Source organism: Sipha flava, unplaced genomic scaffold (genome assembly GCF_003268045.1).
Source record: "Sipha flava isolate LNK unplaced genomic scaffold, YSA_version1 66_pilon_pilon, whole genome shotgun sequence".
NCBI lineage: Eukaryota > Metazoa > Arthropoda > Insecta > Hemiptera > Aphididae > Sipha > Sipha flava.
The window spans coordinates 1531672-1675850 of record NW_020273606.1 but is presented as its reverse complement, the minus strand read 5'-3'; the positions used below and the strand labels follow the sequence as shown (position 1 = coordinate 1675850).

Sequence of the window (144179 nt, the reverse complement as noted above, 5' to 3'; positions counted from 1 at the left end):
CATAAATTATGTGAAAAAATTATTAAAATTTTTATTTTAATTATATATTTATAATCACAGTCTTGATAAATAATCCATGAATCAGGTTTCGACGTGTCATGGTTATCCATAGTATTTTCATTATTCGTCTTTTCATATCGCATACACGCCTGTGTAAGCCCACCTCGGATACCTATTCAAATAGCATTAATTAATTATTAATTTTTAATGGATCATTTAAGGATTTAAAAAAATGTAGTTGTACCTTTTTCAATCAATAAAATCATATTGTAGTCGAAAAGTAATTTTAGTTGTACTTGTTTTTCAGTATACTTCAACATATAAACGAAACTAAATCCAGGCACCGTATAATAAAATGCTGAATCTAGATTGTATATTTTTTTGACATATAACTCTAAAGTTTTCAAAAATATCGACTAGAAGTAGTATATCAATAATAAAGATTAGATAATAGAGGTCACTATACTGACACAATGTCTCCATAAATTTTTTTGCGTGTTCATAGTTATCGTAGGGCGTATTTAGACTTACTCCCTGGGGGAGGGGCGACTCAAAGTTTTTCTTCAATTTAGGCTCAAAATTTACAAGTCAAATTTTTGGTAGTTTTTAAATCAGGTGAATCCTTGATATTTTTGTTTTTTTTTCTAATCTAATGCCGGATTCACTAAAAATTGACTTTTGTATAGTTATTTTTAACACTTGTTTGTGTTTTGAAAATTACGCTAGTGTTTTATTTGATTTTTCACTAAGTATATATCCAACAAAAATCCCAATTCACTATTCACAGACCCGCGTAATTTTATTTCGTTATAAAATGATCCACATTAAAAAAATTTGCAATGTGTATATCACAATCTCATATAATCGATTCCTTAAATACGCATTCAGGGGGGGTCGATCACTCCCTTCGCCTCCTTAAAATACGCCCTAGTCACCACTCACATGGTTTTCAGTTAATTAACTATAAAATAACTCTTTCCGCGGTAGACTTGTTTCATTTAATTTGGCCCATGTATCAGTGTACTTTTAAGGGTAAACCTCCTTACGTATTACGAGATGTAGATTTGATGTTTTAAATATTTTTCTTGTTTCATTGAAATTTGAGAAGTCGGATGTAATTATATTTGAACTAAGGGTAGCCAAACTCGAGGCCATAAATCTGTACGTGTCAATAAATCGTATTGAAAATGTGTTGGATATATACTTGGAAAAAAATATAAATTTTTCCGCACTATTTGGAATAACTGTAATTGTATTTATATCATAACCTAACTTTGCAACTATGAAATGCGCATCATAATTGCTTAAATTATGAAATAAATATGGTACGAATTTGGGGACTTGTAATTTAATATTATAATATCAAAGATGTATAGAACTCGATTTTCTAAAAATTAAAAACAAAAAATTGGTAAATATTTTGCTGTTTAAAAAAAATGTAGTATTTTATTTTTTTAAATAAACTTTGTTCAATTCAATAATATCACCTGAGTAACAACACATAGCAATTTTAAAAATAAATACATTTAAGAATAATTAAAATGAACAATGCAGTATTATTCGTACCTAAATAATATTTAAAACAACATGGACGTAAAATATTTGTACAATCTATTTGATGTACTGAAAGTGGCTGGATGTTCAATAAATGAGGATTTTGTACCAATTTTGTATAATTCATTAATTCAATTACAAAGTGAAAATCATTTTGATTCTGTGTATTTGTGGGGCCGCATTGTAACGTTGTCTAATGATTACTATGTTGCTTATGGCTATCATAAGGATCCAATTAAAAACAGGATGTTTTTTTACACGTAAGTTTAAGATACGCTATTTTTAAAATTTATGTAAACTATTAAAACTGTAGTAAGCCCGTCGAATAGCCTAACTAGATTAATTAAATAAAATAAAACAACGATGATTTTAATTACTATATAATACTTGAATAGTTTATACACGAGAAAAGTTTAGACTGCAGTTCTCCACATACGAATTACTTAAGTCTTTACAAGATGCAAGTCAGAAATGAGGCCCCGAATAACATATAGATTCCCTTTATATACTAAGGTTAATTAACAATATCAATACAACTCATATTCTTAGATTAATTACGTAGTGATTAATCTATAACAAAGTTATTATAAGTATTATACAATCTACACATAATATTTCAAATAAATACAATTTATTACGTTACATATATCACGTGATGATCACATGAAATAAATTAACGGATCGATAATTCAATGTTTTGTTTTAAAAATAAAACAGACAAAACATTTTAGAATGGGATGTAATGCCTACTGATTGGTCAACATTTAAATCAAATGTAGCATGCCAAGTAAAAACTAAATTTAATGGTAATCCAAGATTTATAGCCGAGAAATATAATTTAAAAAAAAAAGTCTTTGGTGCAATCTGCCAATTCAAGTATTATAATAAACAATGAATACGTAGAAGACGAAGAAACAAAACCATTAGAAAGTATAGTTTTCGATGATTTACTATCAATTTCTGAACCAGAAGAAATAGTAGAACAGGTTTGGTTAAATTAAAATATATCAAATTTTTTTCAGTAAATTTATTACGTAATAATATCGATTTATTTTTAATGTTTTTAAGGAGTCTGTTGCGAATACTTTTGAAGCCGAAAATACGATCAAAGAAGAAGATCGACTAGCCATAACTATAAAAATGATTGATAACGAAAGTCATATAGTTCCACGAGGATTTTATTACAAGTTACCAAATGAAAATATAGTTAAAGCACCTTACTTTAAGGGTATAAATTGTATTAAATTGAAATGTATTTTCATGAAATCATGCGCTTCTTAATTTTTATAGGTTTAGACTTCTCCGAAATTGGAAATGAACAGAATTTTTTTTCATATAAATCCAAAATATTGTACACATAACAGCGTAAAAAATAAAGTACGATCTGATTACAATGGTTCAATTGATTTTTTAGAATCGATTGTTAATGATATCCCAAAAGGTATATTATTTTAATTATTTAATTATTTTTTTTAAAAATTATTTTCATCTTTTTACAGGATGTTGGACTTCTCAAACTGTTTATAATCGATATTTAATTATGAACCATTTATTATGGCCAGGTGCTGTTTTCGTCCAAGATATGAGTACAGGAGTAAATGGGTTTTTTTACAATGGAGATGGTATAAAAAACCTAGACTTGCCATTTATGATTTAAATTTTACTATCGACATACTTATAAATAAAAAATATTAGGTACTAACATTTTAAATTTAATATAATTATGTTGTATTACTCAAATGCTCATAGTTAGAGATTTATTAAATTTTGATTTGTTATAAATTAAGTATATTTGTAAATCGATTGATTTTTACTTTGATGTTATTTTTCTCATCTAATTTTAAAAACTATTTAACTATTTATCTATGAATTTTTTTTTTTTAATGTACTGGTGAGATTATGATACCAATTATTTAAAACTGTGTACATATTTATACAAACAATGTAATTATAATGTAATACTACACAGATGTCAGAAGATGCAATTGATATACTTAAAGTAGATAATGGATGTTGTTCATATAATAACGTATACGCAGTATCTATTTATAATAAATTAGTTAATATTCTGACGAAATAATTAGCTGAAATCAATATATTACATGAGGTATTTGAAAGTAGTAATAATGTTATTTGATCAGATTAAAATAAAAGTTCTTGAGAAAAAAAAAACCATGGCAATTAGTTAAATGAAAGATTTCAGATGAAAATTTAAATTTTAAAATCTTCACAACTAATAGTTTATTACTATTTATCTAATTTAATTGTTTAATGAAACTAATAATTAATTACAAAAATATATATAGAAATATATTGAAATTAACTGTAATTATAACTCTAATTGTAATATAATTATATTATTTTAATTTTAGGTTATATTATAGTTGGTAGTTATTCGCTATCCTAATTAAAGTACAAAGTAGAAAATTAAGTTATAATAAAATTTCGTTTTATAATTAATTTTTTATAAAAAATTATAAAAATTTTAGTACATTCTAAAAGAATAAAAAAATGGATGGAAATTTTAATCAAATTTATTTATTACATTTGGTTTAAGTTAATAATGAAATAATAATTAAATAAACACTAAATAATCGTAATTTATAAAAAGGCTTTGAAAGTTGACCACGATGTAATTATGGTAATAATAATATATAAATAAATAATTTAGGTTTAATTAAGTGTTAATATATTCCCAATATGACAATATTATATATATATAATAATAAATTCAGGAGTTAATATTCCTATTATTACAGTAATTTTTAAAATTATCAACATTCACATCGCTCTGCGAATTTTTGTTTCACGTATTCAAATTAAATTTTACAGATAAATATAATACTATAAACAATAATGCAATCAATTGATTGATTTTATATAATTTTATTTTAGAAACATAATCATATTTAATTTAATCAAATATTTTATTTTTTACTCGGTATATTTAGTACAAAATGTTATTAACAATCTTTATATAAGGTCATGTACTCTTATTTTATATCTTAGTAAATAATATTCTTACTAAAAATATTTTTAAAATTTTTTAGTAATAGATCATAATATATGATTATATTCTTAATAATTTGTTTATTTTAAATAGGTGACCAGTGTTCTTGTTACATTTTGTTTAAGAAAATCAATTGTAATTAATAAACAAACTACATAAAATACGATAAATTATAAAATATATATGTAAATATACTACACTCAATTTGAGGGCGGGCCACGACTGCACACCAGAATAATTATAAAGGGGAATCACCCTATCAGCGAATCAATGTATAACGAACTATTAACTTCAAAATAATTCAAGTGAACAAAATATTATCATGTAATCAAAACAAAAAATCTTTATACTGTTACTAAATATCTTTAATAGGTACCTACTTTTTACTATCTTCATTTCTCTCATTTTACGTTCTTCTTCTTTTTAAATCAATAATAAGCATTAGAAATTTAATAAAATCGATAATTAAGTACATAATTTATAATTCATACCTCTTTCGGCATTTTTTCGTAATGAGAAAATGTTTCTTTCATTTCTTGTTCAAAAACCATCCATTCTTGAGCACGCCTTTCAGTGTTAAAATATTTATTTTTTTGACTCACTTTTTTTTTAAGTTTAGGTACAAATGGTTTACTTTTTAGTACAGTTGCTGGACGAGCTTTAAATATCTACTGAGGCTCTATACTTTTCATATTCTTAATAAAAGATAAATATTTGAAATTATAATTTAATAAAAAAAAAAAATTATAACACTATAATGTGTATTATAATATTGTAATATGCTTAAAGAACTGAGGGGAATTTCATACGAATATTTAACTGTAGTTAACAGCGTTCCCATAACTTCAGTCATATGGAAAGATAATAAATTGGTGAAACTTTTTTCATTTTATTATGGCATATTACCTGAAACGTCAATCAATCGATTTGATAAAAAATCCAAAAGAAATATGGAAGTAAAGTGCCCTTCTATAATTAATGAATACAACTATTATATGAGAGGTGTTGATCTTTTTAATTCTTTGATTGGATGTTATAAAATTAAAATACGAACAAAAAAAGTGGTGCATGAGAGTTTGTTACCACTTCATTGATATATTAATCTTTAATGCATGGTTAACTCTATAGACGAGTGGAAAATGAAAATGGTATAGTAGTACCAAAATTAAGTTAATTTGATTTTCGGACAAAAGTTGCATTTTCATTGACAATGGCTGTATCTACTCCAAAAAGAGGCAGACCATCTAATGAAGAAGAAAAACAGATAAAAAGGCCTAAACAGCATACTCATTTAATAACGCCTGAAGAAATCAGTAGGGATGGTTTATCATTGGCCAGAATATAAAAAAAACAAGGCAACGGTGAATATCAAAAATGTGGAAAACTGATGCAAGCACTTGTACTAAATGTGATATTTTTGTTGCGGTGTCAACAGAAATTGTTTTAAAGATTTTCAAACAAAATAACGAATAATTTTTTTGCTCCTAATTAGGTAAAACAAATAGTTCCTAATTATGTTTTATAACTCGAAAAGTACAATTTATTTTTAAATTGTATTAAATAATTTTTTAGTGTTTCAAAAGTAATGTTATTTTTGATTATTTGTTGTATCTTAAAAAACTTGTAATTTTTATTTATGTATAAATTTGTTTTTTAGTATAGTTTTAAATATATTCAGTTTAACATTCCTATTGTAACATAATATTTTTGAGACTTAAGAATAAATAAAGGCTCATGATTCGAACAGAAAATGTTTTATGTTTTAAGCGTGGGATGTACCATAGGTAATACATTTTTAAAAAAATCTATAAGAGTTAAAAAATATTTTTCCAATGTTCTGTAACCATAATTACAGGTGCACAAATTTTTTCGCTAAAAAAATCAGACCTTGAATTTAATTCGTACAGTGTAGAGTTAAAAATATTGATCGTTTAGATAATATAATAAATGTGAATTCAATAATGGGTTTACTTTTTACTTATTCATAATCTGTAATTGTTAATGATTATATTTAATGTGTGTAAATCTTGCCGTATACAACCAATACTTTTATCCTTCAAATCTTCCAATGAAAAACTAATTAATAGTGTAAAAATACTGAACATTTTACTCTATACATGCCTGTAGAATTGTTATTAATAAGATAAATAATTTAATTAAATCTATATCATAATCGTATACCTAATTGATAATGATACATGTTTTAATTATATTTTATTATATATGTTTGGTTTATTAAGTGATATAAGGGTGATATAATAATTAGTTATACCGGTTTTACCTAGAAAATGAAATGTGCTATTTTTCAATGTGAAATAATCAATTAAAAAATAAATATTATGAATAAATTTTAACTTTCATTTTATTTGTAAATTCAAAAGTTTTTGAATTAAAATAAAATTATTTATTATTATAAATTTTTATTATTTATTATTATTACAATTATTTTTTTTTTTTTTAATGTTAAACATTTAAGTTTTCGATCAATCTATCTGTATACATTAATACCATCATGAATTGATTTGAAATTATAAATACACATTATTGAAGACATTTTAATTTTCACTTATTTTAAGTATTATCATTTGTTGACTTTTAAATCCTCTGGGGAAAATAATATGTTTAAATGATTTTCTGATGAAAATAAAAATTGCATTAAATGCTAATTATTCATAAGTATTTACACGAATGGAATGAAGTGGCAGTAGGGATAAGTATATTAACTTGGTATAAATCAAAAATTTTTAATAAACTAATTCGATTTTTAAAATCGAACCAGAGTATCAATTGTTTTGAGAAAAAACTATAGAAAAAAATTTGTAGACAAAAATGATGAAAAGCTATACTTTCTGCAAAATATTCGTGAGCACAACATGCGATCACGAATGAAAAAAGAACTAGTTTTTTTTTCGAAAAAAAATGAATCGACCGAGAAAACGAACGAAGTAAATACTTCGGAAAAAATCACCCCACACGGCATTATGTTTCGGATGAATTTCTAAAACGCGACGTTCGCGAATCGTCCCCCTAGACCGAGGAGGACGTTAAAGTGTTTGACAACTCTCTTCCGCCGCGGAAAGCCGCGCGCCAAGACTCACCGCGACGATAATACATATAATATTTCGCTCACTCACCCGTCGCGACGTACCCTGTACCTCCCTAGGCCCACCCATGCCTCTCCGGCATCATATAACGTGTGCACGAGTCACCGCTGCCGCCACTCCGGGGTGGTTTTCGCTCGGTTGCGCGCGTTACATTCCGGGGTGGTTGTCAATGCGTCAAACTATTACGCGTTTGACTCCATTAACTCGGCATTTGCATAATAAACTCGCCGTCACCGCACCCGACACATTTACATAAACGTTTATACATATATAATAATAATGTTATTATTGTTATTATTATTATTATTATTATTATTATTATATTAGCCAAACACGTGAAATGTATAAACGCATAATAATAATTTATACGATTTTCCACATCCAAAGCGTGTACAAGTGTACGTGTGCGTGCGTATTGTTATGAATATATTATACAATATTATATCGCGTATAATAAATTGATACAGTAACGACTTTAATTGAAACTGAGTGCTCGCGAATTATGTTCGAAGACGAAGAGGAAGAATAGTTTAGAGGAACAGCGAAGGAGAATGGGGAGGAGGTGGAAGACGAAGAACTGGAAGAGTGGTAGCGGACACGACAGCCCCACCGGAGTATAATATAAAATACTTTCGACTGTTCGCCGCTTATTGTTGTCGTTATGGATATTATTATTACAATTGTGTGTGTGTGTATCGTATATACATATATATATTTAAATATATAGTGGTGTGGTGACGTGGCGCGTGGCGACGACGACGGCGGAAGACATTGAAGCGGCGTCGGAAACCGCGATCGCAGCCACCCCCTGCACCGGCACGTGAGGAGTAGACCTTTCGCGGCGGGTGGACATCGGAAACGGTTGGAAAGCGAATCACTGTCACGATCGAAATACGTTTACTAAAAACAGGGACAAAGACGTTTTATTAAATCATCGTGCAGAACAAATAATGCGCGAATTACATTCTATTAGTAATTATTACAGAGGACGAAACTCAATTTTTTAGTATTTATTCAATATTTTTAAATTGACTACATCGCGTTGGTTCTTTAAAAAGGAACGCATTGATACCAAAGTAACATATAAGCTTAATAGTCACTTAATAGGACTGGGATTTCGAAGAACAAAAGAAAAAAATATGTTTATAAAAAATTTAGGTATCTGTGAAAAGCACAATTTATGTCAGTCGAGAAAAGTATTTATGAAAAACAATTATAATTTTGAATTAGTAACTCACAATTCCTATTTAAAGCTATCTTCTTGCATATACCTTTAGATGGTCGCTCTATGATAAATTATTCACAATTTTCTTTCTAATGAATTTGTTAACTGTTGTTGCACAAGGATACTATCGCCTTCCCTTTCGTGGTTATGTGTTAAAACTTCTTCACATAAACAATCTCCATTCAATCCCACGTGAAATTTACATTTTCGTTTTGTACATAACCATCTCTATATGTAATCCTCTGCAAGGTTCTTTATGAAGTTCTCAAGAACTTAATGTACTGAAATATGCATTTATGTCCTTAAAATCCCAAAAGTATGCATTTAAAATATAAAACTATAAAACAAGCATAAATAGCAAAATAAAAATAATAATATTTGATTCAGTAAAATATAAATCCAATTTGTATCCAGGTCCGCATTAAATTAGATCAATAGGAAAAAATATGCAATTTCATACAAATCTGAGCCCTAATAATGAATGTATGATGCAGTTAGTTGGAAGTTAGAAATGTGGACGATTTGTGTAATAGAGAATGCATGGAAAAAGTTCATTTTGCTAATAAATAGGTATACTTGGTGCGATATGTTTGAAGAATTTTGCATAATTTGTATAAAAGTTTATTAAACTAATTATTTTATACTTCCACTTCATAGTAGAAACTAGATTATGATTTATCAAATATACAATATGACATTAGTTCTACTATAAAAACTAAAATATTTCAACTGTATTATAAAAATAAAGGAATTAAAGTATTAAAACAAATTGAAACAATGATAAATAAAATTACAATTATAATAATTTTATTTCTTTCAGAAAACTTTACTATTTGCTTTGTGACCAATATGAAGTAAGTATGCATCACTGACATCAGTTCATTGTTTAGTCTTTATAAATATACTTGCATATTAAGTGATAAAAATGACAACTGAACACAGGAAAAATATACTCTTGTGGTTTTTTTTTAAAAAGTGAATTTCATAAATCATATTTATTAATCAAAACGTTTTTATTAATAACTAAATTGTGTTTTTATTTTTTGAATTGTTTTATAAAATTTTAATATTTTTTATGTTTCATAAATATTTACCACAGAAATAGACAAGAATATAATACTTAATTGTATGTATTTTATTAATATTTATTAATAAATAAATGATTCTAATAATTTTTATAGTATTAAAATATGCCTAACGACTAATAACTCTAACTAATATTAATAAGTAATAGTCAAGATCAAGTCTACAGTAGGTAGTCATTAATATAAAAAAAAAAAAAAACTCAACGTACACCTGCATTAGTTGTTAATACTTATTTTTAATTTTAATTTACAACATACTTATTTTTATTTTTATAATTTATTTGCATTCCAAACATAGTACATACTTCTATTGTAAAATATTTTTACTATTTAGTATTTGTATGTTATTATTTTTTAATTATTAGTGTTATTACTTATTAATTATCCGCCGTAGGCACGTAGCTAATTACTACAATATTTTATATTATATTTAATTATTTAATTATACTTCTTTAAGTTCATATATTATATCAGCGGTGCCTTTTATCAGTGGACCCAATTTACTCACGGTGCTCTGTTGTGAACTACATTACAGGACAAAAAAAAAACTATTGATAACCAATTTTATTAATTTTATTAAAATTTAACTTAATTATAAATTAATAAATTTTTAAACTTAAAAAATAAATACATAAAAATGGTTGTTATTATGATTATAATATAAAATATTATATAAAATTAGTATAAGGTTAAAATGAGAATATCCAAATATACAATAGAAAATATTACATTATTTGTTATAAAGTTTTTACGAAAACCATAAGGAAAAACAATTTTAGACATTTTAAACTATTTGTTATGATCCGTACGTAGATCGCGGTGCTCTTAGAAAATGGTCGTGGTGCCCCTAGACGATTAAAAAAACATTTTAATATTTTAAGATTTTAAATAGCTACTAAACTGCAATTTTTATTCTCATGATAATATCAAAAGTTGACTGCATAAAATCCATAGATAATAAATCGTAAAAACGTGTGTAGTTAATTCTTAAAGGATAACAACTAAATTTCTAATTAAATTTAATGGACATTTATTGAAAATTCTGATTTCACCAAAATAAAATTTTGTAACACTTATAAAACTTTTAGCGACTTTTCAATGAAATATTTTTATTTCTAATATGAACATTTTTTGTTAAATTTTGTATTACATTTTCAAGCATTAAGTATAAAAATTAAAAGTTTTATAAATTTCAAACTACAAAAGTATAGCTAATTTTCTTGATCCTTTTATCAAAATTATAAATTAAAATGCTCATATTTTTATTTTTTTTAATGAAATTAAATTTCTATTCATGAATCAGGAGTAAATAAGCAAAAGAGATTTAGTATTACAATTCAAGACTTTTTGTCAAACCAAAATTATTTCATCGATATTTTCGAAAAAAAAAAGCTGAAAACATGACATTTTCAATTATCTATTTTTGAATAGCTTAAAATAATCTATTGAAAATTAAACCATCTTAAACAAACAGTAATATATACATTTAGTCAACAATTCTTACGATCATTTTTTGTTGAGTTACAATGATTTTTATTTGCTGTAAATGTTGCCACTCTTTATCATTTTACTTCAGTTTTTCAAGACCATTTAGAAAATTATTTGAAAATTCATAAATTGACCTGCTCAGACTACAAAATAGACAACGTCTTTTATCAAAAAGCAATCGTGATCGTAATCAATGGATCAATTTTTCTGGTCCAAATCATGTACACCAACACAAAAAAATAAAATGGTTTGTGTCAAAATAATAATCGATATGTATTTTAATCTCAATCGCGATTAAAGTTTTTTACAAATTTTTCAATATTATTCGGTGATATATTGAAAAATTGACTTCTTTTAAATACCAATTAAATTTCATTCCCTATCTTTTCATTTTTATTTGGTAATGATCATTTGTTAATTTAGTATGTTTGTATGTATGTTAAAATGTATCTCAATAATGTTTTTTTAAATGTATATCTCATTGAGGTCAAAAGTTACCTTAATTAAATAATCAAATTAAATATAAAATGCATGTAGATAAAAATATAAGACGTATTCATCTTATTTTTTTCTTTTCAACTTTGAGACCTTGAATTTTGATGACATTTTTTTACTAATTTCAGTAATAATTTTTAAATATAAGGTACAATAATTTACAATTTAAATTTTTTAAATTAGATATACACCATATGTGATAGATGTTTAGTCTAAGGATAAAAAAAAAAAAAAAATGATCTTTTACTTGATTATTTTTATTAATTTATTTATATTAATCTAAGTATGTAAGATATAATTTTTCTGGATATTTAAGTATATTGTGTGTTCTAGTATATTTATAACTAGGCATTTATAATCTAAATAAAATATACTTTATAATTGGATAAAATTGTTTAACATGTTACACACCACTAAAATGTATTTTTTTTTTTTTTTATGAAGCTTTTACAAGGCTCATTGCTATTAAAACCAATTAATTCCATACTTCTTATGTGTATGTTAGATCTAAGTTTCTGTTCAAATCAGGTTTTAACTTTTCCAGATCTTTTTTCACAACATTAAGCCTTTGTCTTGGTCGTCCCTTTGGTCTTTTCTGATCTATTTGGTATACCAAAACCATTTTTTTAAGGGAACCATCAGCTCTCCATTAATGACCAGCCCACGGAGATTTTGAACTCCTCATAAACTGCACTATTTCCTTTTTTATATACAGCTTTTTCAGTTCTTTATTTGATCTCTTTAATCATCTTTGTTCATTTTCGTTGAAAACAGGACCATATACTACTAAAATATAAAACTAAAATAAATCGTATTCATTTAACAGTTTAACACTATTAGAAAGTAAACTGTTTTTTAAACATAACATGTTAAAATTAAAAATGGATAATACAAATGTATTACTTAAATATAAAATCCATTGCCACTTATATACATTTACACCAATAATCATAAATTCATAATTTTGATGAAATACTATTATGTTAGTTACTATTAAACAAATAAAACAACTTTATTTTCATAAATTTCATAATAAATAATAATACTTGTAACATATGAATAAACAACATTAAAATACATTTCTGGTAACAGATTTCAAATCGCACATGGCTATTAATCACAAAATAATTTCAACCTAGAAATATAATATACATATTATATATATTCATATATTATCGTAAATAAATCTAGACAACACAAAACAAACAATATACATACCACACAGTACTATAAATATTGCAAATAAAGCATTTAATTAAACACAATTAATTTTATCTCTTCTAAAACGCTCAACTATTTCTCTCAAGTCTAAAGCTGCTAGAGGCAAATATTTGTGTCATGACTCAGATAACAGTCGCTGATAATGAGGCATTATTTCATGAATAGGAATATGAAGACCGAACTCTAAAGCGACTAATACTCCAAACTCAGATACCATTAAATCTTTTCTGTTCAATCTGAATACTATTTCTGTTCTCTAAAAAAAAAATGCATGATAATTTTAATACATTTTTTTATAATGATCAATTATAACAAACATAATAGCAATAATTAATAACTAATGAATACTATATACATAAACAATTTTTAAAAGTAAAAAAAAAAATACTGATTATTGTGAAATAAAAACTTTTTCTTGTAATAATAATAAATTTATATATATATTATATATATTTGAAATAAATTTTTATTTAATATTTATAAAATAAATTTACCTCGATAAGATTAGTTAAAGATTCACCCTTCATGTCATTTAATTTTGCAGACAAAATAATACATGCTCCAGCACATAATTTACGATTTTCTTTATTAATCAAACTTTTAACTAATAATCGTTCAAAAAATACATAAGCTTGAGCAATAGTTAGTATGTCTGATGGATCAGGTTTAGTAATTTTACGCATTTCTCGTTTTATACTAAAATAAAATTATAAATTATTAAAAATAATATTTACAAATTTATCATATAATGATTTTTTTCTTTTGTTGATAAAATAATATATACCTTCTTAGCTTACTTAACGTAAGATCAATATGTGGAAATTTATCATGAAATTTATCATTTAATTCTTTTTTAAGATCGTCTGGACGCACATAATCAATAATTGATGTCTGAAACAAAAAATCAATTAATTAGGTACATAAAAATTTTGTTTAATTCTATATGTTAAAATTATGAATTGTGCCATTACAAATAATTTAAATATGAAAATAAAATTATATAAAGTACCTATAGACAATCAACAATATAAAAATTCTAAAATTGTATATTTTACTTGAATCTCATTTAGAGCATTATTAGGTTTTTTTACTGTACTTTTTTTTCTTTTTTTTTTTAATTATTACCTATTACAGTCGATTTTGCTTAGTAGAGAAATCGGTTAATAAGGACAACCACTTAAAAGGGACAATCCTTCAATTATGAAAACAAATGTTTACTTGTAAGATAAACATTCAACGTTTATCTGGGCCACGAATTCGGATAATTGGGACATTTATATCGAGTATATTAATAGATCAATATTTCGATAACTGCGACCGACTTGTACTATCGAAAACGTTAAATATTACATATTTGAAACTTCAGTTGTTTTGATAGCGCGTAGTAACAATGTCTTGTGTACGTAAAAATTTATAACTAGCGCAAAAATTAGAAATTCTCGACAAGATTAAATCTCAATAGATATCAGTAAAAAATGAAACCTAGTAAACAATTCAATTTAATTAAGACATCTGGCGTGATGTATGCAGTCAGACGATAACAAATTGTTTACTCAAGTACGGTTTTTTGGAAGAAAGTCATATCATCAATCAATAATTAGAACCGAATTCCGAATAATATAATATCATAAGAGTACTGAACAATATAGAATTTTAACATCTGGATTCAAATGTGCAATGCTATGACCAAACTAAAAACGTTGGTGATGCATGCATTCAATCCATACTAGATAAACATAATCGAGGACGAAGGACCAGATCCATCAATTCGACTATGGGAAGCAAAAAAAATGTTTGGAAACATTGAGATTATTTTTCTTCAATAAGAAAATGAGGGAAGAGTAATAGTTTTATTAATATAGAGTAATTGTAATAGAAGACCCATAAGTGCTTTGGATATTTGTTCGGACTACATTCGTCAGCAATAAATAATACACGAGAAACAAAATGATATTCATAGTTTATATATATATAGATGAAATACATAATATTTACTTTATATGTATGTAATTTGTAATAGTATAAAAAAGATCAGTTTCGAGTTATTGGGATAACCGCTTTATTGAGATAAAATAACATGCAACCGATGTATCCCAATAAATCGGAATCGACTGTATTAAGAAAATTAACTATATATGCTACATACACAATAAAATAATGAGATAAAATAATTTACAAACACGTGAGTAACAGAGAAAGGAGACCATCAATGATAGAACCCTTTATGACAAAGATTATATGTTTATATACGTACACTTAGCATTTTTATTTTTTTAGAGATTTCGACACCATTTATAGTTTAGTCGACGGATAGGGTTGCTAGGAAGGTAGAATGACGGGAGATTAGAGAGTTTGAGTGGAAATGGAATTTTCTGTGAATGTTTGAATAATGTTTTTTTGCTAATTGATTTATTGTTTCTATATTGAGATCGTTATGTAGGGAATTGTTTGATACATACCATGGATCTGAGGTAATGACACTGAGTAAGATAGGTTGATATGATTGAAAAGTGCGAGTTTGAGAAGGCTTAGTACCTCCCCAAATTTGAAATCTGTAGGCCAAAATAAGTCTCAGAAGGGGTTTTTATATAATTATTTTTGTTTTAATAAACATTTTTGATTTTAAAATGGGGCGGAGCAGATGAAGACGACTATTAAGTGTTTTACACTTTGCTTTGAAGTATGGGCCCCAAGTCAGCCTTTTGTCAGGCACTATACCTAGATATTTTACTTGGTTTAACATTAAGATAGGAGAGCCTTGAAAATAAAGTGAAGGAATATATTTTTTTTGCGTAATGTAAATGGTACAGAGACCGATTTTTTTGTGTACTTTAAAAATATATTAAAAATATTGAAAATATTTAAATTTTAGATAAATAGAACCAAAAATAATATTATTATATTTTAATGAGTTTTAGTAAGTTCATTACTAAAAATACTTAACTATTAAATATAGTATATTTTTAAAATTTATTTTTAGACAATATAAAATAATATATTTCAATTTAAAAATCATTAAAAAATAATAATTAATACTATTAAAAAATATACCTTACTTCTAATTATTATTACTCATTACTTTTTTTTTTTTTAATATACTTTAATATCTACTTTAAAAATAATGTTTAAAGGTTTGTAGATAAAATGGCTTGATTACAAATGTAAATAAATATTATTAATTTATATTCATTGCTTATAAAATATACCATACCATATATGACATAAATGTAAGAAGTGTTCTGTGTTTACCAGCAAAAAATTCTGGGTCATCAAGCATGTTAGGAGAAAATAATGTGGTTCCATTTTCATCTTCATCACTCACAATGACTAAAAAAAAAAATATAGATAAAGAAAATGTAATTTATTAAAATACTTGAATATAGGTATACAATAGAAACTCGATGAACCATCCATCACTGTTGTCCGTTACCACATGAGCAATGTGACAAATAAGTATAATACGTTATTTCTTAATAAGTATCTAATATTTATTGTATTATACTTACGTTGTAAAATATATTTGTATGTATTCACAATTTTTGTTGACCATCTATTAATCTAATCATTGTAGCTCAAATTCCGATGGTAACGGTTAATCGAGTTTCTAATATACTTGGATAAATTACTGAACAACTACTGAAGGATGTGAACCATAAACTTTCTCTCTGACTATGGTCTTCATTTTAAATTATAATATTAAAGCCATGATATAATTATACATTTATTACATTATAGTAAATAATAGTTAAATTTATTATAAAACCTAAAATATAATAAAATATAATAATTTACGTACGACATTATATTTATAATTGTTAAGAACTAAAAGTATAATATATCTTCCATAGTTTCTAGTTAAATATTAGATCTAGTTATTTTATAAATGAAAATACCTTTGGTTAAATCAGTTTTTGGAGGTGATGATGCTGGCTGAACAGTGCACATCTTGTATGTACCAGAACCAATAACTAAACTATCAGGAACATCAGCTGAAATACATCTGTAACATATATACTGTAATTGGTGAGTCATATATTACATTCTGAACTAATCATTACTGGAAATGCATTTAATATTAATTAAAATGTACTTTCAAACATCATAAAATAAATTTGTAATAATTATTTAGTTAAGAATAAAAGGCTCAAATTATAATATCTATATCAATGGCTATTTAATAAATGCCATTTATTTAATGCTCTATTAGTAATTTAAGATGTTAATATAATCGCCCTATAGAATTATGTGCCATATCACTCTACATATATATACATATAATAATACAATTATTTTATTTTTAGATTAAATATACAATTCTTTGATACTTAACAAATTATTTACCGGCTCAAAGTATGTGGTTTTGGTTGCGCTGTATCTAACATCATATCTTCAATTGGCCCCTTAGGTTCAGCGATTCTCGAAGGAACCAATAAATGATTATAAGATATTTCCTGAAAATTATTAATAAAATCATAATAATTTAAAGAGATACTAATAAAATAAAAATACAAATAATACAATACAATAAAGATTGAATATAATTTCATCATCAAAATTAATATAAGGATATAATATTGAATGTATAAAAAAAATAACAATAAATTCAGCTATAATGGAAAATGGAATTGCTAGTATAATATTATGGTATATATATGATTGGTATAATATATAAATAAGTGCTTTATTATAACTAATATAAACTACATTACAGATAACAGAGTAAATAAATAATAATTATGAATGATTAGTAAATTAATTTAATTAAATAAAACTGTACCAAACAAGAAAGAATAATCATAAACATAATAATAATAATAATAATAATAAAATAATAATAATAATAACAAAAACTATAATAGTATTATACAATACTATTAATATCTTAGACAAATAGTATTTGTACTTTACCTGCCCATCTTTGCCTTTTTCTAATCCAAATAGATCAAATGCATCAATTATATCATTAACAGCAGATAAAGGTCGAGTTCCAGAAGTTTGTCTTCTACGATTTGGTTCTTTCTTTTGTTCACATTTTACTCTATAATAATATCAATTAACAAGAATATTCAATAATTTTAAATTATCAATTTAAAATATGGTACAAACATTATTGATCTGTTAGATCTTTTGAATGGTATTAATGAATAAACAAGAAATGGAGTTTTCTGAGGAGTCACTAATACTAAACGTTCATTTTTGAATCGATGCTGTATCGTTGGACGTACAACTCTAATATCCATAGACTGATTTGATGAGCTATTTTCTTGAAGCAGTGAGCTATTTTTATACAGAGCTGCAACTTTTCATACATACTAATTACTTATTAGTGAAATTTATATTAAATTAATATAAATTTATCTGATTCCTAACATTTTTAGTTGAGATTTACACACATATTATCATATTATTAATCAAATGTTGATTATATTTAAGAATTATGTCAACTGCTCATTTAATGCAGAATAATATTTTATGAAATAACACTTTTATAAAAATCAAAAACATAATTGTTAAATTCAAAATACTGCAGATATTAAAACACAACTATACACAGCTTATATATTTTATGTATTAATTATGATTTATAGTACACGAAAATGAATAAATAATAAATTAGATATTAAATTTTAATTTTAGATATTTCAATCTTAAAATATACATATTTATATTAACACTTAATAAGCAATAATATTATCTAGTAAATTGATTCTAGTTGTTAAATTTAATTTATGGGTTGATAATTATTTTAAACAACACACAACATATAATAATTTATTGCTTTTACTGCTAAAGCTGTATTCATGAAAATGAAAAATAAATAAACATAAAAGTTATATTAAAATAATTAACATTTAATTTCAAAAATAGTTTTTATTTTTTACAATTATTATGTATCAACATTTTAATTTTATTGGGTATAAAATAGTTAAGCTCTTTAATGTACAAAGTAATAATATTATTATTTTAAATAATAAATCTCTATTGAGTATTTGCTTTGAGTGTTAAATAGTAAGAAAATTTCACATTAAAATTATTTATACATATAAAATATTAATAGTAAAAAAATAAATAAAAACAGGAGTATTTAAAGATAGGTAAAATAATTTGTTTAAAATCAATATAAAACGCTCAAACCAATCGTAATTATAATTTTCTTAATCATCTTAGAATTAAAATATGTTTAGCATAGGTATATATTTGTACTGTTATTATAAATTAATAATCCAAGAAGTTAGTTACCACTAGGGCCCTGATTCCAATACAAAATGCATCTTTTTTGGATGACCTTAGACAATGTTTTTTATGTATAAAATTTGTTATATGTAATAGACACTTAAAAATTGAAACTTTTACTTTACATGTTTTTAGGTTTTATTTGCATCTTTCAATGTTTTCTCATTTTAAACATTATTTTAGTATTTTTTTGGTAATTTTATGTGTTTAAATGTATATTTGTACAGTATACATATTACAAATTTCATTCAAGAATATTTTTTTAAAAGCACCTTCTAAAATTTTGAAGTTTAAATTTATGGGCCCAACTACTTCTTAACCAACTCAACCAGTACTGACACGCTGAAAACTTGGATAGAAGCTGCAGTATACTGCTGTGAATATTTTCAATTTATTAAAATATTAATCAATGTTTTTGAAGAAAAAAATGCCATAGCTATCAAAAAGCAAAACATTTAATGACAGCCAAAAAAATGTAATCAAATTTAATATTTATAAAAACCAACCATGAAAATATACCAAGCTGTATAACTTCTAAAGTTATTTCTTTAACTAAGATAATTGGTGTCATAAATTAAGTCAAAACTTGTATTTCAAATAATACAAATAATTATAAAAAAAACAATAAAGAAAAAATTGGAAAATATCTTAGAAAACAATTGTGGTTATACAAAAATGGAAACATTTTAGAAAGCAAATAAACCTCTCCAACAAACATATCAGGGGAATGAACACCAGATCATATTTACTACTTCAAATATGCTCCTCAGTCTTTACCAGTCACAAGTCAATATTTTCAATTTTTTTTTAATAAAATTATAAATTATCTAATAATTTATTAGTATTTATTAGTTTAATATAAAAATGAATTTTAAAAAAATTGTATATGCCATTTTTTTAAGGACATTTTCATAATAAAATTTAGTACTATTTTTTTGTATGATTTTTAATGCATTTAAATCGTAACCCTAGTTATCACTAATCAGTAAAATACTTTTTTAAGGAATACATTTAATTAGTCTTGGAATTTATAAAACAAAAAGTAATTAATAAATAATAATTAATACACAACAGCATATAATAAAATTAATAAATAATTTTTATTAATATATTAGGTTTGTATTTTTATTATCTTAAGTACATTATCATTATTACCTAAACCAAGACTTTCAGAGCTGCTGAGATTCGTGTTACTTTCAGATAATAATGGAGGAATCATCCGTTTACGATAGTAGGCTGCTAATTTTTTTGTTTCCATTGTCACATCACTGCCAGTTGTATTAAGTCTAGAAAAAAATAATTTATATTTATAAAATAAAACCTATTTTGTTTCATAATAATTATTCATAAGAAATAATTAAAACACCTTTCACGAAATGGTATGCCTTCAGAATTCTTATCAGAATCCAAATCAAAAAATTTATCAACACAATGTTTATCACTCATATTTGCTTTAATTGGTGTGGATGTTAAAGACTGTGTTTTTATCAACCTGACAGTACCATGAAATTCAGTATTCATATGGTCTAGGATAATATCACTTTCACTGAATGTATTTTCATCATTTGTTGTACCTATGTCAGGCAGTGATGGAAACTCAACTTGAGATTTTTGATGTTGATACATATTATTGATGAAAAGTAATTTGTTAGTGTCTTTGTGAGTACCATCCAATGATATATTAGTTAAAAATGACAATGCTGCAATTCGTCGACGTGAATTATCTCCAGTTAACGTATTCATTATGATTGAAGAAATTCAAAAATTCCTGTTAACATGGAAATAAATAATAATATATTAATAAATAATAATAAATAAATCATAATTTATAAAATTATTTTTTGTAAATAGATGAATTAGTTTGGCATTTCATATAATTTTTTTTTTATTCATTAGAAATTAAAACAAATAAGTATTAATACATAAATAAACAGACTATTCCCAGTTACCCTTAGATATTAAGAAAATATAAATTTAATTTGGTTTCATTGTGTCTTTAAAAACCTGTCACTTATAATTTGGTTCAAACTGTAAACTTTTTTAAATTATAAACAAATCAACAAAGATTGAATTATCAATATAACTTTTAACTAACTTCAACCGATTATTAATATTTTTAATTGTTTTTATAAAAATTTTAATGGTAAAACTATTCAGTAGATTAAAGTATTAGATCATGTAAAAATGTAATAAAGGTGATTAATTAAATTTTTAAATTACATATATTATGTAACTATAAAAATAAAATGACCAATAATACAACTCATATAGATAATCTTTATTATACAATAATTAAAATGTTGTGAAGCAGTTAATCAAAAGGGGGAGTACTCATAAATAATATAAATTAATACCATGATGTACATTGGTGTTTTAAAAATATTCTAAATATTTATTTATTATTTTATTTAAACTTATATATCTATACAATAATTAATAAATGAGATATTTAAGTAATTTTCATATATATATATTTATAATAATGGTATCTATATTAGTATATACATTAAATAGGTGATTTCATAGTATACTTAATAGAAAAGAAACTATAATTTAAAATATTTTTTCTTTTATCTTAAATAGGATTATATACAAATATAAAGTATTAGGTATAAGAAAATTGTGTATGAATATATTCTAAAAAACATAAATTGTTATAGCTTTTTATCTATTTCAAACAGCTTCATTTTATCAATTAAGAAGAAAATGTGTAGTTAAAAATAAAATCCTTAAACACAATCAATTAAAATTCTCTAATATAATTAGTATTATCTAATTAAATATTGAATGCTACACAAAATATATAGTGTGTTTATATAATAATAAAATGAAAAAAAAGAACTTAGTGTACATTGTACTGACAAAAGAAGCTTTCAAAACATACAACCCTATAAAATCATAATTCCAGCACTTAATTAAATTTCTCCATAGATCTCTTATTTTATAAATATTCAAATTAAGTAGTTAAAAGATAACAATATCAATAAATGTAATTTAAATAGTCTAGTTTAAAGCAAATTCCTGTTATTTTTTACAGTATAAACAAATTTAATGATGACAGTACAGTATTTAATTGTTATTAGGCAGTAAAACACAACTGATAGGCTTAGATAAATTGCTGTTTTGTAAAAAATTATTTTAAATGCAAAATCGGAAACATTCGAGCGGGTTTGTCGGAGTGATAATAACTAATGAGTGTAACAATGTGAATAAACAAACACGGGAATACTCACTGATGGCCGTGAAAAGTGTTAGGTCTTAACTGAAATTCGGAATGTTCGGCGACACATTCTGTTGTAGAACCACAAATGTAATTAGACGGTGGATTAAATTCATGATGAATATTCAACGGCTGCGAAGCAAACAGAAAACAGTTACTAAAGTATTTGACGATCGATTATACCTAGGGAAACGCAATCAAATCGTAATGTTTTCGCCCCATTGTAATCAAACGTTCGCTATCTCATCTAATCATAACAATGATAACAGTAAATCGGATGACAACAATGAGGACATTTTGACATTCACATGATATATCACGAATATTTCAATACATTCCGTGGGCATAGAACAGTATCCGTTCAATACCTATCGGACCATTAATTCACATAATATCGCTTCGGACAACTTGCGAAAGCAACGCGAACACATTTTGTTTCTCCGAACATAAAACGGTAACGGGTTAATGATTATTTTATTTTGATTGCTTTCGATGCGATTGGTCCCACAACAATGCTAACCGTCGATTCGTCTTATGGACACCCTGACATTTTCCCGCGTAATTGCTATGACCATTTACCTCCAAAAATGAAATACTGTTTTCTTCCACTGTTCATTTTCTTAGGTACAACAAAGTAATAATAATAATAATTCTAGGAATGTTCCACCATTCAGTGGCGCACAGAAGATTTTTGACAAGGGTGTCGAAAATATATATTTCGAGGTACCCACCCATCCCCACCAGTAAGATCTGAGTTTAGGCATAGTAGAACTCTTATTTTTAAGTGTTTTTGGTTTTTTTTTTTTACTAACACAGATCCTAAAAAAAAAAATTTTTTTTAAATAAACCTAATATTAATTATTTTTCAATTTTCTGGGTATTAATTTATAAGTTTGTATAGCCTAATTTTTGGGATTGAGCCCTACTACTTATTCTCATGTGACGCTTTAGTTCTAGGGTAAACATAATTAGTATGTTGATTTGTATATGTAAAAATTGGTTAGTATTAGATTAAACAAATATTCATACAAGTCCATACAGAGCTAGCCATTCACCAATTCTCTGAGGGATGTCAGTCGACTGTGTGCGCCACTGTCACCATTGTAAGCAATCATTTAGCTCTTTAAAAAAATAAATAAATAAATTGACACAATTCAATACTATGAATACCTATATATGTATGAGACATTAGTGAACATTTTAAATTAAATTTTGTCGGTGCCGGTGATTAAGTTATGAACACGTTTATGTTCAAATTGTATGAAAAAATTAACGCATTTATTTGGCTGTTACTTTAAATTTTTTTATTTTATATTTATGAATTAACGACCTTTATTCTGTGTATATAGGACTTTTACAAAATGTAAGGTATATTTTACTTCATGTTTAAAACATATACTTAAACATGTTATAATAAATATTTATTATTTATATACCTAGGTATATATATTAGAGTTCGCAAAAGATAGAGATTGACGACAGCATGTTTACTTAGAGGTAGGTGTGGTCTTGAATGGCAGGAACCAAGGAAGAAGAAGGTATGTATATTTTTAAAATTATAAATAAATATGAACGTTCCAAAAATCGTTAAAATTCATTAATAATAAAAATGTCGTTCATTGTCTATTTGAAATAGTGATGTTCGTAAGTCGATCACAAAATATGAAAATGAACACTGGGGATTTCTATACAAGCAGTGCTGAAACTACAAAATAGGAGGCCCGTGTGTGGTAATTATATTAGACCCCTTCCTAGGATTTATTTTTGTTGTACATCTTATTTATAAGTATCAATTTTTTTAGGTTTTAAAACACGTTTAACATCAGTTAGTGTAATGATTTATGTTATATATCAAATTAAATACCTACAACTGTTTTAGGTATATTATACTTCACTATATATTTATGTAGTAAATTTATTTAAGTAGTTTAGGTATGTTCTATGCTAAGGGCGTATTTGAGTTGAGGCCATAGGGGGAGGGGGGAAACTAATTTTTCTTCATTAAAAATTTAAAAATAATTTATAGTTCATTACAGGGGCGTACCCAAAGAAGGGTTTTCGTGTCCGGATCTCCCATTGAAATTTCTACATACTCGATAGTTTAATAGTGTATTTTAATTTCCCATTATCTTCAATATACAAAGTTTATAGATTATATAATATAGTTACCTATAAAGTATAAACCATGTTTAATTTATACTGTTTTTTTTTTTAATATTATTTATTATTGTTAATTAAATAATGTATTTTTTTTATAACATTTTACTACCAAATAAAAATTTATTTAAAATTATAGAACCTACCAACCTATTATAGTAAACCTTTGTGTAGAATATATGTGATGTTATTAATATAGTTATTAACAGTAATTTATTGATATTGAATTAAAATATAATTATAATTAGAGAACAGATAAAATAAAAATGTTGGATCCCCCCCCTCTAAAAAAAATTCTCTTATACACCCCTGGTTTATTACCTATAACTCATGTTCCTGTTGATAAATTCGAATGAATAAATAAAAATACAAGTACCAAATGAAAATAAATGTTTATTTAATAAACATATTAAAAACATACTGCATATAAAATAAGTGTTAATAATATTAACACAAATAATTATATTAAAATTGTATCTTCAGTTTGAATCCTGTATAAAAAGAAACAATAAATAATCATAGTAGTAATAGTACCTATTAATTATTTTTCAAAAACTTTAAAAAACAATTAAGATAGGTAACTTAATTTAACAAATATCTGAGTAGAAAACATAAGGTTGGTAAGTAGTCAAATAACAAATTCCAAATTTCCATTTTTTCATTTTGGCAAATTTGTTGATTGTTTCATCGATGGATACAATAATATTTGTGTGCACATGCAGCAAAGCCAAACCTGTTAGTCTATGCTAGCCCATTCTTGATCTTAACCATGTTTTCAATTTACAAAAATATATTTTTGGCCAATATTTGCAAGTTGAAGAACATGCATAGGCGTGTCTGAAAATTTCGTGCAGGTATTGTCAATAACATTTTTCATTAGGAAAATTGAAATTTTCATTCAGGACACAAAGACAAAGAGTGACTTATACACAATACACTACCTTGAGAACGTACGTAGTAATTGTAGCTACTACAGTAACCATAGCTAGTAAATAATATATTCACTCTCTTCAAAAATAAAAGGTATATAACATAAAATATAACTAGAACTACACGCATACTTACAGTTATGGATATTAGATAATAAATATTATTGGTTAGTTTTTGTCACAAACATATTATACATAAATTATATTTTATGTGAAAATATTTATTATTTAGTTCAGTTTTATTTAATCATTCTTATTACTTTTTAGTAATTATTTTTAATGATTTAAGCATAAATTTAAAACGGAACTGGATTTTGCAGGTCTGGCCATAGCCGTAAACATGTCTATGAGAATATGGAAACAAATTTTGTCAGTTGTTATGATTATTATTTGGGTTAGGGGCTTCTAGCTTTATAAAATACACAATTATGCATGCATTTGTGTACAAAAAAAATCACTAAATACCATCTATGCACAACAAAAAGTACCAGATATTATGTTATAAAAAAAAAAAAAATAGGCGAATAAAATTATTGAGGACTTATACAGCTCTAAAATACAAAAATATACAATATGTATAAATGAACCAAAAAATGACTAAATAGTAAATATGTGGTAAAAAAGTGTTACTTTAAATTACTTTATATTATCTGATAAATACCTCAGTTATGGTTGTAAAAATGTCTATAACTGTAGCAATATCTGTGGAAGATAATACCACTATTCGTTCTACAACCAAAAATGTTATGATATATAAAGATAAACAAAAATTGATACCCCTGATCAAATTCATATATTATTGAATTTATTATCATATTATAATGATAGACTAATAATTTAGGTTAGGACTCGTTTGCGTACTTATTAATATATTTATTAAATTTATGACAACTCGTTTGCGCACAAAATTGTGAACAATGGAAACCTGCTTATAGGTACTGTTTTGGTTGTACAGGTGTCTTAAAGTATAACGATTATTTTCAATCATAGTTTCCCATCAGTTGTCATCTATCTGTAATAGGGATCTTATAATCGCGACTTCTATGCTCACCAATTAAATAAGTCGTGTGGGATAAGCTTTAATCTTTATTGCTTTATTTCTAATCTAACACTATTTTTGTTAAATGTTTCTGATAAGTTTTATAAGTTATAACGAATCTGTTGTAAATTTTTGTTTAGTCTCGGATTTCGGCGAAATAACGATGGACGCTATTTGTTTAACACGGAGAGTAAAACGTTGTATAGTGTTGAATAATTTTAAATTTCGAGAATATAGGAAATTAAAAAATGGAAATTTCAATTTTCGGTGTACTAATAAACTTTGTAATGCTAGTGTAATTGTAAGCAATAACAGTGGCCAAATTGTTGACTAATCTAAAAATTCAGAGCATAACCATGAGATATATTCAGATCAAATTATATCTAGAGAAATTGTAAGGAGCTCATTGAAAAAAAAGGCAGAAAATGATCTACATTCATCCAATCAAATTAATACGCCAAGAGTTAAAAAATAGTAACGTTGCTGAGAAAATGGAATATGGTGATTTGAAGCTGATAGTCTTTCAATATACGATGTACGAAAAAAACATTTTCCCACACTACTATCAAACTGACGATGACGAGTCTTTAAAGCAACTTTTAGAAATGAAACAGACGTTGTTGTATAAAGGTAATCAATTTTGTTTTTCGAGCGATGATAATTCTGTTATTTTATTTACTTGTAAAAATAACTTGGAAGTGCTTTCTAATAATGAACACGTGTTTAGTTGATGGAACTTTTACGTATGCGCCAAAACATTTTATGCAATTGTATACAATTCATGCTTATACAAGTTATTATTATTTATCAGTAGTATACTGTTTTTAAAAAATAAACATTAGGAAAAAACTTAAGTGTAAAAATATTTCAAGCAGATTTTTAAAAAGCTGCACACAATGCTGTTCTTCGGAGTTTTCCGCAGTGTAAAATAGTTTGCTGTAAATTCCATTAAGGACAAAGTTGGTTCAGGCGTTTGCAGAAAAATAAAAGTTTATTTAAAGAATACTCAAATGATTCTGAAGTAGGAAGGTGGCTTAAATATTTTTTCGTTTTACCATATTTAGACCCCAATGACATTTCGGACGCATTTACTGAAATAATTTCAATAGCTCCATATAACATAAGTATGGATTTTCCAGACTATATATTAAAAAATTATATTGGTATTGATTTTGATTTTGAGCCAGAATTAGTGAACCTAATGAACCAGACAATAGCCCAAGAACAACGAATGGAGCTGAAAACTTTCATATGCACTTCAATAGTCAATTTTATACCCCCCATCCTCATATTCACAAAATCATTCAAATACTTATAGAAATTCAAGTCGATACTAATTTAAAAATTAATTCACTAAAAAAAATTAAAGAAAATACCCGTAGAAAAGAAATATTAAAAAAAAAAAAATTATATGAAAAAATATACTCTGATTAAAAATCTAAAAAAGTTGACATTTTAACATATTTAATGCAAACGCGTACCGATATATAATCAGTATGTACTCAAAATTATTTTAAGGACTTAATTGTAAACAAATTATTGTAATTGTAAATAAAATTATTTTTAATTGTACAAATTATAAATAACGGTGGTTTGCTAAAGAATGCTAAATTTAATAACTCGAACAACATTTTTAAACCCGCAAGTATATAAAAACCACAATATGATTATAGACAGAAAGTCCTAAGCCTTATAAAGGGTGAAGGAAAATGTTGTAGAGTATAATAATGAAAAAAATTGTTAGTCCACAGCCCGGCTTATAACCAATTCGAAAATTTGGAGGTAGGTACACAGGTTTTATACACCCTATACGTGGATAAATTTCTTTGAAAAAAGGTTTCTATTGTTCACAAATTGTGCGGAAAGGAGTTGTTAGAAAGGTAAATTTGCGCAAACGAGTTGTAGCCAGTGATTTATATTCATAATTATTAATACATTACATTTTTTAAATAAATCAATGTATTATATTAAAAAAAATACGAGCCATGGGAGGTATGCCCCCTTCACCCCTCCCCACCCATTAAATACGCCCTTGTTGTATGCCTACTCAAATACTCGATGGACTCATTGTTAAATAAATATTATATTACTCTAAAATATTGTAACATCCTTATCTGAATTTTAAAAAAAGTTTCTTTTTGTTATAAAATTATAATATAACATTATTAAATAATTGTGTGTTTGGTAAAATTTAGATTATTTTAGGCTGGGACTAGAGGGTTCCTAATGTATGTAAGACTTGGGGCCCATGTGCGTGGCACACTCGGCACACCCGGTTTTTGTGGCACTGCATACAGCCAATTATCAGTTAATATTTTTAGTATAGTGAATCACAGATAAATTTAATGTATTTGCTAGATTAATATGAAGTCCATTAGTATGTTCAAAACTCGTTGATTAAATTATTATTTGTAGGAAAATAGTCACATGATTTTAGCGTGTAAATGAAAATGTAGAGTACCTAATTGTTTTTTTTTTCTTTTAAATTATAAATAATAACATAAAACTTGAAAATAAAGCAATCCTATCGCACTCTAAATAGGAATCTAAACATTTTATGTATGTATATTTATATGAAATGCTAATAAAAAAATATTGGTCAAAATACTTAGAATTGTCTCAATGTAGTTTGAAAATTATAGAAATATAATTTTGTATTGAAATGTATTCTTTCAATCACATAATTATGTATCTTTTTTTATTAATATGAAAAAGTAATAAGTACAAACTAAAAGTGATATTTTTACTTTATAGTCTTATGTATAAAATATTTTTGTCTACATTTTAACTACCAAGATGAATAAGATCAAATAAAATTCCGTTTTGTATAAGTTTCTAACTTATCCAATATATTCTTAAAAATATAATATTAAAACGTGAAAAAATAAAATTTCCATCCATGACAAGTTCTCTACCATCTTGAACTGATGTTATTGATTATATTATTTTAAAATAATAATAAAATATAATAATACAAGAATTCAAATTCCATTATTGCCAAGACTGAAACACTTCGGTTACAATGATGTAACGATAAAATACTCATAGGTATATATGCTTAGCACTCCGACTTTCTCTCAATATTTTTTATCGTACATTCAATGACTAATCACTAATTTAAATAAATACAAATATTATAATGTATAATGTTTATTTTCTATGTGCCTAATGTCTATATATATATAGTCTATGTTTCACGCTACTATATTATTCAGATAAACGATAATATTATTTTTATTTAGTGATGTGATATTACATTTAAAAAAAATAAGATCTTAAACTTCTGAGTAATGCGCGGACTATTTTGAAATGATAACATGTGTTTTTTATCACATATCACTGTAGTATATTTTTTTAAAATACTTGTGTTTCACAGAAAAGAAACAAATTATTACTGTGCTTATATTTACTACAAAAAATTATCTGATAACCATATTAGTTGCTGTACCAACAGTCACCATGACGCACCGGTCCCCGACGAAGACAACACCAAATTTTTTTTATTGTTTATGAATATATTAAATTGTACACTTTAGTTTAAATTATTTTAATTATATAATACAAATTATAGGTCCTGTTATTGAGGCTTTAACTTTAATGGAAAAATATTAATAATAATAATAATTATTTCATATTATAATTGTGGTTAGAACTTGGTAACCCTAAAATTATGGGTGTATTCGAAAATGTTTTAAAAAAACCAGTGTAAAATACCAGATTATAAAAATAAAATTAGTTTCATGAAGTAGATGATATCCATCATACTGAAAAGAGCGAATTGACTATGTGAATGCGACATAGTACAACTACAAATATACACTCTTAACAAAATTGAAACAACTGTCGTGATTTAAATTTTAAACTTGTGTAAAACACTTTTCAAAGAATTTTGCAACACATTTCTTATTTAGTAAATATTACAATCACATTTTATGTTTGAAATAAAACTACAAAATCTGTCACTTAATAAGTTTAAGTCATTTTTCAAAATAGCTTTTAATGATAATGTTCTTGGGTATCTAATTGTAAAAATAAACATTATAAATCGAATACTTTATGTTTAACAATGAACATATTAAATGAAACAACTGTCTGATAATTTTATTTTAGCTGAAAGATAATTTATGTTATTATATATGGCATATACAATGATTTCTATATAGCTTGGAAAAAAAAAGCAAATAAACTAAATCAAAACTATAAATCATAACGTACGTTATTAATATTTTTATTTAAAATATTTAAAATACATTCAATATGAATATATATATATATATATGAGTTCATATTTCCACCGACCTTGGCTAAGAAGAAGCAAACAATATCTGTGTGATACTAATATGATGAAGGACAAATACTACGTAAGTATTTTTTTGGCTTTTTGTTCTTTAAATCCTTAGATAAATTTTTCTGTTTTTTTAATTATTTTTACCTCGTGCATGTTCTTGTCAGATCACATCACACCCGTATGCCCAATAAAAAATACTATTAAATATGAACAACCGTTAAAGTTAACAATTCCATCCTTGACTTGCATTTAACACGATAAACATCTTCACTTCACAATTTTGGATTGATTCGTGAATTATGTGTAACCATAATATAATATTATATTAACAATTAACAGAAATAATTGAACCGGTGCATAAAACGAGACACAAATGATTTGTTCAATTGAGCTTATTGTTCTTTTCTGTACACAATAAAATTTATGCATTACTCCTCCATTTATTGATAATACTCGTCTACATTTCTCTCGTATGTTGCAGGTTTTTATGTATCTATATATTATATATACTCGAATTTATGTGTATAGTGTACATACAGTTTGAAAGAAAATAAAACTAAAATAAAATAATAGTAAAAATAAATAATCAATATGATTACAGCCCCGACAGGATTAGAGAATTATATATAGGTACTAGAAGACTGGGAATAAATCTCCGTTCCCCTATTGTTGACACTACAACTTAAGTCTACGCTCTCGATATTTTTCTCGATGTTTATTATGATTTCGCCCACTTTACAATGGTTTCAGATATTCTGTAGGACCTTGTGGGTATTTTAATGTATCTTATTTTTTTTCTTCACGTTTTAACTTTTGTTGTTACCAGTATATGTTTTGATATTTTACCGATGTTTAAATTTAGTCGCAATTATTTGTTACTATATACAGGGGCGGATTGGCCTAGCGGGACACCGGGACAAATCTCGGTAGCCCGTTACAATAATAGATTAAATGGCCTGATAATATTTTATAAATTAAAAATATAGTATTACGATATTTTAATCGACAGAATTGGGGAACATAGTGAAGTTACGAAAAAAACCTAATTATCTAAAAAAGGAATTAGGTACTTTTAGAGTTAATTTTAATATATAGGTATTATATTAAAATGTGTACACTGTATCTACAAAAAAAAAAACTTCCTATATATTATGTGTAATTTTATATATCTACATTAAATGTTGAAAATATTTTTTAAATAATAAAGGTTTTTATCATTATTATTATTTTTGCATACTTATGAATAGGGCTCGAAATTTGTTGCATTTGCATGTTTTTTTGCACTATTGGATTTAATAAGTGAGTTAAAAATTCATTCCAAGACACTACGAAAAACATATCAAAAGTTTTTAGTGCATATTTTTGCATACTTAGTGATTTTTAGATTTTAGAGTATGTTACTTGATTTTACATTTTTTAGAGCATATTTTAAAATTTTTGAAGATTTAGTATGAAAATTCGAAAAATAAAAAAATAAATACATTCATATTGAGTAAATTTTCTTGATATTCTCGTATCTTATTTTTCAAATTTCCTTTTGACATTAAAAACAATGTTTTTCCCCTATTGATTAATATAATATATATTCATATATATATTTATAAATTATAACTACAGCTAGCTTTATCTAAAATAAAGTATTATACAAATATTAAATAGGAACAGCTGCTATCGAAATACGACGATTCTCTATAAATATTTTTCAAGGAAAATAACTTAATGATTATTGAACATTCTACAAGTGCATTTTTTTTATTCAAGAAACATTTTTAATGCTATTTTATTATTATTATTATTTTAAATTATGATTAAAAATTAAAAATCAGAATTATTTTTATTACTTTGCTTTTTTTATATTTATAATTTTATAAAATATTTTGCAAATGAAAATTTTGCGTACAAAAGTAAAATATAAGTGCATATTTTTAGAGCATATTTGTACTTTTTTAAGCACATAAGCGCATGCATATTTTGTACTTTTTAAGTGCATTAAGTTCCGAGACCTACTTATGACCAAAATGTTGGTTCTCTGATAATTTTTGGCCTGGCAAAAAAAATTCCCGGCCTGAAATATTAACCCAGTTTGTCCCTGACTATATATATATTTAGATTACGTACAGGTAAATATAATAGTAAACTAATGATTAGAAACAATTTTTTAAAATCATACTGTTGCAATAGATGAAACTTAAAAGGTTTTTTATTTTTGAAAATCTCTATAATTAGCTTGGAATCGTTTTCAATACAACCTAAGACTACCGCGATGACCAGCAGTTTCCGATTTGAAGGGGTATATTTAATTTCTATTAGAATTATAACACGCTAAGGATTTGAACTAAATCTGTTCAAATCTGAATTTTTGTAATATAAAAAATACCATCAAGTTACTACTCAAATTGTTAAATGTAAATAATGAAAAAATTTAGTTATATTAATGAGAAGCCATGAAATATTTGTTTTATTTTAACTATTTTCTTTACGTCTTAAGGGAATTACAAGCCATGATTTTCTTTCTCTTTCTTTCACACGCGCAATATTAGGATTTAGTCGTTTTCTATTTCCAACGTACTGATTAATCTATTGATGCGATAAGGATTTTGAGAATTGATTTAAATTTGTCATAAAGTCTTCATTAGATCGAATTTCCTATTTTTTTGATTTTGCCTTCCAACATTTCACACAATAAGATTAAACAAATTAAATAATAATTAATAAAAATTATAATTAAAAATAATACATAAAAATTAATTTGTTTGGTAAGTTAAGTACAAAGTTTAAAAAATGTGATAAAGTCGATTTAAAGAAGATTTTACAACGAATTCAAATCATTTTTCAAAATCCTTATCGCCTTAATTGATCGATCGGTAGGTTGGAAATATAAAACGTCTAAATTCCTATATTTCGCGTGTGATAGAAAGAGAAAAAAAATGTGGCTTGCAATCCCCTTAATTTGTTTACATTTATCAATGTTTAAAATTTAATACTTCATATTATAAAGTTTTTCTAAATTATATAAAAAACATTATATTACATGTAATTATAATATGTATATTAACACATTAATAATTAATCTATGTGAAATAATACATGTAATTTTAGTATATAATTAAAAAAATAAAATATATGATTTTTATTAAAGGAGTCTTGATAGTATTACATTAAATTTAAGGGACCCTATGACAAAAAAGGTCAGGAAGCATTTATCCAGACTAAATAAATTAAGGTATAATATATATATAGGTGTAATGAACACAAATTGTGTGTAATACACATTACGCAGTAGACAATAAAAGCGTGCAGTACGAAATTGAAAAATGTTCTTAAACTGCACAAATTGTTTCGTATAATGTCAGCATTTATGACTTGGTATGTCGTTAAATTTGAATTGTTTTTATTGTCTTATATAGTTTTTAGACTGTGTAAATTAAATATAAATTAAATAGTAAAATTTAAATTCATTAAGATATTTAAATAAAGTAAAAATGTTAAGAACCGTCTAAATATTGTATGTATTTTTTTAAATTTTGAATTAGTAAGTATTTACTAAATAATAAATTTAATTATTTAAAGAAAATATTCTTATGAAGTTTATACTAATTAGTAAGTAATACTAATTAGTACTAATATTATACAATTATGTAGCCATTAGTCGAACATTTTTTTTATTAAATTAAATTATTATGGGAAAATATTCGTCAACTATCCAAACTAATTTAGGTACCTACTGAGGTATTAGTCTTAGATCTATAATAATTAAAACAAAAAATGTTAAATATTAAAAATGTAATACTATTACATATTTAATTTGCTTAATTATTTGTAATTAAATATTATACTCGTATTAATAACAAAGACAGTCACAACCTATATCAGCAACTTACCTATATTCAGCATCTTGATACGTTTTTTTTTTTTAATTTATATTTTACATACAAATAAATAAAAAAAATAGTTTATACATAGAAATAAATAAATTAATAAATAAATGTTAAACCTGGATTATTATTGTATTTGTAAGGTACGACTGGTTTTGAATTCAAAATTCATCATCATGTACAAAGTTATATAAGTTATTTATTTATTTACTTATTATTTTAGGAATACTAACCATTTATTAATTTTTATTTTATATTTTATTATTTATATTTTACATTCAAACAACAGACACAGCTTGAATCTACATTCTGGAGATTAACCTATACTTCCTTAATTAATACTAAAAAAAAAAAAAAACAATAATAAAATTACATTGAAAAAACTATTTATACTTTTAATATTGAAAAACTAAGATAATAATTGATATAAGATAATAATCAATAATTGATCGTTAATTTAATCTATGAACGATTGTTATTATCTATTGCAGGGATGGTAAACCTTTTGAATACTGCTTGCCCAAAATTACCTTTTTTTTTTTATATAGAGCGTGCCATGAAAAAAATATTAAAAATATTATATTTTGTTATATAATAATTTGATGTATAATTAATGTATTATTAAAAGGTTAATTTAGGTACATAATAATAATAATAATAATAATTATAATAATATTGCTTTGTTAATTATTTATATTATATTGTATTATAGGTCCTATAATATTATATATTATATAATATATAACAGTAAATCTTTTCGCGTGCCATGGATTTGCCATCCCTGATCTAATCTATGTAATTGGGCCTGGGATGTTTAAAATTTAAATAAATAAATAATAAATACATTTTTACCCATTATGATTTATATAATATCTGTTTTCAAAAAGAAGCTAATATTTATTAAAATCAATATATTTACTTCAGTATATGTTTTAGGTCCAACATTTTTACAACAATTGTTGGTATGTTAATTTTAACCACAAAGTTGTTAAGTTTTTATTTACGACTTATTTGTTAATGTGTTTTTATGATGACATAGACAATACTTAATAGAAAATATGATTGATTTTATTATACGATTATTGATAAAACTATGAAAAGGTGAAGGAGTGTGGATGGCCTACATGTTTGCATTCAACTTTTTTCACCGTTGATTTTTAAATGGAGGAGGGCGCGGGCACACACACACACACATACATACCAGTATGGAACATAACATTTCTTTCTTTTTATTTTATATGGACAAAAACAATGGAGGTCATGGTTACTTACTTTCTATTACAGAAAGAAAGCGACCTTGGGAAATGCTTAAATTTAAAAAAATACTATTTATTATTTTTATTAATACAGATACCGCAACTATACTGTAACCGACTAACGGTATATTTTGATAATACGAGTATAGTATGTATATACAAACACAAAAATTAACCTTACATATTTTACTATCAATATCTTATATGAACGGCATCATCTGTATCACACAGGCTGTATGTTGTTCTATATTAATCACAGGGTATTATCTTATGTAGTAATTTTCCTTAATAAGCAAATTTTAAAATAATACACATGCTACTTACGCGACTCACCGTTAGGTACGTGAACCGTAATCTCGTTTTATTACCAACTCCGTTCTGTTCTAGTAGTGCTATAATTCGAATTCTATGTATTACAAACAGGTCATCGGTAAAGTAAATACAGGTATACATTTAATACATGTTCTCGAAGTCTTATTGGATTGTGTATGTATTGGTTGAAATTATTCGGTAAATTAAATGACTTGTCGTTATGCATTCAAACATTATCTTGTGTACTTTTTGCGTTTAAGTAATGATAGTTTTCCATCTTTGCTGAAAACCTGTGACTGATTCATATGGACTACATTTGTATCTTATTCACAGTATAAAGAGTATATCGCAACGATTTTTATTTCGATACCTCCAGTGATTAAAGTTATTCATATTTTAAAATAATAATGAATGTTTCAGTAAAAAATAAAAAATAAAATAATAATAAGCTTCATCGCTTAAAACAATATTTTAACAATACAAAATTAAAAATATATATATTAAATCTTATGAAACTTACAAAACTAAGTAGTTGGGTAGTTAACGTTGTATTTTAATTTTTATTGAATCATTAACTGCATTTATTTTTAAAAATTAAGAAATGAGCTACAAAAGTTTTTTTTTAAAAAAATAAAAAGAATTATACTATCTTTATTAACAATGGGGATTGAACAATTTATATATCCTTGTAGAGCAGGGTGTTTAAGTTTTATTTGACAACAATAATATTTTAATTGATTGTGATTGCGATTTTTGATGGAATCAATTGTTATTTGTTGAATAATTTTTTATTACTGAAAGACAAATTCTATATAATGTCTTAACGAAAACAAGTTGTTACACGTCATATTGTATAATATTTGGTGGAATGTAAATATTCACATTCATATAGTGAATATGCACGGTAACTTATTTCAACAGAAAATAAAACATTTTTTTTAAATTGTTTGCCACTAATATCAAAAATAACTTTCAATATAAATACATTACATTAATGTCCATTGACCACAATATTGATTGCAATTCCAAATAGTCGAAGTACCACTGTAATCATCATACCTGCGGGGATAGGCGGATTCTTACCGTTATAACTACGTCATAAGACTACCTACTATTATTACCTAAGAATGCACCATAATAAGGTAACCAAGTAATATTTACTTAAATTGGGTCTCTGGTGCTTACAAATAGTTATTTTAATTTTTTTAAAATCTTGAATACAAATATTTATTATGAAATTCGTATAATTAAGCAGAAACAATAACGAAATTGTTTACATTAAATAGTATTATATGTTAAATTGATAAGTTCGATGGATAATGTTTATGTTTTAGAAAAGGTAATTATTAATCTAATATCCTTTGAATAACAAATAAAACTTATTCATAAACTATACTGAACTTTTAGTTTTATATAACTGTCATTAGAATGTTTTTTAAATATCAATCCAAATTGTTCATAATTTTTGTAAAGTTAAAACTAACATCAAATAACTTAGTGATTAACCATGTAGACTAATAGTGGACACAGATTCAGAGTATTGAACCAAGGGTTTTCTACTTTTTACTCATCGAACATAAATTCATAAATTTATGTGTAAGCTACTTTATTTATTATTTATATATGTTTCGATCATTTTGTTGGACATAACATAAAGGTAGGCAAGCATAATACATTATATAATTTTACACTCAATCTAAATTAGATCCTAAATATGTCACCGTTGTATGACAGTTGGGGTTGTATGACCCTAGTAAAATCATGAATATTTTAATACATTTATATTTTTCATTTGTAATGTAAGTTTTAATTTTTTTAAAATTGCAGTATAATGTGAAAATAGCGAATAAAATAAGAATAGAATAAAACGATTAATAAAATATAATCATCCAAAAAATTGTTTTATATTCGGTTAATATTCTTCCCTTGAAGTTTGATTATAGGTCAGTTTGCTCTAATATTAAAGCCAACATCACTACATTTGAATCTCTGAATGCAAATTTGCTATGTTGTACGTACTCGTATGTTAGACCGAGACAACACATGCGAGTGTGACGTCCTCTTAAGAAATGTTTTTAAATCGTAGAACTATATTTGGTCTGGTTTTAAATGACCAATTATTAGATTAAAATTACAGTATACCACGATGTACCATTTTAATATTATGCATGCCATAATACACATTGATGCGCACACTTTTTGCATGTCTGCCTCTAATGTTAGAATAATTTATACGAAAAATAAAAATACCAATAGTGTTCATCTACTTATTTTATTGAACAATTTGCGTCTCATTTTATTCGCAAGAATTGGCCGGACAAACGCGTATTTCGTCTCTCATACCCAGTGTTACATAGTTAAAACTAATGTATACGAGTATACTCGTCTTCAATTATATTAAATAATGTTTTTGGTATCCAGCTAGATAGTGATATTAACCGGAGCCAGAACTTATTAGGTTTTATAATATATGCAACTTATAATTATTATCTATACTGATTAAAATAAAATTATATGCTTAACAAGTGAACACTAGATTTTTAAAATTAATGTGTATTTTATGTAATTTTGTCCAGAGTAAGGGGTATTACCAGTGACTAAGTATTATGTATGTACATAGCTTTTTAATATATACTTCTTATACGTATACTAAATTATTTATAATCATGCCATAAGTTCATAAAAATTGTTTTTGAAAATGGCGTTTTTTCTTTCTAAACTAGGTTTTTATTATTTATTTTTGTTAGTTAAAAATTCGATTTCGAGTTTCAAAAAATCATGTTTATTAAAATGGGTGAGACTTGATATTAGATATTACTCCCAAAATGTAATTTTGCTGGTTACTACTTTGTTAGCTTCAGATATTATAATAAAATTATAAAATAATAATAAATAATAAGAAAATACTATGTAAATTGAATATTCCCCGTTCGGAACGATGAAAATAGATAGCGATACTATTATATTATATTATAATTATAGATATTACATTATAGTAGAGCCTAAATTAACGTATCCTATTATATTCTATTATCCGAATGTCTAGATCGAGAAAAATAAAATAAACAAAGAATGTGAGTTTGAACGTTATAGTACAAGTTCATAATGTTTTTTGTAACATTGTCGACAATTTGTAATATAAATGCTACAGTAGCTCAATCTGTTTAACATGAGGCATAAGTGCTCTAGAGCAACTGTGTGCAGATAATAATATCTAATGGAACTAAGATTCGTTTATAGTAATAAATAAATATGCATTTATTCCTGATAAAAAATTCCAGTTAGATATTTGAACTTCTATTTATCCAAACTATGGGTGCGGTCACAATCGATTCAGATAATCGAGGTTTCACTGTACCTGTATATATAATAGGTTTATGGTACACCACGATAATGTTTACTAAATACCGCGTGGACGTGTCGCACACTGGTATGAACTCCTTTCCCGTGACGAACACCAATATATTAACAAACTTATTATGCACGATATAAGCATAAAACAAATGCCTATGGGTCATCCATAGCTCTATACATACACGCACATACAAGCAACCGTAAATATAACGCACACACGTAGTATGAGAGTACTGCAATTCGTGATTAATCCCGAAATCGTTAAACCGTCGAGTGATGTGTAAGCAATAAATCTGTGAACACTGACATCGTGGGCAGGATTTATAGAAAACAATATTAAATAGAGCTCGTTAATACAGTTTGGAAATACCAAGTGAATTGGAAGGTACATTGACGTCAGCAGATTTAAAGCCAAAAATATAATAGCTCTGTAAATTTTTGATTGAAAAACAAAAACCTATTATAACTCTGTTTTGCAATCAATAAGGTTGTTTTTAGAAACTGGTCACAATTATTAGATTTATTATATCAGTGGTCCTCAAATTGTAATCCCCGAAGCCCTAGGATTCTGCGAAAAAAGTCTAGGGGATCCGTAGCCCGTCTGAACTAATCAAATTCAAATACTATTATATTTCTTAGTTATCGAAGAAAAACCTTGGTACGATTACTCGAATTTCGCAATGAATTGTACGTTTTTTCACCTAACGCCCATTTAATTTACAACCCACTGATAAAATTTAGTTATTTCGACTTCATTGCTTGGCTGATATTTTCACAAAATTAAATGAAATAAATGTATGAATACAAGGAAAAATGACCACGGTTCAAAAATATCAAATGACTTAATCTGAGCTTCTAAAAAAAAGATAATTTGCAATTAATTTAACTTAGACATTAATTGAAGTTAAGTTAAGTTAACGATATTTTTTAATTAAATATTTAACTTAATTGAACATGAACTCAATTAAATTAACTTAACTGAGTTAAAAAATAACATTAACTTGCCCAGCCTTGCAAATAATTAGCAATTTCAAGAAAATTAAAGACGTTTTTATTTAAAGAATATACTGACCAAAAAGTATAGAAAACATACTAGAAGATATTTATTTTATTTTCTATTTATTGTCTAATAATTACTCTAATATGTACATACAATTAGTTTAATATCTATTATTATATTAATAATTGATATTAAAATTTCTACAAAGCTTCATTCACTCATTTGATTATTCATGGAATTTTAAATACAATTATTTACCATTGTTTTTAAACTCAAAGAAACCTATCCTAGTGACCCACATAACTTCTGCATCAGCACTTTGCTTTTTTTTTTTTAATTGAAACAAAGGGTTGTAGAGAATACTATAAATATAGAGTGTTTATGAGTCACTTTTCATGTAATGTTATATGTCGAAAGTGGGACTAAAAGCTCTTTTAGATATTCTAGGGAAAGTTAACGAGTACCTATTATGTCACGACCCATCAGTGTTATGAGATTTGCCAGTCAACACTCTTCACTAAATTCGTTGAAATATATTTCTATATTAAGTGTGACACTCTGACACACAGTGACGTACATTCAATGTTCTTATGAAGGAGAAAATTGAATCGTAAACATATTTCTTATACTAATAGCAAACGTCTATTTTTATACCTCTTCGGACGAAAAATTATTGTTTTAGTTATTTCATCATACATGTCAAATACTAAAATTTTACACACGTTAAAATATTCATATTTTCCATATTTTTTATTCTAATCATTTTAAAACGGGATATTTTTTAGTCCTTTTTAATCCCGAACTTTTCTACTGTGCGATAGTACTCAACAGTATTCGGTAACCGAATAATAGAGGCAAATTTTATTTTGATAGTATCTTATTACATTGCGATAATAATAATAATAAATAACAGAAGGTTTAAAAATGGCATTGGTAAATATTCAATAGTAAAAATGATTTCTAGTTACGCTCGAGATAAAATTAGGATTTCTAAGTGGTTTTAGTTTTTCGGAAAAACAAAAGGGTAATTTTCAGCATTTCAAAAATTTCCTTAGTTCATCTCCATAGGTAAATGTATAATAGTATATTTTAATGCTTCTTAAGACTTTTGGTGCACTCTCATTAGCGTTCATAAATAGAAATGAAAAACAAAAATGTACCATCGCGTAGAGATAGTAATTTTTATATTTATATGCTATTTGAAAAAAAAAAAATTATGCTATCTACTGTGGTACACCCGCGTGTTAAATTGTATGAAAAATATGCCATTACCAGTTATTATTTTAATATTGTATAACGTCAAAATGTGTTTTGCTTTAATATATATGTATAGTGAATTTGTGATATTTTTCGTTCTAACAGTTCGTGCCAAATTATTGATGATATCAATTTAATGTGAATTTTAACATACTTTATGCATTGTATCCGTAACGTAAAAACTAATAATACACTTGGCAAAGTGTGTAAGTGTGTTTTACAACGCTCATATATTATAGACGCAAATTCTAGAGTTGCTCCAAGTGCTTAAAACGTTTAATAAATTTTTTATGTTATGGATATTATGTATTTTTATAGTTATTATACTCCTTATAGTTTTTACCTTACTGTTATAATTTTATTTCTATAACTAAAATCAGAGGGTGAAAATATTTTTATTAAAACTATAATAGTTGTATTAGCACAAATTTTCACAATTTTTTTTTGTATGTTCGCAGAATTAAAGGAAGTTGGATGATCCTTAATTGAATTGGTCTGAAGATTGATTCACTAAAAAAAACTATTTACGCAACAACAACTACAAATAAATTATACTTCCAACTTTTCAAGTTGATCAAAATTAACTATCTATTTTTATAATTAACTTTTCAAAATTACAGTAGCTACCTATTTATATAATTCAAAAAACATAAATTATAATTTTTAAGCCATTATTTAAAAAAAATGTTTAGTGTTATTTAACCAATATAAGCGTTAAAAAATAAGATACAATCATTTTCTACTCATGTGTCAACAATTTGTATTCTATTGACTCATGTTAGTGAATGTGTGATCGACCAAATGTTGGTAATCTACACTCATTCGTATTAAAATGAGTTACTTATAATTGTAATTAAAATATGAAATAAAACATAAAACCGGTGTATTATAAATATTTTATTTCTAATACGAAATCGAGTTAAGCCATTGAAATTGGTATACACATACGAATATGTCTAATAATAACACAATTTGAAATTATAGGTAGGTAATAAGTATAGTAAAGTGGTTTATGCGTGGTGCATAAAGTTGAATACATTATGCATATCTTAAAAAAATTAAATGATATTCAATGATGATAATGATTTTTTTTCATTTCAAAAATTGGATAAATTTGTTGAATAATATTTTATAATATTATAATATGGAAACTAAAATATATACACAACTATACTTCATACGTCATTCGTATATTTCATTTTGAAGATAAAATAAGCAGGTTCTCACTATAGTAACCAAATTATTATAATTAAAATTATTTTGATTCTCAATAGTGCTATTAATTATAGCTAAGTAAACATTTTTATTCATCTATTTGGTTGATTTATATATGTAAGTAGATCATGTTCATTATACGTTTGAGAATCGTAAAAAGTTAAACGAGAAACGGTAAATCATATTACGTTATAGCTTCTTTAGTGTAGACGACTATTAGGCATATATTATTCGTGTGTGTTTTGAATGTTACTATATACTATATTTTAATTAGTAATATTAGTAAGCACATCGAAAATTAATCAAAGATTCGTGTCAGTGATAAGTAGGTAATACATTGCAGAATCCGTGCAAGATGTTATAAAAGGAACGTACACCAAGAATTGTTATACTGTCAAGAGAACAGCATTTTTGACACCCATATAAACCCATAGCTTAATACAGTTGTACAAGTATTCGTCGAAGTAACCGAAGTGCTTCATATCGTTCTGACTTCGAAAAACCTTATGGTGAACACCAATGTCCGGAACGTTCATTTCAAAATGGAACTCGTTCATGTTCATTTTTTTCAAATATAAACATGTCCACGTTTAAGTTTTATGAAAGAATCAATGCGTTCATTTGAGATCTCATTTAAATTTTTTATTTTATATTAATGAATCATCTACCTGCATTCTGTATAAATAGGACTTTTGCAAAATGTATTACGTATATTTTATTTTTATTGAAAACCTATATCTGAACATATTATAATCAATATTTATTATTTATGCATATATTTTTAAAATGGTAAAAAAATTGAAACGTACCAGAAATCGTTCAAATTCATTAAAAATAGAAATGTCGTTCATGTTCACGTTCTATTTGAAAAAAGTGTGTGACGTTCACGTACCGTTGCCCAAATATGAACGTGCGTTCGCGAACGACGTTCTTTCCAAACACTGTTGAACACTAGGTGTGATCCTCCATCCGCATTCGATAAGAATGTATCTAGACCAAAGTCATTGATATAAATCACGTTTTGAACTTTCGTGTCTCGTTTGTACACCGGAACGCATTGTACTGCGGGTATATTCGTGAGAGTGTTTACGGACGATACATATGATGTACGCATTTATGTTGTAGACGATGACCATCCGCGATCTAGAACAGAATGTGTGTGATGCAGTCGCTTCGGTCTTTTAATATTTTGTAAGGTATATTTTTTTTATATATGTATATATTTTTTTTGTTACGTTCTCTCTATACTTTTTTTTTTCTTTTTCGCGAGATGTTCCCAAGCAGAACGTACGATTGTTAAAGTATGTGTGTGTGTGTGTGTGTGTGTCGTCTTCGATAGTGCGTATAACGTCTGTGGCGATGTACAGTGTGTGTGTGTGTGTATGTGTGTGTGTGTATGCACCGGTGGTCGGTGTATATTGTCTGAAAAGTTCATTCCCCCTACTAAGCGTAAACACCAATGGAGGAGAATGGCGCGCACGCGCGCACTCGCCCAACAAGTGTGTGTTGCGATTATTTACACACACACGCACTCGAATACGTATACACAAATATATATATATAAACGGTATTCCTCCAAGTACACGTATAAGATAAATATATATATATGTATTATATAGATATAAATATATGAACGTTACTTCTTTATACACGTAAATTTGTGCTGTACGTAGCTGTACAGCAAAAACAAAAAACACCTCCAAGTGCGTACAGTAAGTATGAATATTTAGTGTTTATATTAGACGCTATACACTCGTACACTCCGTGCGCCTACGTCCAAAAGTATAAACGACCAATTTTTATTCGCAAACTCGTGTTCAACAGATATTCGGTAGTTTTGCAAACGATTAACTTAACTCGCGGTTGCATGTACTTCTTCTAAGTGCGCGAATAAACACACGCACCGAGCGCGGTGGTGGCGTTGGCCGATTCCACCGGTGTGTGCGGTGTGTATGTGTACGGCTTACAGGTACGTGCAACAGCAACCTTCGGGAGGAGTGGTGGGCAAAGACCGGTGCCCCGCAACAACACGACGTGATCAGCTGATGCCGCCGCCGCCGCCGCCGCCGCGAGAGACCAACCGTCAGCCGTCGAGGAGGGCTAATGCCATCTTCCGGAGACGACGACTCCGCCGTCGGTCATCAAACACGAGCAGAAAAGCAACGCGCCGCTTCCTGTCAATGCTCCTGTGCGCGACGACGACGACCAGAGAGCATAGTAGTACCGTCTCTATTGCCACCGGTCCGTCCGGAACAACGGGTCATTGATTCGGTCCTCCTCGCAACCGTTGCCGTCACCGCCGCCGTCCAGAAATCGTATCGAAATTCGCAAACACAATTATTATTATTTTCGCGTTGTACCGATCGTCTACGAGATTTAAATAGTAAAAATATATACGCACAACTTAAAGTTTGCATTAAATATATTTATAATTTTTTCTCTCTCTCTCTCTCTCTCTCTCTCTACACCCAAAACCCGCGCATTACAATTATTTTACACCCAACCGACGAACAAGAAACAAATCAATTTCCATTTGTATTATACGTCTGTATACGTCTCGACGTGTGAAATCCTTTTTCCATCCGGCCGGCACCGACGTACGGTTCGCGAGTGTCCACTAACCGTTGACGAAAGTCCAAAGTAAGTTAAAACCATATTATTATTAGTTCTTGGTGGTGGTGGTGGTGTATGTCTTATACTAATTATAGTATGTTGTCTTATAATATTTTAACATCGTACACGTAAAATCGTTGAATAATTTTTTTGTATCGAATCCGAAACGCTCGTCGAATACGCGGCATTTATTCAAATTTATCTTATTATTACTAGTGAATCGTTTCTCATTCGCATAGATCAGTTTATTGTTAAACTTTACGGTTTTAAATTCGCGTCATTTATTCGTACGCATTCACATTATGTTTGAAGGGTTAACGAGGGGTTTTAATTTTACGCGAAAAGAAAAATGTATCTTAACTGTTCTTAATCCGCAATGACCAGGCACAAAATACTCATGGACGCATTTAGTATTTACGTTGCACTTATATATTTATTTATAATGATAATTTCAGTCCGTTAGAAGCAAAAACGGATTAACTGTCTATTCCCATGCATCAATGACTACCATTTCGAGACGGACCGCGCCATGCGGTTGAGGAGACATCAACGACAGTTACACAAGAACAAATACTTGGCAATTTACGCATTTGGTTCCGTTGTTGAACAATATTCGAATTCTCGCTGACACTATAAAAAAATCAGACTTCGAATCCGAGATCGTCAACTATATATCATTATTCGTCGAGAGATTAGGAGGCACATCGATTTCTACAGGTAAATATACAATTTTACCTGCAGTATAATATATTTATAATTATTAATTTTTTTTTTTCAAATTAAACAATTGAATAGTATTTTAATATATATATTTATTAGTTTATTTTATACTATTCGGCATTTACAAGATAACGGTTTAAAGTAACGACAAAACGTATTAATAAAATCGTAAAAATTCATAGTTGAAATTTGATATCGTTACTTTATTAATTATTATTTTTTTTTTTTTTTCTCTTTTTGTAATTCAATACAATATATTATAAAAAATCCTCAGTTATTTTATTTGATATTGCACCAATAGTTAAATTAATTGTCTTTTTTTATTTTTGTAGATATTCGATTGTTACATAAATAATTAATTTCTACTTAACGACGTTTAACGGATAATTTAAATAAGTTTATTTAAAAATTTGCTAAAAATACATAATAAGAAACACGTAAATTATTTTTTTGATAAGCATCACACCATGGAAATTTATTTTAGATGGTCACTTTTAATGACCTTAGTTGCCATAATTGTAGACAGGAGAATGACCTATGGTTGTTTTTTTTACATAATTTGAATTCTTTGCACAAAAAAAAAATATAATTTTTACTATAAAACCTTTACTGTTGTTTACTTCTTAATTATATTTGTCAGTTCTTCAAATTTGCAATGATAATAGATTCCATATTATTTTTAAAAACATAAGAACAGTACAACAATATTATAAATATGACTAAAATTATTAATACTTAATAAGACATAAAGAAAATAATAATATAAAATATAAAATATATTCACGTATTTTTAAAATAATTTTAGATGAATAACACAAGACGTATATAGTATATAAAATAAATAAATAAATAAACATTATAAATGTACGTATTGGTATTATATAAATAAATTTAATAACATCCATCAACATCATCCAAATATCCATATCAAACGAATTATCTACGGTTGATTTTTTTTTATTTTCAATACTTGGTTGACGAGAAAATACAGATATTAATAATGTAAACCAAAATGTCTGTATACAATATGAATAAAATACCATCTTTATTTTATTAAAAAAATTTTCTAGTAACTAAAAAATAATCAATTTCGTTATATTTAATAATTCTTTGCGGCCCGGGTTCATACACCTCGTCAGTCATTGGTTACAAAAATAATAGCTCCCCCGCATGTATACTTTTTAAGATAAGATATAATCTAATAATTATGTAAAACAATAGAGGTACCTACCTGAAATATAGTTGACCGATTAGGTAATACACTATTTATTATTTAATGGAAACATAAGTGTTATTTAATAGTAATTTATTACTCTGGTATCGGTATGTTCTAATTATAAATTAACTTAGTAAAGCAGAAATAAAGTGATGTATTTCATTAGTGTCAACCAATTCACTATTTATATTTACGACACTTATCTTATTTGTTTTTCGTTATCATTCATTAACTTACTTAATGTTTCTTTTATTTTACCAACAAGATATTTATATTATACATTTTGTTAAAGTATAGGTATAACAAATAAAAATGCATTAAAATTATATTTTCTTTAAATATTCAGAATAAACGATTTTAAATTATAAAAATTAAATAATACATTTGTAAATATTTTTTTTTATAATCCTACTATAAATTAATCCTTTTCTGTACATTTTAATTGTTTGTGGTTAAATCTTTTTTACTATTTCATATTTTATTTTTCTATTATATTTTCTAAATTATGTTCGCATTCAATACGAGTACATGAGAAAACAATAAATATGTTTAGTGCAAATTGTACGTATTAATTTTCCAGTAAAAAAAAAAAAGAATTAAGAAAATCTTATAATGATTGTCAACTAAAATAATTTACGTATAATTTAAAAAACGAAAAGTTACATTAAAAAGATATATTTTTTTTTATACTACAAATATAATCAAATAGAAATAAATAATGGATAGTTACAAAATCAAAATGTTTAAAATTTCAAGTAGATTTAAAAATTGAATGAGTACAATTTCGGACCATTCAAATATTGGAGATATGACTCAATATTTCTTATAAAATTATCAAAAAGTTGTTCAATTCGATTAAAAAAAAATAAGGCAAATATATGTTGGAAATTTACTTACTAGAACAATTGTTTTAAAAATGTATTCCATCGTTGTTTTAAATAATAATAAAAGATTTAAATAACAAAAAATAGATACCCCCTGGATAATTTTTATTCGCCTTTACAATTAAAACAATATGAACTGCCATCAAAATAGTATTTACTTTCTAATTACAATTTGAATAATCAAGAACAATATAATAATATACACTTTAATGTGATCTATAATTTAGATTGCACTAGTTTGCACATTTTGAATACGGTTTCGGTGAGCGACAAAATTAATTTAAACTCGTAGATAAAATACATTCGATCACACTGTTTCAATATTTAATTAATTAATTTATCGGTCACCCAATTAACACAATTCGTGTGCACTGGTTAATAATGCATATCTGTATTATTTTTTAATTATAATACTCAATCGAGTACAGGTATTGAATAAGATTTCTCTCGTACTGCGGAGGAAAGTCATGTACTTTATTTAATGACTATATATTATTATGTACCCGTGTGACATCCGCGTTCAGTTATGAATCAATAAACAGTCACCGAGTACAAGATAGATTACGATTTATTTCATAGTGAAGACAAAAACATACAGTGAATGCATTTTACACCGTGTATCAAAAAGGTCTATAATAACAGTCATCGTCTCAATATTATTATATTAAAACTAGTTGAGAGGTTGTAAACGTTATTGTTTAAATAATATAATACCTGCGTTAAGACAATCATCTTTAAAGCATTAAGTGTTTTTTGATCACCTATAAAAAACTATCGTTTTAAATGTTATAAAACTTAAACTTGTATACATTTGTATCGCAATCGTTTGCTATCGAACAGTTATCTTCGAATTTATGGTTGACAATCCAATTCTTGACATCATATTATACTGCAGTTTATTATATATATATAACTTATTACGTTTAAGTCAAAGTATACCTAAGAACTATAGGTTCCGCGGTGTCCCACGAATTAATAGGTTGGCAAATTTTCGAGTTACATTTACGGATTATTTTTTTATACAACATGAATTTGTCTTCGTCATCGGCATCTAGTGATTTAACGACCGGTCACTGAACTATGGTTCAGATATTTTTTTATTTTATTTTTTGTTATATCTACCGGAAAAAACAACTAAAAGCCGTTCCAAATCTAAAATCACGAAAGCCCTAAACGCGCGATCGAAGTGAATTCGTCTCGTTAAATCTTCCAGACCGATATAGTATTTCACGATATAAATCGGTATTCTATCCGAAGCGTACAAAACCGTTGATTAAGCCCCATTCCGTTTAAAGCGTGTTTAATCGCGTTTGTAAAATTCGCAATTGGCATACACGGGCTAAACACGAATTAATTTGTTCAACGAAAAAAATTTCACTAAAAGGGGGTCTTCCGTTGTACCGCCATAGCGGTAGAGTCTATATGCATGCACGCATATTGAAAAACTCGCGGGAGTGTATGTGTGTGTGTGTGTGTGTGTGTGTGTGTGTGTGTGTGTGCGTGGGCGCACTCGTGAATGGTTAATAACAGTTCATTGTCGGTAAAATTAAAAATGCTCGACAAATAAAACGTTAAAAAACACCGAAAAAATACAATGGGAATCGAAAACAGTTGTAAAATGTACATCTGCCATAAGTGTTTCTGTAAAAATAAAAACATCATCCGTCAATAAATTAGCCAGTCAAACATAGTATATATATATGTCCTACGGTGAATAAAAAAAAAAAAAAATCGCGGATTGTATAACGAAAATAAAATGATACAGTAGTGTAATGATGATAGTAATAATAAAATGTTGGGTGTTCGAGAATCTAGTCAAACAGGATTACACGCTGACCGTTATTCACCAACTCATGTCCGTTATTACACACGTAATATCTTACACCGGACGAGAAACAACTATACTCGTTACTTACATATTGGAAATCCTATACGTATATACTGCACGTACGATAATTACAAGACTATATAATAACGTTTAATTATACTCTGCCAGCGACCACGGTCGACGCTGGTCGTGAAATTCAGCGCTGAGATGGAGCCAATGAGAATTTCTTACCATTTTTTTCCGATGCCACTTTTCATCTCCGCACCGCGGAAGTATCCCACTATCATGTGGGCTGCGGAAGACACACGTGCCCCGGGGCGATTGTAAACTCCGCCAGAATATCGGTTAAGATAAAAAGGTAATAAAAGGTCTAATGTAAACTTCGTCAGTTTTTTTTGTGTTTTGTCTGTGAATCCTTTCATAGTCATCTAAGAAATGAATTTTATATAAGTCAACCGAATGTTTATATTTTTAATAAAGTTCTTACCGAAATTCAAACTCATACTTATGTAAAATTAAATGACATATCTCAAGTAAATAAGCTAAAAAATTGGAAATAAAAAAAAATGACAGTGTTACAGGATGCTATAAATAGATACACTAATGGAGTAATACAGACTTAGAATATTTACAAATTGTATCTCATCGTTTTAGTTTATATACACGACATAACTATATATTTTTGAATTCTTAGTTATAACGATTATTTATTATGATTTTTTTACTACGATTTAAATATTTAATGTGAACGATATGATATTATATTATTTTATAATTTATTTTTAATAATATATCATATAAATTTTACACTACTACTTGATTTTCTTCACCGGCGGAGGTTACATGAACCAAATTTCACCTGTTTTTTTTTTTTTTTTTTATTTTTCTGACGGAGTTTACATGTGCCCGTGCCCCGTGCCACCCCGACCGGGTCAAAACTACGGAAACAATAACCATTTCGTAAGGGTACGCGCGACGCGTAAAACCAATGAAAACCGTTGAAATCGAACAATCGAATCCCGACGAATCTCGCGGTGGAAAACGCGCAGCGAAATTCGATGTACGCGCACGTATATCACAGCGGAGAATCATCGGCTCCCCGCCTTTCCTCCGCACCCGCTCGCCGTCGGCTCGGAACTCTGCGGACGACAAACGGTATTGGCGTTTTCGTGTCTATTGTACACAGTACCGTGTACGTATATAGTATTTCGTATACATACGATTTCAGTGCGACCGCGACTTGCTTCGTAACGTTATACATGACTGCGCCAAGAGGACCGGACACGACCCAACGGCACAAGGTCATTGAGATTTCTTTTCGACGTGTACCGTTATGATTTACACTGCGGTTGCGCTGCGACGACGGTGTCCATACGGCAACAACAATATTATCTCCCTAGTAATAAGATTTACTTTACGCTATCGTGGACCGCGGTGGTCGCGACACGCACACGCGTGCCTACACATACGTGCGCAGCTACACGTATATATTATGTTTTTGCGAAAACGGACAACACGCGCCCAAAACCTATCACGACCTGGTCATGACGATAATATTGCATATAATAAAAACACGTGCATGATGCTTTAAAAACGCGAATGGTTGAAACGGCGGACTTTTGGCTCGGCTATTTCGTTGGTTTCGAACAAAATTACGTATAAATATTGTATATACTGCACGTGCATACGTACGGAACCGCGTGTCCTAATATTATATTGTTATATACACTCTCCAAGTCAGTGTAAATATACGAACATGGTACACTGACGACGACGAATATAACATTATCACGTCGTACGAGTTTGTAATTTTATGAAAATAATAGTATAGTTATTAAAAAAAAATAAAAAATGTACGACGATGTAAAAAAAATTTGAAACTTTTTGACTATCGGGTCTTAGTCGTGCAGATAAAATTGTTCACCTTCGATGCTACGCTGTATATCTGCAAGAATGCCTATTTTAATGTCGAATTACGTTTGTACGTAGCAATACATTTCAAACCGTTTACGTGAACTGAATACTTTATTTAAGTATGTCAAAAAACAAATATTTAACAGCATTCTGTGTCCCAGAAATACCAGTATGGAATAAGGGAAATACTAGTTACCTACCGCAATAGGATATATGATAATATGTACGAAAATCCAAAACACTGTATGAGTCAGTAATTCTAGTGAACGTTATGCAGTCATTTGCATGCATGTATTATTATTTATTAGATATTAAGCCTTACGCCCATACACAACTGATATAATAAAAATGATTAAACTGTTCGTCGAATTATCGATTTCTAAATTCAAGCTGAACTTACGAAACATTTTCAATACGAACCTACACATGTTGCGAACCCGGATTTAGCACAAGTTCTGCTATATATATATAGAACGTTATTAATACTTCACCTAAACGCCGACCTCTATCCACCGAAAAAAAAAAAAAAACATTTTATTTTTTTCGTTTCAGTGGAAATTGTTACTTTATATAAACGGTCCTATCCCAAAACCCGTCTCTGTACACATGCTTTTTACTAAAAATCTTAAACTCTAAGATAATACGGAGACGTGTTTGTGTGCATGTGTATATGGAAAAAACAACATTAAAAACGGCTCGACTGGGAGACTTGAACGACCATGCATTTTCAACTACTCAAATTCATAGCGTTTTTACCTTGTCATAATTCGATGACATGTAGTGTTTCGTTTGATTTTCGGTTCATCTTATTGTGTTGATAAAAAAAAAATAGATATTAAAAAAAACCTCCAACGCTCTATTATAATTTGTCACACACATATGACACAGCATTGATAATAGATAGTATTATAAACAATCATCATTTGTATAGTGTATCATGCTCATAGTCAATGGTTTAAATCTGATGATGATTTTCGAACATGACTGTACCAATAGAGAACCATAGATTCTCGGGAAGACTAGCTGTTCATCGTCGAGTGTTAAAAAGATCTGGGTGATGGGTTCAATGTAATAATTCGCTTTTATGGCGGGTATAACATGTAAACTATAGTGTAGTATACATTCACTTGGTAGATACTTACTATAAATCGTATTTTTTACTCTCCCGTTGCACGTCGAAAACAGACAACTGTGTGTTTATAAATTAACATTTTTAACGGTCACGAGATCGAATTTTATATATAATATGGTGCGTATAAAATATTATATCTATATTATAACTATATAATCACTAGCTGCTTCGATACGTATTCATTACTGTTCTGCGAGTACAAGCATACATCAGGCATTGTGGTATTTTTAACATAATGACGTTTCAAACGGTATATTTACAAATCAGTTATAATTATTACACGAGCGCTTCGATTATTGTTGTTTCAACATTATTCGAAAACTAGGAAAGGACTTTTGGTCTGGATGTACGTCGCTGTTGTACTATCCGAACGGGTACACGTAATTATTCTACTTTTTCGCTGGCAAACGGCTCGCCTTCTTAATTATTAGTCTCTCCTCACGGATCTCGTGCAGCAAACGTAGGTATATCCATTAACATTCCAAACGATCACATATATTTGTCCCACAACACCAGTTCGCTAGTATCTTGTTGATTTATTTACAGAGAATATTCTGCTTACTGGCGGAGAATGATAAAGAAAAGAAAATTAAATTACGAATAAAATTAATGTTAAAACAATATTAAGAACACAGGATATATTTTTAATTTTGTTTGTAATATCTCAGTTCACAGGCAATCGATAATATTTTTGGTTTTTTCCTTAACGTTCCTGCAGGTACTGTTAACTTAATCGCAAATTCTAGAGTTTTGATTTAATTCAATAATTCGATTTAAAACTTTAATTTCAACAACTCAAACAGATCGTTATCGACGAATAAAATTTCTTTTTGACTTCATTAATTATAAAATTAATATAAAATAATACAATTAATTAATATAAAATGAATTGTATTATCACGATTTTTTTTTTTTAGAATAGTGTCTATATATACCCATATATAATCTACCTGCCAATGGATAACAATTTTTTCAGAATCGCATTCGTATTATACGTAATTTATCCCACAAAAAGTTATTTATTTAACGTTTTCAAGAAAATTAATAATACCTACATTTTTTCTACACGTGCATAATATGCGATTCAATCATAATACCATTTCTTAGCGGATAACTAATTTTTCTGTGCTATAACTTGACCGCAAAAACAAATTAGTATTCATGGGGTCATTCCTGCTAGTTGTTAAACGTTTACAGTTATGTCGTCTCTCATGAAACACAGACGACAGAAATTGCTAAATAATGCTAATTCGTGACTCAATATCCAAAAATATTACTGGCGTGGTTGCTTGCATTTTTCTCGCGTTAATTCCGAGTAGGAAAAAATTTTAAACACGTATGTGACGGAAGAAACTTTCACCGTTCTTAACTGTTGACCTAGAAACCTAATGGACATAATATTCGACCTATGCGTCGTAATACTCATAACATGTACCAGCGTTACGTCTAGTTTCTGTGTTTCCGGTGTATGCGGTTGTATCCGCAAAACGTTTAACGAAAAAGTGACATAAAACGCATACACCCGTGTGGGTTATGTTTTATGCGTCATGTTTAACGTAAACTATAAAGTTTTCTAAAAAATTTCCACGATCACGAACTCGCTATTATTCATCAGAGAGGAATCCAAAGCTCGCGTAGAAAGCATAATATGGAAAGTATAATAGCGTCGATCGTGGATGAATTGGTAAACAATGACTACGTGCATTACACTCTAGAGTCAAGATAGTATAACATATTATGTCTTTTTCTCACACCATCTGACCTGTGCGTGTACCATAATGCTCAAGGCACAATACACTCCTATAATTCATACTAACGGGGTACAATTGTCCGTAGATAATCCAATTTATTTAATTCGACTATTGTTATCCAAACGACAATAATGACCACGTAGAACATGTACCGCCTTCGACAACTATTACCCGTATTAAAACGTTTTATTCCTATTCTATATGCGTACATAAAGCCGAATAAAATCGTATACGCACAAGTACATTTCGCAAATTCATACTACAACGAACGTCTGATTCGAATGGATAGTTATTTATTTTTCAAGTTTTTTTATACTATAAGTGTACAAAGCCACATTTTCAACTTTCGGTGTTCTTTATGATTTTCTGCCATAGTTTTGGTGGTCTAGAAATGATAGCATGCGCACACAATTTTTCAAACTACCAGTCGGGAACCAATATATCATTTTTGAAATACGTGATGCACATATATTGTCAATTAAAACTTATGGCTTACGTTAATTCTATCAATATCTATATAGTCGATGCGTTATTTATGAATAGTTGGTTGGATACAGGTTTTATAAATCGTGTACCTGTTGTTGTACGGTAGATTTTTTTCCCGCAATTTGAATTGCTAAAGTTATTCATTATACATAGATAAATGTTTTCGTAATTCAATTTTGCTCATAAAAAGTATTGCTGTAAATAATAATAAACTATTCATATACGTTTTTTAATAATTTCTTTATAAATCAAATCTAAAATTATACCGTGCTGAACTGAGAAAAAAATTACGCTATTTAAAATGATTAAATTGGACACATCTTCCTCGTAAATGTATAAAGCACTTCTTTATAATTATACATAAACCTTATGTTTCGGATTCAGACGATACTGTACACATTTTTATTATCTACTATCTAGTATCAGCTATTCTAAAAGTAATTAAAATTGTTAATAAGTAGCGCATAAAATCATTTTTCGTAGGTAGTTTACGTTTGAAATGAGCGGTGACGAAATACAGTTTTTATTCATTGACCGCTGCGATAAGGGTGTCCATCAGGGGTTGCTAGTAGATAGCACATACTAAATATTTTAAAGTGCATTACAACAACGTGAATGTTTTACCTTTTTTCGATTTCACAGTGCACATCTAAGATCTAAACATAATTTAATAATTAACGTACCTCTCAGTACAGTACACCGTATACAATATTATTAAAAATACATTTATAAAGCACTTAAAATAAATCAAATGAAATACAATGTTTTCCGTACGTCTTATTTTCGACATTCTTCTTTACGTCATCCTTTAGATTGTATCGGACGGACGGACATCCCTCTGAGAATCAAAGTGCGTTTTTAAAATGAAAATGACAAGAAATTCACAAATACCTATACAGTGTCCTACATAATTAATCCATTGTTGTGCGCACACGCTCTGGTCCTAGAATATTATAAAACCATCCAAACACAATTAGTACGACATACGGGTGCATACGTAGATACAGAAACACCGTACACGGTTTTACCATAGCGATAAGTTTCGAATATGCACAGTGACATAATAATATGGGCCATGTGCCACGGTGAAACACATATATTAATAATTACAGTAATATCCCATCTGCGGTTTCGCCTTTGTTGCTATTTTACGCGATTGACATTATAATAGTATGCGTACCACCTATCTAATACCTGTCCGTATACATATTTATTTTTTGCGTTTTTTTAGTTTTTAAGTGTTCGAAATAATGAAATATTATGAGTGTACAATGTACAATAATAGTACATACTTTTCTTTGCCTTCGTGGCGATAGTTTTGTACTTTTAAAGTTATCGATATTAGTTGCAACACTTTTCTTGTCGATTTTTAACACTCGTCTGTGCAATATCTGAGTATGTGCAGAGGTTACTTAGTTGTTGTATAAATATATTTGTGCTGTGTTCGAACTATTCCGTAAAATGTAAAATATATCGAGTTGTAGTAGTTATAACTTCGATTCGATTGAGTCGAATGAAAAAAAAAAAGATTGTCCTATTTTCAAATTCTTCGTCGCAGTAGAACGATGTATATATAGACTTACATTTTACGCATGGTTTAATTCCTAATGTAAAAAGATTAAGGATGCAATTGATTTTCCGCTAGATATTTTTTATACATCTATGACGCATTATTTCTCAGAAATAGTCCACCAAGTTAGTTTAAAAAAATTATTCACATGTTTTAAACAAAGTGAATTTGTATGGTGTGAACAGAATGATACTTCATCCTCGTTGGGTATTTTTCAAGATTGAAAAACATTCGAACACGATTTTGATAATTGTTATGGTTTTAAGACACAACTTACCTGTCGCAGTATTATTATAGGTACAAATGTGAAGTAAGCTGTTACAGTGTGTTATAGTACGATGAAACTTTGGTGCCATGAGACTTAAATACACGATTATATATATTTTTTCTTCCGCCATCACAAATTGCGCGAATTGTATATGAACAATAGTTATTATAATTAAGCGTATTAACCATTAGACAAAATGTAACTTTGATAGTGTATAGTGTACGAAAAAATTATTTTATTTTTACGGCCTTTTATACATACTACAATGGAAAAATACTTGACAGTTGTGTTGGCTATGAACAATGTAGATTGTAAACAATGTAACTCGGCGGAGGCTTTATGTTCTCCAATTTAGTTAAAGTTAATATGATTTATTAAAACTATGTATGAAAACTACATGTCTTAATGTATATTTTGTGTGTTGTACATTACAAAAATTTCGTTTATGCGTCAAAAGTAAAAACGTTAATTCAATAAGATTCAAAAGTACTACAACTATAGGAAGATATCGGGTCAATCAGTTTATTACGAATATGTAAACATTATATTGCACTGTCTTAAGACAAAACGATAGGACCTCCGGTATCCAATATTATTATTTATTTTCTTTAACTTGACACATATAATTATTTATTTACAATCTATAAAATACGCCTACGTTAATATCCTAAAAAATAATTAGTACTAAAATATTTTATTACACCGTAGTACTTAAGTTATTTTACTTGGGCACTTCACTATTCTAAATATTAAGTAATGGTATATTATTATTACCTATTATCTTAGTTGTTTTGAAAAACCTTACAAGTATAAATAAAATTTAATCAATAAATATTGTATTTATAAATATGTACGAGTCTATACCCAATTAAAAAACAGATTGATGTCGAAAATAGGTACTAGACGTAATCACCCACTAAATTAAATCATGGGCAATTGTATGATATAACCTAAAACTATATAATAGTATGTTGTAGAATGTTTGATTGAAATGTTTAATTGTATACTTAGAATGAAGAGTCATGGCAATTGTTCACCAATGAAGTCCTCATCCGATAAAACACTATTATTTATGATCTACATGGTTGGAGTGATCATCAGCAATAGTTTGGTGAAATCCTATCCCTCATGGGACACACAAAGCACAATAACAGGTAAGCGACTATGCAGAAATAACTTTATTATTAGAAATTTAAAATGTTGCCAATGTTACAGTTAGCATATTATATACGGGTAATTAAGTATGCCTACATTTACTTTTAACAATTCAAATTACATATCAAATAGTTATCACAACTATTTTACAATTAAAATATTGTAAATTCGACTTATAATTTTTTTTAACTTTAATGATTAGATTAATTACATCATAATAGTTTTGGAAAAATTATACATCAAAATTCAAGCAAATATAAATAATAAGTATTTTGGCACTGATAAAAATTAAAGAAAAAAATATATTACGATATAATTATACGGACGTTATTTTTTTTTTCTTCTTAACGCATTTGATCATCTAACACTAGGTCGTTCACCTTGGTCAAAATATACTATGAATAATGTTATAATTACATTTCTTATTCTTATACCTCATACTATTTTAAACCGTTAATAAGGTATAACACATAGCTAGTATCTGTAAAAACAATATGCGTGTGCATAATTTTAGTCTATGGAAATTTGAAATAAATTTGTATTCTTTTAAATGTATTTTTACAAACTACTTTTTTGTTAAACGTTAACCATTATTAAAAGGAATTTACTATGTTAAAACTGTATTAAAACTTTACGTACGAGTATATTATATAACCAATTATGATTACATTAAAAATTTGAGATTTTAAGAAGGTATTAATACAATTTATGAATTAATTCTCAAAGATTATAATTTGATCTCTAATCATGTTTAACATTTTTGTTGAGGGTCTTTTATAAATAAATATTTTAAATAATAATATATTGTTAATACATTTAACTTTTAAGTTGAGTTAAAAACAACAGTTTCAAAAATGACTAAGTATAAAACTTTGCTATAAAAAAATTTATATTTTTTTAAATAAAATCCATACTTATTCAATCTGAAACTATCTCTTTTAGTTCATAGTTAATTCATAATAACTATAGTAGTATAAAAATTTTGTTAATAAACTATGTTGTTAGTATATTATGGAAATATTTTTATCATAGTTAACTGTACATCATTTTTACTTCGTCGTTTAATTCAAAGTAAAACGTGTTCATTTAAAAATTATAATTAATAGCATCTACTATATGAAAGTTTAATAAATTAGTAACATTTAATTTACTCTTAGGCTTAACAAATTTATTAACTAATATCAGTACAATGGTCACTTGTCTGTCAATTTTTAATGAATATATTACAACATGGTTTTAAAAGTCGTGTATTCACCGTTTTATCCTCTTGTACACTGTCTATTTTATCATCCCGTTTACAATGATATAAAGATTAGAATAATAGTAATAAGAATAATATCATAACTTCATATTCAATTCTAATTTCTAAATAAAAATTATTTTAGACACAATTTTGAATTTATATTTAAATCACGCATGTAAATTACACTTCTACCATGCCTATGCAAGGTGTCTGACACAATTATGTTGTAGATGATTGGATTATTTTTAAATCATAAAAATTATAAAATAATTTATTTTAAAAATAGGTTAGTTTATACTTTGATGAAAAGTTTTATAATCTATTATTTTAACAGTTAGTAAATTGTGATAAAATAAATTGTATACAATTTCTAAATATATAAATAGGAAAATATTAAATTATGATATAAATTGTATGGGATCCATATGACTATGTGTAATATAAATTGAATTATACTAAAAAAGAGTAAGAATTGTTTTTTTTTAGTTACTTTTAGTTTTGTCGAAAAAAATTACGAAAACAGAGGTACAATTCTCCAAGGCTAGGCAATTCAACAATTTTTTTTAACTCGTTAAGTTATTTTAAAATAATAAAGTTAAGTTGAATTAAAAGTTACTTATACTTTTTTTCATTAGCTCGTTAAGTTAAAAGTTAATTTTGAAAAAAGTAACTTAACTTAGTTTAAAGTTAAAATTTTCTAATTTGTAAAAATAAAAAATTGCACATATAATATTAGTATTTTTATGCTCAAGAAAATTACTGGGGAAATTTAAAATGCTACATAAAAGTATTAACTAGCTAATTAATAACTATTAATAACTAATTAATTAATAAAGAAATAGTTAACTTTCACAGAAATATAATAAGCTAATAAAGTAATAAACTAATAACAATATATATTATAAATTTTAACGAGATGTGAACAGACCACATGCTAGTTGAATAATGAAATTAAATTGGAAATTATAACACAGTTGTTTTGTGATTAATGCCCCATTGACACTCGCTCTCATGGTATTTACTATTTTCACAGAATATCTTAGGATTTTCATGGGTTTATAGTGTTTATACAATAACAATGTTATAAAAATATAATATTAAAATATATCCCATATAATGACTATTAAAGTTATTTTTCATATTATTTTCGTTTACAGGAAATTCATATCAAAATAGTAAATTTTAAATTTACTAAAAACCTCATTTAATAATTTGCATTATTCTTTGTACTAAAATTAATTTAATTTAGATACTTTTAAATAAAATTAACTTAAAGTTAACACGTTAATCTTAAAAAAAAAAGTAACTTAACAAGTTAAAAGTTAATTTGTAAAAAAAGTAACGAGTTAATTAACTTAATTAAAATTAACTCACGTTTTAACTTAATTTTAACTTTTAACTCGTTAATGCCCAGCCTTGCAATTCTTAAAAACAAACACTCGGCGTTTTAATAATGTTGACCGAGCAACCTTAGTCGAATCAAAATAATGTATTATTATCATTTGTAACTTGACTTTTTGTTGAACGCTATTTAACAATTATCATTTTTGATTGGAACACCTTACCTAGGCAGAATCATTTAGATTTCATTTAACATATGAAGGATAAAAATGTTTTAAAGGTACTTAAATACAATATGTATACAACATGTAATGTAACGAGTTTTTAAGAAAGTGTCATCATCATGGCTGATGACACTTTCTTTAGTAACAACTCATACCCATCGTAGGTATACATCGTATGTAATAATAGAGTGAATAATAGTCCTAGGAAGGAATGAATAAACGGTGTTAACAGTTAGGAATGAGTCATTAGGTCGGTACTACCATATGTGCACTCGCGCGTCTATGATAAATTCTTCGTAATTTTCGTCGACGAAATCGTATACGCCTGGTTTATCTATCAAAATCTCGGCGGACGTTTCGATTGTTAATTTTAGCAAATCATAGTTGTTTAATTTATACATCAATACATCGTTTGATCATGTCTGAAGAGTGCGTTATCTGTGTGACCTGATCGACATTATGCGCGAACAGTTCATTAAAACTCGTGTTCAGATGGCGTGCCTACGGAAGTAACAACCACCGAGTGCCGGTAATACCGCGTGCTCTGCGGTGACGCGCGTTCGACGTCGACGGTCCCGCGCTAGAAAAATCGGATTGTAGGAGAACAATATTAAAGAACGATTTTCGGAATTTTCGAAAACCGAAAACCCAATAGCGACCGGCGAGGCCAATCCAATACAGTGTCGACACGCAGTTCGTTTAAACATTGTGACACGCGCCGCGTCTATAATGCGCAACGATAATACGTGTATCCGCGGACCTAATATTATAATTTACAGCGATCGAACTCTTAAGTAGAACGTCAATCGTCTTGCATTTTTATTTCTCTCGGAAGCAAAGTAAAATCACGTTTGATACACAACTATGCGGACAATGCAAGCTGAACATTGGCGCATACATTAAAAAACTTGTTTTTCCACTACCTTTATAGGTACGGGTTTGTTTTTTTTTTTTTTTTTGTGGGCACAATACAAGACAAGATAACTGTTAATCAAAACATACACACAGACGTACAGACACGCACACACACACGCACGCACGCGCGCGAGCGCACACACACACATACACGTACGTACACATAAACACACACGCGTGCGCCAACGCTTGAGCTGCGCGCACATTATGTATATATTACACTCTCAATCTACTGACCTACAAACTAGCCAGACACAACTGTAGCCCATTGTCTACTCCAACACGTTGTGCAGTAGTCAGGATGCCTATGCGCATCGCCCATATTACTACACTATTATGTGTGTTTTTCGGATATTTATCATAAAACACTAAAACACAATGTTGTAATAACGCGCGCGCATCCAACACTGGCCTAATTTAAGGCACGGGAACCGCATTCTTCCCGCGGTCGGAAACCCGAAAATTCGTTATTGCTTTTATTTTTCCTTCCCGTTTTATGCCTCGCGAACCGAAAATTGTCTACTTCCTTACGTACCATCAACAATGTTTGTATATTATAGTACGTTACTGTGTCTGAATATGCCATACGATAAATAAATAGCAAAACGTTCCGTCTATTACATTCAGTGACCGATATAACGTGATTAAATATTAATCGGCGTAGTTTTAATTTCATCTCGGTTAAATCACACATTGATCGAACCCGACGAATTATTTTTTCCTATATCGTACGTTCGTTTTTAAAAGCTTAATTTTACCATACGCCATTGCAATCGAAATTGGTATTTAATAACATTATTGCACACTCGATATTTATAACTATATACACTGTCTGTTTTTTTTCGCTTACTTTTATTTGGTACGTTGACGACGTTTATATTTCTATACAATCAAAAAAATATATATAAATAAAAAAAATATATCACAATGGAGTAATATGATACATTATACAACCATTGAGATACATATAAAAAAAACTAATTCAAGAAAAAAAAATTAAACTTGTTTTGATCCTATATAAATCGAGCATGTGTATTATATAGGTTCGTTACAAACAAGTAAAATAAATTTATAAAGAATAATATAATTGTTTTAAACGTTAGGATCAAAACAAAGTTGACTATAATCCATAATCTCGTATTAAGCGGTACCGCACGGACGAGATTAAATATAAATGTGTGTTTTTATCGAAACAGTTAAAACGATTCGTATAACTTACAGATTTTTTAATAATTTAATTAAAAAGTATATGCATTTAATTTGACACCCAATTATTCTCTGGAAAAATGTAATGGTGATTATTTTCCTTAAAAGACGCCAGGGGCGTCATTTGAAGGGGGGCAGACTATGGCAAATACCCCATTCTAAGAAAATTTAAAAAAGTGGGAAATTCTTTGTCTAATGATCAAATGCTAAAATCGGTAAATAGTAAAATTTAATTTACTATTTTGTACTCAGAAATCAGATAATATTCTCTTTTAAATACACGTTCACGGTTTATTAAAAGTTTGGAAACACTGGCTCCTTCCCAGTTTATGACAATCGTTATTACGCGAACCTTATTAACTTAATTTTCGGTATATATTTCTAAATATGTGATATTTATAAAACCGTTTTCGTGATATCGATACCATAAAAATTTAGCTCATAATCTATAAAAAACCGTGAAAATCATTCCTATTCACCCCAAACTACGGTAGATTATATTTGAAACACGATTTTGTGTTTTTATAAATAAGTTCTGCGAAGTATTAAATATACAAATATAAAATTGTAAGTATTTATTTGATTAGATTTATATTATTATTCAATTAAACCTATTGATAGGTAACTTATAACCTATAGGACAAGTAAATTAATTAATGTTTTACTACCTATCTTTAATGTTATTATTTAATTGGGTAAATTGAAACATTTCATGTTCTTTGTTTTTCATTATGACATCATTATTCATTAGTAATCCTTATATGTTTTGTTTCGAAAAAATATTTTATTGATAATATATCGCATGGGCGTATTTTAGGGGGGGGGTGAAGGGGCAATCCCCCTCAATCCATATTTAAAGAATTTATTATATGTGAGATACACAATTCAAATTTTTTTAATGTGGATCATTTTATAACGAAATCAAATTACGCGTGGCTGTGAATACTGAATTGGGCTTTTTGTCGGGTCCATATTTAGTGAAAAATCAATTAAAATACAAGCGTAACTTTCAAAAAACAGACAGGTGTTAAAAATAATTACACAACATTCGATTCTAAAAGGATCCGACATTAGATTAAAAAAAAAAATAAAAACCATAAATATTAAGGACTCACTTGATTTAAATATTACCAAAAATTATATTTGTAAATTTCGAGCCTAAATTAAAGAAAAAATTTGAGTTGCTCCTCCAAGAAGTAAATCTAAATACGCCCCTGTTGTATCGTCCATAAATATTAAATATTTAAATATATAGGTAACCATAATTTTTTAAATATTATGAAGTCGGCAAATTTAATCAGTTGCCTTCCCCTTTCAAAAGTTGAAATGACGCCCCTGGACGATGCGTTCTATTCACACAATCAACAGATTTCTATTAATAATTTAACATTGATAATTTATTACAAACTTCGCCGTTTCTCGTACCTCATATTTAGTATTTTTATCAGAACAATTTATTATAGTTTCATAATTTTTAATGGTTGTAAAAATGTTTTCGAGGGCTAATGCAGAACGCATTCGCACGCGAATCACACACATTCCTCAGACCTTATAATTTATAATTCAGTAATCCTATGTAATATAGAATTCCAGCAGCGTACTGGAGGCCGATACTGAAGATTGGCCTCCAGATTCGTACATATTTAAACAGTGTAACCAGCGTTAATTCTCTAGGACACCGCGTCCGTTATCTGGAGCTTATTCACATGTTTACCGCGCGTAACCCTGTGGAAAATCGCCGCTCTAAATAATTAAAACAGAGTATACCGGAATCGTCGTTTAATTGCTTACGATCAAATATATATGTATGAATTGGGTAAATATGCAAAACAAATTTCGTTTAAACGCTAAAACATGATTTCCTAAGATCCGAACCATTTTTATACGTATGATCAATAACAAAATGCATTCTTGAAGTTTGCCTGCACGTGCTTACGGTGCCTGCACATAGATACGCCACTGTCATTGTAAAGCGCGTAAATATCGTAATGATATGACGGATCCGGTTGACATGAACGACAATCAGGAACATCCGTAGACAAACCGCTCTCGTTCGCCGCTTGCCCGTTAGACAAACAACAGGTGTTGTGCGTCGGACGCGCCAATAATGTTCTTCTCACGATTAACGGTGTTGCTCCGCAGATTTCGGACGGAACATCAGGCAGCTGCCGTGCGTGAGCCGGAGGACCGGCGAGACGGGCGTTTGCATGTTCGCGTACTCGTGCGCCAAAGTGAACGGCACGCACCTGGGCACTTGCATCGATCGGTTCTACTTCGGGAGCTGCTGCAAGACCCAATCGAACGCCGACGTCGAGGTCAACGAACCGGACAATTACCTGAACAACATGGACAACGACGTGGTCGGTCCGCCGGCGACGGCGTCGTCCAACATCAAAATCGGCGCGCAGCACTCGACCACCACCGACAGATACGGCGCTCATAGCTCGCCGACCACCACGTTTATGTCTTCTTACAAGCCCACCGCCCAATTCGCCGTTTCGTCGTCGTCCACGTCGTCTACCACGTCCACGTCCACGTCCAGAAACCAGTACACCGAGCACGCGCCGTCGACGGTTACCACGGGCACGGCCAGGCCCACGGTCACGTTCGCGAGCAGCAGCACACCGGGTTCGGTGTCGTCGTCGTACACGACCACGATATCACATTCGACCAAGCCCATACCCTCGACCACGTTTTCCACGGCCAAGCCCGCGGTGAAGCCCAGCTCGTACAAGCCGCCGGTCAAGGACCCGGTGTTGTCCACCGTCCAGAAGCCCAAGCCTCAGACCGCGAGGCCGACCGTCCAGTTCAGCGTGCCCAGCTCGACCGCGTCCAACACCGTCGTGTACTCGCCCGGCCACGAGACCACCAGACCCGCCGCATCCACGAGCTCTTACACCACGCCGCGTCCATCCAACTCCACGACCAACGCCGCGCTGTCCACGTCTAGGCCTGCGATCAAGCCGTCGAGCACTACGTACAAATCGACTACACCGGTGTCGTCGTCCCCGTCGCCGTCGCAGACGTCCGCGTCGTCTCCGCAGAAAGTCAAACCGCACACCACAGCTAAGCCAACGGTAAAACCGAAACCGTCTTCCTCCGCCAAGCCCGCGGAACATTCGTCCACCGCCGCTACCGAGTTCGTTACGGGCTCTTCCTACGCGACCCGTTCGACCGTGGAGAACGTCACCCAAATAATTGCCAACTTTTCCGCGACAACCGCCGCGATGAACAGCCCAACGATCAGCGGTTACACGTCACCGCATTACGGCAGTACCACCGCCGTGACGTCTACCTCGCCCACGTTGGTCACTTGGACAACTCTCGACAAAGTTCCCGTGGTACCGTCCGAGAGCACGAAACCACCGAACCGTGAGTTATCAAATTTTATGTAATTTGTTAGAAGATTAAAAAATAAATGTAAAAAAAAATAAAACGTTTCCATAAATGTAATCGCTCTTTCAGTGACGTACAAGCCATCGTCAGGCGTCGACGGTTCAACGCTTCCTTCCTGGGTCAAACTTCCTGCGGTTGAAACGCATGAGCCGAACGCTTCAGGAACACCGTACAAAGAAAGTACCACTTATCCGTACTCCTCAACATTGATATCAAAGCCGAGCACTGTCCAGAGCATATCCGACAACGACATCGCTATGGCCACAAATAACGTTGATACAAGCACCAATAGCGTACACTATTCTTCGAGTACACTATCTATGCTAATGCCAACTTCAACATCAACAACACCAACAACAACAACAACGACCACTACTACTACAACTCCTCCGCCGACAACAGTAACAGATTCTGTTGAAGCCGCAAACGCTCCACTGAACATGTCCAACTATAAAGACGGTAATTAATTTCGATGCGTATTAATATGAAATGTACTAACTAATCTCATGTTTTCGTTAAAATCAAGTTTGCGGTAGACGACTGTTCCCTACAGCTAGAATTGTGGGAGGTGAAAAAGTTTCATTCGGCAAGTGGCCGTGGCAGGTAAATTGATTCGCACGTGAGAAATAAAAATAATTACTTTTTAATTAATAATAATTTTTTTTTAAAAAAATAAAAGATTTCGTTAAGACAATGGAGAACGTCTACATACTTACACAAATGTGGAGCAGCGTTATTCAATGAAAATTGGGCGGTAACTGCTGCACATTGTGTTGAAAAGTAAATACATATTGCCATATAAAATACATAATAACATGTTTCCACAATAAAATGTGTACTTACCAAATTGTCTTTATGATTGCTTAGCGTCCCTCCGAGTGACTTACTACTTAGGCTTGGTGAACACGACTTGTCTGTAGAAGAAGAACCTTACGGCTATGAAGAACGGAGAATACAAATCGTCGCCTCGCATCCGCAGTTCGATCCGAGAACTTTTGAATATGACTTAGCACTTTTGCGATTTTACGAACCAGTCAAGTTCCAGCCCAATATCATACCTGTTTGCGTCCCAGACGATGATTCAAACCATGTAGGGTCTTCTGCTTATGTCACAGGATGGGGAAGATTATACGAAGGTAATATTTTCAAAAAACCGCTAGAAAATCAATAAATTATAAATTTATAACAGCATAAAATATTTTGTTACTTCCACTACACAAAAATTATAATTTTTCCGCAAATTTTAAATCCAAATAGTAAAACGTATTCCAGTGTTAAAAGAAAAAAAATATTTAAACGATAATTAATACGATTAATTTATTATGGATGTTTATTAAATCGAACAATTTGTGATTTATAATGCAGTTAAGAAATAATTTTGACTATCACCGAGAAAACGTATATAATTGATTTTAATTATTAGTATTAGATTTCTTGGCCTGAATTAACCCGACAAGGCAAAAAATGATTGTTAATCAAATATTGATCAATGATGTAGAGTAAATATTTATCATTGATCGGGTTTTATTTAAATTAATTTAAACAATCAACGTACTTAGACGTATTTCATAAAAACGTTTTTAAAACTATTTGAACCAAAGAATTAATCTTATAACGTATCATACGTATCATTGTGATATTATATACCTAATTAAAAAAAAAAAAAAATTATCATTGTTCTCTATATAGACGGACCTTTACCCAGTGTTCTACAAGAAGTGACAGTTCCTGTGATTAACAACTCGGTTTGCGAAACCATGTACCGCGCAGCAGGATACATCGAACACATACCAGACATATTTATTTGCGCGGGTTGGAAAAAAGGAGGTTTCGATTCGTGTGAAGTGAGTACAGCGATCGATTATTATTGTTTTTGTGTTATTATTTTATTGCGAGCAGTTGGATGGTAAATTGAAAAATGCTATGCACTTAGGGTGATTCCGGTGGCCCGATGGTAATTCAAAGACCCGATAAGAGATGGATACTGGCCGGTATCATATCGTGGGGAATCGGTTGCGCCGAACCAAACCAACCCGGCGTGTACACGAGAATTTCAAAGTTCAAAGACTGGATCAATCAAATATTGCAATTTTAACGGACAGAAAAAACAACAATCAACATTTCCCATCTAAAACTATCGAGTCGACCGGGTACGCGGCCTCAAATTTTAGACAATTTCGTTTGTTCCTAATGCTTATATACAGTACTCATATGATTTTTTTTTCGCACGACTTGCAACAAAAGGACGTCGTGCGAGTTGGTCGGTCCAAGTGTTATCGATACAGTTTGAATAATAGTCTCTCACTTGTTCGTACGCTTATTGCTATTAAGAGATGTTTTATTTACGGTGAATACTGCAGTCTCCATGTAATATATAACATATACGTATCACTGCAGACTATTACGTTAACGGACGCAATTTAATAGAAGTTCTTTTTAGATATATTATTATATTGATTGACATACGCCGCATATTGTGTGCCCGGTCTTGACTCGATATGTATGTACGTATTACACATTATTAAACACGTAGAAGTACGTTCGTCTTTAATCTATTGAATTGTCCATCAGCGTAATACTTTGCAGAGACCTTCACGAATTGATTATGTTACGAAGGACACAATATTGTTACGACATATACAACGTTCTTTTTATTTCAAACACATAAAAATATTTCAAATTTCATATAATTTTTTTCGTTTCTAGTGTTAAAAAAATATCATTAGTGTTAGTTTTGAATCTACTTCGAACAAAATAAACTCCGATTCAAAATAGCGTATAATTAGCAAAAATTTTGTTTAATAGTAATCCTACACGTATTAGGCATAGCTTAAGTTGAACATAATATCATTTTATTTTAATCGTAAACATTACGAGATCTTAAATTATTATTGCAGTCCTCTAACAAGTTTTTGCGCTTTTACAATGACAAAATAATGATTCTGTTATCATTTGACCAATGGTCAAATACCAAATGGTATGTTAAATTTATAATTATCTACTTAAATCATGTATAACAGTCAGTTTTCAATTTTAAGCAAACGAGGTATACATGTTTTTTGGACACATTTTTAGTTGATTACATTTTTTTTTTTTTTTTAATAAAATCACATTTATGCATAATATATTTGCTTAGTGGCGTGACGAGCTCCAAAATATCTTCTCGCTACGGAGCAATCATTGTTCAAGATTTATCTTATGATATGATTATCCTGTGATATAGCACTGCTCTATTTCCATTATGTTCTATTCGCAAATATTTAACAGTTATACATTTTATGCCTAATTGATTAATTGTGTATACATATATTTATTGTTGAATGCTACCGCAAGTACAATTTACCATTAACACTTAACTGATATATCATTTTGAAAACCGAAACGTAATAGTTTTTAATTTTCTTTTAAAAGTATATATACGAATATGAGTATATATACATACAAAATATGTCTCTTATTATGGAGTCTTAGCTCAAATATTTGAAGGTGTTATTTTTTAATTATTTATACTAAATAAACAGGAATAATTTTTTTAAATTATTTAATATATTAGTCTTGTTGTAATTAATTGTTAATACTTCGGTTAAGTTAATTTATGTATTGTGATATAACTTAATTTTAAAAGAAAATATATTGTATTCGTTTATAATTATTAACTAAGTATTAAAAATAGATGTAATAATTTCTTAATAAATTATAATACGTCGCACATTTTAGCCAGTGCTCATTGTAATATTAATATTGATAATAATAAGTACATGCGTAAATACGGTGGCATGTTTCAGAGAAACCCAATTATTTCTAACTTATTTTTACAATTATCATATCATTTTTTTATTATTATTATTTATTTATACATTAAATTTATTATAATATTATTATTTTTTTAATCGGTAGACAGTAATGCAATTTTTGTTTATGTTCCTGAAATAAAGCATTATTTGTTAAGATAGGTACTATTAAAATAGGATGCAATATTTTACACGTTTCACATCAAATATTCTCAATTATTATTTTAAGACATATTTCCAAATAATAATTAAATAGTATTGAATCTATAACTGGTTGTGGTATGAACGCATTCGATTTATAAGGCTGGGTATTTGTTTCAAAGCAATTATTATTGTAATAATAGTATGAGGTTTCTCTGGAACACTGTAAATACAGTAATTATATATTTATTTATGAATAAAGTTATTGTGAACAATTATATTGATGTGCATTGTGTAATTTAATGTGTATAGGTATAGGATAAACATCGTTAATGATCAATTATTTAGAAAAAAACATACTTATAACAATAAAGTGACTATAAACTCAAATGTAAAAAAGTGGTTTTATTTTTAAAATAAATTTTTTTACTATAATTTGATATTTTGTTTTTAACTATTCTAATTCATATAATATGTAAAGTTATTAGTGCTTATACTGATTACATGTGGGTTTGGTTGTTTTTATACTTATTTGAATTTATTGAAAACGTTGGATTGTATAATTTATAAGCAAAATTATGAATTTGGAAAAAATGAGCATTTTCTGCAGGTATTTGGTAGGGATAAGGAAGTAAGATTAAGTTGGGTTTATGAGTAAAATATTTAAATTACAAATTAAATTATTTAACTACTATTTCATATTGTGATACCACAAAAAAAAAGTATTATACAATCGACTATCGAAAAATCGTAGTAGCTAGATTACTGATGTTTTAAAATTGATCGGAACGTTACAAAACGTTCCATATTGTCATTTTATTATTGTTATCAATTATAATACGAATAATATTCATATTTCATATCAATCAGCAAAATCAATCTTCAAGATACACCATTTTTTTTCCTACGTAAAAACCTCAGAAAAATTTCCGGGGGAGGGGGTCACAACCCTAGTTACGCCACTGATTACAGTAACAACATGCTATAATAAGAACAAGGTATTAAGAAGAAGAAAACTTAAGTACTTATGTCTACAGTCAGTGGGCGATATCGATTTCTTAACAAGAAAGAAATGCTAAAGAAAACTGTTTGGAATTCAGCTTAATGCTACACTGCACACGAAATTAATTAAATTTATGAAACAAGAAATATGTATTAATCTTCAATAAATATTATTTATACAATATATACATTTATATATAATATACATTTTATATATAAAAAAATGTATATATATATAGATGGAAAATTATTAAAAATATCCTACACACATTTTTGATAATATTTATTTGCCTTGTTTTAGCGATTTATTTAAAATCTAATCAAGATTATATTTTAATAATAGTTTTATAAATTGACTTGTTAATATTTTAGCTTTGAAATTTAATATCATTCATACAAATAACTGATCTAATTACGAGTATATACTTCGTTTGATAGCTTTTAGTTTTGTAACTCACTGTCTAAGCTTAAAAAATAACTGTAAATCCAAATCAAATGAAAAAAATTAATTCGAGTAAGTTTTATAATAATTTATTAACTTGAATGTAATTTCGGGATTATTATTAGACTCAAGTAAAGATGAGAAAACATTATATTCATTTTAGTTATTTTAAACAAAATTGTTAATAGAAAGCCATTTGTAAATACCGATCGTCTACAAACTTTAAAAACACCTAAAATATAGGCAATTATATGAACATAAGTGAAATTCAAGAAGATCGGAAACAGTCGTTTAATAAGGGATAATATGTACCTCCGTATTGTATTGTTTTGTACTTATTCATGGCATACGCAGCGTGCTTGTGTGAGAAATATAACAATTATTACGATTATTATTAGTAATGAGAGTAGAAATATCTTAGAAAAGTTATACATACAAGTTTACTATAACTGCTTGTAATAGTGTTCAAGTAATGTATAAAAATATTATAATTATTAAATGAAAAATATCGATTTGAACTACAACTCAACAATTAATCATATAAGAGCAGATCATACAAGAGGCATGTCACAAGTATTTTCTGCCTGCGAGTACCATAAAGAGAAAGTTAATTTATTGAAGTATTAAGCTCAACAATTATACTTTTGTCAATAAAAAAAAAAATATATGATTATGTATTGATGAATACTGTTAATACTGTAAAAGTAAATTTCCTCGTACATTTAAAAGAAAATTTTAATAGCAATATTTAAAAATAAAAAATACAATTCAAAGTAAGTTTTAAATATAAAAATATTTTTGGGTAAAAATTATTTTTCTATTGTGATGAGCAGCAAAAAACTTGTCAACAATATTTATAAAAATAATCTAAGTTTTTAGAAATGTGAAATTGATAATTTTTCAGTTATACTGTTTTCTTTGGTTTCATCAATTAAAACTGAAAAGTATTTATATTTATGTTCCTATTTAAAATTGATTCGATAACCATTCAATTTGTAATACTAAATATTTCATTTTGTATACTATGATGTGTATTATTTTGCATATTTTGACTACTTACCAATTTTTTTTTTTTTTTGTAAAATGCTGTTGTACCCCTTACTTTTAAAATAGTTCCAATCGGTCTCTGCCTTGCTGAAATAATGTACAGTTATTGAAATAAATTACATTTGTATAAATTTTAAATATTTTTTAACATTTATATGATATATATTATGTTGATTTGGACACCATAGCACTATGCCTGAAAGATTTTCCTATCGCTTTTATTGAAACTTTAAAAATTATTTTATTGATAAGAACTTTACCAATTACAACGCTATCAAATGAAAAGTGTTTTTTGAAGCTCAAAAGAGTTATGTTATATACGATTTACCATGATTGATGAAAAGCTAAATAGTACTTAATGTTGAAAAATTAGAAGTTAATAATATCAATCTAGAAAAAGCTGTAAATGTATATGCTAAATTTAAAAATCTATTAATCCGGTATCTATTAAATTAATTTAAATTAATTTTTTTTTTTTTTAAACTCTTCACTTTTACAAAATTTCGAAGTATAAAAAATAAACGACGATTTATAAATGTTGATATTGAGTATTTTTTTTTATTTGCCGCTGCATTTCTTCTTCTAGATTTTTATGAATCAATTATTGATTTTTACTGTTAAAGTAATTATTTGTTATATTTGTTATATTAACCCATTTTGTAAATCGCCATAAGACATTCGACATTTGCACTTTTTTATTTTTTATTTTTTGTACTTGTTAATACTAAATATATTATATCACAAAATATTTATATTTCATGGTTGGGTGACGTTCAGAAAGTAAGGGATTATTGAAGCATTTTAACATTGAATTATATATCCTGTTAAACATTTATTTATGTACCGACATAAGAAACGAGATTTATTTTTCAACACAAAGGATATACATTTAAAAAAATTTATATTATCAAACACTGACAAATAAAAATGTATAACCGTTCATTTATTTATTCATTTTTGTTAGTTCATTACGAATTTTATAACAAGAAATTTAGTTAACATTTAATTATTGTTTATTGCAGGTTCATTATACTACAATAATTTACATTTATGAGAAAAGAAAATTCCAAAATAATATCGTATATTTACTTATTTGAAAATCAACAAGTGAACAATTTTAATTAACCTAATTTCTATTTACAAGCAAAAACAAATACTAAAATGATCCACTTCATTTTAATTATTTCAAATACCCAAGTAGAAAATGTTTCTAAGCATTTGGTCAATTTAAATATAATACAGCAAAAAATAAAAATAAACGATTTTGCATCTCACAGGTTTCTGTAATGCTCATTGTGACTTGTTTACGAATACAAGCAAGAGCATTTTCATTCCACACATTTTTCTATGTTAACAATTTTTTATTTTATCATAATGGCGTATTTTTTATTTTTAATTACCAGCATTTATTACTAACAATCAATCTGCCCGAATGCTTTTTAATTATAAATAAACGAGTACGAATTTTAATCATTAATTGTGATTTAATAATTTAATATTTATACCTAGAGTTTACACGGTTAATTCTTGATAATTATTTATATATTGTACACATTTTTAATTATATTAAATCCACATTTTTATGGCAAAGGTTAAAAATTTGATTGAGATAATCCAGTATTGATCAAAATTCAAAGTGCAGCCTTAGTGTTAATAAACATTTACAGACATAATATACTGAACAGTTCTTACACTTTCGCAAGATCAAATCTAGAAACTTTTGTTTTAAAATGTATAAATAGTGTGGAATTTTTTTTGGAATATATTATATTTACAAACGATTGGTAATAATTGTAGCAATTCATTTAAGTTAAATTCGTCTTTATATGTCTCATCAATACACAAAAAATGTCTATTAAGGTAAGTAATTAAATTTAAATTATAATTTTTTAATTTTGGAATTCAATAATTTGCCCTTTTTTTCAAATAAATTATTTACAAAGTCGTAAATAATGATGGTATTAATTTTAAATTTTATAAATAATTAAATTTAACTTGAACTACACATTGAGATAATTGCTAAATTCCCAAATATGAAACTGAATAAATAATCAATTGATACAATGATACAAAACAGGACATAGTATTGTTTTTTAATCAAATTCTAATGAATTTTTTTTTCGCATTATTTTTGACATTTAGTAATAATATATATTATGATAAGTTTTTCACTCTTGTTTTTGTGCAAAAATGTTTAAGTATCCGTAATAAAATAAATTATGATACAGTCTGTTTTGAAAATTTACTTACCTACTAATGCGCTATAGCCAAAACAGTTTAGTTTTATAGCGTTTCTTTTTTTTTCACTGTTTGCCAATTCGCATTTTAACACAGTTTGCGAATTATTAAATCAGTTTATCAAAAAAATTTTGCACATAATACTAAATAATATTCCAATTGTAGTTACGTTTACGCCAAACATGGTACATACATGTTAATTAACTTTTTAAATGTAATTAAAAATAATATATTAAATTAAATCGACCGTATAAATTTAACATAGACTTACATAGTTTAAAAGATATAAAAATTTAAGTGTTTTTATAAATTATAGTTGTTCATTAACTATACAAACAATAAGCTTGATAAATTTTATATACCGTCCAAATTTAACATTTACTCGTCACTGATCGCTGTATAATATTAAATATATATATTATATATAATATAATGTATATTCCAAGCGATGTTATTAGCACCGATTAAATGAAACATTACAGTCAATTTCACTTAATCTCAAATCTGTGTTATTACGAGATACGGTGAAACGATAACCATGATGCATATACATGATAATATACGTCATTGATTATTAAGTACAACGATTAAACTTTTTGATGCATGATTATAAAGTAATTTATGAAATTATTTTAGTAAAAGTATTCAAATACTTTTTAAAATATTCATTACGTATTTAATACTACCAGCACGAACTATTTTTTATGGTATTATAAATAATTATTTTTGTGTTGAATACTTTTCATAATTTTTCGAAGATTGTATTTGTATTTAAAATTTGGCTGAAATAATATTATTGTAGCCTCCTCCATACTCCGACGATCGATAGAATACTTATAGACGGCGACCTAAAATTGTTTGTTCTTGTGCATTTCCACCACAAATATAATTATATAATAATTTAGTGTTTAACGAGACTCAATCTTGTGAAAACATGGTTTTTTCTTTTATCTTAAAATATATATTCAATAACTATTAATTATTTTTGTAACATAAGTTCTACATATTCGTTGATAATATAAGTTACAAATTACGCTAAAACAGTTGGCTACTTTAATCCGACATGTCTCGATATGGTTAAGGAGAAGTTTTGCAAAAAAAAAATTTATTTTAATTTAATTTATTTTATTTAAATTTACCTTAAATAAACCATTTAAGGTATAAACTGTTGAAAATAAAGTAGAAGATCCTTTTAAATTTTTGCACTTCGTAAGTTATTTTTTTTTTTTATATAAAATTTCTTCTAAAAAACAGTCATAAATACAATTTTTTTTTTCAATTCCTACTGTAACAGCTGATTTACCTAATATTATTCAAAATAATATGTTAGAAGAATGTATATCAACTAAGAGACCAGTTTTTTACAATAATAACTCCTCGCACAGTGATATTAGTAGTCCAAAAAAAAGTTTAACTAGATTTTACAAAACCGTATTCGTCTTTAACTCATAGCAAATATGATATTAGTTTATTTTGTAACAAAATTCTTTCACAAAATCAAATTAATAACGTATTAAATAAAATTTGGGCTCCGGAAATAAATTATAAATTTCCAATAAAATCTATTTCTTATGGAAAAGATAAAAAAGTGAAAAATCTTAAATTTCAGTATGCATGATTAATGTGATTTTCGTGGTTGTCATATTCAGCAATACAAGATGATTCATTTTGCAAATTTTGTATAGCGTTTTCGAAATCTCAAGGTGGAGTCAACTCTTAAGTATTAGGTAGTCTCGTGTTAAAAAAATTTGATAACTGAAGACATGCGTTTGAAACATTTAATAAACACTCGTCATTAGAATATCATAAATAAAATTTAATTTATATTAATTACCAGGGCTTGGAAGTTCTAACAAATGCATATTTTTCTTGATTAACCCTAGAATATCCAAAGTAAGATGCAAATATGTTTCAAACTACTTGGATATCATACACAAAATTTAATTTTTTTTATTTTTTTATTTTACTGGTTTTATTGTTACTTTGCTAATTTAGGGTTTATAGTGCTATTTTTAGGAATATTTTCAGATAATACAGGAAAAAATCACATTTTGCTGATAATAATGATTTAATTAGTTATAGTTTTAAAAATATTTGAATTTTTGGAAATAAATAGACCTCATCAATTATTATTTTATTTTTTCATCGACAATTTGATGTACTAATAGTTAGTGACTAAATAAAATCGTTTAATTATAAGTACACTTTTACACTTTTACAAATATATTTAATTAATTTAACATTTTTATTAAGTTTATAATTCAACCAGTCCACACGTCTTTAAGCCAAAATATTTGTGAAATGACATTTCATATTTTTTCTAATAAATTTATAATTTTTTAACATAAATGCATATTTTTTAATTTTTCGTGCTATTTATAACACATATTTTTGAGTTTTTAAGTGCATATTTAAGAGCTAAAAAATAACATTTTTAGTGCTACAACTTCCGAGCCCTGTTAATTACTTATTTACATCAATATAATACATTAATATAATTACTGTCAACAGTTTTTTTTTTAATATAAATAATGCCTATTGAAAAAAATGTTATTTTTCAGAACCCCCCCCCCACCAAAAAAAAATGTTGAAAATCCGCCACTGAATATGACCGACGAAAACTGAAAATATAATGTTTTTTAAGTTTGAGAAGTAATTGTATAAAAAATATATTATACTTATAAACATAATTATTTAATAAACAATATAAATAAATATACATTTTTTATGTATTTAAAATATACTCTTTAGTAAAAATATTATAATATACTATGTGTCTATGTTCCGTTAATTTCAAACATACAAAATAAAACCAAAAGTATTTAAATATTATTTGAAATACTTAAAAAAAAATGTATTTGAATACTTTTCTCAAATACTTTTTAAAAGTATTCTATACAATCGGAACTCGTCAGAACTCGTCATTAGCGACTAGGCTACTTAGGCAAATGCCTAAGGCCTCGGATTTAAAAAAAATTCAGGGATCCACAATTTTTCAAGTTAAATATATTTAAATGTATGGAAATGGTACTGGTTTTGCCTAAGGCCTCGCAAAAGCTTGCAGCGGCACTGTCTACAACACTGTTGTAATGTAAGAAATATTATATTTTATGTAAATCATTATTTCGCTTTGCGTCCGTATTTTCCATCGAACTACAGCAAAATCCTAGATTATCATAAATACTAATATTATACCGGAGACGTCACACAATATGAGTATATACCAACGGATTGGTGTAAATTACAATATATACCAATGGAAACTCATCGGAGGTGTTCGTCCGTCACATATCGTATTTTATCGCGATATGATGTAACGTCGACAGACGTATATATATACGAGCCACCCCTCCTCATCGTTATAAAGAGTGTCGCGTACGAATAAATAGCACGTCTGCCCAGCGAACAAACTGTTATCGATCGATCGACGTGTCAAATAAAAATATGTTATAACACAATATTCGTATTTTTATACGGATCTATTACGATGTTTTATTATGCCGGTTCGTCATCAAACGATCAACAGATTTTTTTTTTGTATAGAACCACCTTAATGTACTAGCTTTATACGAATACGCAGTGGTGGTCAAATAATTTTGTTACAGAAGGAGAGGGGAGGAATCAAGCTGATTTTTCAACATGAAGTTAGATCGTTGAATTAATAAGTCATAATTTAAGAACGTATGATCACTTACCTAATTAAATAATTTTAATAGTAAAAACTGTAAAAATATATTTATAAATAAAATATAATTACAGCTGTTGCTGTTTGCAACAGCAAAGTAGTTTTCGTTATTTTAGATTTAGACATAACACACGCTTAATGTTTATTTAGCGCGAATAACGAAAACAAAAACAGAAACCAAATTTTTTAAAATGTCAACCGATGAAATAAAAATAAAAATTATAAGAATAGCCCAGAATATTTTGTGAATATGCAAGTAGTATGTACCTACTCTGTACACCCTTCGCATTAAAAATGAAAATAATTTTAGAATGTAATTAGAATTAAAAATTCTAGACATTATTACTATAACCGTATCAATAAAAGCTTTTGGTTGCTAGCAACTTCGATAGTATAAGGTATTATAATAGAAATAGAAATATATGTTTTCCAAGAGAAACCACGATTGTGAAACAGCTGCAAGTTAAAAGCATAGAGTAGTTACTCTACGGTTGACAGTTAATTGTTTTAATTTACGCGTGACTCATTGTGTAGGGCAATGGTATTTCGGAAGACGGCACAGCAAAAATATTATAATATTCATGCACGACGAGACGGATGGCGAAGAATCGAGGGAAACGGACGATATCGCGTCGTTTTAAATATCAATAATTCTCGTCGTGTTTGCATGGACGATTATAATAATGGTATCGAATATTCGCTCCGTTTGATTGAAATAATTTTTTTTTTTTTTTTTTTCATTATTCTTTTCCATTCCGTTCACCCGTCCTTCGGAATATCGTAAAACCTCCCGGGCCGAGACGTTTGATAATGATATCGTCGTAATAATCCCTTGCGACCCCGTGGCGGTCGAGGAGTCGGCGGCGGCGGTGAAAGGTTTTTGCCGCGGGGCGTCGGTAGCGAGTAGGTGTGAAGGGGTGGGTACGGGATAAAACGGAGCAATAAAAACGGACAAAAGCCCGAGCCGAAGGATTCCGCATATCATACGAGTGCGACAACAGTAGTCGCCGCGGTGGCGGTCGGAATGGAGAGGAGAGAAAAATCGCACTCCGGTCGCCGCGCCGATCGTTCAAGTCGTGGCGCGCAACACTGCAACTGCCTCGCGACCGTAGACGGGGGGAGGGGATCGGCCGTCGGTGTAAAATAATATTACTCCGCCGCCGCCGCCGCATACGAGAAAAGGCGAAACGCTGCGACGGAACGTAACGCGGTCGTTACGCGTAGCGCTACCGAGCGGCAGACTTTCGCAACGCGCGTACCGACGGCAGATTACGTCCCCTCCGCCGTCGGTGTCGCGCTCCGAGTCACCCGTCCGTCGACGCCGTAACTCCCACCGCCGCCGCCTCCGCCGTCGTGCAGTAACCACTACTACTGGTTCGCGTCGCTGTTCGCTGATAACCGGCCGTAGATATAAATATTGGAGTACCAAAAAAAAAAAAAAAAAATTAAAAAAAAAAAAACTAAAAACCAACCAACACAACACGGGCGCGCGCACGCACGCACAAGAAAACACGCACGCACCGTGCGCTCGTACACCACTACTGCTATTATTATTATTATTATTATTATTATTATTATCATTATTGTTGTTTTCGTTCGCTCGTTTTGATCGTGGACGTTCGTCGTCGTCGAACATGTAAAACAACGTTTACGCGGAACGGAACACGACGCGCGACACGCGTACCCCGTGATACGAGACCGCGCAGCTCGAACACCGTCCGTGCACCCGTTGTCGCCGAAAACCGACGGTTCCATCGGCCGACGCGTAACTGACCACAGTCTAGCAGGGATCGCGTGCAGCCATCACAGGTGTACAACGGTCGGCCGAACGCGTTAACAGTCCCCGGGTCTCCATTGTCGTTGCGCTCGCGGACGGCGCGCGCGATAACGAAGCGACCGCGGTGTCGTTGTTATGCGCGTCTCGCGTCCCGTTATCGGCGGCCAACTGTTAGCGACGACGGAATGCGCGAACGCGCCCGCGACGACGACGCGTGTTGTTGCTGTCCGCTTGCTGTCCGGCCAGACGTGCCGCCGCCACTTCCACTGCTTGCCGTCCGCTAGCCGCTCTGCCCGTCCGCCGCCAGACGCTGTCCGTCGCCCGTGGCCATCGGTGTCCACGACGTGCCGCGCGGCGTAAAGAGCCGCAGAACACACACGGACGCATTCCGCATACCTTCGCCCACGGTTAGTCAGCATATAATCTGTACATATGTATGATTCGTCTCTGTTCGCCGTTCGGTTCGGGTGCCATCACCGTTGCGTGACGGTGGTCATTCTCTGCTCTGTCGTGGCCGGTTTTCGCAATCGCATCTCGTCGGCTGTGTTTTTCAACGTTTCTAGACACGTGTGAGGATTAGTGTCTACCCGACCGTCGGTGTCCGGACAATCCCAACTGCTTGTGCACTGTTCCAAATTTATTCGATATCTGTAACTCAATAATATTCATCTCACCTTTGTTGATCATCACTTTACTTTGGTTATCTCATGGACTATTTATTAATATTTTAATCTTTGGACTGATCCGATCGAGTTGCTTTTTAAAAGTGTCTTCAAAAACAATAATTTTTGCTTATATTACATTTTATGTAAAGAGTATTTTGGCACTTAATTTGTATTATAAGCATTGTATTATATACATTTGTTTCTTACTAGATATTAACATTTCAACTGTTGATTAATGTTAAAAGTAAACATTGACATATTTATCTGTTTGAACATTGATTCAGTATATTAAATTCAGACTTTGTATATTATAAAAAAAAAAAATTTAAAAAACAGTTGTTTCTTAATAAAATACTATTACTAAAACCTAAAATACTAATTTTAAGGCTAGGTAAACTTCAAATTTATTTAATTTTAGTGAATTTTATAAAATCATAATATAATACTAAACGTAAGTCAAGAAATACATTAACAAATGTTTTCAATCAACTTAAAGTACTTCCAATTAGTTTACTGTATTCAGTTTATTGTCAATTACTTTTTTAATTTCTTCTAATTTTTTTTATTTCGTACTAGGCAATTTGATTGATCTATTGCATTTTATAAAAATTAATCAAATTAACAACATTGTTATTTGTAGTTAAAATCTAAAATATCTATTATTTTTTACTTGTAGTATCAGTTTGGTTTATTGTAAAAAAGTAACGAAATAGTCAGTACCTAGGTTTTTGAATTTTTATATCTAATTATGTAGATATGACATTTAATTATTGTAAGCCACGCTATAAAACCTTTCATTTATTGTTTTATATTAAATTATGGTGACCACTTATGCCGGCTCCACACAGAGACGACACAAAAACAGCAAAAACCAAACATGTGTTCATATTGAGTTCAGTAAATATTAAACAAAAAATGAACAAAATTCAAACATTTTGTTTGTGTTTTGTTTTTGTTTTCTCTTGTCCATATCAAGTTTGTTTCGAAATTACATAACTTATTTTCAATGATTAGATATTCATTCAGTCAGTCATTGAAATTCAAGCAATTCAGCCATTCAGTATTCGGTATTTCAGTTGTTTATTTCTAAATAAAAATATTTAGTGAAAAATTATCTTAAGTAAATCGACATAAATTAAAATATGGAAAATGAGAAAAAAATATTTAAGATGAAGAATTCATACTAATTCTATTCATAAGTTATATAAAATTTAGCAACAAAATAAATGTGATCAATAAGCAAGTTATTGATGTAGTTAATTTTATCATACCTACTTATAAAGTGTACATTATTTAAAGAAGTTTAAACATATAATAATATTTAATTTTAAAATAATAATACATAATATAAGCATAAAAAATATGTTTTCTTATTTTACTTTGTTATTTAAAAATATTTATAAATTATTTTTACGCTGTATAAAATTTATTCTCAGCCTCAATTATGAAAAATTTAATTTCAAAATTTTAATTTTGAAAATTTCAAAAATTTCAAAATTTAACTTCAAAACATAGGTATTTTTTTAATATCTGATTTTATCACTATGGTTTTTTTTATCTTGAACCTATTATAAATATTTTCAAGGATAGCAATTTATGAAATTCAGTGCAATAAAATCTTAAATAAGTTATAATTTATTTTTTTTATTGGTCTATTATTAATGAATTATCTATTTACAATTGTACATTTTTCGCTGCATTTTATGTTTTTTACTTATTACTTATTATTTACATGACATTATACATTTTATTTGAGTTGATATAATAAGTATTATTTTTCTTCTGTTACATAATTTCATATGTAGTAAGTATGAAAGTATCTGTTTTATGTTTTTATAAATATTTTTGTGATAGCTATCTTCATTCGGTTGATTTTAAAAGTAATATAAGTATTTAACAATTTTTGTTAATTTTTCCAAAAAAAGAAAAGAAAAAAAAATTAATTTGACTACCAATATTTATGCACCTATTTTTATTTTTGTTATTTATTTATTTATTTAGTTTATTATAATTAAATGGTGTTTATTTATTTCAGGTTTATGATAGAATATGAAATAAATAAAATGGAAGACAGAAAAAGGACATTGGTTTCTTCTGGTAATTCCAATACATCATTAACTCCTGTTAAACTTCAAAAACTGAAAGGTATGAAACAAAAAATATTTATAATAATATCATAAATATATGATTGTGTTTTAATAGCATACAAAAATAAAATCAAAAAAAATTTATTTCAGCTAATGACAAAATAACCAATGAAAATGATAGTGTTTGGAGTATTTCAAAAATAACTAGGGGTGCTAGTGTAAAAAGTTCAAGTTCCAAAACAGTTATGAAACATGCTTTACGTCAACAGGCTAAGCGAAGACGAAAAAATACAACAATCGCTGCTGGAAATGTAGCGCCTCTTCCTAGAATTATACACCCCTCAAATAAAATAAACAGTAATTATAAATCATTGTATCTATTAAATATTATATAAATATAAATACCAATTTATAACATAATATTATAAAATTTTTATCATTAAATAATATTATTTATACATTTTTTAATCTTAATATTTAATATTAAAATTGTTATATTATAATGACTTTAAGTAAAGTTATTTACATTTTTTTTTTTTTTTTAATTTAATGAGATTAATCTAAATGTAACTTAGAAATTCAGGGGTTTATTTAATTTAAAAAATATACTAAACAAACTTTTCCTATATTTTTTTAATCTATACTGTTTTAAAATCTTAATAATCTAAAACTATATCATTTTTATTATATTATTTAATAACATTTTCAGCTGATGAAGGAGAATCTAGAGTACCTACCATGTTAGAAGTATTATCTTCAATTCCTGGATTCAGTTTAGTAAAACCACGTAAACGCCCAGGTTCTAAACGATTATCGGCTGCTGCTCAATTACAACAAGCAAAGGCTGAAGGCTGTGTTGATTTAGAAACACCAGATTCTGTTCTTGCACAAATAAATTTAAGGTCCCTTTTAAATAAACAAACTTTTTCCATGCTTCCTCGGCTGTATCAACTTAAACTTATTCAACTGTTACCACAAGTTGATCGAGAAAGTTTAAGTGAGACACACTCTGATTTTAGGTGTGTATAACAAATATTTTATTTTATATTTTATACTACGAATACTATTTTATTTTATTTTTATTTTTTAGGCCATTACTTAACACATCTGTTTTAAACAATGAGTTTTTTGCTCAAGCTTGCCTTGAGTGGACTCATAGACTATCTGAAGGCGAATTTACTCCTGAAAACCAACAAAAAATGAAAATGGACAATGATCGTGAAAAAAGCAAATTAGATCCATTTAAAGTAAGTGATTATTTTTTTATGTAATTCTTTATATCACTTATTTATATAACCAATATTTTAATATCTAAACTATATAAATTTAAATTAAGTAAAAAAGTGTATAAAAATCATTTTTGTTTTAGTAATGAACTATTTAATTATTATTTTATAAAAATTAAAATATAATTTAATCACAGTGAACTTCTGAACTATTACTAAACTTATCTAAAAGATTAAAATAATTTAAAAAATTTAATTTTATAACTCAAAATACTGAATGCTTGTTAATTTAAAAATTTGGTGCAATATTGCTTAAAGAATACATAATTATTTTTGTGAAATTACTATTGTCTACAATTTATTAACAAAATTAATACTGAAATACAAATTATTCAATCTATCACATTTTAAAGTGTCATTTTTAATATAAATATTATTTAGTCTTAAAAATTAAAATTGAAACTATAACTATAATAATTAATAAATCTTAATAAAAATAAAAATAAATCATTTCATACTTAAGATAATCTTTATAGCTAAGAATCTCAATTCATATTTTAAAATCAAATATTTACTAGATTAATATTGAATATTTGATTGATCATTATATTGTAAAAACTGAAGTTTTTATAATGAGGAATTATTTTTACTTTATGATTGTACAGAATACATTTTTTTTCAATTCATTTTTTAAATATCTATTTGGCTTTCAGAATTTATTTTTGAGACGAATAATTAAATATAGAATTTATTTAATTCTTTTAGACCCAAGTTTTTTTTTACTGAAATATTTTTTTTCCATATTAGTTTAACTATGGGCTATAAGAAAAAACAAATGTTTTATTAGATTCTTGATCATGTCCACTATAAGTAACATTAGGTGATAATAATTCCATTAAAGAAAAAATTGAATTGTCATAAAACTCTAAAATTTTAATAAGTATTATACTCAAAGTAATTTAATAAAATACATATTTATATTAATACAGTAAAGTCTCAATAGTCCGAACACAGGATAGTCTAAAAGATGCGGTAACCTGAACAATATGGTATAATATGGTATCATCATGGAGATCTTAGACATATGTTTTAGCAGCTTTTATAATATTTTTATCGTCATACATATTTAAATTGGCCGGAATAAGTCCTTCAAGTGGCATAACATCAATATGCCTTTGATTAAAACGAGCATTGATTCTATTAAATATTCAAGATACATTATACATATAAGCACAGCTCATGGGGGAGGCTATAGCCCCCTTAGCTTCCCCCTTGGCTACGCCACTATGTACTGTCACCCTATAAACAAAAATGTCATATTCAAGGAACCCTCTAGCCATATAGTAAAAAAAATATTTTAAATTAACGCAATATGAAATTATTATTATCAATGTCGTTATATGGAACTTAGTGGCCCTAACCTTCTTTAATATTTAAAATTAAATATTATCTTAAATATGAATTATATGATTATAAAAATATTATACAATGTATATTTTACTTTAATACTTATACATTTATAAAACAGCAAATTGTAATATGTATTATATACTTAAAAATTTTAAGTCTTTATTTGAACAATCTAGTTGATGACTTCTTCCAAATAAAACTTCCATTTATTTTTTATGGAAATAAAATGTCAGTTATGATTTTTCAGTATTTTCCACTTATCATTAAATAAACATATATATTTTTTGGATAATGGCAAATTAACTTTTGAATTTCAATCAAGGCAGTCATAGTTTTATTGAAAAATAAATAGTACATCATCACAACGATTCTAATAAATAAAATAATATTGTGTCTTGTATAGAGGATACTGGGTCTGGAAGGGCTAATGATCAATATATACTAAAAAATTTTAATTTCATTGTATTTCTTTTAGTACTTAAATTTTGATTTTAATATCAAAATTGCTTGTGTATTATCATATAATCTGTTTTTTAAATTCTTTATTAATAAAAATTTTAATTAATATTAAAAACAAATTTTTGTTTCAGCTGAAGTATTTTGAACCGGTTTGGGGTGAAAGTAGATTATCCAACTCTGCAAATTCACATATTTCGGACTGTAGTACTCCTAAATATAAAAAAACTGAAACAATTACTGCTCCAGTGCATACCTTACCTATTACAAGAAATGTGACATCAAATTCTGCAAAGACAAATGCAACAAAATCAATAAATACTAAGACAATAAATACTACAAAAACAATTAATTCATCCAAAAAAGCAGTAAATGCAACAGCAACCATAACAAGTGCATCTAAATCAGTAAATACAACCAAAAAAATTAATTCATCAACAATAACAGTTGCAGCAACAACAAATGCAGTTACAAATATAAATGCAATTACAACAAAAAATACAGCTTCAACAAAAACTACTACCACCACAAAAAATATAGCTACAACAAAAAGTACTACTACCACAAAAAATACAGCTACAACAAAAAGTACTACTATTACAAAAAATACAGCTACAACTAAAAGTACTTCTACCACAAAAAATACAGCTACAACTAAAAGTATAATGTCAACAATAAATACAATTACAACAAAAAATACTAAATTAAATGCAGCAACAAATGCAATATTAACGTGTTCTTCATCAGATGAAGTTAAATCTGAGGATATAAAATTAGAACTACCATGGGATTCTGTTGATTCTACAACAAATTATACAGTGACACCATTAATAGAAGATGTAATTTTACCAATTGTGAGTATCTCAATATTTCTTATTTATTTCTTTATATTATGGTTTAATTATTAGTAACTAAATAAAATTCATACATTTTTGGATATAATACCTTTTTATTGCTTAATTTAAAAATATTGAAAAATTATTTTCATAGATATAACAATTAATTATTTTAATAAAAATATTTTCACACATATATGTACAATTCTCGCTAATAAAATATTAAATAACAGAATATAGCTGAAAAAAAAATTTTATCCCAAAATATATTTTTTAATTTTCTTATTTAATTTTCATAATATAATAACATTAAAAGTTACTTTGTATTATTATTTTGCTAAGTTAATTTTATTCAGATTTAACTCATTAGGAAAACTTACTTTAATAATAATGTTTTTATATTACATTGGTGTTGTAACTATTTCATCATTTTTATACTAAATTCCTTTGTAGCAAATAATAAGTTATATAATTTTAATGTTCCATACATTTATTTTTTTACAGAGTGAAGAAATTCAAATTGAAAATCTGCCTTGTAGTGAAATATTAAACGAAACCGATAAAATTATCCGTGATGTTAATTTGGATGATACATCTTCAGTAATTAGAAATTGGTCGTCATTAATGAATGATGATTTGGACACATTAATACCAGAATATGATTGTATTTCTACTTCAAAAGCAAAAGAACCAACTGAAAGTGAAGTGCAATTAGAATTAGAAGGTATTTCATTTGATTATATATTTGAGTTATATATTTCATATTTTATATATTATTTGTATTTATTGAATCATTACTTATTCAAATATAATACGAGTACATCAATACCTATAGTCATAGGCATGTCTACGACTCGTGCCTGTTTATTAATGAAAATATTTAACATGTTATATTCTGGTGCAAATAGCCGAAATTGTTTGGCAAAACTGAAGTTTACATACTTACCTTCATATCTGTAATTAGTTAGATATTCATAGACCATTAATTTTTATAAAAATTAAAATTATGACAATGTAATACTTACGACTTACGGTACGACCCAGTAGATTTTTTTTTCAGTTTTTAACGATATTATAACAATTCGCTATTTAATTATAAGTTAAAATGACGTCTAAAATCAAATAGTCTAGTTGATGAATACAGAATAATATAGTAAATACTTCCTAATTTATAACAATGTTAACAAATGTTGAGTTATAATGATAAATTTAAACTAATAAAAAAAAAATTAACATATTTTGTTTACATATAGTAGGTATATACCTTTAATATATATTATAATATAATTATTATTTATACTCGGTACTCAGTGTATTCCAGGCATGTAGTCAGAAAATATTCACTAGGTGGGCTCCCTTCTTCCGACTTATATATTATAAAAAGGTAGTTATCATTACTAGCGTGTCATTACTACAAATATATAAGTATACAACCTAATAATACCATATTTTATCATTTTGCTCTTCTCTTTGTAATTTTAGTTTTCTTTTAGCACGTTCACTGAGAGGTGTCATTTTAAAATAAATTTAAATATTAAATATATAAAATAAAATATATAAATACTATAAATTGTACAAATATTAACGCAAATGACGTTAACCGGCGACCATAATATGATTATATAATATATATTCATATATTATGTGAATCAATATAATGACAATACCTTCGCTCAAAGCATTTTAAAAATAGACATACAAGTATACAGTAGTCACTGCCTAGATAAGATAAGAATAATGTGACATTGTAATATGGTACCGGTATTTAGCTATAAATAGTAATTATTTCCTGATCGATCGTTTAAATTTAGTTACAATTTACATTACTTATATTAGATTATAATTAAAACCCAATTATATTTGGTTGTATTTGCGTTATATTTAGGCAATATTAAAAATTTGGTAAAAATTAAAAGTCATCATATAATAATGAACACCTATGAATACTTTGAGTGGGTGGGCTGGCCTAAGGCCTGACACATATTAGGGTGGGCCAGATACACCTTGGCGCTCCCTTAGCTACATGTCTGGTGTATTCTGGTTTTAACTTTTGGTTTATATTGATTCTTTGTAATCAAAATAATATGAATACTAAATAATAGAGTTCTTCGACGATATTTTTTTGAATTTCGATATTTGGTTTTTGGTTTGGTTTTTTACGATATTGAATCGTGATATCGAATAAAAAAATTTACTATCGATATATCGATATTCCGACTGTTCTATAGTGAAATTATTGTTGTCTAAAATATAGTGTCTTTGACATAATTCTATATCCGCTTCACCACTGAATACTGCACCAGAACCACAAACTACTTTGTGATTTGTGTCACTTGTAAATTCATTGATTTTCCGTTATCATTTGCTATTTTTAATCCCAAAATAAATATAAACCCATAGTTTGACAATGCGATTTTATAAATTATTACATCAGTTATATATTACATAATACATATACATGAAATTGAAATAAAAAATATTCAAAAGGGAAAATTGATAATCAATAATCGATATATAGTACGATATATTTAGATTATCGATATCGAAATTTCCATGAAAAAGTTCGCGATATCGATATCGGATCAAAATATCAATGAAGAACTCTATTAAATAATATAATATTTATATTATTATAATCGTAAAAGCACGAAGTGCGTTTTCCAGCGTGGCAGGCAGCATCTTCATATCTTTATCTTTATTTTAGCCAAACGCGCCGCAGCTATCTCGTTACTATTAAATAATAAATAATAATGATAATATAACTAATAATCTAATAATAACTTGGAAAACCATGACCACCGGCTCTAATACTCGTGATTCGTAACACAACGTGTGTATAAATCGGTCAATAGTATCGTGACGATTGTTGGGATACTTGCCGTTGACCACAGCACATAAATAAAGCTCATACAAAAATATTATATAAAAGTAAAATATTTATGCAAGAATGGTTTTTCGAAGGTAAGAACCACTCAGGCTGTAAATAAATTTAAGCTGCTAAATTGTTTACATCATAAAGAAGAGAACATTTACTGTGTAACGTTGTTTTTATTTTTTCTATTTCAGAACTAAAAAAAAAGTTATTCAAGTTTGAAAAACTCAAAAATAAAGAATTTTTAAACAATAAGAACTTTTTTTGTATTTTTAATATCGAAAAATTAAAAACAACGTTGCATAGTCAATATTTTCCTCTATCTAGTGTGAACATTTGGTTGAAACTTCGACTACAACTTGAGTGATTCTTGCCTGCGTGAAACGGGTTTTACAAACAAATTATGGACAATGTAAATAATAAATAAAATATATATATTTATGTGAAAATTATATTTTCAGTTACTCTTACTCCAAAAATGGATGATGTAAACCCAGAAATTGATCAACTGTCTTCAAATGATCCAGATAATAACAACATGGATATGAACATTGTACAGGAACTTCCAAAAATTGATTCTCCGCCGCCTGTGGTTGTTCAAATACCTAAAGTGCCTAGTATTATTCAACCTCTTGTTATAACTTCTTCTAATAGTTCACCGTTGCCTAGTACACCACCTTTATCTATGTCTCCATTACTTCAGTCACCTTTAGAAACAAATATTCCAAATGATTTTTCATTCATAAACACATTATCTAATATTTCTTCAATCCCTTCTGATCGTCCAGTTCACCATACTTATGTGTCATCAATTAAATCACAAGTAAGAATAGACTATTTTTCATCATTATTTTAGTTAAACTATAACAAATATAATGATCTTACAAATAATTTGGTTTTGTTTTATTTTTAAGGTAAGCTCAAGTAGTAGTGGAACAAGTAGAACTAGTAGTAGAACAACTTCAAAGCAACCACCAGGTGCTATTAATTTAGAAAGAAGTTACCAAATATGCCAAGCTGTAATTCAAAATAGTCCTAATCGTAATCAACTCAGGTGTCAACTAAAGCCACCTCCATCAGTGTTCATGGGCAAAAATCCTAAGTAAATGAAAAAAAAATTATTTAATTCTTACGTATTAATTGTTAATTTAATAATTCAATTTTAGTATACGAAGTGGACCTGTAACGAAACAGCCTGGACGAAACATCAATATCACCAATAATTCACAATCTATGGTTGTTAGACATGTAATTACATCTTCTCGTGGCATTTCAGTTCCCGTGTCAGTTGCATCTCCATATTCGCCTGATGTAAGATAATTTTTTACTAAAAGCTATTAATATGTGCAAATAATAGTATTTCAATCATAATATGAAAAATTTATAATGTTTTAGAATTCTAAATTAATATTGGCTTACAAAAATCTTTTTAGCAATTCTCCGATAAAAGCAAATTAATTATACTGAATTGTACTGTATAAATTCTACATTGTTTTTTTAAATTTTTTTATAGCAACAACCACTCACTGAAAAACAAATGGGGCAATATTTGTTGGTCCAAAGGTCAGGCGGAATAACAGGTATACGTCGATCGTCCAGTGCTCCTCCTACAAATAATAAAATACCATCAATCATAAATGGTGGACGACCAGCAAGTGTAGGTATACAAGTATCTACATTTGCACAGTCGCAGCCAACAAATGATTGTTCTTGTAGTCTGAATGCTATGGTAATATGCAAGAAGTGTGGAGCATTTTGCCATGATGACTGTATTGGTCCTTCCAAACTTTGTGTAACGTGTCTTATTCGATAATATTTTAAGTTTAAAGGTATATAATTATTTTATTTTTATTATAGCAGTTAGATTATTCTTACCAATCTTTAATAATTATTCATTATAATTTGAAAAAAAAGTCCAAACATAAAAATGAGTACCTACTCAATTTTTAATTGAGTATTATAATCAATTATTTGATTTTAAAATCATGTGATTATACAAAAGTAAATTATATTTGAGTAATGTAATTTTCATACCTACCTAGTAATATAAAAATAATAAATTAAAACAAAATGTACATAAATATAAAAAAAAAAGATATATACTTATAAGGTAATTTTTAAACGTTGTTATTTATTTTTTACGTTTAATATTAAAAAATTAAATTCATAATAATCATCATAATAAAATACAAATCAAATAATATCTCTTTAGTAATGTAATATTACAACACATTATTTTATTTTTAGTTTACAAATTAGATTATCTTGTGAAAATTTACAAAATTATAATAATTTAGAAAGAAAACTGTTAATGTTCAACGACTTATTTTTTTTTAAAAAAGTTTATTTCTTATTAAATTATTTCAATTTGATTTTAAGTTTGTAAATACAAATATATTCTGATTAAAATTACCTTGTATAAGTATAACACTGAAATATTTGATTATGATTCAGGATATTATGTTATATACTGAATAATGAAGACTTCAAAGTAATTTAAACTAAATATCATGGTCACATCACTACTATATTATTTATATTTAGTACTGTGGTTCATCTAAATATAAATACAATTAATATCATATTATATTTTATAAAGTATATGTAATTTTTAAGTTATCAATCTCATATTTTGATGTTTTTTTTTTTTTATTTATTCTAATTGTATTTATATATATTTCATTTAAGTTGCAGTTGAAAACATAATTAAGAGCATTGCAAATATCTTATGGTGTTTAAAAGACTAAGTTTCTAGGTTTATGTATTGTGTGTTTATGCAGAGTATAAAGTTATGTTTTTGTCTCTAAAGCTCAAAAATTATTTCATTAGAATAATTTTACTACTATAATTAATTATGTTTAAAGTAGCCTAACTATAATTTAATAACTATTTTTACCTTTCCTCATCACACAAAGTAAAATGAAATTATATATATACTTAAAATCTTTTTCCAATTATTATGTTAATATTAATATTATAAATATATTATCTGTATTTACACACAAGAGGTCACTTCATTAAATTATAAGGTCTGTTGATCTTAGAAAATGAGTCTATAGAAAAAACTGTTGAAATGTTGTGCCCTGTAAATATTATTTAAATGAGCCCCCCTAGAACCAGAATTGTATTTAATTTTAACCGTTAATTGATTATAAACAATAATAAGTGAAAAACCATTAATAACTCAAAAAATATTTGCAAGTGTTAAAACAATTAATTTGTTGTAATCTGTTCACAATTTGTAGTTTTTTATAAACCAAAATTTGGTGATGGTATTTTATTGTCTTATAATAATCTGTTATGTGTTTTTTTTTTTTTCATTATATCTCTGCAATAATCTTGTATTCTTAATATGTTAAATTATCTTACAATTGTTATTTGGTTACAAAGTATTTTTTTTAATATTTTTAAAAAACTATTTCACCAATTACATCATATTTTTGATAGCAGACTTTAAGTAAAGGTTATTTATGGGAGGGTTAGCCCCAACCCTTCACTACTATATTTTTATCTACGCCATTAGTCATTTGACAGAATCAATAACAAAGCAAATCAATTTTTCAACATCCCCTTTTTAGTTTTATTTTTATTTTCCAATAATAAGTGTTTAAGTGAAAAAAATTACTTATATACAATATGAACTAATTCAAGATGCCTAAATTTTTGTTAAGTTTTTGTTTTTATTTTAAACATTATTTTTTTATAAGTGAATATTTTTTTATTATTATTATTATTAAATGTATCCTATATTTAAAAAGTCTAATAAACAACTATTTACTTAAACAAATAGGATATAGTCATTTTTATTTTTAATATCTATAAAACCAATTTACTTCCTCTGTCTGTGTCTTATTTGATTATATATATATATCTCCAAACCATTTTTTTCTTTTTTTTATGAAGTTCAATAAAAATTGTATCTTGTTTTTTTGTATGAAAAATTCCACCCTGTATAAATAAAGTACTTATTTGATGTTATGTAATGAAATATATATGTTTTTTTTTTTTTTATTTAGTTTTATAACCATACCTATTAGACACTAAAAATGTAAGCATTTATATAGGTTAAACTAAACTCTGTACATAAATACATTGATTCTCATTTTATTTATGCTACTGTAACATTATTGTTAATTTACTTGATTATAAATAAGCATAATATACGATTATGAAGTGTATTGAATTATTGTTAAATTATTTGTCCTCATTATGTTGTATTTATTTTTTTAACCACTAAATTTAGTTAGTTCTCGGCATGTCGTGCCATCAAACTACTTCTTACAAGTTAAAACTATTTCTCATTACTGTACCTACTAGAACAGTGGTGGCCAAACTTTTTTTTCCTCGGGCCATAAAAAACAACTTTTTTTTAATCGCGAGCCATAAAACAATTGAATTCTAAATTTTTTTTTACGTAAATGCAAAATATTACAGTTATACTAATAAGTGCTGTAATATAGAAGACTTTCGCGGGCCAGATATTAAATGATGGCGGGCCGCAGTTGGCCCGCGGGCCGTAGTTTGGCCACCACTGTACTAGAAAGTAAGATCTTTTCATATCATTCAATTATCATTAAGTACAAAAAAACTTAATCGGCACAAACGTTTTTCAACCATGCTTCATGTATTTTGTAACATTTTAAATAAGTATTAGGCAATGCTTTACACAGTTCTTAATTTTAGGGACCGGACCAGACTGAAAATTTTAACAAAGGACTGAATCGATTGCTAAACTTTTTTTTTCAGACCGGACCTAGCTGAAAATTTAAAATAGTTTGTTAGAGTTGACCGCCGGTCCTAACAAACAAATTTTGGTCTATAATAGTTTATTGACCAGACCTACTCCAATTTTTTTTTTCTACCAGACCGGATCGAAAATATAATTTGATAGAGCGGATAAAGGATTCGAACTAAAAAAAATGTTGAATTATACCACATAATTGATAATTGGTAAATATTTAAACTGCTCGTAGATAAATACAAAACTGATAATTTGTAGTACATTGAAAAGTAAATACTGCAGGGCCGGTGAGAAGATGAAAGAGCTAAAGCCCCGGGGCCCGTACCTCCGCAAATGCCCGTTAAAATTATTTTTAATCTCATTCGCCATAGCATAACATGTACATTTGAATATTTTTATCATACTAAACTATGTTCAAAAAGTATGTCTATCTTGGCCAAACAAGTGTAAGTAAATGTAGTCTGGAACTTAGGCCCGAGGCCTTCAAAAGTTCTCACCGGCCCTGACTACATTGTATATAAATATAAATTCTATCGGATGGCGAAGCCAGCCTTTCCATGTCGCCCGCATCTTAACGGGAATGATTGCAATCGTGGTTTTTGAAAATATATTCCGATTGCAATTATTAATAGGTAGGTACCACGAACAGCTCTGATATATAAATCTACAAAGTACATGAAACACCGATGCAGATGTAAAACATAGATTGCCGTGATAATAAACGTTTTATTAATTTTATAGTGTTATGGACATGTGGGTCCTTACGACTCTTACAACATGGGCGGGACCATATAAATCGTAATTAGTAAGATCGGGAAATGATTATGAATAATAAAGTATTCGCAATAATAGTAAGGAATTATTAATCTAATTAGAGGGTAATACGATGTTTCGGACATACATAAAAGTAGGTCCTTAAAATTACCAATAAACAATTGAAATCGGTGAACAATGTAGAAAAGAATAATCAAGACCCGAAGGTATCACGAACATGGCTACATTTTTAATAAAAACGCATATGAGAGATGTGCGAATAGTAATATTAACAAGGTCATTAAAGTGATAAATCTTATATTTATAATAATCGAAAACAACTTTCGCACAGCGCGGCACGATTGATTCCCAGACCTAAGTATATAAGGGGGTTGGGAATAGACCAATATTTAGATGTAATTTATACGAGTAGTCGCAAGCACCTCCACGCCAGATCATCTTTTAAATTAATTATTTGTACTTAGAAAAATTTTAAATAAGCAGTTTAACTATATTGACTATTTTTATTTGAAATATTTTCCTAAATCTTCAACATCTTTACGATTGGACGATAGCACGCAACAATAGTATTTATATATATATATTATGTATTTAATATTTAAAACTATTGTTTAATAGATTTTAAATCGGCCGTAACCACCGAACCGATCTGATAATATTTTAGAAATCGGACCGAACTGAAATGATTCTAATCGATCGAACCGAAATCTTTCATGAAAATATGGAGTCCGAACTAATCCTTTACTATTTTTATTCGATAACTCCGAACTTCCCAGAGCACTAGTAACAGGTAGATATTTTTACTATTAAATGTATGTAAATTTAACTGTATGTACGCGGAACATTTTTAATGATAATTTTGAATGAATCATCTAAAGTGAATTTAAAATGATCGGTGAAATCATTAAAAGTGATCGTCCACATCAATGGAATAATGAACGAAATTCAACCAAGTTCACATTAAGCGAGTAATTGTAATAATAAGAAATGATTACCTATGTACTTTAATTGGTTCTAATTTAAATTCTTGTGCAAAATAATAAAAATGTTAATCTACGATGAACCATGTTGCTTTTCAATTTGGATGATTCATCAATAATCATTATTGTCGTTGAGAGTGATTCGTGCAAACGCGCCTTAAGGTGGGTCATAGCCGATCGAATTTCAAAAGCGTTCGTAATCCAATGGATACTTCCTCTTCCATGCGAGCTACGTGGCCAACGGCCATTCATCAGCTCATCACAATAGACGGCATTGTAACGATAGTAAACCAGTTTCCTGACGGGTATGCTCCGCACAGTAGATCGCGTGTATGTGTTTGCACGATTTTCAACATTTCCGTTCGACCCATTGCTGGCATAGGTACGCGACTGCAAACGTTCGCCAGGTGAGTTGTTTTCGAGCGACGGGACGAACGCAGATTTCTCTATTCCAACAACGACCCGTCGGTGTTTCAGCTGATGTGAAATACGGTGTACGGGCAGTACGCAATCTACGGAGGCAACGACGAGTAAGACGACTTCGCGCGACGGCTACACCGAGTGAGTTGAGTTACGAATGATTCGTTTGCACACCCATAGTTGCGTAAAAATAAAATGAATGTATCATAACGCTTTCGGGTACTTACTTGCCGTTTTATCGTCACTCATCAGTTTGCACTGCATCTGTTCATTTAAGCTTTCGATCCATTTACACGCTAAGCACGTTAGACATATCTGCATGCACCTGGATCATTCGGATCACTGGAATCGTCTGGAAGGAGTGTAACAAAGTAGGTACACGATACTACTCGATAATAATATTGGTCGAAATAAACCTTTTTGAACTAATTCAATGACCGAATGGTGTTTTTGGTACATAATACAGGCATTAAAACCGTGGAATAGCTGTACATATAGAGAATCTTCCTTTATATAACCTATATATACATTGTGTATCGTCTTTTGTTACCTTTCATGTGATTTTTAAGATAGATTTTATCATGATCATAGGATCAATTGTTCTGTTACCTAACTGTTAATATTTATAGGTAGGGCAGAAGATTTATCCGACTCGGTAGCGTACTAACAACATTTTTGGAAAGAATTAATTTCTTATGAGAGGTATATATTTGATCAATACAGCTGTACATTATCTTATGGAGGTATTATTTTTTTTTTTATGTTTTGAGTACCTATTTTCAAGAAAGTATTGTAGATAGGGACAGTGTGATTATTACGACTGTCTACTAATTATTATTTTAATCTGTAATCGTTATCGTATTACCACTGCTTGTGTTAGTAAGTATTTCTAATACTGAATGTTTACACTCGTGCGCTTTTTCGTTCGTTTAATGCATAATAGCGCACCACGAGCTGAACGGCTACATTATCATGACTCACGCTACAACGCAAGGTTTTTCCGCGCTCAGGAAGGAATCCATACAACACACCGTGCTTTTTATATTACCTTTCACTCCGGTAGCTAAATATCATATGGTTATTATTAATAACTTATTAGCAACTTAATTTTTGCTAGAACAGCCTCTCTAAAACGAATATTTTGTCTTAACATTCCTGGTTAAATTATATTTAATATTGAATAAAAATTTACTCTGGACATTCGTGTAAAATTTTTAAATAAAATATCTCATATTTATCTCGTAATTGCAAATCATTTATAATTCCAAAATGTCGAGTTTTTAAATAATTGTTGGCCTGCCAAGAACGCTTCTTCCTACGTTTTTTATTTGCACTCGCAATAGTTAAATAGGTCGCCACTAACACCGAGAAGTACATGTGAATCCAACAAGTTTTTTGTTAACAACCTGGAAGATGACTGATTTGTGACGTCGCTAGTGAGAACAGAAAAAAAAACTATGTATAAAAGTGGAATTTTGAATATTGAAACGCAAGTTGAATTGAAAATTGAAGTGGAAAATGCATGAGTGTAAACATACCTATAACACCTATCAAACTAAATGACGAACGAAACTAGTAGGTACGTGTTATTTCATTTTTTTTTTTTAATAAATATATTAAAAATAACGGATAAAAATGAATAATCTATTAAATTTAACAAAATATCTTATTTGGTTCAAGACCACCAAATTGTTTGTTTAAAAATTTAACCATCCCCAAAAAAAAAAAAAAATCAGATCTAAGTACACCCAGTTTCGGACTGGTTCGAAAAAACCCAGTCCGCGATTTGAAAAAAAGAGCCCCCAACAGAAGCCCTCCAAAAAAAAAAAAAATAAAAGATCGCTACGCTCGCAATACAATTGCTATCTTCCATATTTATCATATATTATATATTATATATCATAAATTTATCATATAGTCATATGGTCACAATACTTAAATACGTACCTAACTAAAATTCAAACATTCGAGATATATTTACTGGTTTTACACAATTTTCAATAGTTATTTTCAAATGCTAAGACATTTTCTGCAAATTCCTTATAGTTCCCAGAACCATAGGACTGTTTTTATCATCTGACAGGGCAAATCCCTCCTTCCAGGAATCCAACCCCCAAAATACTACTCTGGCTACACCGCCGTGACATCAAACATTATAAAAAAAAACACCGTTTCAAATTGTGTCATGTAATTCATATTTATTTTAATTAATATTAATATTAAAGATATAAAAGGTAAAACAAATTAAACAATATAAATGAATAACATCTCAAATCAATAACCTTGATAGTTCTGACGAACTTTTAGCAATAGTATTTACAACAATTTCCTTATCAACAACATAGTCTCTTTCAATATTAATCATTAACAGAGCTTCCATTATATCTTGAGAAATCAATGATCATAATTTAGTTTTAATGTTTTTAAGTTTGGAAAATGTCCGTTCACATGTAACTTGTGTACATGGTAACGTCAAAACAAATTTATATGCCAAGTATATATTATTAAAAGAGCCCGATTGTTGAACAATTTCGTACAAAATATTAAAAGCACATCTTAAACAATTGTTACATGTATTGCATTCCAAACTGTGATCAATATTTAGTTCTGGTTCTGAGTCGGATTTATTGTTAAAAGATAGTTCATTTTTTGAAAATGTATCATTAAATTTTTAGTTATTGAATCAAATTGTATTGTAAATACAATTTTGTTTTATACAATAATTGTTCAGAAATTAAAATGTGTACACTTATTTTTGTTAATTCAGCAAGTTTTACTAGTGAGTTTTCAGGTAAACCACTTTAAATATTTTTAAAATTTTTAGGGTCTAAGCAAATACAATCTTTAAGTAATTCTGAATTATTAACAAATCTTTTTTCCATACTATTTATCATAATATCAAGTATAAAGTTGTATGTTTCCACTTTAAATTTTTTTTCTGCGGAAAGGTCAGGCCTTTCATCGGATGTTAATTCACCAGGCATTTTTTTTATTTTTGGCACTCTATTAACACATTTATTTTTACTAAACTTATCTTTTATTCTAAAATCTATACTATTTAATTCCGATTCCTCATTCATTCTTGTTATAAAATTTTGAACATTAGAAATAAGTTTATTAAATGTTTCATCACCATTGTTTTTTTTTTTTCAATTTGTTTTACTAAACTTGTTGTCATATTAAAAGCTATCAGATAATTTAATGAGCGTGATTGTGAGAATTTTGAAACAGGAGAACTTATAGTAAAAATGTCAAGATAAATAGCAGCAGTTTTAATTATTTCAAATTTTGACCAATTTTGTAAAAGAGTATGTTCCATGTATTTAGTTTTTGCATTAAATGTTGAATCACTAAAAATTATTTCTAATAAAAAATATATAAATAACAAGAATCGAGAATCTTTTACATTAGGCTCGTTGAACTGAATTATAGAAGATAATGCCTTGTCCTTACTCCACCACCTGGTCGTTCCAATCTAGTTCAATTTTCTGAGTTTATTGTGACTTTTATGAGTTTATTTTGTTAAATCTGACCATACTTTCATTCTTTTATGTGAATCTAAAAGAAAAGTAGCAGATTGTTGAACTAACCCAAAGAGAAATTCAGCATTTTTGCAACATTCAGATGAATCTACCATCACTAAATTTAATACATGACCTAGACAATGGGTATATATACACGAAGGATTTGCATTTTTCTTTAAATGTGATTGTAAGCCATTATAAACACCTTTCGTATTAGCTGCCTCATCAAAAGAGCAACGTACAATATTATTCATATCTAAATTTATTTCAGCAAATTCTTTTGTAATTAAATTGTACAAACCAATTCCACTAGAATCATAAGCCACAACTAATTTTAAAAGTTTTTCATAAACATTTTTTTTTAAAACATACCTAATACAAATAGCAAGCTGATTTAATACTGCAACATCTTGTGTCGAGTCTACTAAAATACTAAAACTTTGGGCTTCTTTTAATTAATTTACTATTTTCTCTTGTAATAATTTACCAATAACTAAAACAAGTTTATTTATAAATGTTTTTGATAGAAAAGTTACTAAAGCTCCTCTACCACGGGCCTGGGGAAGATTATTATTATTTTTTTTATCTCTAGCTTTACGTTTTTTACTTAACTCAATACAATTTTTAACATGCATATTCAATACAACATCATAATCTTTAATTAGCAATACTAGTTCCAAAAAATTACCATGATTAATAGTCCTGTTCTCTAAATTATAAGCTGCTTCGTCTTTACCTATAAAAGCTAATCCTTGTCTACCAATAAACATTATTATATCAATGAGCCTTTTAATGACTAAACTATTAAATTCTACTTCTTTATAATGAATTTCACTTAAATTTATATTAATACAATTCTCTATATTTTTGTTTAAGTTGGCTTTCAGTAAAGTAGAAACTGCTTCACCATGTGTTTTTGATTTTTCATATTTTTTAACAGTACCATATACATTTTTTGAATTTAAAACTTCTAATCCAGTTACTAAATTGCTAATGTTTTCACGTAGTGGGCAAAATGTCATACAAGTAGTACAAAATATTTTTTTATTATAAGAACAATAAGATAACCATTTACGCTGAACTTTTAGAAAATCACTTTAAGTCTGATAATACATTTTTTGAGGACGAAATGGAAGTTTATCATTAAAACAAAAGGTTGAATGGGATGACTTTTTAAAAAAGCTAATTTGATTTCTACTGATTCATTATTGGCGGGTCTAATAAAAAATGCTAAGCTACTTGAAGTAAATGTAGATTCAGCTGATATTGAATAACTTTCAGTTTCACCTAATAATTGAAAATAAATAAATCTATTTAGATTGTTAGATTTAATATTCAAATTTTATAGGCACAAAAAATAATGTTTAAGATATGAATTAGGTACTTGTAGAAATTATAGAATCAGCCAACTTATAATTTGGATCTACAGCAAATGTTAATTTAGTAGGAATGCATTCAGTTTCACATAATTATTAAAATCACACAAGTTTAAATTTTATATTCTTAGAATACTTTATAGATTCAAAAATTAAAAAATATATTAATTACTTGAGGTAATAGTAGACATAGCTAATTTTGACACTGGGTTCATATTATCAAACGATAGCGATTCAGTAGAAACCATACTTTCAATTGCATCTTATAATTGAAAACACACATAAATAGTTAGATTTAATATTTATATAACACTAAATAAGTTCAAAAAATAAATTTTAAAATTCAAATTTCTTGTAATATTATGGTTTATGGATACTGGATAGTGACTATTTAAATTAATTACAAACTATTTATGTATAAAGAGTAGTGACTAGAATAATTAATAATATAATATGCGTTATTGTCTTATATTTTAACAACCTATATAACAAAATAAAATATTCTTACCTTTCACAGGTTTCAGTGGTTTCACACTTGTAGAAAAACTAATTTTTTTTTGACTTTTGTCATTTGCACATTTAAACAATTTTTGGTTTTCTATCTCTTTTCTATTTTTGAAACCAACTTTATATTTCCTTTTATACATCACGATTCACGAATCACGGACTCACAGTTAAAATAATTACGGTTAATAGTTAACAGACAGCACTACAACAGAATAACTAACAACTTACAAGATGTCAATTTGAAATGAACCATTCAACCGACAATGTTGTATTAAAATCTTTAAATTTAGCTTTCAGGCCATGATAAAAAACAACCATATTCTAAACAAAATAAATGAACAATACAACGTTGTTGAACTATAAATTATTATTCTTGTAATTTGTATCATTTAATTATAATATTAATAATTATTTATCATTGATAATAATTCTGAATTTAGAACAGTTTTATTATAAGAACATATTATTGACTTTACAAGCTATTTATAACCTTGCGGGCTGCTGCCTCATGTGCATGAATACAATACTTACCCAAAATATAATAATTTAGTTACAATCAGTATTCAGCGGTAATGCGAATACCAAGTTGTACGCATATGCCCGTATAATATAATATTATTTAATAGTCACAAGAATTGAACAATTTTACACTATTTATAATCTATGAATACATATTTGTATAAAAACAGCTCCCTATTAAATTCGTAGAATGATAATAACAATGTCATTATTTTAATAATTATTGAGAATTTTCCAAGGTTGTAATCAATAATACGTTTCCTGATTTGAAAGAAAAATTATTTATTTCGTATTTCTATTTACTCTAAATTAATAATAATAATAAAAATAGGTACAAAATCAGGGGCCCCCAATTACCATAATTAAGCCGGGGCTCCGTCCGCAATCGCGGACTAGCAGTCCAGGCCAGTCCGACTCTGAGTACGCCACTGAATTGACTGTTTATCTTTCGGCATTTTAACGTTAAAACAGTATACATAGACGAAACGTTGATGCGAAGCATGATTAGAAACACTTATGCAGACGGTAGAACTAAGACTAATTTACCAAAATATTAAATTATTAACGAACAACTTATGTCGTATTTTTAATTAGGAGCGATTTTTAAAACACTGGGCAACAATATTTTGTTTTATGTGCTCTAGTGTTATATTGATTTTTTGATAATATCGGTCTATTAAAATATTTTTATACATACCAAAAGTACGTTCGACATCTATTAAACTCACATGAGTATGCTACAAACCATCACAGTCGTTGAAAAATTATCTAAAATTTGTACTTCACTATTTTCATTCAGAACTTTTGCTAAGTTTTTCAAAATTCAATATTATAATCGAACGTATAGGTAAATTTTTACATTTACGCTACTATGTAGTGATCGTTGTGCAGGTACCACATTAATTATTTAACGACGTAGCACGTTCGATGTTATCTTGAGACGTAATGGTGAGAGAAACAGGTAATTAGGATAATTAAACACTTGTATTTTAACACTTATAAAATTGACTGTTTTTATTAATTTGCCACAAGAATAATAGCAAACAGTTAGAAACTAAAATAAAGAACAGTTTATTCTGGGTCAAGAATTATGTATTTGCGGCGATGTGGCTGTAATAATGTCCACGACGAGTAATAATTTATTTAAAAGGAAAAATGACCAGTCTAACACTGTCTATTAGAACTACCTATCTACTTCTGATTAATGCCAAATACTCTACCTGTATTTATATGAGTTCAAATGACATAAAAGTAGTGTAATCCTAATATTACTTCCTTTTACTGTCGATTTAGCAATAAGAGGGGAAAAACTACTTGTTTTCACCTTTGCCCTGAATATATTACGCGTAACATCTTTTTTAATACTTATACTATTTTATATCACATTATTTATATACCATTTATATGATTTTACATAACATTGTATAAGCATCATATAATATTCATATAATCATTTATACAACATATTTATAAATAGGTACTTATACTAATTTGTATCACATTATTAGATTATGGTGATTTTTACTGATATTTACTACAACTACAACATAAAATATCGAAAATTTATAAAATGAATCGATATATTCATTAATATTCTTTTATCTTGAAATATTTTCAAGTACCAAAAAAAAAAAAAAAAAATATGGTCATTAATTTAATCACGTTTCGTGATTTGTAAAAATTTCGACCCTTCCCTTTGAACTTTATAGAATCAAAAAAAATATGCAAAAGAATATAATTTCGGCTTCTAATCATAACATTAATACCATTTATAATAGTATATAATTATATATTATTATATGTATTATATATTATATTATGTTCATTATCTAATCAATGCTAGTACTAAAAATTTGTTTTTATTTACTCACCAACATAAAATGTTCTCAGGACTAATTTAAAAAGTCGCAATAGCTCACTCACAATTTAAGTTCATTACATTAGTTGAATTTTTTAAAAATTTCTCTTGGTCAGTTAAAAAAATATTATTATGGTCCCCACTTATAGTTTAAATTCATTACTATGGAGCATTTCGTAAAGAAAAAAATTTACCCTAATTTTTTTTCTTTTTTTATATATACCAATATGAGAACACATTTAATTTTATACTTTGAACAAAACATTTCATTAATAATGGTTATGGAAAAATTTAAACTAACGAATCACTGCTGAATTAAACCTTATTAAAAATTCTATATAAATATATATATATATATATATGACTCTCAATTATATCATACTCTGCCACTCCACTTTAATAACATATGATTTAAAAAATAAAGCCCAAATAATTATCACGACAAAAATACTAAATAGTAAATTTCAGATGAAAAATTTTTTGTAATCATGATTTTAATAGCATTAAAATAATTATCATACATTTTCTAAATATTACATTTTATTTTAGTTAACCACACTATTCACACATTCGTAAAAAAATAATTAATTTATAAATAACAGTTGAATCCTAAAAGAAAAAATAGTCAAATAATATAACAATATTAATCAAATTACACAGTTGATGAAAAATGTATTTTTATAACTCAGAATTTATTCACGTGAGTCCTAACTCTGGAAGTACAGCAGCAGTACAGCTGGATATCGAAGTAGGGAAAAAATTTCAACCACATAGCTATATCAGAACACGTCTTACTGATATGTCTGACAAAAGTACTGTGAATCTACAAGAAACTGATCGAGCATTTATCGATTACTTGGATCAAAACATGCTGGGCTCAAAAGTATTTGTAAATATTTTTTTTAATTTTTTTTTATTTGCTAACCCTTTATATTTTAGGTCACTGCCAATATTTCACCGACACAATTAATTAATGAAAGCCATTGTGGAGTTATGATAGATACTTCGGAGATACTGAATAAAATCACTCAACAGTGTGATGTAATGTATTCAGACCAATCAATCAATAACAATGATTTTTTTGTAAAAAATCGTAATGATACAAACAATTTTGAAGACGAAATGGAGCTCGAAAAATTAAATATATCATTAAAAACAACTTTTTCAGAACAATTTGTTTTTGATAAGGTAGGTAATCAATTATCTATACAGTCTAAGTGTCAATAGATGGTTTTATGGTTTTACTATGTAGAATAATGAAAATGAGTGAATAAATAAAATTGTATAATATATTTTTAGGTATTGATACTCAAATGTATACTTATAACTTGCAAGTACGTAATTTAAATTAAAGTTTTTAAATATTTTACTAAAATAAATTTTTAGCAATCATCTTACTCTCTTTTTATCCTCTTACTAAAAATTATTACTTATTTTTTTCACACTGTATAAATATCCTTTTTTACCGATTCTTCAATATTGTTATAGGTACTGAATTGTATACACTAAAATATCATAGTTTTAAAATAGGTATAGGAAAGTTTAAGTTGGACATTAGATGCTAATTTTTTTTTTCATTTTTTTGAGTTAATCAATAAATACCTTTCCACTTAACACTAACTACATATTAATGTTTTAGTATGTGAAATTTTTAATATAATCTTTGATTGCCTTTTTCATCTTATCAGTAATTACTTTAATTAGGTACCTATTAATTTTTTTCTACATTACTCTGATTTATAATAAAATAATTTTAAATTATTTGAATGATTGTTTTTTTCAGCTGGTTATTCCTATAAATATAAATATATATTTATAATTTAAAATATTACAATGTTAACATTAAATGAGAATGTTGAGAATAAATTTAAACAGTCTAAAATAATTTATAAAATATATTTTACTTTTTAGAAATGCAATAACATTAAGAAACAAATAAACAACATTTATAATAAAGATATGATACCAAGTAAATCAGTAATTGAAAAAAATTATACCCAAAGATTTACAACTAATCAATCAATAGAAAAAATTAAAATTTTCGATTCAATGATGATTCATAGCAGAGCCCTAGAATTAAAAAACCATGACCTCAAATCTGAAACTGAAAATTGGCGAAACCTCTGTGAGACATGCAACACTATAGAGAATTCACATATTCCTGTATGCGTTTGGTCTCAAGATGATAATAATATTTATTTAAACTTGAATATTATTAAAATAGATAATTTCAGAGTCAATTGTACAATGCAAAGTATAATGTTCAAGTAAGGGTTGATTTTTCTTTAAAATAAAATAAGCTTACATACATTAAATTAATTTTTTCAGTGCTCAATACAAAGATGTATCGTATACTTTTTGTGCTATGCTATATGGTTTTATTAGACCTAAAATAACACATTCAATAAGTGTAGAAGGAGTCTGTATTAAAGCCAGGAAATTGTATAGAGGAAGTATGTTTCTTATGATAAATTATAAGTATTGTATTTATTTCTATAATTGGCATTTAACTAAATTGTTTACATTTTAATTTAATTCATAGGTAATAAAATTATTTTGTTTAAAGTCAAATTCAGCATTGAAATTTACCAACCGAAGATATTATTTATTTTAATCATATACTTTAACAAAATTTACTAAACATATTCTAGAAAAATCAACAATTAACCTATAATGTATGTTTCAAACTTTATAATTTTGTTATAATAATGGATACATCAACAAATACTTTTCATTTTTCAATAGGAAAGTTCTAAGTTGATTGCAAAAATTCTGATAATTATATAAAAAAATATTTCAAAAATGATGATCTATCTATATAGATTAAAATTAATTAAGTAGATATGAATAAATAATAAAAATTATTTAATTTGCCATATTAGCTTACTTGTATAAATACTTATTAATTATTATATTTTTACTCTAGTAATTAATTAGTTTTTTGTCAATTCTAAGTTTGTCTTTTATCAAATATAATCACAACAAATTCTTTCTCAAATTTTCTCTGTCCTTCACTATGTTCTGTAGCTATTATTATGTTAAATGAATTAATATAATATATTATATATATACTATCATAATAATATTTATTAATTATAATAATTTTTACATTATTAATTAGTAATATTGTATTTATTTTTTGATTTAGTTTAATTGTACTATATTTTAAATTTAATTTGTTTGTATAATATCTTATATACTTCACTGTGTTAAATATAATAGTCATATTTAAGATATCACTGAACTATAATTTTTTAATAAACTATGTATTTTATTATTAAATTTATATAAATATCTTATTATGGCATATTACAAAATAGTCAAATATCTTTACTCTATTCGTTAATATTTGTATTTGTACACCTTATATACAATATATAAAAATATTATGAAATAGTAGTATTTAATAATAAATAACAATTATTATGTTTTTTCTTTTTTTTTTAGTATACCCACAAGAGCTTAGGCTATTGGGTGTAAGAGTATGTGATTGGATAAAAATATTCAGTGGGTTGGTATCTGCAATATTAAGGCATGGCTTCATTGCTAAACCTCAGGTGGTTGTCCATCCTGGGAGCTAGTGATGCTGAACGCAGCTTAATCGCATTGCTCATTGGCAACTGCGGCTAATTACTGCGATACACTGTGCCTTAATTATCAAATTAACTAATGAATAAGAACTAAAAAGTAAAATTAGTTATAATTGATAACCTATAAGTAATTATTTAATTTATTTTTATTCTTTTTTAAAGAAAGAAAGAGGTGGATTAACTCAGAGTGGTTTAAAAATAATAATTTATAGTTTCTAAGCAATTATAAATTAAAAGACAATTTATAATATTTATAACATAAAAATTAGAAAATGCAAATAACTATAAAATATTTGCAACATAAAAATTATTTAAACATTTGCATTTAAAGTTGATTGTTACTACCTCTGCCTTGATTATTAACTATTAAAAAACACCATTTCATTTTCTCTTTATTTACTTAAATTTTAAATATTTTAATTCACCACCAAATAAAAAATTAAACTAAAATAATGACATTTTTATAGAAAGTGAATGGCCACGGTTATTTGCATGCAAAAAGATACACAATTATGTCAAGCATAATGATTCAAAATATATAGAAACCAATGATTTAGGAATATAGACAAGAGGTATAATATTTTAATATTAAATAATTTCAGTGATATTGTATGATTGATTTTATCGTATGTATTTTTTGTAGTAGTGAACCAGCTCAAAATAATGGCCACAGGAACAATGACACAACTATAATCTTAAGACCTGTGACCAAATATCTGTCCTTCATCGTTGCTTTTGATGTTGATTTACATACTATCTATAAGTTTGAACACAAAAAATAAATTTAAAATATTAATAATAATATTTTAGCTTCATTCAGAATCTAAAAATGTTTTAATTTTCAATCATTTTTGATCAATTATAAAGGGGTTTAAATCCTGACTTTAATTATATAAATAACTGTACACAATTAATAAAATATTTTAGTTTAAAATAATAATTGTGAAAAGCTTTCAACCCGTAAAAAATTAAATATTTTTATGGTGTACTTGTTATAGTAGTTATAATTATAAAAATCCAAAGATTAAATAAATGTTAGAAAAATACTAGTTCAAAGTGAAAGTACTTTGTTACATTGTCATGTATGTATTTGTAAGAATTTAAAAGCAAATCATTCCAATAAAAAGCTGTTCAGCTTGAATTTACCAATTATCTATTCTGTGTTGCTAAAGATTAATCAATTTTTTTTTTTTTTTTTTAATTAACTCTCTAGAGCACAACATAAATGACACAAAAAAAACCCATACGGCACACAAAAAGATATTTTAAATATATATATATAGTTGGTTTTGCTACTAATAACTTTTTATTAGTTATTTAATATAGAGTTACTTTGAAAAAAAATAAAAATAAATTTTGTACTTAAATATAAGTGGTGGGTTAAAAATTGTCTCGTAGTGCATTATCGGTAGTCGCATTATTCACTGGTCAATAAATTATAGACAGGAACGAATAATAATTTCTGAAACATAAAATCATTTTATTAGTAATAGGTAAGTATTTAAATAATTTAAATAATTTTGCGATTTACCTTCAACTATTGTGGTATTATACAAAGCAAGTCTTGTTTTTTTCCAAGCATAACGGAACATCACAAACTGAACATTTTCAATTTATTCGAGTTTCGTTATCTTTTGTGCTGCAAAGTGTACATCTTCTTCTTTTTGATCTTGTAGGTTGATGTGCAGATTGTTCCATTCTTATTGATGTCGAATCTGTTGGTTTTCCTTTATTAATACTAACTGGTTTTGACGACGACGGCTCTACAGCCATAAGTCGTTTTTGCACTAACGTTTTCGAAACAAATTCTCTTGAAATTTCACATTTAAATTGTTTTAATGATGTTTTTTCTGCACATAGTTCTTTATAAATAACATGGGCATTAACTATTGAAGCATTAATAAAATAAAAATAAATCGATGCCACATTTCGTTAATAATTATTATGCACACAATAAACATTACTGTCGCAATCGATTAGATTTTGTAAACTGTAAATTTCAATGTACCAAATTTCTAAAATCCAAATGTTATTTTCATCGTCAGTTTGAAAAACAATTTTTTAGCACGTAAAAATTATATAATTGTTTACAATTCATTTAGGGCTTGAAAATAATAAATGGTCAAATATACTTGATGATTATAGTATATCGATTATTTCCATCACTACAAGCACGGTGGGTTATAATTTTTACACCGATTATTTTCAATATATGTCTGAAATGATTTGTAAATAATGATGTTTCCATCATCAGTATAAATAATACTAGTTCTATAGCACGTAAAAGTGAAAGCCATTAAAATAAACCTATTTTTATATAATTCATGATCAATTAAAATCTATAAATAAAATAAAATATATTTTATCATGAACACATTCAAAAAGAAAAAAAAGTAAGGAAATTCTCAGTAAAATGTCTAGTATAAAATTATACACACTACTAACATGTATTTATAACATTAACTTATTTTTTATTAAATTTATTAAGAAAAGGTAGAAATTTTTTTTAAAATAATGGGTTATTTTTCGTACCACCATGCAGCAACGGTTTCTAATTTAGTCGGTTATATTTTAACTCGTCGTGCTTCAAAGAGTTAAAAATTACAATAAATCATTTTTAACAAATAATATAATATTTTGGTCAAGAGTTAAATAATGAACTTTTTATTTTGTTAAAATAATGTTTTTATGGAAATATTTTTCTGACTATTTAAAATGTAATTCTGTAATTAATTAATTAATGAGTTTTATGATTTTTTTTATTTATTTACTTCTAGTAAAAAAAATGTATTAGTAGGCATAGGTAACTAGATCTCCAAGTTGGAAAGAGGGAGGAAAGTATTGAAAATTATGAATTTTAAATTAAACAGTCACCTTCATACAGTTCTAACACTATTAATTTATATGACTACTATAATATTAAAATTGTTATATTTTTCTAAATAATTGTTGTAATTTATCAAAGGTTAATGCATGATATAAAAAATTAAAAAACATTAAAAAAAAAAAATGTTTAATAATTTAAGTAACATAAAATAATATAAAACACAATAAGAAATTTAAGTATATTTTATTGTAAATATACTCATTGATTCTTTGATGCAAATATATATATATATAGGGTTTTTATGCTTGTTTGAATATGTATATATTTATAAATTCTATATATTTGATTATCTAATAAATATAATACCAATAAATATTACTCCATAAACAGTGAAATGAATACATAAATGTGATTGTGTATCAATTTAATTTTAAGTTTACCATAAATATTTTTAGGCTTTTAGTTTACCAAATAATAAAAATATAGTTCTTTTTACGAATAACATTATAGGAGAGAACTACATACCTACCAAACATAATTGTCTTAAAATAACTATGAAATTTATTATACACAGACACCGAGAAAGTATAGGCCAGGTCATCACCATGAAAATATGTGAAAGATATTCACAAATGCCATTATAGGGGGAAACCACCTTTCACATAAATAGTTGCAACAGTCATCGGTGAATTATAGGATATGTGACAAGTATTAATGCCATAAACATGGGCGTAACTTGGACATTTATTAAGAAGGGCAAATATATAATTACATAATTACATATCTAACGAAAAGGGTGTCCGCAGCCAGGGTTGGACTAGCTTTATAGCTCGGCCCGGGCAAAATAATTTCGAACGGCCTCAATGGAACTTTATATGTAGATAGGTACCTAATCAAATTACTGTTTAACTGAAAATGTATTTTCGTAACTCATAAAACAATATTGACACAAGTACATTTGAATATTTACAGATTTAATGTTATACCTTAAATAAATCTAGTTTACGCATAATATATCTTATCTATAATTTTAATATAATGACCTACCTATTAAGATAAATTTTACAACATAAAAAACGATTTGATTTAAATATGTTTATACATTTAATTTTAATTGAGGTAGAACAGTGGGGTCGGAAACTAATGTCTCTTTTATGCGGCCCACAGTAAATTTCAAAACTATCAAATGTCATTGAATATCATATAAATTTTTTATATTGTCTGGCTCTAGAACCATTTTTAATTTGTGAATGTGGCCCATAGATCATACAAAGGTTGGAAACTAGTAACAGACTTGTTATAGACTGAACGTCAAAATTATTAAAATGTTTTTAAATAAAAGTCTAATAAATCATATAAAAATTATTATTATCGAAAAACAATTTCGTTATCACATATCATGCGCGACAATGTCTACCCATACCACGGTCTTAGAAAATTAATTTTCTAACATTTTATTTTGATAAAATGTTGTTAGAACAAACTTGAACGATACTTCGTATGATTAACATATTGTACACATTTTTTGTATTCAAATTTCCTACAATTTTTCTATTGATAAATATTGTGATGAAATCATTGTTATCAATCGGCCTATCGCGACATTAAATATGTTCAATTTTCGAACTCCGAATTATCTAATCCTGTGTCACCGCATCCATTAGTAATATCATGTTACAAGGCGATATTTTTTATTTTATTTTAAGAATAGAAGGTAGACGCATTAAATTAAAAACAAAAAATCTAAGTAATTTTATTTAACCAAGATTACAGCAGCCCACCGGGGCATGCCCCGGTGCCCTAGTCCAACCCTGTCCGCGGTTAAATGCCGCTTTACTACCTACATATTATTATACAAAATTATTCATTTTCTAACATTATGTAATGTTAAGCGAAAATTTAAAATTAAGTTTTAAAAAAAAAAATTATGTAGTAATAGCTATAATCGGCTATTTTGTACTTAATTTTAAAACAAAGTATGTTAAATATCAGAAGGGGCACTACCTCTCATTATTTATTCTATGGGGCAAATGCCCCATCTTGCCCCCCCAGTTTATGCCTATAGCCATAAATAAAAATTGGTCAACCAATTATAATCCAGAGTTGGGCGCTCAGTAAAATGTAATTATTTTCTAAAATTAATTAATAAATGAAACAAAAATTTAAATGTTAAAACGGTTTTGAGAAAACAAGTTACAAGTTCATATGAATTTGGGGTATATAAGGAGGTATGAAACACTCATATTCAGATGTGTTTCAGTTTGTTTATAGTAAGTACCTTCACGCCAGTTTATTTTATAAATTAATTATTTCAACTTAGAATATTTTTGGAATAAATGATTTGGATTGCTTTCAAACTGGCTTAATTTCTGTCTTACACCATAGGACAAAATTAGAAAGTTTAACGTTACTCTGATAAGTTGAAGCATTCTTTGACGCATTCTCATACACTATTTATTGCTTTGACTGCCAATACTAGACTGAAAATTCAAACTTATCAAAGAAAATGGAAAACTTTTTTCAATTTAAAACATGTAAAATAAAGATAGTTATATAATATATTTAATAAATGTTAGTACAATAATGTTCACAGAATAAATGTTAATAAAAATGTGTATAAAAGCAATTACAATATTAATTATTCTTTTACGATTAAAATTCAGATCGTTTACATAATATTTATAGATAAAAAATTAGTTTTATTTTAGTTTGAGAAATTTGAAGTTAGTATTCTAACTTGACTGTCTAAAAACACGATATGAAGATTGAGACAGATGAGCTTTAATTTTTCTTTCAATTTCCTCGTAACTTCCTTCATACCGAGATCTACTCATAATAGCAGCTGTAAATTAATTTTAAAAACATTATTATTTCATACAAATATTTTATAAATTAATTTACAAAATACTACGCCACAAATGTTTAATTCAAGAAAATCTTTCTTTGTAGAAGATTTTCTGTTGCCCAACACTCCATAACCTAATAACACATTATCATCAAATAACTGTGTCATTATCTTCTTCACCAAATTAACCAAGGTATCACTTTTCACTTCATATAACTCATCAATCTGAAATAATAAATAAAACCAAAAATATAAGTATTTATGATATTATAATATTTTTTTAACAAATGAGGTTTAAGATAAATAGGTTAAGAAGTTGAATCATTTTAGTTAAATTAAATACTTTGAAAATTATATTATTATATGCATTACCAATATTATAAACAATTATAAATGAAATCAATAGCATTCATTTTATATACACTGTTAACACAAATAAATTTAAAAACAAAAAATGTATAACACAATTATATGATAAAATAACAAATACCAACTATATATTAATTATTTATTAGTAACAGAAATATAATTTACCAAAAAATGTTTGTAACGCAAATCTTTATCAAGTTTTTCTTCAACCAACAAAAGGTGTTTTTCATTCTTTATTGGAAACATGGAAGCTGAGTATGGATATTTCTCCCCATTATCCAATAAAAAAGGATCAATCATCTTTGGCATTATGTATTGTTTTCTACAAGAGTTAAAATAAATAAGACATACATAAAATAAGAATAATACATTTATTATAATAATTATTCATACAGATTGTTCTAAATTTATTTATTTTTTGACATAAGTAGAGCTGTAACCGAAAAAAAATACTATAAATTTGTATTAATATTATCTATGTTTAAGTAGGAAAACTAAGAATTTTTGTCCTGTAACAATTAATTATTTATTTATGAAAAAATAAAAACAAATATTTTCATTTTAATATTTTATTTTTCTTATAGATTCAGTAAATTATGTGTATACATATTATACAGAAAAGGAAATATTGCTATATTAATCCAAAAAAGGAAATATTGTTTAATTAATCCATAAAAGTTTAAAAAAATTATTTTATCATGTTAAGATAAATTTTGTAGGATAAGTTTTGTATAATAAATTCTATGCCATGTTTAAATTAATATCAGGATATATTATTTTACTAAAAAAAAATGTTCAATAAAATTCTACCAAGATCTGTCACAAAATTATTTTTTAAACTTAAAACATATGGATTGCAAAGTAAATGATTCAGAAATATTAGGCTTAAATATGTTTAAAGATTTATCTAGTCCTATTTATAATTCAAATAATTTGCAAAATATTAAGTACATTTTTTTTAAAAAAATATTATAGTGAAATCTATTTATGTAATATAAATGTATTTATTTATTTAATTTATTTTATTGTTTATTAAATATTTAACAAATATTTAAGGAACATGATTAAACATAAACTAGTGAATGTTTGCAAATCTGAAACATTACAAAATACAGCTTGAAAATTAATTAGTCAAGTTAAAGTAATGCACTGATTTGGGACAAAACGACTATTTGATATAATTATGCTAGAACCTTAAGTTGAAAAAATATCAAAAAATTATTAATTGTCACCTATTATTTTTATCTCACATAGCTAGGTCATAGCAAGAATTTTATTCAAATAAAATAAAAAATATAACTCCTATCGACAATCCCAATCAATAAAGATTATTAGATATTGCGGTTTATACGAAGATCACCTAAGTCATCGTTTAGCAAATGTGGCTGTTATTTAATTACACATCAGAAACATGAGCAATGGTTTACATGCCATTTTAATTGGATATGAGTAGTCACATATATTAAATCAGATTAAAGAGAACCTAATGTTTAACATCATCAAACATTATGGATTTTCAGTAGGTTTCGGTTTTTTAGTTGCCACTGAAACGTACCAGGGAACGAAGAATAACTTAATCGAAAAAGCAATACGAATAAACGTGTTTTTTGTTATTCGCATCGCTCACAAACGGGTATAAGCACTAGTATAGACTACACAACTACTGACTTACTACTGAACAATTAATAACTACCCGTACGATCGTGTTACAATCGACAGTGAAATAACTGTTGCGCGATCGAACAACAAGTTGTTGGAACGAAACGGCGACGGTGACGGCACGACCGAACTATACGGTACGCGGTGTTCAACAGTGCCGTTGTCGATTAGTGGCGACCCTGCCGATCGGAAACGCAGCGGCACCGGAGCCGAACGGACGACAAATCGCTTGAGCGATCGGCTACAGCGGTTTTCCTCCGGGGACCGATCGTCGGGCACGAGCGACTAACATGGGTACGTGCGAAACACGAAGAACAATAAAAAAAAAAGCCCCGCGCAGGTGGACGAACGACGATTGTAAACGCGTTATCGGGTATAGACGGGGCGCGGTGACCGCGGTAACGTTGCGACGGTACCGATCGGGTACTGGCACGAGCGTCCAACGTCATGCAGTTCCCCTTTCACCCTCGCCGGTTTTGTTGATTAGATGTACCTCGCCAGCGGTCGGCGTGGGCGCACCGTCGTCGACCCGTCACTTGCCCCGATCGACCGACGCGCGGCGTGTCTACCCGTTCAACAGGTACGACCCGTTGGTTACACGGTGACTCGACAATATTCTGCGGCAGCGGTTCCCAAAGTGTGCGCCGCGATGTCCGTACAAGGGCGTCGTCGTGAAATACCGTCTGTGAGTCGAATATGTTTGGGAAGCACTGTTCTACGTCGCGAACGGACGACGCGGACCGGACCGGCACGCGGGTTCCGTCCACCCGAAACCACCCCTCGCCAGGCGACGGATCCCGCAGCTGTATACGACGCTCTGTCGCGGAAAATACGCAATACGGCTGATCGTACGCGTTCATGACGGTGTCTTGAGGGTTGGGGGAGGTTGGCTTAGCCACCGCAAAATGTAACGCGACGATATTTTTGTGCCAAGACTGTTGACATTTATTTTTATAGTCCGTTATTCGGTTTTTCCAAATGCGCTTTATTATTATTATATTTTTTCAACGGGGTCGGTACTCGGTTGCTCCGATGCCTATTTGGATCCGCCCACGTCCTCGTCGCTATCGACGTCGTCTGGGTTGTGTCTTTACTCGCCACGGGTGAACCGCAACCATCGCTTTGTTTTTACTCGTTTTCACCCTCTCACCCTCACATTATCTCTTTCACTCTCTTTGTCTCTTTCGTCGTCCATCGCACCCCAATTATATTTCCACGCTGAACAAACATTGCGTCCCGAATTCGTCTACGTTCGTATTCGTATTTTAAGAAATTTTTTTTTAATTGTTTTTTACATCGATTACAGGTATGTAATGGATGTATGGTATGTAATGGTAGGTGGTGCTGTGGTGGATAGTATACTAATTTACTTATTACTCGTATATATACGAGTAATAAGCGAATTAATCCAATCAGCTATAGATTATAATACTGCCCATTTAATTATTACTATTTAAGGCGTTTAAGTAACTAAATGCTATCATAAAAACATTTTTGGGAGAAGGTGATCTTCCAACCCCTTAAATTACGACCCAGGATGGGGTTGGTTGTAATTTGTAAATTGGGTGGCTATTGATCAGATCATATAACATTTTGTTATGCGCCACTGGGTATAACGGATCATGATCACGGTATCATGAATGGTCCACTATAATATTCGTGATCTATTTAAAATTTTTGTGCTATAACCGCTAGTTAGAAGGGTCCTGCAACTCTTAAAAGAACGGCCCCACCTTTATTGTCTTATAAACGGATAACATGGCAAATTCTCGTTCAGTAAATACAGTTTTATGTTGTTAGATGTAATATTAGAGCCAACTCATCTTTTAGTCCAACATAAAAGGAACAACATTATCTGTGCGATGTCATAGGGTTTTTACGATATTTTAATTTTTAAGCTGATTATGAGGAAATTGTACGATTAAGCTCGTGCTTCTATTATTAACTTAAAAATTAAAATATCGTAAAACCTATGACATCGTGTAGATAATGTTGTTTGATTTAAGTTTGATTAAAGGTTACTTTACTCCAATATTAAAAGCTAACAAGTAACAACTAAAAACTGGTAATGGAAACTTAACATCATGTAAGAGACAATAAATGCGGGTGTGACGTCCTCTTAAAACAATGATGTATACGATTATGTTAATACATATAAATAAACATATGCCTGCGCACGGTAGGTGCCGGAGGTGCTGGATGCCCCTAGAAATGTTTTAAATGGGCCCTACAATTTGAGTCTATGAGTAATAAAGGCCAGTAGCTTTTTTACATAAGACAAAAAACAAAATATTTTTCATAAAAATTTTTATGCAAAAACTTCATATGATAATGATAATCATAAAAATCATTATATATATCATAATTAATCACAAAAAAAATATATTATAATATAGAAATTTTCCTGAAAATTATGACAGCCTCCCTCCACCATGTCACTGGAATCGCCCCTGAGTGAAAATTATATGTACTACAAAAATGTATGTATAATATTACAATATAATTTCTATAAAAATAAATTTAAATTTGGTGATTATTGCATATTAATGGTTTCCTTAACCAGGAATAAAGTACATTTAACATAACCATTTTGTTATCATTACAAAATAATTTGCTACTCACATGGTTATATATTTTAGTATAAAACATAAATTTGTTGTTCCTACAGAAAATATTTTGCCAGCTATCATTTAGTTTAATATGTTGAACAAGAATGTATGTTTTTCAATTATGTTATTTCTGTGAGCATTACGAAATCTAGTTTAGTAGTAAACACAATTGCTATTGTAAAAACAACTAATAACAGCCAACCAAAATTGATTGGTATTCTAAATTGAAATTACTGCTGTCCCTGAGCCAACTGCTTTTCATTGTTGCGAATACCATAATTTGATTATCAGAATTAATTTTTTTTCTCCAGTGTATAAGATACAATAACACTTATAAGTATAACAAGAGTTAGAGGAAAAGCGCGTCATTTGAAATTTTTTTAAAAAATATCTTACTTAAAATTTATACTTGAGCTAAATGTATTTCTGATAGAAATATGAATAGCGTATAAAAAAATATGATAATATTAACAAAATTTTAAACCTAACATGTAAAAATAATTTAAGCTGAACTTCGTTTTTGGATTTTCAAAGCCGAACTTGGAGTCTTAACTATTTTTAACAATTTTTAATCGTGAAACAATAAAATAGTAACATAACAATAACCGTGAGCTTTATAAGTGAAATGAGAAACGTGCACTCCACAGCACTTTCAGTTGGGTATAGAATATTGCCTATATTCAACCCCTTAAAAACAGTTCCGCTCTCAACATGGAAATGTGTAAACGTATTTCTCGTTTCCCACCGGATAACCGTTTGTTGTTGCAACAAAATTAAATAACAAATGGTTTTATGTACATAACGCAAACAATATTCGTTTTATTGATTTTACTAAACGAAAAGCACTATTTGCGCTCGTGCCAATCCAGTGTCGGGAGGGATTCGATTTATGGAAAAGGTTAAATAAATTGAAATTCATCGAGATTTAGGTCAGCTTATAGTCTCTATTTCCGTACGCTTATGAAATATTAAAATTAAACTTGCCGAAAAACACTTAACACGTAATGTACGACAGTCGATAGGAACAAAAAAGATTTCCGTCGGTTTTTTTATTTTTTTTTATAGTTTTTAAATGTTACTTATAAACTTTTTAAAAACGAATTTATCAGTATTTGATTCCTTTCAGTCATTGGTTAATATTAATGATAATCTCAATAAATTAAAACATATTATAATCATTGCTTAAGCCTATTTTAAGATTATCGAATACTGTATCTGTTTTTTTTTTAATATAACATAAAATTATATTCATCGTATTTTATCATCTTTTATTTTTATTGTTATTTTATTTATTTATTTATAATGACCGTTAGTCCACTTATCTGCCGTTACAAACCGTTCATTCGGCGGAGCTGATTATACATTTTAACGAAGTAAATAGTTCGCTGGCCTAATATGACGATCGAAATTTTATTGTACAGCGGCATGTAATAAATTCGTGTATTCGACTACTGGTCGATTGGTTTTTCAGTTGTGGCGCCTATGCATCTCCTAATACTAATATTAATTATTTTTATAACTTTTATAATTGCGTAGCCTTTTAGGTCGATCGAGCATTGTAATATCAGTGACGTTGTAGTTATAATGAAATCTGGACCAGGTAGCGAACACTTTACGTCTCCTTTTGCGAGACACAAAAGTATTATATTGAAAAGGAATGAGAAATAGTACCATCAATATAATTATTAATTAAGCTGTGCATAAATCATTTAAATGTGCACTGTATTACCTAAAATTATAATTATAATTATTATTATTAATTATTAATTATTATTATAAATTATATGGAATGAATTTTAACTCTCATAAACGTTTACAGGTATTAATACACATTGTGACCCATAGTAACGCTTAGGTCATTAAGTATTTTTGGATCAACTATAATACGGTTTCGAGACATAATTTAACATTTAAGGGTTAAGGGGTTTTCAAGCTGCGACTAGCCGCAGCGGTTGGCCCCAACAACCACACCATGACTGACTACTTTACCAGTAAATGCCTTTGATCGTGGTTTCCAACAACCGATCAACGTGTACGTGTCAACAATAGTCGTTGCGTTTGAAGATCGTAGTGTTCTGGGAGCAGCATATTGCATGCGTCGCATTGCGATTATATTCTGAACGAAGCAGATTTAAATCCTGCGTTCTTTTTAAAACACCCAATATTATTATTATTGAATATTGGTTAGAGCCATCCAATATTATTATAAAACTCGAAATTAAAGTCTCAAATTTTAACTGATAACCCTATATTTAATCCAATATATGATTCCAATTTCTTACTAAGCGTATAAAGTAAGATAAGCGTTACTCAAATAACAAATATGCTTTTTCAGCAAATTCATAGTTGATGATAAATTCATGATGATTATCAAGGCTTGGAACTTTAGGCAATTGCATATTTGTCTAGAAATTGCATATTGAAATTCTGATTCGATTCAAATTTGATTCATAGTATGTATATTTCAGATATAGACATTTTTGTTGCATAATTTTGCATATTTTGTTATTTTTTGTACCAATTCACATATTTTGAGTTTAAGAACATGTATATGCATATTTCATGGATTTGACAACATTTTTTACAAAAAATGTATAATTTAATAATAATATATTAGATATATGACAACCAAAATTCTAATTTTTATATGGTTTGAAAAAATAAATTTATTCATCAACGGCTATTATTTATATTGCTCCGGCTCCCAATGCATTTAACAATAATATTATAATTTTTATAGTACCGACAACTCGTAATAGTGACCACCGCCGACCCGTATTTATTTTTATACAAATTTACCACTGTATTCATATTTTGTAACATGACATAAACAAATTGTATAACCATCGATAAATCGTAAACAATTATATGTAACCATCAGGTTATCAGCTTATACACAATATTATTTCTGTTCGTTATAATACTGCGTACACCTGCATGCAAGCCACTTCATTGGACACTAGTCAGTAGTCAGTTTATTATTTTTTAAGCAATTATTTTCCAACTTTTTACTGCATATTATATCGTATATTTTGATGTTTATTAACGCATAGTTATGCGCATATTTTAGTATTTTTTAGCGCATAAAGTTCCGAACCTTGATGATTATTAATAATTTTTTACAGTAAAAACAAAAGTTTGTATATTCCTGTAATTGTGAATAATATTTCATAAAATTAACACTCAACTGTGGATAATTCAAACATTCTGTACCCAACTCAAAACCTTTGGAATACATCAATACTATATGTGTTATTGTAAACTTTACCTACAAATAATACAACACGGTTGAATAATATTGTTCCTGGCACATTCGTGTTTAGGTAAAACAAACAACATTACTAGTGTGGGATTATGGAATATATTTTTTAATAAACAGCGTACTTGATCAGTAGTAGAGCAGTCACGAATTCATGGTATTTAGAATGATGTAGCATTGCAACAAATATTCGCTATAACACGTATTTATAGTAAGTTTTTAAACGTCCAGTTATACGTGAGTGATAAATTTGTTATTCATACTAATTGGTTCATTTATTCGAATTGTACGAAAAAAATCTTACTGTCTCTACATAAGAATATAATTGCTAACTATAAATAAATTAGCTCATGAGTTAATTTGGTAATTTTTGAAATAACCAAAACGTATACGGTTAAAATATTTAATGTCCTAATACCGTACTTAATTATGTACTTGTCTTACACATTATATCATCCGTTCTAGTAGTGACAGTTATTTAGGGAGGATGATAGGTAGGAGGCTCATTTAAATTTTTGAAAAGGCGGGGCAACTGATTAAATTTGCCGACTTCATAATATTTAAAAAAATTATGGTTACCTATATATTTAAATATTTAATATCTATGGATGATAGACTATCAATAAAATATTTTTTCGGAACAAAACATATAAGGATTAGTAACGAATAATGATATCATAATGATAAACAAAGAACATGAAACGTTTCAATTTACCTAATTAAATAATAACATTAAAGATAGTAAAACATTAATTTATTTACTTATCCTATAGGCTATAAGTTACCTATCAATAGGTTTAATGGAATAATAATATAAATCTAATTAAATAAATACTTATAATTTTATTATTTGTACTTATATATTTAATAATTTACAGAACTTATTTATAAAGCCATAAAATTGTATCTCAAATATAATGTACCGTAATTTAGGGTGAATAGGAAAGATTTAAACGGTTTTATTTTATAAATTAAGAGCTCAATTTTTATGGTATCGATATCACGAAAACGGTTTTATAAAGATCACATGTATAGAAATATATAATATACCAAAATTAAAGTTTATAAGGTTCGCATAATAATGATTGTCATAAACTGGGGAGGAGCCAGTGTTTCCCAACTTTTAATAAACCGTGAACGTGTATTTAAAAGAGAATATTATCTGATTTCTGAGTACAAAATAGTAAATAAAAATTTACTATTTACCGATTTTAGCATTTGATCATCAGACAAAGAATTGCCGACTTTTTAAAATTTCTTAGAGTGAGGCATTTGTCATTGTCTGTCCCCACCCAAATGACGCCCCGGATGATAGGAGCGCTCGCCCACCCTCTTGGATTTTTTTTATGTCAAGTGTTTTATGTTTTGTAAGTCGTATAATTTTCATGATATATGTTGAAACTTTTTTTTTTTAGAAAATGTTTTTAATTGGTTTTGCATCAGCATGAAACATTGCATTTATAAAAATAGACGAATATAAGTTACCAAAAAATACAGACCCACAACTAGAATTAATAAGGTTAAGTTAGTCGGGTTTGATTTGTTTTTTTCAAATTATAGTAAATTATATGGACTTCTTAATTTTATATTCCAATGAAATTTATTATTTATTAAACGATTTAGATTATGAGATAAAAAATGAAAGTTATGTAATTTATAATAGAACCATATACAAATTGTATTCTTTATTTGATACATGTAATGGAGGGGAGGGGGCATGAAATCGAAAATAGCCCACCCCGTGATGTTTTATCAAAACCACCACTGGATTCTAGCGTTCAAATGTATAATCATCAATGCATGCTTAACACGATAACATAATAACGTGCTTTTAACTATGCGCATGGAAATGTTCAGGTTTCATACAAGTGCACCTAATTTGTGTCTTGTAACGAGAAATTTATAACAATAATGTAGTGAGCGTTTCGAAATACGATAATAATAACATTAATAACTGTGCAGGCATAAATTAAGATAGCTCGATAACACATTATTACTCTCGGCGTGGAATGTATACTAAGTAACGGTAACGATACAGCAGGACCGTATCTGTACTACATAGAATATGTTATATCATTCTAGCCAATAGGTATACCGGTTTATAGTATTGACATTTTAATTAAAAATATGAGAAACTTCGATACTGGGGGATTCGAAGGTGGAAGGGGACTTGGATACGACCTTGCGTTTAAGCGCTACTTCGCCGTGCTGTACTCAAGTTATCTCATCAAATCGGTAATAAAATCGACAAGTTATGTTGAACATACACACGCGCGCGCACGTAATCAACGATAATTATACGGTATTGTTTATCGCGACGTTTTTTCAGGGTCGTATTGTGTTTTTTTAGAACCGTTTGGCACGCGACCCGGCGAGACGCCAAGCACGTACAGTAACAGCTGCTTGACTACCGCATTGAAGCATTGTACAGAGCGGCCGAATGGTGCTTAGCACTTTCAAGTTCTTAATTAGCCCCTTCAATTCATTTCAAGGTACATAAATCATTTGAAGAGGATCGTTTTGCGTTCAAGATAATGAGTTTATTCCAGTTCGCGCTGGTAAAATGCCTACTACAACTAAATGCCACGGACGTAAAATACGTTATACATTTATGTACGCAGTAGGAGCAGGGACGGAACTACGGGGTGGAAGACGAGGATTATCCCCAGGTCTAACATTTTAAAGGGTGTAATTTTTGTAATTATTAACAACTAATTTTATATTTTTAACTTTGTTTAAAACTGATATTAAGTTAAAACTCAATAAGTATGATTGTATATTAATTATTAAAAAAAGTATTCTCAAAAAGAGTATTTGATTATTAGTTTATGATAGGGCGTCATTTTAACATTTTCCTCGGGCGTAAAAATTCCTAGTTTGACCTCTGAGTACGAGTACTGGATATTTGGGTTTGTCATGTTACCTACTTATAACCTGTTTAGGTGATTTTGTGATGACGACCAAGTTAATTTTTAGTATTTATTGCTAGAATACTATTTAGGATTTCGTTATTTTTTTTTTTTTACCATCTATCAGTTTGATTGTCTATTGCAGTAGTTCCTAACCTTTTTAGTAGTGCGGACCACCAATTTCGTAGAAAATCTTTGAGGCTCACCAATAGCTATATACGTACAATGTGCACATATGTCAGCTATTACAATTTATTTATTAAAAAACAATTGTTTATCAGAAAAAAAACTTCATTGAATCAGATTATTCTGATATATAAACAATTTAATGTGATTTTTGATTGTCCCCCACAAGGAAATCAATATCTGGATTAAAACTGAGGAGTTTTAGCTTTAAATTACTTTCAAAATTCAGTTTATTTCTATATTTATTTTTTGAAAAAATGTAAGTAGAAAAATCTCGTTCACACAGACTCACATATTGTCGAAATATAGATCATCAAGTTTCTAAGTGCAATTTTAGAGATTGCTGGAAAGTCTTACCGAATATTTAACTAGAATGGTAATAGTGATGCAGTTTTAAAAAACGATTTTAGAGTCTGACCACATTAAAGTTCAATCAACGAATCTTCTTCACTTGCTGATATAATATTTTAAAAATGTATATAAGTAATGTTAATATGATAAGGTTCACAGTCCAGTACCACCCTGCTCGTGACCCATGGGTTGGGAATCGCTGGTTTATTGATTAAAGAAATAATAACGATGTTTATTAACCTTTTGACGAGCAATGACGTACATTTACGTTTTTAAAAGTCATGTCGTGTAGAAAATTGACGTATTAATATGTTTAATACTATTTAGATACAATACAAAAAATTGCTAAATTTATAATTAAATGGTAAAAATAAAACATTTTATGCCAGGTAAATATATGGTAGTGTGGGGGACTTTGCCCCCACTGATCACCTTGGGGTGAATAATTTAGCACTTCTAAGTTAGCCATATAAAAATGTAAAACTTCTGTTGTATAATATATTTTTAATTTTTATTCTAAGTTTTAACAATAAGTTTTTAAATAATAATTATTTTTCATTGATTTCCCTGTGAAAGCGCAGTCAGAAACAACGTACTTTTACAAAAAAATATAAAGGTACAAGGGCTAATTATTAAAATTAATTGCTGAGCGAGTGTTTAACGTCGAGTTATTGGAGGATATTTTCCAGATGTTATAGTGATTCATTGGGTAGGCTTTAATCCGGTGATGGAGGTCATAACATTATCATACTTAAGGCGCATATTTTTATGTATACGTACACGTATTATATTGAGTATAGAATTCTCATCTTGGTATAGTATAATCTCGATCAAATATAACACACGGAATAAAATTGTCGATAATTTTTGTCTACATATTTTGTAGTCCCTTTGTGGTTACATACCAAATAAATCATTACTATTACTTTATTTGAGTTCAACTGATTTTTTTTCATCTCGATCGCTTTACTTAATTATTATTATCTTATTTCAATGTCTTATATTTTGTAAATGCATTTCGTTATAATTCAAATTGATAATACATCATAACGTGATATAAAAAAAAAAATCATATTTAGATAATTAATTCATATTAATCTAGTTTTTTCGTTTTAATTGGGAAATTACAAAGAAGTAGAACAATGATGTCGCTATATAATTAATGTTTCATGAAAAAAAAATCAATGAAATACACACGTTGTTGATAATGTAGGTCATATCTCTCGTATATTAATTGTATTATATGTATATGTATTATATGATAATCTCATTTGAACACTAATTAAATGAAACTGATGAACAATAATCGGCCGACCGCGCTGGAATCAAAAACTTCAGGCAGAGCATATTTATAAAAATTATAAAACACCGCCACCCCGCAACTGAATTAAGAGCCTTATTATATTTACGAAAAATATTATTGACTAAATAAGATACGTCAATTAATCTACTGGATAGTATACACAAATTAACTGTGTTTGTTTATAATTCACAATAATTACTCGATGACCCTATCACTAGAGAATGAATCACTTACCCACCACTAAAATGTTATGAAGTAAAGCAAATGCTGAATATTGGCGTCACAGTAATTAATAAATATTTCTTACGAAATGAAAAAACGGAATTTATACAAGAAAAAAATAACTGTATGCATATTAAAATATATATATTTTAATATTTTATATACATATAATATTTTATTATTTTTTGTTCTTAATCAATTAAGATAATCCTGTAAAATATAATTAATTAAACCTCAGCATTTTAATGTATATTGACGGTTAAAAACAGGTAATTTTCACTACATATAGCATCATGTTCATACAGGTCTAACAACTTTCACTAGATGTCGTTTTTATCGTTGTCTTTTACTCATTCGATGTCGTCTGAGTAAGGGTACACAAAACAGTATTTTTCGATCAATAATTTCCATATCAACCAGTATTGTTCATAAATATTCATATAATTTTTAAATTATATTTTTTAATTAATTTATCTTTAAAAGGAAGTAATATATAAGATGTATTTATACTAGATGTATTTTATACGTATTTTTAAAATTTTCTTTTGATTGATTTAAATTTTTTTTTTTTTATAATAAAATACATCACAGTTATAAGTAGGTTGATACCTATTAAATGCATTGTGATTTCTTAAAAAACTAGCCCCGTTCAAAAAGCATAGAGAGCTCTCTGGCACTACTATACCGTTTGTATACATCACTAAGTTATTTGTAATTTATTTATATAAAATGCATAAATTAAACGATTATTTTTCTATTGACCTTTCATTGCGTAACATTCTTTGTGCTGATGGAAAAATATTTAAACCCAGGGAAAAAAAATTAAATTCATCGGCCATCTCCTACTGCGAACATGTGTCTGATTACTACCTACTGATTATTACCAACTACGGGTGGTATTTATGGTAAATCTCATCGCACTCGAAAAACGATTCCACGAATTCTGTACCCAGCCTTACGACTTCTCGCGAGAATAGACTACATATACACGTTCAATTTATTCTCGGCTTGACTACTTTATTTCACTCATGTTTTTCGTTCTTATCCGGTGTGGACGATATTCAATCTGCAACAGGTTTGGCTCAGTGTGCCATTGCATATTATAAATGGAGGACATTATTATCCCAAATAGACATTCTTTTTTTTTTTTTTTAAAATTAGGGTACTTCTATCTCCATTAGTTGTCCGATTTGGTTCCATGCATCATGATTTAAACTCTTTTTCTTATAATGACGATGTCTAGTATCCCATAAAACGAGCTCAGATTGATAGTATTCAATGATGAATCTTAATTCCAGTTCGTTAATTCACATTTTCATAACAAAATAGATAATTTACGAAGTAAAAAAATACGTGATACGTCCATCACCCACTAATCGGCCATAAGACAAAACGTGAGTGTACTAGTGTTCTTTGTTCTCGCCCGAGAAACCCTTTGTCTCGAGCAAAAATACCGACAACGAATGGAATATAGGCGAGAGCGAGAACGAAACGGCAAGAAATTATTCACATTCCCGTTTCTCGGGTGTTCTCGGCGTGAATTTGGATGCGCCTTTATGAATATGAGCACCAGATGTCAAAAAAATATATAAATTTTACTATAGAATCATATATTGTAAAAATAATTGTCTATATACAATTTTTGTATTTATTTGTATATATTTGACACGTTTGTGCATATAAGATTAAGCGTACGTCTTCTAAAATTATTTTTTGGAAACCTATATTTGATCATTCGTAATGATTTTATTTTCAATTATGTTTTATCTTATATAAAAAATATTCTTGGTAATTTAATAATCGTGAATATTGCAAGCGAAAATATTTTTAATTCAAAATGTATGTTGACTGATACAAAACGATTTTAAAAAAATAATTACTATTCCTAAACATTTCTTATCGGATAACGCAACTTCTGCGATTAACAAAACAAAGTATTTAATGGCTAATGCTATGTAAAATTTTACACTGTACAAACTTATCTTAATTATTTAAACGAATTCATTTTAATTGCTTGGACGTATTTAATTTAATTTTTTTTATTTTAACGTTTCTCAATAACTATGTTCATGGCATAAATTTTTTTAAAGGCTCGTTTGAATGCAAATGAAACAAACGCTCGAATTATTTGGCTATACTGGAATGTCATTTAGATGTAGGGTAATTATTTCAAATAGAGGTAAACATTTTAATTGGGCTCATTTTCTTTCCACGTATGTAAATATTTTAGTCAGCATCATACAATTAAATATAACGATTATTCCCTACGAATATTGTAATTTAAAGTATTGTTACGTAACTTAATCGTCATGGACGAGTAGCAAATTATGCAAATGGTTATTGGTATAGTTATTTATATTTTTATTTTTATTTCTCCGTCCTGAAAACTAGTGACATTCGTGACTACATCATTTTTTAGCAGCACCGTAAACACGTAATATAATTAGTTGTTTTTTACGTTTCTTCCAATTGCAGTGATACTTCTGATAGCCAAAGGTATTATAGTAATTAAAGTGGTTTCCAAACCACTTTTCATATCATTTTTTTAATCAATTCAGTAAACCTACGATTTCTCTACACATATACCTTACTATTTAAACATCATTAATTTTGCCCACGGAAAGTTTTTTCCCATGAGTGATTTTAAATTAACTTTAATATCACATTGAATTGTATAATTTTGCTTATGAATTATGTATGTAAGTAAATCTATTGCTTTATTCGTAATATTTTGAAAACACCAAATTTACAGTAAATATTAAATATATTTTTTTCCATTTGTACACTCGATATGTACGACATGTTTTTGAAGAAGTCTTGTTAATAAGTTTAAGCTTACCCCTTGACATAAAACGGACAGTTACTATGCTATATTTCGTCAGATTTTGTGATAAGTATAAACAAATCAATTTATTTACTGTTGACAGTCGACATAGCAATTATTGTGCTAAAACTCTTAGAAAAACTTAAGTTTAAATGTATATTTAAAATCGTTTATTGATTTTTAATTTACCGTTTTACTTACGCAATTTCGTTTTTTACTTATCTAATGTATGTATGTTTATTTAGTGCAAGACACTATTTTTTTTTGGTCGGTTCATAATTATAATATTTATTTTTTTTTAAATTTTTATTGCATTATATTTTATGATAATATATTGTTTATTTGATAAATGATAAAAAAAATGCATATTATTTCATCAATCAACCACCATATCGTTGGACGACTGCACACCATCAGATATTTGAATCAGTCATTCTAGCCCTCAGAAATATAATTTGTTCTATTTCTTTAGTTTGATACTTTAATATATGTGACATTCCATAATTCTAAGGAAATATCACGTTTTAATTCGAAATAATTTTATATGTTCTTCCGGACCAAACATTTATTGAAATATGTAGCGCAAGCCTGTACCTACAATAAAAATACTCCAGTAATTCATTAAACTACTGTGGAATAAATTTGAACAAAAATCTGTACATCTCGTGTGTGACTTATGATATGTTTACTTTATAGTTGTCTTTAATATTTCGCTTAAAAGTTTGTAATGAATTATTGAGTGATTAAAACAAATTCACATAGGACTTTTTTTCCATAATTATATTTATTTCATATTATATAAAGAAAATGTCTATTTAATCGAGTATCCAATAAATTATTCATTATATACGACCTGCACTTTGCTGCATATATATAAATATATAGTCGCTTCACTCCATTTGTTTAAACAATAACTTATAAACAATTAACTTCAGATTCAATATTCGACTAAAACGAAATTGTTGGTAGCATTTTCTTCTTTAAAATACTAAATAATATATACTGCCATTTGAAAAAATAAAAGCTTTTAAAAATATAAATTCAGTAGAATATAGTGAAAATATAAAGTCTTTGCCAAAGTGCTAAGTAAAAATACCTGTAATTAAAACTATATAAAATAATATTATTAAAAATATATAAATTGAATGCTGGTCAAAAAATATATAATATATGTAAATCTAAAACACACACGTTACGTTAGTGAAAATGCGTGTAAAAACATATGGTTGTTTATTTCACAAATTAAAATTAGAAGACAATTTGTATTGTCAAATTATATTACTCAACATTGATTCACTATAGTACGAATATACGAACATTCAATTTGGTATGAAACGTATTTATAACTTAGTCCCTATCGTACCTATTAAACATTTTGTAATGTAATTATGCAGCAATAATATTTGATGTGACCTTAAATGTCCATGATAGAATTTTGAGTATGGGCCACTTACTGCAGATAATGAAACAATTATAAATAACAGTACAAATGTGTATGTGCATTTTCTCCTATAATTTTATAGAATTTACATTAAATTAATAAATGTTTTATTGTTATTGTTATTTTATTATTATTGAATTTTTAAATTTTTAAATTTTATTGCAATGAAGTATTTTAAATCTAGTATAGTCAAACAAAAGTTATTTAAATATCAAACAGTTTATTTTAAGTATGATATAAAATCCCTATTTTAACGTCCCCGTTGTGCTCAGTGTACATGCACCTCACTCACTCTTCTTGACAGTTGACATGGCGTAGCACGGCACAACGTTTTGTTCAATAAACTACTCACTACATTTGGTGCAGTGTATAATATATATTACAAAAGATTATTCCAGATATTTGAATATAACTCGGCTAGTCGGATTATTATGGAAATAGTTTTGTTTTTGTGCATTATACTAATCTTGAACCCAGGATAATTTATTTTGCTAAAAGAAATACAAAATAACAACTGTATATTATTAGTAAAAGAGAACCATTATTTATTATTCATTAATCATAATTAATAAACCAACACAACGATCTCACCACCGGTTAGAAAGAAATCTGACCTAACCAATATTTTCATTGTGTCAATAATTATTTAATTATTATGTTCGAACAAAGAAACCTTTGATTTCCATTAAATAAGAGTATTGAACGTGTATCAAAGAAGGCATCGTGTTTCATGTATACATTTTGAGTTAAAAATTAAAGTTATATAGTCAACAATGAAATGTATAGAAAAGAGGGTTGTGGATATATTTCCATCTTTATGTTAGTGCGATGTGCACGAAACGGAACATTTTACTTTTTAACATATTATGTCTGGAAATAATACGTGTTATCAGCCTACAAAGAGTAATTTCTAAAATGAAGTATTATATTACGTCATTTTGTAAAAGATAACTCTATATTACGGGAATAGATTTCCTTTCATTAAGGTAAAGGTTATTTGTAAAGGTTATTTACACTATTCATTATGATAGAACCTGCAGTAGTGAAGTTACTGTTGACTCAACTATTCAAACACAAGTTAAAATAAATCGAAAGAATCAAATAAAAATAGTAAAATTATATTTTTTAATAATTTGTCATTTCTAATATTGAAACCATCTTGAACTTTAAGAGAGCTGCGAACAATTTAGAACTATCGATTCGATGTGTCGGTTTTTAAATTATCTTATTTTCAAAAAACCGGTATAAAAACTACATATTAGTAAAAATATGTATCAACCTATTTCGGAATTGATCAATAAATAAGATAAAACGGGATTTCACCATTTAAACTAAACTGTATAATATTCAAATAAATCTCTTTATATCAAATATATTCAGATACTAAAAAGATTTAGAAAATACGAGGAATTCGAAGAATATCGATGGTCGAAATAATAACTAAATACTATGTGAAACTCGATTTTATATTTATATTAAAAAACTAATACATTTTTAATCGGGATCTGTTTTTATTTGAAATTCTATTCAATAAATCGTGTGAAAGACGCTAAAATCTTTATGTTGTGTTTCTAATCCGTTTAAACATCTCTATGAGTATCTATGATGAGTATAATGATGTATACGACTTAATAATAAAATAATGCGAAACTGTCGTTTCTAAATATTCAAATAAATAGAAGTCTGGTAGATATTTTCAAATTAATAACATTTACAAAATTACCAATTCAAATGAAGGTTGATCCGGCCAAATTTCCTTATATAGTTTAACAATAATTGTATTGGACACGAATTACGAATCGAATGTACTATTTCAAAAATTGTCGAACCATGTAACCGTGTTGATTATAATATATACCGGTACACCATGACATTGTCGCATTCGGAACATAACATTATCGGTACCGACTTCTAGAGAATGGAAATTGTAAAAATGTCGATAACCGTTTTCAGCGCATTAGCGTCGTACTATTACGTACACGACCCGAGAATAATACGACACGTAACTGTTCGTTGAGGCCGTTCGATCGCCGAAATCGAATTGACGGATGCCGACAACGAGACAATCCCGTCCGTCCAACCGATACGAAATGTCGGACACGGACGTTTTGGCGCCGATCTTTTTGGCGTCGATCTTTTTGGCTAGCAGCCGGTTTGGCGCCGCAACTTAAAAAAAATTGTGCATTTGACAAATTTATATGGGACACCCTGTTAGTGGCACACGCAGGGGGGGGGGTAAAGGGTTGTAACCCCCCTCCCGAAATTTTCTCCGATGTCTAGGTTAAAATTTACAAATTTTACAAGTTTGAAATATGAAGAGCTAGAGTATTGAATACCTATTATCATCGATTATAGAGTAGTCTATTCTATTATCAATGCTATTATTTAAGTCAAAATATATTAAGGATTTGCATAATTTTGTTAACTATAAAATGTGTTATATTTTTACCTTGACTCCCCCCAAAAAAAAAAAAATCCTGTGTGCGCCACGGCACCCTGTATACATAAAATATAAATAATAGGAGTATTAAATAAAATTGTATTTTGTCCAAAGTTATCATAATAAATATAACTCCTATCTTTTTTCTAAGACAATTTATGAACGACCGGTTTGGTGCTGCGGGTACGCGATGTGCAAATATACAAATAAATCGAATTCATCTTAGTCAGTTAGGTATTACGACAAATTAGATAACTGTACAATAAATAAAAATTAAAATACACTTTTGACAAGTATAGTGCTGACAAGCAAAACAATATTGGAGGTGCAGTCAAAAAAATACTTGTCTAGACCGGATCCATACGAATATTGATAATTCAAGTGTCTTAAAAGTATTTCAAAACAATCATTCCCATGATTCTAAAACCGCAATAATTGAAAAAGAAATTGTCATTACAAATATTAGAAAACGAGCATCATCCAAAATGGAGCAAACATCATGTGTTATTAATGAATGCACATTAGGACTATCACAAGCTGCAAAGGTAATATATATTACAATATAATACACTAATCAATAACTTTTATAACAAACATTTATTATTGCTTTTTTTTAAAATACATACTTATATTTTATTAATTTTAGGGCGTTATTTCAACTAATGATGAATTGAAAAAAATAAATAAGAAGGAAAAGAAATCTTGTCCACTCAGCTCCACCAGCACCCTTAGACCTGTTATCATTAGAAATACCCAAAATATTAGAAAATACAATCTGGAAGAGACGTCTATTATGAACAAACCGGGATAAGTCCTCCCAAAAAAAAAAAAAAATTGTAGACTCCGATAAAAGAATTTTTAAATTAGTTACGAGTTATCGAAAAACAAATATATTATTATATTTAAAAGGCCTTGCAAATAACGTTTCTTTCAAATAACTGTAAATTTAATTTAGAAGATTTTGTGTGTTATATATTATACATTATTATACTTGTATATTATTAGGCCTCATTAGGATCTACAAAATACAATTTTTTTTATAAATATGAATGTATATATTTTTTTTTATGGTTTTTTTAATCTATAAATAAAGTTTTTTACTATAGCTAATAAGATATATATTCATATAAAATAAAGTTATTTTTATTAATTATGACTTATTATTTATTTTCATATATACAGTGACTTGACACGCTTAATTTTTTTAAAATTGCAGCGCCAAAACGTCCAAGACCTCGAAATGTTTATTATATTTCTCGTAACAGGGGGGATTGGGTTTTCGAGTGCATGAGAATCGTAACAGTGACCATTGACTATATATAGATTATATATTGACTACATATACTATACTACTATAGTACGGAGTAACTATCGAGAGTACGACGTCTGGTCGATCATTACGTTGTCTCATGTCCAATGAAAAACGCCGGTAGGCCGGTCTCGAACGGATTCATTAAAAACTTACCCCGACAACGCCGTGTTACAGCTGTCGGGGCAAAAGTTATTACGGAGCCGCGAGATTGCAGCATTTGCATAGTTATTTCTCGCAGTCAACGAGAAGAACGTAGACGCCAGAACGGCGAACTGTACATCCGCAACCTCTTTCGCGAACGAACAACCCGCCGTCAACGATGAGACGTCAGAGGGTTGCAGTGGTCTATGCGTGCGCGCCGGCTGACGATGTTACACACCAGGGATAAATCATAATATCAAAGTAACTAGAATTTATAGAACTTTGAAATCTGACGAATAAATAAGAAAAGAATAAAATTTATTAAAAAAGACAGAATTTATATAATTTTGTTTAATTTTACGACTGATCCGGTACAGTAAAACGGGTAAAACTCCTAATATCCAAAGCTATGATAACTATGCTGAAATAAATAATATAATACAATATAGTGTCTGCGTTTTGCGATCAGCGTAATATTATGAAATACCGGCTAACGCTAAAATGTTATGAAATAATTTGAAAACGGCCAGATAAATAAAGTACGCGGGACGAATACGGTCCACCACTTGCCCATCCCTGATGTATACGAACGTATGCTCAGAAGGTCATCAGTAGAATGCAACTCGACTGTATAGAATTCGATGAATTCACGAGAGAAATGCACAACGAAAACTACACAATGGTTATTATTTCGTCCGGTATTCTATATAATATCAGTGTACAGAAGACCCCGTTGAAATTTCACCGGGGAGCAATGATTAGCCTGACACGAGAAACGCTAAGCCTAGTACATTATTGCATAAATGTTGAGAAACTTCGGTGTATCCAATATCTCGGAAACAAATATTTGAACTGTCGACGACCCGGTGAAATGTTGAGCAGTGTTAAAGTGAAAACAAAAAAACCGTATTTTTTTTTTTTTTTTTGTCATCAAGACCAATGCTATTTTGTATACAATATTGTTCGAGAATAGTTGTGACATAGGTAATTAACTAATCAACAGTGATAAAATATTATAACTATGGTAAAACGATGTCATTCATATTATAGTAAAAACGTATATTTATTATTGCCACTTCTATGATTCATATCTCTATTACAATATCATACTTAAATGTTATCAACGGTTGAAATCGTAGAGAAAAAAAGTAATGATAGACTGGCGGAGATTCGTTTGTATGAGAATTGAACCACCCATAAAACCACCGTTGTCTCATTTAAATTATCCGTAGCGGTTTTAATATTATAACAAATTCGTAAATAATTTTTTCAAGTTTATCTTCGAAACACTCGAGAATCGAATCTCATATAGAATGCACAAGATATCTAATAATAATATTCTAAACGTATAACATTAATTCACGATGTAAATAAATAAAAAAAAAAACCAGCTAGCGAGTAGTTTTCTTCCGCTACACCGTATCGTTGTGACGCCAGAGAAAGTGTGTATAAATAATACCATAATAAAATTATAAAATACCCGAAAAAGTTCGAAAGAAAAAAACTATTACACGTCTACAAACCCGTTTTTACAATATAGGCGCAGCGGCACAGATTTTCGGTCGTCGGCCGGAACGAGACACGTGTCGCGGCGTAGCCATGTAAGAAACTAAGAGGGTATTTAAATATTTTTTTTTTAGGAGGGGAAACTTCTTATAGACAACATTTTACTATTCAATCAATTAAAAACAAAACTTAGAATTGTAGTAAACAATTTTTATTTTTATTACATAAACATAACTCTTTTCTACAAAATTAAAGAAATAAAATACTTACATAATAATAGAAAATTAATTGGTATACTGTATAACATGAACAATTTAAAACTAATAATTCATAAAACAATGATGATATGGAGTTTTTACAATTTATATTTTATAGAGTAAATGTTGACTTAATTTTTTTTTTGAAATTTCGAGGGGATGAGCCCTTCTCAGCCTTACCCATAAATACGCCTTTGAAGAATACGATATTTTATTATTTTTTTGTATTTTACTCTTTATATTATATGTGTATTACATTTTATATAATACTGTGTGCATTTAAGCATGGCACGATATATTTTTATATTATACCGTGTTATACAAACTTTATGAAAATCTAAGTCCTGTAATAAAAGATGAGCAGATTTGATCTTAGACTTGATTAATCGACTAATGTCCTTTTTCCATTTGAAAATATTAGATTTTAATGATAAAAATTTAAATCAATAGTAACAATGGATTACTTATGAAGTGAATAAGTAGTTTATAACAATTTTAATAAACACAATACAAAATATTTTTTGTTTTCTCATTCGGCGAGAGTAAAAAAAATGATATACAAACATAACACCACGGTATGAAATAATTTTATGCACCGTGCATAAAAAGATTTTATACATTTGTATTGCACAAATTTACATTATCAGCCGTCATATGCATGCAGTATACGAGTACGCGGGACCACAGCGGGGTAGGTCGGACACTGACAGTTCGTGTGGCAGAGCGGGCGAGGGGTTACACGAAACTCTCGGTGGTGTGTGTCCGGGACTACCGGGGGTGAAGACTCATACGTCGGTAAGATAAAAAGTGATCGGGGTGGGGAGAACGCATTGTGGTGGGTGAAAGCGACAGACGGTTTGAACGACACGACGAAGAGGGATGATGACGCGCCCCTCCCTCCATGTGTGGAGATGCACTCCGCGTGCGTTCGGTTGGTATTGGTGCGTGGCGCCGACGCGTGACACGGTCGGTGCGCAGCTGCACCGCGAAACAATGAACGCGTAGGAAATGGAAAAAACCCGTATTGCCCGCGACGACGGATGTCGTCCACATCGCAACCGGCGCGACCACCGCAGCCGTGCCAGTCAGTCGTAGCCAGTCCGCGCATCAACGACGTACCACATCACTTGTTGTCTTGTTTCGTTCCACGTTCCAGGCGCACCGCAGCAGTCACCGTCTAACCACCTGGTACGTAAAAACCTATTTCTTTGTTGTAATTGTTATTATTATTACTATTATTATTAGTATTATTAATATTATTAGTATTAGTATTATAAGTATTATTATTATTATTATTATCGATAACGTCGTCGTCGTGTCGCAATGACGAATTCTTTGAGACTCGTCCACGCGAAGGGGGGAGATTCCCTCGGGTCTCGCCCCTCCCCACAAAATGAAGAAAAATATTCATAAATTACTTTTTATGAAGGTACGGGAAAAGAGAACATTAATATATTAATTATTATTATAGAATTATATAATTATTAATTCAAACCTTTTAAGTATTTTTTATTATAAGATCACTTAGTTTTTTACAACAATTTAAACCTCCTCGCCCCACAAAAAAATTTAAAAATACGCCACTGTCCACCAACACTATTTGTTGCGTTCAATTATTTCCAACGTTCACCTATTTCTTTCGTCACGCGATGTTTGGTCTCTTCACGTCTGCAGACGACACAGAATAGCTGTTATCTACGGGTATAGATACTTTTAACGAAATAAAGAAACACATGTTGCAATCGTCACGGCTTCGAGATTTCTAGAATAGGATGTGATAACAACGCACTACAGTCGTCCGAAGCACGTTTTTGGCATTATAAATATTCCGACATGGGAAGATTATTATATACGTTTAATACGGTGCCGAGGAAAATACTATTAATAAATAGTAAAATAATAAAAAATGTAATTAAAATTAAAAAATATTAAACGCTAAATTATAAATTAATATACAAATAAATAAACAAATATTTTGTGAATTTATTTATATGACATATTAATAATAATAAATAAATAATAACTTGTATAAAATAATTTATTTTTATTGAATCAAACTATTAATTTTTATAATAACTTCAGAAAACTAATATATTATCATCTAAGCATACGATTAAACTCGCAGGTTCTAATAAAGAAATTATCAATTTTAAATCTTCTTAACCTTTTTAATATATATTAAAATGAGAAAATTGACAATAAAATAAGTTAGGAACAACAAAAAATATTAACATTAGTAAAAAATTTAAATCTAACATTGTGAGAATAAATAATGTAAAACATAATTAATAATTTTCAGTATGAGGAGGCTAAAATGCACATAATAATTGTTTTTCCTCCAAAACCTACTTAAAAATATATATTTCTTTACACACATATATATATATATATATATATATATATTATTTTTCAATGACATTAATTTTATTCGTTTTAAAGATAAATTTTATCTGGTTAAAACGAATATTATTCTATTATCCGTAAATGTTTAGTTGATCCTAGTTTTTATTAAACAATAATATTCACATCGCATTGCTTAACAGTCACCACGCCTTACGTTTTGTATTTATTTGTCTACTTAATTACACATTAATCGACAGACATTAAAAAATTTGAATTACTTTTGATTAGTCATTCCAATATACATGTGTATTGTAGACGCATTTTATTTAATTAAATGGATTCAATAAAAAAATAAGGTCTTTGATGAAACGTTCACACTTTCGTCTTATTGTTCGATGTTCGATCAATTACCTTTTATAATAGTTTATACAGTTTAATGGTTTTGCTAACATGTCCTTATGTATAATCATTGATCGTCTAATTATATTTAAAAAAAAATTATAAAAAATCAATATTAGGTAAATAACTTAATCGATAATGCATATTAAATATTTTATAAAAATATCTATGTATTATAATTACATGTAAACTCATAGACCTCCATATAAATATGATTAATGGTTATATTATTAAAGGCCCATTATATTTTCAAAGAAAAATAAAAAAATTAAATGCAAGCAGGGTTTCTTAAAAAAAAGGCAGTGTTATAAATATTCAATCGCGAATTCTTTGTTGTATATCATGTAATAAGAATTATACAGTGCTCTAAGCACAAATTCATCTATGATATTATTAAATCGAATAAATAAAATACTTAAACAATTATTTTTCCATGATCTTTTTAGAAACATTTTCATCAAACAACGAAACCAAACGATGGCTCCTTCAGTCGCTGATATAGTGATGGACTCCGACGAAAGCGACGATGAGCTTATCGACGAAGAATATCAATCTTTCTATGAATTTTTGAACAGCCATTTTCCAATTGTTAACGAGGTCAATCTCAATTTGATCGAAACTCATATCCAAACTGATCATCGCTACAAAAATCTTGTGGTAAGTTGGTTTTTTCTATTGTAATACGCAAAACTTAAAGTGGGGGGACGCAAAGGGACTAAGTCACCATACCACTCACAACGCTCATAAACTGTTCTCTTTAACATTTCTACAAAAAAGTTTACTAAAATTCTCAACTGTTTGTTAAAAATCATATACAAAAAAAACAGTTTAAAAATTGGCTTCGCTATTTAGTTTATGTTAGTAACTAATGTAAACTAACTTAAAATTAAATATAAATTATTTAGTAATATATATGTTTTTTTAATTTTTTTTCTTTTATTAAAATATACAATATGTTATTTAAAACAATATGTAATTTACAAGTTATTACATTTTTATAGTACATGAATAGCTTATGGAAGAAATTGTTCACTAACAACACCTCATATTATTTATACCTATTTACAGTGGTGTAATGGTAAATATATTTATGGGTACATGCACTAAAAAAATATGGATATTAATCTTAAAAAAAATGTTTCCACTACACTCGACAATATTTTTCAACTACGTTCCAATAAATTAATTAAAACCCCTTATATGTTTACAACTTCTAATAAGACTATAAAATACAATACCACAAAGTATATTTATTGCACGTTATATATTATATGATACAGATTTAAGAACCATAGGCTGAATATCCATACTTCAAATTAAATTTAATAACATCTATTTTTCAAAAAGTTACTTACTAAGTTGAACTTAAAATACATTAACACAACGTACATTGTAATGTTCAACAGATAAATATTTTATTCAAACTTCATAGTTTATAACAATTTTTTCCAATGAACTATTAAATTATTTATTTTTTTTTAGTTTTCGAATTATTTTAGAAGCATATACCCGTAAAATAGTATTTAACAATAGATATACGCTAAAAATCAAAAACAACGTATACCCACGTATACGTATCAATACACCCCTGCCTGTATATATATGTATAATTGATTCCCTAGTAATTGAATGGGATTATATGGAACACTGATAATGATACATGGATTAGGGTACCTTTGTTTTTTTTGCCACTTTTAATTCTGGTCATACAAGACAATTCTATTAGATTTTATTAAACAAAAGTATATATTTTTTTTTTCACAAAGCATATTTACCGATTGAAATGTTCTTCTTTAATACTATTAATACTATTATAAGTTACAAGGGGGTGACGAGTTATGAACAACATTAACTATTTAGTAAAAATATTATTTCACCATGCAAATTTACTCATGCAGCCAGAACACATTTATATTTCACTAATTTAATATTATTCGACTTTTTCTAAGTGTCAAAGATTTATTTTCATTAATATTCTCTTCCTTTCAATACAAACTAGTTTAAAGTATAATAATAATATCATTAATACCTACGTAATAAAATTTCAAATACTCCAAGATGGGTAAAAAAGTTTGATAAATTCTGTAATAGGGTTTATTATATATATATTAAACTTAACGTTTTAAAGGACAAAAAAAAACAATTGAAATTAGGGAATACAAGGGAATTTATTTTACTTAGAGCCAAAATACAAAATATATTCAAAATACATATATGGCATTTAATTTCCCTATTTTATTTAAAACATAGATAAAAAATATATCGATAAACTTCAGTGAAGTATTTTGAACTATTCTGTGAAATTAAATTGAAAAATCTTCATTAGTGACGTTAAAAAATTGATAAATACCTACATGAAAAGATAAAACGATAAAAATGATATTTCTTATTTTTATGCGACATTGACAATTTAATTTATAACCATTTTCCTAATAAACCCCTGACTCAATTGTACGTATTTTTATTGTAATTGTTACAACACAATTTTGATGTTCTAATAATATTTACATTATATTTATGAGAGTAAAATAATAAATTACAATCAAACCGACAATTATATTCTATTTTTGTATTATATTTTTTGGCAAGTATATTTTTAAATTATAACATTTTATGCTGCAAAGGAGTTCCTGAAAATAGACATTCTGCCGAATGCATATCCCAGTTTTGTTTATTGAACAAACTAATTTTTATTTATATAACGCATATATAGTAAGCAATTAATCACTATTTTTTAACTAAAAATTAAAAATTAATTTTATAAAAAGCATTTGGTAACAACAAAACAAAAAAGTCGGAGAGATAATATTTGTATAATTGTATGAACGGAAGTGGGGTCAAAGTTTATTAACACACCAATACCAATAGTATGGTTATCATTATTATAATAGTAAATTTCTCATTTACTTTTTTAACAACTAATCTTAAGTCTCAAATATATTCATGTTGGTTAAAACGTCAAACAAACGATTACGTTTTTTAAACTAATTAATTTTAAAATGTACTTTGAATTATCTTTCAAAGTGTTGTTAATATATTTTTAAATTTTTTTCACTATAAATAATAATCTAATTGAACCTAAATCAATTTTCTTACACACAATTAAAGCCATTCCCTACGTTTTAGGCTAACATATGAATGTTAATAGTAATGTTAATGTTAATTAATATTATAAATCGAGATTTTAAATAATTAATCATGCTGATATTACAAAACAATCAGTTTAGTGTTTTAATGTAGGAACGAATAACAGTATAAAACCTATTATATAATACATACTATAGAGACTGCTTTAAATATATGTTAATTTTATTTAAATTCTAGATTTGCTTAAAACTATTTAACAAAATATTTATTAATATTTTTGTATTTTCTTAGATTGATATTATGTCAGAAGTAAAAAGTGATAAATTGAAAGTGTCGGTCGAGATTATAATGAGAACCCTGATTGATGACGTACTCCTAAAAACATATTCGTATCACAACGGAAGAGTAGAATCAATTCCTAAAAACTTCTACGAATTGAACCTTAGTGATATTGTATTTGGTAAGTTGTCTTTATGTTTAATACAATGTAAAATGTTGACTTTAAATATATAAGACATACGATTTTATTTTAAATATTAATTTTCAGAATCACTAATCGGTCAGCCCCAGTACGAAAACAGCTTCAACGAAATCGAAAAAGAAGTCAAAGCATATATTTTACAAGCCGAACAACGTTATAATCAAGAAAATAAAAAATAAATTTTTTAAATTTTTTTCAATTATAAAGTCCAAATCTGTTTTATTTTTAAGATCAGTTTAATGTTTATTTAAACTCATTAATACAT

The 144179-nt window shown here is 28.0% G+C and overlaps 8 protein-coding genes, 1 long non-coding RNA gene and 1 pseudogene across 13 annotated transcripts; 7 read left to right on the top strand and 3 right to left on the bottom strand.

Annotated features, from left to right (window-relative positions):
* The first annotated feature begins 1587 nt into the window (after positions 1-1587).
* LOC112691798 (radial spoke head protein 9 homolog) lies at positions 1588-3211 on the top strand. The gene is given in 7 exon segments (XM_025566202.1): positions 1588-1814; positions 2272-2403; positions 2405-2540; positions 2623-2782; positions 2845-2879; positions 2881-2995; positions 3054-3211. Coding segments are annotated over 7 exon segments (963 nt in total).
* Positions 3212-12996: 9785 nt separating this feature from the next.
* On the bottom strand, positions 12997-22859 carry LOC112691786 (CDK5 and ABL1 enzyme substrate 2). 2 transcript variants are annotated; one of them, XM_025566189.1, is made up of 12 exons: positions 22650-22859; positions 20783-21184; positions 20572-20702; positions 18289-18475; positions 18091-18220; positions 17524-17633; positions 17076-17182; positions 16394-16509; positions 13967-14073; positions 13677-13878; positions 13180-13438; positions 12997-13096 (listed from the first exon to the last, which is right to left on the bottom strand). In XM_025566189.1, exons 2-11 carry the CDS (start codon positions 21157-21159, stop codon positions 13298-13300), a joined length of 1608 nt encoding a protein of 535 aa, XP_025421974.1. In that variant the 5' UTR covers positions 21160-21184; positions 22650-22859; the 3' UTR covers positions 12997-13096; positions 13180-13297. The 2 variants fall into 2 exon arrangements, with proteins under 2 accessions (XP_025421974.1, XP_025421973.1); XM_025566188.1 differs by having other exon boundaries at positions 12998-13096; positions 18289-18481.
* Positions 22860-23000: 141 nt separating this feature from the next.
* Positions 23001-24362, top strand: LOC112691787. Its single transcript, XR_003149348.1, has 3 exons — positions 23001-23090; positions 24077-24174; positions 24273-24362. It is a non-coding gene; the product is annotated as an uncharacterized LOC112691787 (long non-coding RNA).
* Positions 24363-27186: 2824 nt separating this feature from the next.
* On the top strand, positions 27187-29101 carry LOC112691721 (annotated as a pseudogene).
* A 16291-nt stretch (positions 29102-45392) lies between these two features.
* LOC112691731 (serine proteinase stubble-like) lies at positions 45393-70706 on the top strand. The gene is made up of 10 exons (XM_025566103.1): positions 45393-45958; positions 46387-46648; positions 58712-58854; positions 65927-67156; positions 67250-67639; positions 67707-67783; positions 67860-67960; positions 68048-68316; positions 68870-69024; positions 69114-70706. Exons 3-10 carry the CDS (start codon positions 58713-58715, stop codon positions 69273-69275), a joined length of 2526 nt encoding a protein of 841 aa, XP_025421888.1. The 5' UTR covers positions 45393-45958; positions 46387-46648; position 58712; the 3' UTR covers positions 69276-70706.
* A 10149-nt stretch (positions 70707-80855) lies between these two features.
* LOC112691750 (polycomb protein Asx) lies at positions 80856-93355 on the top strand. Of its 2 annotated transcripts, XM_025566140.1 has the most exons (12): positions 80856-81710; positions 84004-84113; positions 84206-84412; positions 84765-85074; positions 85146-85302; positions 87282-88001; positions 88488-88707; positions 91317-91678; positions 91770-91957; positions 92022-92166; positions 92369-92684; positions 93310-93355. In XM_025566140.1, exons 2-11 carry the CDS (start codon positions 84008-84010, stop codon positions 92666-92668), a joined length of 2715 nt encoding a protein of 904 aa, XP_025421925.1. In that variant the 5' UTR covers positions 80856-81710; positions 84004-84007; the 3' UTR covers positions 92669-92684; positions 93310-93355. The 2 variants fall into 2 exon arrangements, with proteins under 2 accessions (XP_025421925.1, XP_025421924.1); XM_025566139.1 differs by lacking the exon at positions 93310-93355 and having other exon boundaries at positions 92369-92748.
* Positions 93356-101284: 7929 nt separating this feature from the next.
* On the bottom strand, positions 101285-103317 carry LOC112691720. Its single transcript, XM_025566094.1, has 4 exons — positions 103179-103317; positions 102843-102932; positions 101845-102111; positions 101285-101622 (listed from the first exon to the last, which is right to left on the bottom strand). The coding sequence occupies exons 1-4, from the start codon at positions 103315-103317 to the stop codon at positions 101285-101287; spliced, it is 834 nt and encodes a 277-aa protein (XP_025421879.1).
* Positions 103318-107479: 4162 nt separating this feature from the next.
* On the top strand, positions 107480-108209 carry LOC112691766. The gene is made up of 3 exons (XM_025566157.1): positions 107480-107821; positions 107883-108007; positions 108097-108209. Exons 1-3 carry the CDS (start codon positions 107514-107516, stop codon positions 108192-108194), a joined length of 531 nt encoding a protein of 176 aa, XP_025421942.1. The 5' UTR covers positions 107480-107513; the 3' UTR covers positions 108195-108209.
* Positions 108210-114642: 6433 nt separating this feature from the next.
* LOC112691768 lies at positions 114643-133753 on the bottom strand. Of its 3 annotated transcripts, none has more exons than XM_025566160.1 (4): positions 133672-133753; positions 115351-115507; positions 114873-115041; positions 114643-114813 (listed from the first exon to the last, which is right to left on the bottom strand). In XM_025566160.1, exons 2-4 carry the CDS (start codon positions 115492-115494, stop codon positions 114704-114706), a joined length of 423 nt encoding a protein of 140 aa, XP_025421945.1. In that variant the 5' UTR covers positions 115495-115507; positions 133672-133753; the 3' UTR covers positions 114643-114703. The 3 variants fall into 3 exon arrangements, with proteins under 3 accessions (XP_025421945.1, XP_025421943.1, XP_025421944.1); XM_025566158.1 differs by lacking the exon at positions 133672-133753 and adding an exon at positions 116858-117147; XM_025566159.1 differs by lacking the exon at positions 133672-133753 and adding an exon at positions 116879-117147.
* A 4926-nt stretch (positions 133754-138679) lies between these two features.
* LOC112691781 lies at positions 138680-144126 on the top strand. Its single transcript, XM_025566178.1, has 4 exons — positions 138680-138792; positions 140793-141003; positions 143725-143893; positions 143981-144126. Exons 2-4 carry the CDS (start codon positions 140824-140826, stop codon positions 144091-144093), a joined length of 462 nt encoding a protein of 153 aa, XP_025421963.1. The 5' UTR covers positions 138680-138792; positions 140793-140823; the 3' UTR covers positions 144094-144126.
* The last annotated feature ends 53 nt before the right edge of the window (positions 144127-144179 follow it).

Excerpts from the sequence above, each read along its gene's own strand:
- LOC112691786 (XM_025566188.1), bottom strand. The coding sequence starts at position 21,159 with ATGAATACGTTAACTGGAGATAATTCACGTCGACGAATTGCAGCATTG. Across the intron at positions 16,510-17,075 it reads AAAAACTGATTTAACCAAAG|TCATTGTGAGTGATGAAGAT; the intron begins GTATTTTCATTT and ends TTTTTTTTTTAG. Across the intron at positions 13,439-13,676 it reads CTTTAACTAATCTTATCGAG|AGAACAGAAATAGTATTCAG; the intron begins GTAAATTTATTT and ends TTTTTTTTTTAG.
- LOC112691731 (XM_025566103.1), top strand. The coding sequence starts at position 58,713 with ATGAAGAGTCATGGCAATTGTTCACCAATGAAGTCCTCATCCGATAAA. Across the intron at positions 67,157-67,249 it reads GAGCACGAAACCACCGAACC|TGACGTACAAGCCATCGTCA; the intron begins GTGAGTTATCAA and ends TCGCTCTTTCAG. Across the intron at positions 69,025-69,113 it reads GAGGTTTCGATTCGTGTGAA|GGTGATTCCGGTGGCCCGAT; the intron begins GTGAGTACAGCG and ends CTATGCACTTAG.
- LOC112691750 (XM_025566140.1), top strand. The coding sequence starts at position 84,008 with ATGATAGAATATGAAATAAATAAAATGGAAGACAGAAAAAGGACATTG. Across the intron at positions 91,679-91,769 it reads TGTCATCAATTAAATCACAA|GTAAGCTCAAGTAGTAGTGG; the intron begins GTAAGAATAGAC and ends TTTATTTTTAAG. Across the intron at positions 92,167-92,368 it reads CATCTCCATATTCGCCTGAT|CAACAACCACTCACTGAAAA; the intron begins GTAAGATAATTT and ends ATTTTTTTATAG.
- LOC112691720 (XM_025566094.1), bottom strand. The coding sequence starts at position 103,317 with ATGTATAAAAGGAAATATAAAGTTGGTTTCAAAAATAGAAAAGAGATA. Across the intron at positions 102,933-103,178 it reads ACCACTGAAACCTGTGAAAG|ATGCAATTGAAAGTATGGTT; the intron begins GTAAGAATATTT and ends TTCAATTATAAG. Across the intron at positions 102,112-102,842 it reads TATGTCTACTATTACCTCAA|AAGTAGAATTTAATAGTTTA; the intron begins GTAATTAATATA and ends TTCATTATAAAG.
- LOC112691766 (XM_025566157.1), top strand. The coding sequence starts at position 107,514 with ATGATACCAAGTAAATCAGTAATTGAAAAAAATTATACCCAAAGATTT. Across the intron at positions 107,822-107,882 it reads ATGCAAAGTATAATGTTCAA|TGCTCAATACAAAGATGTAT; the intron begins GTAAGGGTTGAT and ends TAATTTTTTCAG. Across the intron at positions 108,008-108,096 it reads CAGGAAATTGTATAGAGGAA|GTAATAAAATTATTTTGTTT; the intron begins GTATGTTTCTTA and ends TTTAATTCATAG.
- LOC112691768 (XM_025566160.1), bottom strand. The coding sequence starts at position 115,494 with ATGCCAAAGATGATTGATCCTTTTTTATTGGATAATGGGGAGAAATAT. Across the intron at positions 115,042-115,350 it reads TGCGTTACAAACATTTTTTG|ATTGATGAGTTATATGAAGT; the intron begins GTAAATTATATT and ends TTATTATTTCAG. Across the intron at positions 114,814-114,872 it reads CATTTGTGGCGTAGTATTTT|CTGCTATTATGAGTAGATCT; the intron begins GTAAATTAATTT and ends ATTAATTTACAG.
- LOC112691781 (XM_025566178.1), top strand. The coding sequence starts at position 140,824 with ATGGCTCCTTCAGTCGCTGATATAGTGATGGACTCCGACGAAAGCGAC. Across the intron at positions 141,004-143,724 it reads ATCGCTACAAAAATCTTGTG|ATTGATATTATGTCAGAAGT; the intron begins GTAAGTTGGTTT and ends GTATTTTCTTAG. Across the intron at positions 143,894-143,980 it reads CCTTAGTGATATTGTATTTG|AATCACTAATCGGTCAGCCC; the intron begins GTAAGTTGTCTT and ends ATTAATTTTCAG.